The sequence below is a fragment of the Drosophila obscura genome, unplaced genomic scaffold (genome assembly GCF_018151105.1).
Source record: "Drosophila obscura isolate BZ-5 IFL unplaced genomic scaffold, ASM1815110v1 contig_165, whole genome shotgun sequence".
In the NCBI taxonomy this organism is placed as follows: Eukaryota; Metazoa; Arthropoda; class Insecta; order Diptera; family Drosophilidae; genus Drosophila; species Drosophila obscura.
Window position 1 is genome coordinate 1,240,324 of NW_024542752.1, and position 141,442 is coordinate 1,381,765.

Sequence of the window (141,442 nt, forward strand, 5' to 3'; positions counted from 1 at the left end):
GATTCAACAGAGATTGAAATCGCATCCCATATAACATATAACATGCGATCATGCGATAGCGATAGCGATATATCCCCCGCATGTATTGTATATATACATAGATGCCGAGTATATGGAAACGATTCGATACGATACGCGATATATAACAATATTTAAATTGAATTTCAATCAATTTCCATGGCACTGCTTGATTATGGCTGCGAACCAGACTCAATAACTAATTGAAATTGCGTCAATAATAAGCAGCGAATAAAACATAAAGCAAAAACCACAAACACACACAAAACAAAAAAGAAAGAAAATAAATGTAACACAAAAAAATTAAATGAATCGCAGATGAAGAGTTGCCAGGAAGCAAAGAAGCCAACTGAGACACGACGACGAGGGGGAAAGCATTAAAGAATACAGCAAAAGAAGAATAAAAAATTTAAAAAAAAACAAAAAAAAAACACAAGAAAAAACATCAAATAATAATAATATAATAAAAACACAAAAAAAAAAACAAACAATGAAAAAACCGAACGCAAAACTGCAAAGTAATTTTGCATAGTAAGCAGTAATAATTATAAACATAACTTATATTTAATTTTTTGAATTACATCAATAAATATGTTGAAATTATGTATGTACATCGCTCTGTCGATCGGATCGATCCGGACGTTGCAACGTAACGTAACGTAACCTTCGAATGACACCACCTCGCCACTGAACAGACAGAGAGGGGTATACATAGATGGCGTGTGAGAGGAGAGGAGTGGAGAAGCAGCAAGAAGTCATCGATGCGGTTCGATGCAGGAAAAGCCAGGCACAGCCTTTAATCAATCGATCGTAGATCTATAGAACTATAGAGAATATAAAAAAATATATAAAGCAATTTAAATTTGAAATTTCTTACAATTTTGAGGAAGAAAACTATCGACACATAAATGTCCTTGAAATGTCTGAAAATATACATAATAGTAAATCCCAAAACAAACAAAAAATGTATAACGATTTTACATTAATCAGGCATCAACAAAATATTCGAAATTTGCGCTAAGAAGATCTTGATCTTCTTATCAGTACAAAACTAGATTCATATGTACAAGGATATGGGAAAAATACTTTGAGACAGTTGCTATTGTTTTAAGATTGAATTATTGAAGGAACCTCCAATGCCGAGGGAAAACGAAACCCATCGAGTATTAGGATACCGTGTGCAGGGAGCAGGGAGGGTGACCAGGGAAGGCATTTTCATCTTGAATTGAATGGTGACCAGGACATTTGAAGGATTCTGAAGCCACAGAGTGTGAGACTTCACCTCCCCGTTGCCTGCGTTTCATTCTGAATGGTGGATAGTGGCAATGGACTTGTAGGATCCAGCCACAATACAGATAGCAGTACCTGGCTTGTCACACAGGGGAAAATGCAATAATATTCCTTGTTCTACTATCAATTACTGATACAGACAGACATTTACAGACAGACTCGTGTTAACTCAAGCAAGATGCAATGGAAATTGCAGGATTATGGAGTCGTGCTTTAACCATTTTTAAAGTTGGCTAGAGCCCTGTGGAATGAAGTTAGAGTAGAGGAGATGAGTTATTTCCGTTGGCAGTTCTCTCTCAAAGAGTGGCTGAGAGATGACGGTGCGCCCCATGAATCTGATTCTACTACTCGCAGATTAAAAACATACATTTCGGCCCTCCATCGAAAGACAGTCTGTTGTTTGTTTGCCTACTACTCAGTGCACATTAAAGTTGTTCGATTTTGTAACTGTTATTTTCACCCACTCTTTGTTTATTTGTTCTGCTATCAGTCGTGTGGAGATATTGCCTACGACGATGACTTATAAATTATTTATGTATGTTTTATTTCATAATTTCGAATTGGGTTTTATCTGCTTATCTCGGTGGAATATTAACGAAGCAAAAAATAAATGGAATTTCATTAAAACTCTTTGGTTATCATTTTCTATTGGTTTAAATTTTGGTTTTCCTTTAAGACAAAAGCAATAAAATAATAAAATGAGTTTCCAAACTTGGGCTCGAAAACAGCCGCATTGAAAATTAACGCCCCATTCGATAGTGTCGATAGTGTTCGATAGTGTATCGGTCGATTTTGATTGCCCCGAAAAGAGTATTTTTGGTTTATTTTTTATTGTGTATTTCTCTCAATTCTCGAAAATGGAAGTTCGCCGCTTACCAGCACTTCCTCTTTTCGAGCTGCAAAATTTCAAAATGGGACAAACGCCGGCGGTTTCCATGGACATTATTGTATGGCAGGCAATGCGGTTTGTAAGTTTCGGTCCTTATTGCTGGGCAGAAGTGGACTTACCTGCAGTCTCCATTTGTAAAGAGCTATTAGGGCGAAATTTGGCAGCTTAGCGGGTTACCAATAATAGGTATCCAGAAACGGGATTAAATGTAGTTTATTAAGGAACAGAAAGACTTTATATAGCCACGGTTATAGGTATGAAAAACATCTCAATTCCAAAATAATATAATTTGCAAATATTAATGTTTCAAAGCTTAAGCTAATGGAACAAAACATTTATCATCAATTAAAAGGAAATATGGTATAGTAAATATGGTTGACCAGCAACAATGCCGTCACATTTCGCCTACTAACGCTTAACGTTTAATGCTATTGGCCGTTAATTTGTTTGAACCTTATTATGTAAACAATCAAATGAAAAAGAGTTCTGAAAATCGCTTCGCTTCAATCCTAAACAAAATGGATTGGAAAATGGTACCCAGACATTATTGAATAGAGTAATGTTTGTAATTTAGGCTCTTATTAATAAAAAAACTAGTCAAAAGATATTAACAATTTGGCAGCTACGTACCAATAAAAAAAAATGGGATAAATATTTATAAACAAAATAATGCAGTAATAACCAATTTAAGATAATGCAATATTAATATTGGAACAAAACATTTATCCCATTAAAGGAAAGATAAAAAGCGTCCATAGGGGAATGGTTAAGAACAATGCACATTTTTCTACGAAATTTAAGTTTGGCCGTTAACTTTGAACCGTAGTATTAAACAATCAACTTGAAACAGGTGAAAGATATTGAAGGTGGTCATTTTTGTTTTGTCAGTAAAGAGAGGGGGATGGATCTTCAAGGAGCCTTTACAAACAGTACCATTTTCCGCGGTTTAACAAAGGGTGGTCAACTTTTTAAATAGAGGGGTTTTAAGTGGGTTAAGTCTCGTCTTATCGTTATCGTCACGGTCATGGCAGCTGTTGCGCGCAGTGTAAAGACCATATTTTCTAAAAATATCGATTCTTGATATAGTCGACGACAAAATCATCGTACCGATACTATCGTATAAAAAAATAAAAAATATCACCTATATCGATATACCGATCTAGTATCAACAATCCTACTTGTGCGTTCAAATTTTAAAAAACTGTCGTTGACAACGGACGTGCTTGTGCTTGTCTCTGCTGTTGTTTTGCCGGAAAACGGAAAACCAAGTGCAAAGTAGTGTGCCACCGCCAGGATCTTCATTCGGCGCCCGCAATCAAAGTAATTTTTTGGCAAATCCAACCAACGTGCCCGTGCCTGTGTGTGTGTGTGTGTGTGTCACTTGGTGCATTTTCCACGTTTTTTTTTTTATGTTACTCTCGTCCAAGTGAGCGCGGGCCATTTGGTTGTTAAAAAAAGCGGTGCAAATACTATTGGTTGTTCTTTTTTTTTTTGCATTGTGTGACTGCAACGGTAGGTGTTGAACTAGTGTGTGGGAGTGCAAAATGACAGGATGCATGCAAAAGGCTGAAATGAAAAGAGCAGACCAAGAATGCCGATGACGGGAAGAATTGGAAGCACAGAATAAGGATGCCAAGCAGAGTAGTGTAGTAGTAGTAGTATTGGAAGATGCCTAATCGGACACTGTCAAGGGTCGAAGAGGACCAAACAGAGAGGAAGAGACCAAAAACCAAAACCCAAAATCGTAACTCATCCAAAAACAAAGTCTCCCATAGGCAGTCGCTATCGCAGTCACAGTCGACGCCGCAGTTGCTGTTGCCTGCTTGCGCAGCAATAAAATAAAAATTTACCAACATACACAGACTGAGGACACGGACACGGACACAGACATGTGATACGAGCTAAAACAACCACCACTGGAGATCTCTCACCAACACACTCACACACACCGAGCCCCGAGTCACACTTGCGCTCTGACAGTACGGTACGCTACGGTGTCGTGTAGACGATGAGTGCATAGGAGGGAAGGGGCTCTTGGACGAGGAGGGAGCTTATCTCTTGCTTGCTTTGAGAACGAAGACGATAAAAGCAAAGCAAACAACACACTCACACACACACTCACGTGGACACAGGAACAGTCAGACGGACGGACGTATGGACAGGAGGGACCCAATCGGCCTGTTTCTGTTTTTGGGAAAAGAATAAAAGGAACAAAGCAAAGGCAAAGAAACGTCAGTTTGCACTGGCTCTGCTTTGTCCCTCTCCTTCTTTTGGCTCCTCATCCTGATTCTGCCTATCCTTCTCATACTTCTTCGTTTAAGTGCCTTGCACATGTGCGTAAGGACACACACATACACACACAGAGTCACACACACGCAGAGAGTCCCAATTTGTAAGCTGAGAGAGCAAGCGAGACACTACTACACAGCCACGAGCATTTGTGAACCAAGCTGTTCCGTTTGCACGTGTAACGGCGTTCCATTGCCGAATTCCTTTCCATTACTCTCCTAACCATCGTATCTTCACCTTCTCCCTCTTTTCAGCTGTCTTTTTTTTTGTGTGTAAAATGCAATACGCGAAAAATAGATAACGCAACAATAAAATTATAGTTCAAGTGCAAAAAATAAAAAAAAAAAAACATCTAATTTCAAACGCAATTCAATCCCCCACCACCCGTAAAACCGTAACAATCAAAAGAAAGAAAAAGAGAATTTTGTCGTCTTGTCCAGTGGAAACGAATCATCAAGTCCGAAAACAACAAATATAGTTCAATCAGAAGGCTGGGAGAAAAAAAAAAAACAACAAAACTATAGAAATAGCAACAAGGACAAATAAACAGCAGGAGACGCAGCAGCGCAGGCCCCCAACAACAAAATGTCTGCCACAATAGTGCAGAAATCGACAGCAACAGTCGGCAATTCGCATTACTTTGAATGCGGCGACTTATTCCAGACGGTAAGTCCTACCCAAATCTAATCCCCATACCACCACCCCCCTGAAATATCAATGGAAATGGTACCTTTTTCTCTTTTCATACGATTTCCCCTTCTCTAGTTGGAAATCTCCTCACCCTTTTTGAAGATCTTTAAAAGTGATGCTAAGTAAAACTCGTGAATTTCACTTCTGTTTCCAAGTCCATTTCCATTGAAAAACAATTACAGTTTAAATTGATGAATGTTTTTGGTTTTACATTTTCTGTGAGTCAAGTGCAAGTGTTTTTCGAGTGATTCAAATTGGAGTACAAAGTTCTCCTACTGCTATAAATCATTGCAACGATTTACACACACTTTAGACTCTAAAGCTTAAAGCAATAAATAGAGAAATGTCCACTAATCCTAATGCAAATTCCCTAGTAAAAAAAAACCATTCAAGTTTTTACCACAAATATATGTATGTATGTATGTACATACTATGTACTTTTACTGTACGAATATTTGATTACGATACAAAATTGCAACCAAACTGATTTCGGTAGATTTGTAGGGAGCGGCGGGGGCAGTGCATATAGCATTTGCGAACACCGGCGATTATTCTTTTTGCGCATTTCGTACGTTTCCGTTTCGTTACACGTTCCACTAGTCTGTGTGTCGCGGTGTGTGAGAGTTATTATTCGAAATATTCAGCTGATTCATAATTATTTTTGTTGGCAAACACTCACAATTTTGATGGCGACATCAAAATGCACAACGCCACACCGACGACAACATTAACTGGAAAACGAACTAAATAAATTGTCTGATAAGGAGAAGCTTGGTGGGTTGATTGGTGGGTGGGGACGGGACGGGACCTGCGAATATGATAAGTTCTTTGGGACACTCGAAGCAGAGAGCCAGTGGCAGAGAAAGGTGAGGTTTGGCAGACGGTGCCAGAGACAAACAGGCTTTGATTCGATACGATTCGATTCCGTTTCGTTTCACGCTCTCTTTACTCACTTGTTGACCGATTGTTTTAATTGTAAAATGGAAGGATTGTTGGGGAGAGGGAGAATGCCATAACTTCATATAAATGTACCTTGCCTTGAGCCCTTCTCTCTCGCTCTCTCTTGCAATCGCCTGATCCGGTGATCTGCTGTAACTGTAACTTAAAGGAGATGGCAACGCAACGTAGCAATTGTCGTCATTAGGCAGCAGCATCGTTAACAAATTATAATGATAATTTAAAATGCCAGTGTGTGCGTGCGGAAAGTTAGTGGCTGCTGCTTGCTGCGACTGAGACGTCAGCAGCAGTCGGAGGAGCAGCAGCAGCAGCTGGTGATCGACAACAAATTCGATTAAGTCAGTTCCGGGTTTGGATTTTCGTGTTTTAGTGATTTTTGGATTTTTTTTTGTTGCTTTTGGCTTTTGCTTTCAAGCGGAGGAGAGACTGCTGCTGTGGTATCCCTCTCCCTCTCTGTACCACTCTCCGCCTCTCTCTCCCCTCCCACTCTTGAACGGTACGGTTACGTGCAAAGTTTGTCATTGACACGAGATTCGCGGCAGCGTAACGAGAGGGGTAAGGAAGAAGTCGCGCAGTGGATGGTACGAGGGAAGTGGATTGAAATTGAAAAGTGGAGTGAATGGAAGAGACAGCCAAACTATTAGACAGGGGAGTGAATGGTGTTGGGCTGTCGGGTTGAGGTTGGGGAGCGAGGAGTGCAGCAGCAGCGCCTCCAAGCTAAAGCTGAAATCGCTTTTGCCAAACTGCTATTTAGCACAACGGTTCAGCGCCATCGACATATCGTTCATACATACATACATATATGAACAGTAGTTCGTATCGGTCATCGGAAAAGTCTACAAAGTATAATTTAATAGCTTTCCGATCTGCTTGAATTCTGTGTGGCGGCCAAGCCTGCGACTTCGAAACCCTTTTTTCCCCTGCCCCGTTTTGTTTTCCAGTTTGTTTTGGTTTCTGTTGGGGAAATTTGCGTAAACTAAATGCAGGGCCATCGGGGGGGTCAAGTAGAGCCCATCTACGAGTACACAAGCAAAAACAACAACAACAAACACAGCGAAAGGCAAGACCAGCAGGCGGGAATAGGGCCAAGGCGGAGGGTTGATGTCCGATAAAGTTGCGAAGACTTTTTGTATTTTCTGTGATTTTTTAACGAACTTTGCCTGCTGCTGCCTGCCTGCCTCCTATTGTGTTATCGATTACACTAGCAACCCCACAAACCAATTGGGGCAAAATTTGATAATATTTTTTTTTTCTATGGCAGACTTTTTTGTAAAGTTTTTTTTTTTGATTTACGCTGGTTGAAAACGATTGATTGGCAGTTGGCAACAAACCTAAGTTTAGTAACGATTTTAGCTCCTCCATAATTTTATGAGCTCCTAATGCCCTAACCAAAAGCGTACATACCCCTCCAGTATCCTTGCCAATCATACACCCTCTAGGCGAAAATCAAAAACAAAATACTAAAAAACCAAAAAAACCAATAAAAAGTAAATCCCCATCTCAGAAAAGTCGGTTTGGATCCTTGAGGAAAAAAAAGTTCGATTTTGTCGGGTAGTGTTATCGGACGGAGCCGACAAAAGTAACAGCGATTGCAATCGCGACTGCGTTTGCTTTTGCTATGGTAAATTAATTTGTTGCTTTTGTTTTTGTGTAATCGGCCCGTCATTACGCAGCATTTTTTCTCTCCCTTGTTGGCTTCTGTTTTTTTATTTATTTAATTTTTTTTTTGGCAGACCGCAATAGCAGCTAAAAGCAACAACAGTAATTTTGCTGCCGAAAGCGAAAGGGGCGCGCACACACACACACACGTACACAATAGAAACTGCTGGTGCAGCGATCGTTGCTTTTTTGTTTCGTCTTCTGCAGCGCGCGCACAGGCGACTAAATCGTCAAAGACGAATTAATGCTGGCTGGTGATGGTACCACTTACATCCACTCCTATCCAATATCCTTATCAAAATCGAAAAAATCTTTAGGTAAATCTCTAGTCCGTATTTTCCCTAAGACTCCTAAACATTGGGTAGGAATATCTATAGAATTAAACGATTTTCCCTCTTATTGATTCGTTTTTCAAGCGATCGATAAACAAATACAATGCCCATACATATCATGTGGGTGCATTGACCGATAAAGGGGAAATTCGAGAGATGAGTGGAAAACAAAAACAATTTACAAACATGGTAATATTTTGCTGTAAAAACATAGACGATTGAATGCGCCCCACTCAATTTTCAGAGACTCGCCGACTTGCTGATAAATTCTATTGGTGGGGTGGGACGTGTGACTATTTTAATTCCCATAAATATTGTGGGCATCAAAAAAACTTTTCCGAGCAATTCCGAGGTAAACAAATTGGACATCACTATTTGTCTATTGTCTCAATTTTTATGATTCCCGGAGCTGCAGATTGTTCTATTAGTACTACTTGGGGGATGTGTTTGGTCATGGCTTTCCCACGCATTGCGGCGTGCTGAATCCATATATTTTTGTCGGGTGGATCTTTATGAAGATGAGGTTGGAATGGGAGAGGAGAGGATAGTTGGAATTATATTTTCTCGCATAACTTTTATTTACATCATTTTTAAATACATAAATAGAGACATGCATGTGTGTGTGAGTGTCGAATGGAGTTGGGGCATCTTGGGACCTGTTTTTTGTGGCCTCTCTTGCCTTTCCCGAAAACTAAAAATGCTTAGTTTTGGTTTTAACCAGCAAAATCCTGATGTTGTGCCGCGTAATCGTCGTATTATGTTTCATGCCTCACATGCAGCGTATGCACATCTACTCTACCCTCCACTTGGCCTCTCCTCCTCCTGTTCCCTAACACACGCTGAGCCGCTGGAGAGCGGAGAGTGGAGAAAGGAGAGGTTCACTTACAAACGACAACGAGCGAGCGAGCGACTACATTTTTTCCGAATATAATTCCATTTCCTGCCAAGGCGATAACGCTGCCGCCGCCGCCACGGGTTTGTATGCATGTGTGTGTGTGTGTACATGTCCCGACGATGCCGCCATTGCTTGAGCTGCTGCTGCCTCTGCATCGGTGATCGGTGGAGTGGAGGTGGACTAGAAGGAGGATAGCGGAGTAGCGGGGGAGAGAGAGCGAGGCCGCTACCTACCTACAATTGCCCTTCCGCTGCCTGGGTCTTGCTGCTGCGACCCGTACCCGTGCAGGCAAAAAACAAAGACAAAAACAACTCTTCAATCTCCGCTCCCAATGCCTGTTGCAGCGATATCCTCCCTCCCTCTCTGCATCGCTCCCTCAAGAGGCAAACGTCATTTCATTTCATTTCGATTCGATTCGACTCGATTAATATGCAGCGCAGGCCCGCGCACTCACACACACACTGCCACAGGAACAGTCACCACACGCAGGCGCTGGCAGAGGCACTGCCAATCATGAGGACAAAAAGAGGATGGGGAGCTTCTAGAGTCGAGGCATTGATACCCTTTCTAACCCCTTGTTCTTAAGGTCGCTCATTTCAAATAAGTTAAAGATTTCGAATCTACATACATACATTTAATGGAAACTATTTTAGTAATCAAGAATTCATAGTACATACTTATGCATGCGTGTATGCACTTTACCCAAGTCTGGGCAAACTCATAATGTCCTGACTACAAAGGGTATCAAGAACGATTGACTGGCAGCAGGCCCCTAGCAAGAGGATTGAGAAGAGATGGAATAGATAGAGCGGCTGGCTTATGATCAAATTCTGGAAACGTTTGATTGAAATTTTTGTTGAAAATGATCAGCAAACATCATTGATATGTACATACATACATATGTACATATATATTTCCCATAATAAATTGCATTGGAGACCCAGGCTGGACGGACAGCTCGAACTTAATTGTTCCTCAATTATTTGTAGCTTTTCGCGTATTTCTCTACAACTCGTGTGTTTTTTATTTATTTTTTTTTTTTTTTTTGTGCAAAGTTAACAAAAAGATAAATTAAGAAAAAATTATTTTCGTGCAATGCAGTCGTTGCGCTTATTATTATTAATATTATTATTATTAATGTCTGTTATCGTTCGTTTGTACTGGCATATGTACAAACCTACATGCTTACATTCATACATGCATATGCATGAGATTGTTGTACCGTGTCCCTCTCGCTCTCTTTTCCTCTGTCGGCTGGTGTGTGCAGTCGCACTCGCACTCGCCTTTGTGTGCGATGTACATGCATACATACATACATATGTACATACATAGTTGTTGTCGTCGTCGTCGTCGTTGGGCTTGCTATCTCCCACACCAGAGCCGAATGGCTCCCTCCCCCTCCACCGTTCTGCTCCACACCAGCCAGTCAAATGGGTACCGTACCTCCCTCGCTCGCTCCCTGCCTCACACCACATCACAAACCAAACGACTGGCCTGGCTCTTCCCGCTCGCTACCCCCCTGAGCACCATCATCGTACTCTTGTTTAGCCTGAGACTGTGTGTGAGTGAGAGAGAGAGAGTGAGTGAGTGGAGGAGCGAGCGGGTGATCAACGTGAAAGATGTGATCGTGGAGGACGGGCGACGGCGACGGAGGCGAAGACGATTGCCTGCCTGCCTGCCTGCCTGCTCTGGCACTTCATATTCTATTGTCACTGCTTGCTTTTTGTTGTTTCTGTTGTAATCTTGAAATTGTCTTCCATGTGAGTTTTTGTTGCTGCCTTTGCCTTTTGCTAATGGCCGCTCAATTGAGTGCCAAAGTACAAGCCGTCCCCGTCCCTCCCCCTTCTCAACTGACATTCCCCTAAGTACTAAGTGTAAATGCTCCAGTGTGTGTGTGTGAGAGAACTGTTTGCATATTGTTGCAGTGGGGTCTCGTTTTGTTTTGTTTAGGCAGGGGTGTTTGTGTTGTGTTGTGGCTGGGAGAGGGGATCGAATTAGAATCGATATTTACCTCAAGTCGTACTAAAAATATATTTCCCGGGAACGCTAAAACCTGAATTATCATTAGGTTCGCAGAAATCTAAAACTTGTCATTCTCCAGCCATAAGTGTTGTACATCACATCACCCTCTTAATATTGCTATCCGCCACTGGCACTGGCTCGTTTCCTTCTTTTGCTCTCGCCCTTTTCGTTGCACTGCTTTCAAATTGAAACTTTAACTGTAACTGTTCTCCTCTGGTGGTGTATCGTCGTCGTCGTCGCTTATTAATTTTTGTTAATAATGTTATGCTGGTGAACGAACGCAAACATTTTTTTTTTGTCATGCGGGCCCGCCCTATTCCTTGCATCAATGTCTGGAGGGCTGGCTGGTGCTGCTGCCAATCCCAATACCAATCCCAGTCCCAATTCCCCCAATCCCACAAAAATTCAATCGAATCTATTATATAATCGGCCAGTCGGCTATCGGTTTGACGCAGACGCTGGCAGAGCAGCCGCAGCGAGCCAGCAGTAGTAGATTTCCATTCACATTCACTGTCGCTTTTTGATTGTTGCTTTTGCTTTTGGTTTTACTTTTGCTGTGCTGGTTTTGCCCCGTTCGTCCGACCGACCGACCGCCCGGCCGTTGTTATTGGTCGTCTCTCGTCTCTGTAGCCAACTGGTTTTACAGGACAACAAAGATAACAGCAGCGTAGCCAGCAACACATGTGAGACAGGGAAAAAAGTGATTCTAAGCAAAGCAACCCCCGATCCGATTCGATCCGATATCTTATAATCGCTTCTCCCTCCCTCCCCCAACTCGCCACCACCATCTCCTTCCCGCACCACATTTGATGTTGATTTGGTTTGCTGCTCACGATTTCGACAACGAGCCGAACCCGAACCCGATCCCATCCAAGCCTAGCCGACTCGAGCCAGACCACGTGTTCAACACATTCCCAACATGTTGCTCTCTTCTGGATCTCCTCTCTCCTCCTTGGGCATTCATTCTCCCTTCCTCCTTCTGCTCGAGCCAGGCTGGGCTCTTGGGCTTGGGACTGCCTTATGCCTGTCCCTCTCTTGCATGCTGGCTGTTTACCACACCACTTTGTAATCTTGTTCTTTGATACCCTAGCAGAGGATATGATCGGTTCTTAGCAAATTCAGTGAGGGAAGAATAATTTCCGATAATATACAATGTGTATTGATCAGGATCAGGATCAGGATAGCAATAAACTGTAGCTGTGTGTGTTTGTGTTGGCCTTCATTACACGGTGAAAGATTTCAAAACTGTTTTCGAACCTGCATCACTTTATCACATATGTACATATATATATGTACATATAGGTATGTAGGTACATACATATGTGTGTATGAACGAAGGATATAAAAAGACTTGGACACTGATTTAACCCACCCTGCGTATTGTTGTTTCTCGGTCTTTGCTTTATTTTGTTTCAGCTGGTAATCAAATGGTCGTCGATGTATTTATTGGCGTTGGAAAACAGGTAGATAGAAGGAGAGGGACGGAGAGGGGGAGATAGGGTAGCTAGCGCTACAACCTGTGAAGCCATCTCCGTCAGTCCTTCCATTTAGAGAGGGGATAATGGGTACGGGCACGGTGGGGGAGGGGACGTTCTGTCTTTATCTACGGTCTTTCCCCACTCTCCTTTTGTCAATGATTCTTCCCCCATTGTCAGCTCTCTTGCACTGTTTGCCTGGACGCCTATCTCTACCCTTCCCCGCCCCCTGCGTGCCGTCTGCGTTGGTATTCGTGTGTGCATTCTCCTTCCCTTCGCTTGCTAATTTCTCTATCAGCTCTGCCCACTGCCCCAGCTTACCGCTGCTGCAGCAGCAGCAGCATACAAAAAGAGCTGGAACAGCAGCAAAAGATTATTATTTTTATATGAACTAACTAACCCAATAATAAGTATTCTTATCACATTAAATCACTCACAAACACAAGAACAAGCACACACACACACACAGTCACGTCTGTATTATGAGAGCGCGCGCGTGTGTGTCAACAAGGGGTCGAGCAAGCGATAGAGAGAGAGAGTGTGATGGGATGGGAGAGAAAGAGCATGCACTGCCCGATTGCTCTGTTTTTCTGTTTTTATTTCATTTCATATTTTGTTCGACGTGCTCTGCTTGCACGGCGAGAGAGAAGGAGAAAAGGCACATACATGTGTGCGATTTATTGTTGGGAGAGTTGCTGATAGAGAGGGGTGGGGAGGGATCGTATCGTATCGTATTGGATCGGATCGCACTGCCATGTGCTCGCTCGCAGGCACAACACAACACATGTACAAACATACATACATCCATACAAATGTGTGCCCGGTCGGGCAGCGCGGGCGGTCAGAGGCGGCGACGTCGCGCATTGATAAGCGCAAAGAACAGTTCTGACTGATAAAGAAAGTGATTGAGAGATCGAGAGCAAGTGGCTGAAGGAAGTCTCTCTCAGAGACTCAAACTCTCTCGCTGTCTGCAAGCTGAGCTCTAGCAAGGGATCACTGCAATCGAAATGTGAATGGAAGGGGAGAACTGTTGTCAGGGGTGGGGTGGGGGCTGTCTGCTAAGCAGACGTAGACGTATGCACCAGGGATCGATCCGATTCACCAGAACACATTCCCCCGATAAGGATTGATGTGTTTTGACACCCCGACGCCACTGATTGACCGCACTGATAGCCGGAGTGGCTGACAGCATTTGTTTTTGTGCTGGTGGGGGGTAGATTTAGAGTGGGGGAGAGTGTAAGCGAGTGGGCTGGAACAGAGGTTGGGACAAGGGCAAAGGGTTCAAGCAGATGGGTAGTGGGGTCTGCCCGTCTTTCCTTCCAGCTATTGCACCACTGCAGTCCACTGTCAACTGTCTGTCTCTCGATAGCGTTTGTCATTGTTTTTTTTTCCTTCTCTTTAACCTCTGCTCGCCTTTCCACGCTCTTTGCTTTGCTTGTTCCACGCTTGTCCCCTTATTCCCCTAGGAAATACAAGGTACTGAATGCTTCGATATGTATTTATGTATACCTTTCTTATGTACCCGTACGCGTACCCGTACCCCTTTCTAAATTTGTATAATTGCCTTTTTCCTTGACCCTCTCCACTGATTGTTTCGCTTCGAACGTGGCCCGTCCCGTCCCCCTTTCCGTTTTATTTTTCTTTGTCTGTTTGTCTGTTTTCCTGCTTCACTGCTGCTCCTCTTTTGCTCCCATTCGCTCAATTTCGATTACATAACTCGTGTAATTTTTGTGGCCATCATATCTCTCCTATGCCCTTTGCCGCCCCTGCCCCCCTCTCTGCCACTCGGTTTATCCCCTTTGTTTGGCTGTGGTTTACTTTTAAGCAAAACAAAAACGGCAATTGCAACATTTTATTTGGTTTGCCTTTTTGCCTTTGCCTTTTGTTTTATTTTATTGTTGTTGTTGTTGCTGTTGCTTTTGTTGGATTTCGAGGGCAAAATGCGAAAACTGCGCAAACGCAACGTTAAAGCAAAAGCAACAATAACAGTGGCAGAATAGCGGCAGAGGCGCAGCGACTGCGACTGCGCGTCACTTTGCGGGGCATTGCGACAGAGATAGCGTGTTTGCGAGTGCGAGTGGGAGATGAGAAGCATCCACAAGAAGAAGAAACGAAACGAATAACGAATTATTGTTATTATATTTTATTTATGTGTTCACACACACACACACACATATCGATGAAACCCTTCGAATATTCGACTTGGAACTCGACTTGGGGGCTCTTTGTCTCTGGGGGATTTTGTGTGCTCCGATTAATACCCTTTTTCTTTTGCAGAGGGTGGAAGTTTGTAATTATTTGGTAAAGATTTGTGTGGAATATTTTAATAAAACATCGAAACATAAATTAACATTAAAATTGAATGCCCATGAAAAAAAATATATTTCGAAAAAAAATTGTAACACATGTGCAGCGCAACTATTGAATCGGCGCAACTGAGGGTATCAACATTTCGGACACTCGCACCTTTTTATTTCTTGGTTGTTTTTTTTTTTTTTTGTGTATGTTTCTTATGGCTCTTGTGCTCCGAATTTAGCAAGGCCAAGAGTTGTTGTTGCTGCTTGGTTAATGCTTAATGTTGTGAAGTTTTCTTTTATTGTGTTTTATTATTATGTGATTTGGTCTGTGAGTTGGTTATGTGAGTGCGCGAAGCAGCCCCCCCCCGAGCCGTGCCGAGCCAAGCCGAGCCGGTTTCGTAGGCAGCTAAATCGAAAGAGGAAGCCACAAGACAAGGCAAGACGGGAGACAAGAAACAAAAAGACAGACAGACAGAGAGAGAGAGACAACGGACGATTGGCAATGAAACGAAACGAAACTGGCACGCCAGCAGCGTTAGCGTGTTGCGCATGCGTCCGTCGGTCGTTTCCCCCCAACCCCACCCGTAACCGTGCTTCCCCGCCTTCACTATAGCATTGACGCGGGCAACACTCTCGCTGTCTATGGGTTCAGTGTTGTTTCTTCGTCGCTTACCAAATATTATTACCAAAAACAAAAAAAAGAGCAGCCAACCGCGGGTAGCGGACACCAGCAACAGAGACAGCAACAGCAACAACAACAACAACGGATGAACAATGAAAACGACACGAAAATGTGAAATGCTCCATTCGACCTAGACCCCAATCGATGGATGGGATGGCCCAAGCCCATACCCAATGCCCATGCCCATGCCCATGCCCAGGTATTGCCAAGTCGCGTTCGTCGGTCGTAATGATGATCACGGCGATCGTCGACGACGACGACGATAATGATTGGCTTTGTATTTGTGTATTTGGGTTTTGAGTTTTGAGTTTTTGGGTTTGGGCCAGAGACCAGTCCAGCCCCCCCCCCTCCCTCCGCATGTCCCAAATTCAGCCTTTGGCAACATTATGTAAATGCTGCTTTTGGGTTTTCCTTTGCTTCCATTTGAAAGCAGAGAAATAAAAAAAACTAAAAACAAAACCAGAAAAATCTAAAAATGATTCGCGAGGGCCGTTTATTTGGGTGTTTATTTGGGAGTTGCATATTGATATCATAATTTAATTTAAATACGATTAAGTAATGTGCATTGGCTACCAAATATTATTATGTGCAAAGTTTTGCTTGAAGTTTTGGTTTTCTCACAATGGTTCCGATCTTAAAGGTTTCATTTTCATTGCTGATAAGAAATACTTGCTAAGCGCAGTGAAACGAAATGCAGTATCTAGCCTTACCCCATTCCACTATGTGCCCCCCCCCCCCACGCATTGCCTGCCTGAGATCGCTTTGAAATATTCATGGGTCTGCTGCAGCTCTCCTCACTCCTCTCGGTGCAGGGTGGGGGGTGTGCGATGTAGTCGCCCAGCCCAGCAGTCGATCAATCAGAAGAGTGAGAGTGGGCGAGCGCGGTGGAGTGGTGGAGCTGCTGCTGCAGCTGGACTGAAATTGAATGGAAATATGGGAACGGAATAATGGGAAGGGGGAATGGGAATCCAGTACTCTACTCTCCCTCTCCTCTCCCGTACACAGAGCAATGTAATGAAATGCAGTGGTGGCGGGGTAAGCGGGGTGGGGCCCCCTGCTAATTTCCAAGTCAAATATTCCTCGGCTTTTTGCCTTGCGACAATTAAAATCGATTCCGAGGCCTTGTTTTTTTATTTGCTCTCTTTTCTTCATGCACTCTCCTTTACCCTCCTTTTCTTTGTGCTGTCTATCCGGCTGTCTGTCTGTCCGTCCGGCTGCTCAAAAGGACTGTTGTGCGATGGGTTGGGTTGGGTTGGGGTGGTGTATGGTGGGGAGGGAGCTTTGATACGATCTCGATCTCGAATATCTGCTTGCTAATCAAATTGTTACCCAACAAAACAAAACCAAACAAAACAACAAAAAAACATCGAAACGAAACGTAAACGAATCAAAACAACAAACCACTGAAATCTCACACTTTGCATAGAAAATTTGAGGCTTACCTTGAACTTTAGATTGAACTGAAATCTGGCGGCCATGTTACACACGAAGCCCACCCTCCCGCCACCCAGGCTGGGAGATAGGCGTTCCGAACATTACAATTATCCAACGATCGATCTTCTTTGACAAACTGGAAGCCGAAGCCTGGAATTAGCTGGGGGATTAGCATCCCATCTTGTATAATAATCGTTAGGATTCTTCCCCCTACGCCCCCTCATACATACTTTATACATGCATATACATACAGCTGTGGCATAAATAATAGCACCATGACACTCAATTTTCTGTATTAAAGGATTTTGTTTAAACAGTGGTATAAATGAACGGTTTAAGAACTATTATATATACTTTAGGATGTAATCTAATGTTTCCGAAAGCAATAGTTTGTATTGCAGACTTCAAACGAAAATTATCAAAAAGAAAAGGAATTATTCAGGAATTGAGGCGGCAACAAAAATAGCACTGATTTCCAAAAATTAAAAAAAAATACAACTTTTAAAGAAGCTTTCCAAATTTTTCATTAAAGTAGGTTACTTTAGTTGTATTCAAAGGTTAATAGTTTGTTGTAAAGCCTTTGGAAGCAACCACAGTGTCTCAGCGTCTAGTTATGAAAGTTCACCTCATTTTCGCATCTTTCCTGGGAGATATGGCTCCACCAATAATGCCTGATACCCCAAAGATCAATATTGTTCCTTGGTTTCGTATTAGAAACATATTTTTTAGCCTTAGCACAAAGATGTTTCATGGTGTTCTTATCTGGCGACTAAGCAGGCCAATGCATTACATTAAATGCACTGATCTCGAACAACCTTCGAGCTTCCTTGCTGGTCTGTTTTGGATCATTTTCCTGATGGCAACCACAAAACAACGGCATTTCCTATTCCATATAAGGCAGCATCATTGTTTTCTAATATTTTAATATAGACATGTTGATCCATCATCTATTTGTGCCATGTATTGGACCACCTCAATAATACGAAAAGCATGCCTTATCCCTGAGTGTTTAATGATTTTATATATTAGCCAGGGGTTTTTATTCTGCATTAGGTGTCGTCATACATAAGATTGATAGCCTTTTCCACAAAAAAAAAACAATTTGACTTTCTTCGGACGACATGATGTTTCTTTGGGATAACTCCAGTGCTATTTGCATACTGCACTCACTTTGACCCATGGCTTTCTTTCTAAAATGGATTTTTCCTCGGACTTTTGGCACTTAATTTATGTTCTTGTATGCAAGAACTAACTTTGCTCATCCGAGGCGATTTTTTAAGATCCTTTTTTAGCTCAGTGGACGATTTATAAGGGTCCTTCATGCTCTCATCAAGCAGTAGTTTGACCGGAAATGGCGGTATCGCGGCTTTTATTCCATGTGTTTTTTGTTGGTTGCATGTTTTAAAGCATTGCGAATCAATGCTCAATGATCAACCAACAATTGGATTCACCTAAACATAGGTGTCTCCTTCTGGAATAAAAGTTTTGATCCTGTTGCTTTTTTCTAACCTAAAGTGCTTTCTAAGGCCCAAAACTACTTTTATTTTGTTAAGTTCTTGCCACAATCTGCTTAAGACACCGAATTGTAATTTAATTAAAATCATAAACTATCGAAAATCTCGGAAAAGTAAAAGTTTTTATAAAAAACCAATTTTAGTGCTATTTTTGTTGCCGTCCTATTTCGCTTCTTTTTTGGAAAATTGCCTTTAGTAATAAGAACCGTTAGGAATTTGAGAGTAAGCACACTTCTATCAGAGAGGAGACATGTAAACCTAATTGATATTATAGTCAAGGGCAAAATATGTTGGTTAGAGATCAGGCTTTGAAACAATAAAGACTGTGGTACCAAACAGTGCTATTATTTCTGCCGCAACTGTACATATGTATATGTATGTATGTATGTAATAGATTCATGCCTATATCCGGATTCTCCACACGTGCTTGGAGAATACTAGCTCGCTTCTCTGCCTCTCTCTCTCTCTCTCTCTCACTCCGCATACGATCTGCGAAGGCAAATGTATGTCCTTTAGAGATTTATTTATTGCTAAATAAAAGGTAATCCTTTTAATTTTCAGCCTTAGTAATATTATTCTGGCAAATTCCAAACAAAAAATAAATATTGTGCGCATTTTTTGAGCCCTAGAAATGTTTGTATGTAAATGTGTGCTGTGTAATTTTAACAGCTTTACACTTACCTAAATACCTTGAAAATGATACGCTGAATGGGTTTTTGTTTGCTACAATCGGCAAATGGTTAACCCATAATTCCCCCTTTTGATGTTGATGTGTAAAATTGGATGGTAAATTGGGGGCTATATATATGCATATATTTCTGTTTATTAATCTGTCATATATGTATGTATATTTATATTTATTTGCTTTTGGTGTTTTGTGTGTTTTGTGTTTGCTGCTTCTGCTGCTGCTGTGCTCCTTCGTTCACAGAAAGATCTAAACGGCACACGCCCCATCCCCCCATTGGATGTTGCCTTTTACTCCCTCATCTCCTTCTACACTCACTGTATTCCTCCACTCCTCGCTCTACCAATTCTACTCTCTGTCGCCCCCCACACCCTTCTGCTTGCTGCTGCTGTTCCTCTCTTACCTGTTTATTTTTTGCAGGTTGTTGCTGTTGTTGTTGTCGCAAGGCATTAAAAATAACACTCAATAATAATTTTGTATTCATTTTCAATTCGCATATTGACGTCGACAGCGGCGAACAGCGGCAGAGGCAGCGCCAGAGATCTGCCCTGTCTTTTTCTTTGTGTGTGTGTGTTAGTGTGTGTGTGTGGTTATGGTGTTGTCTTTGTATTGGTGTTAGCTCATCGAGGTTATGGATATTGCGTCGTCGTCTCGTCGTCGTTTGTTATCGTCATCGTGTAGTAGTTGTTGGTGTAGTTTCTGCTGCTGTTGTTGTTTTTGTTGTTGCTGCTGCTGGTGTAGCTTTTAAAAAATAAAAACCAGTTAGCAGCAGCAGCAGGTCTTCAGCATCTCACGCATACACACATCAACAGAGAGCAAGCAGCCTGTGTGCGAGTGTGTGTGTGTGTTAACGTGTTTATGAGACACAAAAAAGTAAGCGGAAAAAAACACACCACCAACAACAATCACCACAAAATCTTACCTAACAGCCGGAGCCCCAGTCTCCGTCTCCCTCCCTGTCTCAGCCTCAGCCAAAAGCCAGGCCCCAGGTCCCCCAATCAAAAAAGTTGTACATAAAAAACAACAGACAATGTATATTGTTTATGTACACAAGATACATACATATATACATATAAATATGATGGTATATGTGTGTGTGTGTATGTATATAAGATCCAATTTGTATGTTAAATACCCCCACCCCCAATATATGGCATATCCAAATATACACCAGCAGCCAACTGTCTTATGGATATAGATTCAATGGTCTTCGAACCGGAACTTCAACGTTAATAAAAAAATAAATAAAAAACAAACAACAAAAAAACACAAAAGCTTGCAAAAGCCCCCAAGGTGGCTTTGGCTCACTCTCTCCCGCTCTCTTAGAGTGTGGGGGATCAGTGGAACAGGGAAGATCATTCCCGTCACTTCCGAAAAAAAGGAAGACGAAGATCGCTAGGTCATACTTTCATCTAGATCTCTCTCTGGAAGGGAAGAGCTAGTAGAACAGCTCTGGAATCTCTGCTTGAACTAGGAAGAATACGTAGACAAAAGAAAAGTAGAGTAGCCCCAAGTAGAAAAAAAAGGAAATAGAAAGGCAAATTAGTCGAAGAATTGTTGTAAGGAAACCCATATGTAAAGCAGAGCAAAACGAAGCCAAAACTAAAGAGGAGCAGGGAAGAAATAGCAACAGAAAACAGATCAAGAAGAACTGAAAGCAAAAAGCATGTGAAAAATCATAAGAGATAATGAGGAAGAGGAGGAGGAAACAACAAAAACAAAACAAGCCAAGCCAAGAAAAGTGACCGCAACCAGAGCCAAAGAAAACGGCAAAGCGCAAGAGCAAGAGCATGACTGGAAGGAAAAGTAAACTTATTTTCATTTTCAAATGAAAGGGAAATTCTCACCTAGATGAGAGAGGGAGAGAGCGATGAGAAGAAGCGAAGAACTGAGCTTAAAACGGTGACACAGATGGGTAGCGGAGAAGGAGAGCGAAAGAGATGATCACACACACACACAGCGCAAAAAAAAAAGCAAAAGCAAAACGAGAAGAACACAAAAACAAAGAACAAAATCAAGAATGTTGACATCGAAACTTTTTATGCCCTTCTCTGTGCCAATTTCTTGTGCCGATGGCTTCTCGCATCCGAATCCCATGTTCAATTATCAAAACTCGAATGTGTTTTAGTTTAATATTCCACACAAATACAGATTTGTAATCTTGGAAATCCGCATAGCCCATTCCAGCCTGGATGAAGGGTATCCCAAAACCCGACTCTAATCCGCTCTTATCTAGCTCTAGCTGTTACCGCTTCGCCTCTCCCTCTTCCACTCGCTCGGTTGCTTGCTTTTACCTGCTCCTCTCTCTTCTCTCGACTAGAGTAGTACCCGCTCCATGCTCCATGGTACACTCCTGTCTTAATCTTGTTTTCACACACACACACACACACACACGTACGGAAACCAAAATCCAGTCACAGTAGGGAGCGGAGAGAGGGAATGAGCAAGCGAGCGAGATTGTGGCGTTCGCCAACTTAAAGTTGTTTTCGAACACGTTTAAGCGTTTCGAGAGACACATCGTACCACAACGAACAGCCCAGCCAGCCCCCCTCCACCCTCCACACTTCACCTCCTCTGCCCACTATTTGTGGTACTTTATGCATGCTAAAGCTTAAGCAGCAGCAGTAGTGGCAGTGGCAGCGGCAGCAGCAGCAGCAGCAGCAGCAGCAGGAGTCAGCGTATCCGCAGTCTCAGTCGCAGTCGCTGCGATGCCGTAAGCATCAAAGTTGGTCAAAGCAGTCGTAAAAGGTTTGCTAAAACTTGTTGCCATTGCCTCTGCCCTCTGCCCTGTCCTCTGCCTGTGCTAGCGATCTGCGCAGAGTTACACAGCCGCACAGCTGTACAGGGTTGCCAGGTGGTTGAGAGACATAACAGCTGTGATTATCGCATAATTTATGGCAGAGATGTAGCTACATACATATGTGTCACTGTAGTTAAGTGTGGTTTTAATTTAGTAGAAATTCTTTATCCTTTTACTACTTTTCAAGGTCACAAAATGTAATGCAGGAAATTGAAATTAAATGAAATTGGAATCGAAATTGAAATACGAAAAATGGAAATTGAAATACAAATTTAGACACGAATTTGTGAAAAGATAGAGCCAAAAGCAGTCAGCGCAGACAACAACAAAAAAAGAGCTAAATTTCTGTTCAGTTCGTTTATTCTGTTACGACTGCTGGCTGAATCCAAATAATTAACCGCGCAGGCAAATGAATTAATTTCAAATCGAATTTTTTTGTTTTTCCATTGATACTGAAAATCAGACTAAAGATAACCTAAGCTCAATTTATTTTTTATGTACATATGTATGTATTATGCAAATTAATAAATATACATACATACAGTTGTGTTCAATGAAATAGTAGTGCCGCACCTCATCACTTTCAAAACTCTTTTTGAGACACTTCCAGTTATCCAAATTGAACAAATGATACCTTTTTAAATAGACTTGACTGTTACCATTAAAAAACCGACGAAATATCAATACATTTGAATTCCATTTTCTTGTTTACATGACATAAGCCGAATACCCATGAAATTTGCTGTTCAATGAAATAGTAGTGTTTTAGAACATTGAAAAAAACAACGAATCTCAAATAAAAACATATATTTCATGTTTTTCATGGAGCTTTAATATTTAGTTTTTAATCAATTTGGTTGTCGTTTCGAACTTAGCCGAACATGGGTCATTAATCTCTTGCCAACGCTTCAAAAGGGTTTGAGCCAATAATCCATGAACCACTTGCTAAAACTGGGCTGGTTCACGGATTTTAGTTGCAATAATGTATTTGGTATTCCCCATAAGATTTCGATGAGATTTATATCCAGTTGGACAGTTGGCCATGGCAAAACGTCGATCTTTCCGATAACAATTAATTCCTAGCGAGCTTTTATGGGTGTTCAAGTCATTATCCGGTTAAAATATAATTTTAGCAGTAATTTTTTAACTGTATTATGAATTTAATGTATTCTAAGATGCCTACATCCCCAATTTCGCTCAAAACCATACTACCCAAACGCCAGGCCAGAAAGTACTTGCTCATATGAGCTGGTCCCCTAGGGCTCAGCCTAGCATGCCCAATGCTAATTTTCATGATTTTAGGTGGTAATCGGATTTCTGTGAATGCCAAACATATTCTTTTGAATCTATCTTACCAAATAATACAACTTTACTATCATCAGTAAAAAATATTTTTGTCCCTGTGACACAGGCCAATTCACATCCGTTTTTCCAAACTGAAGTCGTGCACCCTTGTACTCTCAGACCCAAACGCGGAGCTTTCTGGGACTTCTTGAATTCAAATAATGTGAAATCAACCGTCTACAAACTGTCACATAACTGATAGAGCGATTAAAAAATTTTTTTCATAATTTTTGAGGATATTGAAGGCCTGGTCTTGCCTCGACCATGCCGACCATCCTCTATAAATATGTTTTCGAATACAAAATCGATTTTCAGTCTACTCTTATAGTTAATTAATTAAACACAATAGTGAGAGTGCATACAACTTAGTTTTCAATCCCATTATACCTCCTTCCTTAAGTTTTTAGTCTAAATCTTAGGTCTCCTCTTCTGGACCGAGCAATGATTTCTTCAACGCTTCAAAATCAAAAGTACCGCTATGTACAAAACTTTCTTTCATCAAATTATTTGATAACCAAATTGAGCTTAAGGGTGGTGACTTATTTAAATTAATTTGTTTGTTTTTTCATTTTTAAAATTAAATTAACCCAGCACTACTATTTCATTGAACAGCAGATATCATGGGTAGTTGTCTAAAGTCATGAAAAACAAGAAGATGGAATGCAAATGTAACGTGGTTTCTTCAAGCTTCTAATGCTTACATTCCAGGCTTTCCGTAAAGGTATCACTTGTTCAATTTGAAGGACTAGAAATATCTCAAAAAGAGTTTTGAAAGCAGTGAGGGTGCGGCACTACTATTTCATTGAACACAACTGTACATATATGTACACCGTTTTGTACTGATTATGGTTTTGAAAGCGTATAATTTATTACGCTAAATCATCAAAGATTCTTGTGGTAAAAACTATTTTAATGGGAATATAAATTTTTATTTTGTTTTATGTATACATACATATGTAATATGCAACATTTAACCATGTAATACTCATTTACATTCCCATGCCACCCCATCGTATTATTATTATTATTATTTTTTTTTTTTTTTGAAAATAATGACTAAAGCTCTTCCGTGAAGAGATAAGCTGCTCCGCAAGTGGGGTAAGGCAGCTGTAATCTGTTATCTATCTCTCTGGAGATTTCGAAACCCCCTTTTCTTTTCCTGCTTCCACGACATTTGTCCGCTGCTGTTGGCTCTGGGACACTCTGGGAACTCTGGCAACTCTATTGCTGCTGTCGCTGCTGGCTGTCGTTGCGCATGCGTTCGCCTTTCGCCTCTCTTCTCGCACTTGTTGAGCAACCACAGTCAACCGGTTTTTGCTGCTCAGACAGAGAGAGAGTGAGAGAGAGGATGAGGTGGGCGCTGCTGCTGCTGCTGTTGGGCCCCCCAAAATATTGTTGGTAGCTTCGGCTGCGCGTCTGCGTATGAGGCTGCTGATGCTGCTGCGGCTTTTAGCTCCGGCTTCAACTGTTGGCTGTTGATGGGTGGGAAAGGGAGAGTGAGAGGGACGGAACGGAACGGTGACGGGGACGGGGGGGGAGTTGGCTTTTCGTGTTGTTGGCTTGAACTTGAGCTCCATACATATGTAATTGGCTCTTGGCTGGCTGGCAGCTGTTGCTGTTGCTGCTGCTGCTGCTGCGAGAGTAGTTTTGGCCACGCTTGGAGTGGCATGGCATGGCATGGAGTGGGTTGCCGTGCCGTGCCGTGCTGCCTTTCAGCCAGAGAGTGTACTTTGCTGCGCTGTGTGTGTGTGTGTGTGTTAACTGGTTGCATAACATGTTACAGCATCGCACGAAACGAAAACGAACCAAGCGACGGACGGGCGGGCAGACAGACGGGAAATACGGCGTTCCCCAAAAAGAAATAAAACCGAAACTGATGACGACACGATCACAAAAGAGGGTGTATGGCAGGGGGGGTGGGTAGAGTGCTGTGTGGATGGGATTTGGAGAGTGGAAACAAAGGGAGCGCGCGGCGGTTAGGAGTGTTTGCCGATTAGGTGTGGGATTGGGGGGGAAAGGAATATGGAGTGTTGCAAAGAGAAGAAGAAACAGCGCCAAATGATTAATTGTATCCATTTATGTAATGTAATGTACCTATGTATAAGATACCCTTGCGAACAGGGTATTCCTGACCTGAGATAGATCAGATCTTTGGGTAATTGAAGCAAAGAACTGATATGATGCCTATGATTGATGCCGGAATCAGCCTAGGGTTACATATCAGTACTATCAGTAACATACATATATCAATCGAAATAATCGGTGACTTTAGTTTAACTTAGTTTGATATTCACATTAAATCTAATTAAAAATCAAGTCAAGTCCAAACCGAAAACAGTTCAGGATAAAGAGAATTAAATTTTCAAGTAAGTGCCAAAAGGCCAACGATAAAGATCCTTCTCCATTTTGCGAATCGGAAGCCGGTCGCTGTAATAGGGAGAGCTTCGCCCCCCGCATCCGACTTCCCTTTGGCAGAGTATTGGTGTGTCTGTGTGTGTGTGTGTGTGTGTGTGTGTGTGTGTGTGCGGTTGGTTAATGTCTGGAAAATTATAAGCATTTGTGACTTTTGCAATATCCACCACACGCTGCAAGTGTGGCTCAGTCGCTGCCTCAGCCTCAGTCGCTGCTTACCAAAAATAGCGCTGCTGCTGCTGCTGCAGTCGCTGCCGCTGCCGCTAGACCAATGCCTGTGTGTGTGTGTCTGTGTGTGTGGTTGGGCTTTTGCTTATAGGTCAAGTTAAAAGTAAAAGTATCCAACACCATTTAAGCCGTGTCTTTGCTGCTCGCCCTCTTTCGCGCTGTCTTTACCATCCCATCCCTTTTGAGTTTTTTTTTCTTTTTGGTTTATTTTTTTTTTTTTTTGCGAAACATTCGCGTTACGTATCCCCCCAAAAAGCAGCAATGGCAATTGATTTCAACGTATCTCTCCCATTCGCAGGTGGCCAGCGATCATCACCAGCCGCAGCAGCACCAGCAACAGCAGCAGCAGCAGCTTCAGCTTCAGCAGCAGACCGCGGATCAGCTCGTCCTGGATATCAACATGGAGCAGTCACAGTCACAGCAGCACCGCCTCCATGGTGCCCTCACACGCACCATCTCACAGCCGGCTCAACAGCGCCACCCTTTGCACCAGCAGCAGCAGCAGATGCAACAGCAACAGATCCAACAACAACAACAGCAGCATCAACAGCAGCAGCAGCAGCCGCAGGGTGTTGCCTCCCTGGTGACGATCATTGAGAATCTGGGGAACATGAATCTGCACCGCAAGCTCGAGCGCACACAGTCCGAGCCGCTGCCCCAGCAGCCCATGAACATATCTCGGTGAGTGCCCCAAAAACCCAGATTCAAAATCCTTAATGCAGATGCAGAGCTTTCATTCGACGCCAGACTTATGACTTATTTATTCCGTTTGCTACAGCTACAAGACGGAGCTCTGCCGCCCGTTCGAGGAGGCCGGCGAGTGCAAGTACGGAGAGAAGTGCCAGTTCGCGCACGGCTTCCACGAGCTGCGCAACCTGCAGCGCCATCCCAAGTACAAGACGGAGTACTGTCGCACATTCCATAGCGTCGGATTCTGCCCCTACTGGGCCGCGCTGCCACTTTGTGCACAACGCAGACGAGGCCCGCGCCCAGCAGCAGGCCGCAGCCCAGGCGGCTAAGTCGGGACAGCAGCAGCAACAGCAACAGCAGCAGCAAGGACAGGGACAGGGACAACAACAGCAGCAGCCGCAGCAGCAGCAGCAGCAGCAGCAGCAGGGCTTCCAGAAGCCATCACAGCTCGGAAGCCAGACGAGCATCAGTCAGAGCATCAGCATCAGCCAGAGCCCATTCTTCATGCCGCTGAGCCCGCCGCTGAGCATGAGCACCGGCTCGGACCGGGAGTCGCCCACCGGGTCGCTGTCGCTCAGCCCGACCAACTCGCTGACGAGCTTCCCCTTTCACGATGCCATGCCGCTGCAGCACGGCGGCTACCTCTGCATGGCCGTTGGCTCCTCTGGCGGCAAGCACGGCACCGGCGGCGGCAGCTCCGCCTCATCCACATCCTCTTCCTCGGGCCTGGGACTGGGTCTGGGCATGGCCATGGCCATGGGACCGGCCACGCCGCCAGAAAGCCCCAATGTGCCCATCTCGCCGGTGCAAACACCACCACCGTACGAGCCCAGCACCCCGAGCAGCAGCAGCAGCAGCAGCATGAGCGGCGGCAGCGGAAGTGGCAGCGGAAGCGGAATGGGAGGACAGGCCAAGCAGGTGCTGCAAAAGAGCATGAGCACGCCGATGCAGCAGGAGGAGATGCCGCGTCTGCCCGTCTTCAACCGACTGAGCTCCGCCGTGGAGGAATACCAGCAGAAGCTGCAGTCCATCCTGCTGCCCTAAGCAGCACCAGCACCAAGTGCCTACACTCACCCTCGCCCCAAAAAACAATCATCCAACAACACTGTCCCGCATCCATCTAATCATTCAATCAGTCACCAACAGCAACCTTGACAAAATCTCAACAACGACTACTCCGAACCATTGTAGACTTGATCCCCTGGCTGCTCCCTGATTGCCCGGGATAAACTTCGCAGCCACCTATCCACCAGGACTTAAAAATTCCCCCTAACCTAATTCCTAATCCAAACAATCAAGCAACAACGATGATCTTGACCAACGAACAGCACAGCAATGTACTCTTCTTGCAACTGCAGCACAAAGAGCTGCAGAGTGTTGCTCAAAAACACACCACAAAACAAAAGAAAACAAAGACAATTGAAACGAAATCTGATCTTAGAGCACACAAACATTTGTATACATGCACGCGACTGTATACAGATCCTTGGGTCTTGCATTTATAGGACCTATTCGCGGGGACCTTACCGCACACACCCATTAGAACCCAGGCAATTTCCAAATTGCTCTTGTTTAATATTTATGCAAACAATTTGACTAGTTTTTATATGCGATCGATCGTATTTGAGAATCGATTATCAATCGATCCGATTAATGTAACGAAAATCCAAAACATATATATTCAAATATATATGTACACGCATGTGCATATACATGTATATATATATATATATATATATTTATATATTCGATATTTAACGTTGGACCGTAACGTTGTCTTCCAATCCAATCCAAAACGGATCGTCGAGAGCCGATAAGGTTCTTTAATTTATTATCCTGCTAAATTATGTAGTAGCAACGTTGTGTACATATGCGATATGAGTTGATATTTCTTGATAAACTTTATATAAATTATACAATACTTACATTTACGAGACTACGATAATGATTACGATAATGATATAACGATAACGCCAATGCCAATCCACTGGCTATCGCTATTATCGATGATATACCTCTTGCAGTCCACTGCAATGCAACAAAACAAAACAAAAAAACAAAGCAAAACAAAAACAAAAACGAAAAGACCCAACCCCAATCACAATCACAATTAAAAGAAAAGACAAACAAGAACAGAACCGAACAGAAACCTGTCGATTGTTCATCAAAAGACTATCGATATCGAACGAACACTACTCTCGATTCGATTCGATTCATGTTAATGATATCTTATTGATAAATTTTTGTGACGCGAACGGAAATGCTGATTTTTTAGACACACATAATTTATTTTCACATAAATATACATACCAGATATTTTATATGCGATTAATGTTAATAATTTATGAAACCAACCCGCTCACACATACAACAGATTTATACACACAAACACACATACACTTACACACAGAACACGGACACACACACACACTCACACAACACAACACACACATATATATTTTGACCATTGATAATTTTATGTTTTTTTATATGGTATATTCAGAAAGAATCATTTTGTTTATTATATATTTTTATTTAACTTAATTTATTTTATATATTTTTTTCTTGATTTCTTATTTTGGGTGCAGTTATATAATTATAATTGTTAGTGTTACGCGATAAGAGAAGGGCAGCCCCTATTTATACGAGACCTCTATATAATCAGGGCCCCAAGCCCAAAGGCCACGACAAAAACCGACAAAGCCTTTAGCCCCTGCAAGGGAAACCCCCCATAGAAAACAAGCAGCTGGCAGGGGGGCATATTTGGTTAATCTTTGGTGTTTGTGGGAGGTGGTCGGTCAGATCGACACACACACACACACACACAAAACTGAGTACAGTGTTAGCGATGTATAATTAAGCGAAACGGAGCAACAAATACAAAATAGCGAGCCACAACTTAATGGAAATATTTAAATTATTTATGTACAAACAGACACACCCCGACATACAACATACATACGTATATTTATTTATGCCTGAATCGATAGATATTTTTGGAATCCTTATATTTTTTGTATGTCATTGTCCCATTTAAATTCAATCGCAATTAAATAGTTAACTATTTATATTTATTAGATCCATTTGACAGTGACAGCGGTATTATATTTACGTAAAATCTGCAACAATAGCACAGCAACAGCATCATTCGAAGAAATGCAATATAAGAGAGAGAAAGAGAGAGCGCGCTCGTTAATAAATCAAATGGGGGGGGGGAGGGGTTTATAATTCTCAAAGTGCCTTATCATTAATATAATATATATATGAATATGAAACAAATACAGAAAACACACAAATTATTATAGTCTTGAGAAAGAATGAAAACAAAACAAATTAACAAAAAAAAAAAACAAGCGAGTTAAATCGTTCGTAAATGCACGTAGAGAGTAGTGCAAAAGGCATATTAATTATTTATTTGTATTTAATTTCTATGTATGTATCTTATTCCACGAGTACTACCCAACCAATCCCCACTTGTTACGGCAGAGTGCAAAGGTCTACCACATAATGATACTATGTAAACAAACCAATTTAAATTACTGTTTTTTTTTTTTGCTGTATTTATACTTAAACCTAGACATAACTGAAACCCCCAGCTTTTTTGGTAATTATTATACAATAATTCTTTTTTTATAAAAACATGCTCTTCCCTTTGTACAACAAACAAGCACAGAACACACACAAAACAAAATCGTACCAACGTCAATGTGTGGCCTTATCAAATGGATCGTCTTCCCTTTTAAGAAAAAATAAAATAATAATATACTAATCGGAAGCTAGAGAGAGAAAGAAAGAGAACTCTGGAATGACCCACATAATCAATATCGGGAGAGAGAGGAGGAAAGAAAGAGTTTTTGAATGCCAGTTGAATTATTCATTATTTATACAATATACTTATTATGTACTACAATCAGCAATTACCTTGTTTGTTATTTATATAACCATACTGTACCATGATAATTCATAGATTTCTTTCGCACAAAAGACAGCAACGAAAAAAGACAACAGCCGATCGGGATCGAACACAACTGTACATGAATTTTGTTACATGCTGAAACATGCCTATTTATGCTTCCATTGCAACACAACTGTGTGTGTATTTTTATATAGTAAATTACATTTTTTCTGAAGTAAAAACCATTTAGTTTATGGCGAATTTTAGGTTATCTAGCAATTAAATGAAAGCGTTACAAAATAAATGAAAAAAAAAAAAAAACAAAGTCGAGTTGTTTTCCATTTACCGAACAGCAATGGGGCCGGGCCGCTCGCTCTAGCGGGGGGTTATCGCTAATCTCTCTTCCAGGGCGTCTGTCCATGGGGTGACGGTGACGTGACAGCGGATAGACCGTCCGGCACTCCGATTGCCAGCTCTGTAAAGCTTTTTAATTTTTTCCGTTGTTTCCAAAGCGTTTCCCAATCGGTGTTTTACCGATACTGTAGAAAAAAATTAAACATGTCGACTTATTTTCACCTGAACGATCAAGATTCAAGCAGCTAGTCTCAATTGTTTCATATCAAAAAAACTCAGAGTTTCATAGCTGCAAGCTTCCAATGTTTCAAAGCACCCAGCTCTAGGAGTGGATTTATTTAGAAATTGTGGCTGGCTCCTCCTAGTTAAAAAAAACAACGGACAATTCTTTGAATCTGAAGTGAAATCGATTTGATGTGACCGCCAAATTTTGTTTATACTTATCGCAAAAAAATACCGATTTTTTTGAGTGAGTCGATAATTTTATCACCGTTTTTTAAGAGTTGGTATTTTTCTCCTTTCTTCTCGTATACAGCGCTGTTCCCAGCTCAACTGGAAAGTCAACTGGACGCATACATTTCGCCCGATCTGACTGCAGGCATTTCCCATAAGGCTATCCATCTATCTACTTTTCCCTTCAAAATGGATACCATTGTATTTAATTGTGGCCACTAATATCGCTTTCAGGAATACCATTAATAAAAGTATCACTTTCAGTGATGCATTCGATTCACTTTGCTAGTGTGGCCGCACTTTTGTTTTGCCGCACTTTTACTCTTTTGGGTTGGCGTGGGTTATGTTTACATTGAAATCAAAAGTAAATGGCAGCGTTAAGCAATCTGAAACAATGCCCGCCGTTCAGCGCCCTGGCGGATCCGTCGTTTCGTCCCAATTATATTCCTGAGCTGGACAACTACCCCAGGATACAGCTGAAGAGCGAGCTACACAATTCATCGGCGCATCGTTTTTATGGCGGTCAGGGTTTTGTGCCGGTAAATGAAGGTGTGCTGAAACGCATCATTCGCACCTTCTTTGAGGGTGGCTTCTGGGAGTCGCTGTCCGAAACTCGCAGCGAAAAGACTCGCGAACAGGCTCCGTGGTTGGGCAGAACCGGTGACTACATATCCCAGCTGCTGGACATCGCCAATACGCTTAAGTTGAAAGTATTCCCGCACACACAGGATGTGAGTGCCGAGCGGATCGCCCAGTATGTGGAGACCAGGGATTGGACAGATAGCGATGTGCGGTTCATGGCATGGAACTGTCATGTCTTCAAGCTAGCCGTAGCTGGCATTGACGATGTGGTGCGCATCTACGCCAAGAACACCACCAATGCAGCGACACCCGTCTTGAAGGTGAGTGCCAGTCGTTCCAGTCACAAATATTCATATTCCCTCCGCCAAACCTAACCCGATAATCTGATCCACTGAAGAGTGCAACTCAGACACAAATAACGTGCATGGCCTGGCGTCCACTGAGTGCCACGGAGATTGTGATTGGCTGCCGTCAGGGTCTCTGCTTCTGGGTAGTGGACAACACCATGATTCTGGGACGTACCAATTCGCCCAGTCAGATCTTTAAGCAGTGAGTATTTATTGCCAAGATTGATTCACCACTCAGCCGGTATTTGTATTAATTATTTTTACTTTTTTTGCAGTCCCGCTAACCTACCCATCACCTCTATGCAGTGGAACAAGGTTGGTAACCTATTGGCGACCGCTTCCATTGGCGATCGCTCGATCATCATCTGGCAGCCGGACAGTGCACTAATGGAGCCGCTCAAGAGACTGGGCCCGCCCGGATCCCTGCTCAAGTGGTCACCGGGCAACGATTGGCTCTTCGCTGGCACCGTCGATCGAGTATTTCGTGTGTGGAACTGCCACAACCATTGGACCACTGAGCGTTGGACGTGCGGCAACGGTGGCCATGTCCAGACTGCCTGCTGGTCACCCTGTGGCCGCTTCCTGCTCTTTGTCAGTACGACCGAGCCGATTCTCTATCGACTGCAGTTCGTCCAGCAAACTATGTTGAAATGTAAGTTAATTCGAATGCGAATGCTAAAGGGGGAAAATCAAGGGCAGTCTGGTTAAAATGTTTGGCCCAGAGTTATGGCCAGACTATGACCACCAGCGGCTGCCCAAGAGTAAATTAGTTAGCAACAGGTTGGCGGCTGCTTGAGTTTCCAGACCGCCTGTATAATGCTGCCAACACTTGAAATCAGTTCAAAATATCATAATTCATATCCTTACGTTGCCAATCACCTTCCAATGAACCTCGTCTTTCCTCTTCCCCCCCCCCTAGCGACTAAGGACGAGAAGGAGGTACTGCCCATAGCGGATCTAAATGCTTGCAGTGCCGATGAGAATAGATCGCTGATCGGTGGCCCTGTCCAGCAGCTGGCCTGGTGTCCGCATGGCAACTATTTGGTGATCACCTACAAGTCCACCAATCACATTTCCGTTTTCCGCACATTCATCACAAAGTACGACCTGCAAATTTCGCCCGCCTTTTATCTCAGTGGCGAGAACGCAGCCGAGTATCCCAGTTTCGTTTGCTTCCAGCCGCTGTACAAGGATGACGATCGATCTATTGTGACCATTGCGTGGTCCTCGGGACGTATTCAGTACTATGCCTTCGATTGATGGCCGATGGCCGGGAGAATTCTCAGGATGGTCGTTTTGTATTTTTGTATTCTATAAAGTGTTTGTTAGTGAATAAAATTGAAAGAGAACAACAAGAGTCCCAGAGTCAAGAGTCGACTAGCAAGCCCCCCTGCGATCTATTTGGCTAAATAAAAGTAACTTATCCTGTATCCAGGGGCGATCGGCTCGTCGTTCCATCTACATTCCATATGTGCTCTTCCTTTCTTATCACTCGCTCATCTCGCACTGGAGACGACTATCAAGGAATATAAAATTACCAAGATGTTGCATGGATGCGCCTTCACCTTTGCTTCGTCTCTGACGGCGTCCCGCTGCCTACTTTGTCTGTTTGTCAATGCCTTAATGCCCTGGGCAGCTGAGTCGGTCGAGAGATTGTGGAGAATGCCAGGCTTCAGCTGGAGCTTCAGAGGCTTGCAGCAAATACAAATTAGAATCACTTTACCACTGAACTAGCAGTTCTAAGACAATTTGTGTACCCGGCAAAGAGAATATCATAGCACACACCTCACCCAAATCTCTTCCCCAGCCAAACAAATTGTACACAAAGACTGTACAAAAACTTCTGTTCCCAGACACTTGCCCCTCAGAAAGTGTTCCCTTAGGGGCTTTGAGAGTTTACTTTATTTGTTGCGTTGCATTTCAGGTATCTGTTACATAAGCAACACAATCTGTTCTGTTCTTAGCTCTTTGCTGTTCCCATACATAAATCTCCCCCTCCCACCATAAATGCACCATCAACTGTACCCAGCTAAATAGGTTTTTTCTCTTAGCCAATATTCTCTTGTGTGGGCCCCGCTTAAGAGAGCGATTAAGAGAGAGAACAGTAAATACTGGGTACAGTTGCTGGTGCATCTGTATCTGGTGCATCGGAAGCCCTGACGATGCAATGAAGATGCAACAAAGACCCCTCCAGAGAATGGTCAAAATTAGCATTTCTGCTATGAAAAATGTGGCCAGGATCCGATCCCTTACTCTTTACTGATCCTCCTATACCTGGATCCGATTTGTAATTTAAATTTGTATTTATTTATTAAATGTACAATGTACATATGTAATACATATATGCATATGTACAGCTGACAAAGGAACGACCGAAACTACACCTCTTCCTTTTTAGCTTTATTTGGCATGTATGTAAATTCATAAAGAGAAGAGAAAATCCTCATTGATGATCAAGAGAACACTATGCGTTTTCCTCCTTGTCCCCCCCTTTTTTTTTCCCTTTTTTTTTTTTTTGGTTCGTAAAGTGTAAAGGTATGTCCTCTCCGCCCATGCACAGGTTGTTCCATTTCTTGCCTGGCTATTGAGGGTATGGCAGCCACTGTGGTTGCAATTGGCCTTTGGCAGCAGTTAATTGGATTACCTATCGCCAGAGCACCGCCAAAAATATGCGTAATTGAGTGAAAATAGATAGAGTGCTTCCCTCTCTCTCTCTCGTATCTCTATGTCTCTAATATGTTCAATCAACTTATCGAGCCGTGTTATCGCTGGCATGGCGCCGTCATTTCTATGGGGGAAAACCGCCCACTCGAACCACACGCCTTATCTGGCCTCGTCATGCCCCGACAATGCGCTCCATAAGCCCCCCATGGCCTGGACCCACTTAAAGTTTCAACCAAAAAACTGTCTCATAAATATTCCACATAAAATGAATTGTTTTTGTTATTTGTTTTTCCCGATGGCATTTTAATTCCCGCTAATGGGATTAAATTTGCTTTTTATATTAATTATATTTATTTTGTTGCTGTTGTGGCTGTCGGGTGATGTTTTTATCTGAGTGGATGCATTAACGGTGGTTTCGTCCACTGAATTAATGCAATTAAATGAAATAATTTGCCATTGTTCAAGCAGCCAAAGCTGGCTGGTGGGTGTATGGGAACCTGCGCTTGTAATTAAATAATAGAATGTTTAAATGCTACAAAAAATACGAGTACGAGTATTTACGTTTGGCTAAACATTTTGAGAAGCGCATAGAAAGGCGAAAGCGCCAACGCAATAAAAACAAACATCATTAATTTGGGTTTTCTAGTTTTATAATTTTTATTTATATTTTTCTTGCTCTTTCATACATACATATATAATATAACGTTTATAAGGATTATAATATATATATTTTTTTTTGGTATACGCGTTTAATAATAATAGTTTGTGGGGCACAACATCAATGAATATGTTTGAGGTTGGTTAAATTGAAGATAAATTGATATTTTTTTGTTGTGGGAGGGCCGCTGTCACCGCTGTCGCTTAGGCACCCCAGCCCCAAGGGCTCTCAGGACCGTGAAGGGGAACGGAGCCGCGATGAAGGGCGCTTCTATGATGCTCGAAATGAGGCACAGATCCACGATGATGATTGCCGTGTCCACGATTTGGAATGGATCCACGATGGAGGCCGTGTACAGGATTTGAAATGTGTCCCTTGCCATGTCCCTGATGTTTCTTTTCCATGTCCTTGCCGTGCTTTATCCCGCCTGAGCGCGATCGTGAGCGAGAGCGAGAGTGGGAGCGAGAACCCTTTCGTTCTTCCTTCTTTTTGTGACAGCGAGAACGCGAACGCGAACGGAATTGACTGCATCTGCGGCCATGCCAGTCAGGCGGTGGCCCATAGCTGGGAGCCGTTGGAGGGCCATAGGTGGGTGCTCCTTCCAGGCCGACAGCCGGATGGCCTCCATAGCGTCCATGAAAATGCCAGGCGAAATCGGGGCCAAGATGGAGTCCAAAATTAGGTCCGTGAGGGAAACTATGACGACCGTGATGTGGTCCATGATGCGGACCGTGATGCGGACCGTGATGCGGACCGTGATGCGGACCGTGATGAGGACCGTGATGGGGTCCGTGATGGGGTCCATGATGAGGACCGTGATGCGGTCCATGATGCCCTTCTGCACGACTCTGCTTGCGGCCGCCACCCTGCTTCTCCTTGTGCTTCCTTTCGTTGTCCGTACGCCTGGTGGAGCTAGAACTGGAGGAGCGTTTGCCATGATGGCTGCTGCGACGTCGACCCTTGCGTCCGCGTCCTCCCTTGCTCAGTTCCGGCTCGCTCTCCGAACTGGAACTCGAGCGAGAGCTGGAGCTGGAGCTCGAACGAGCTACTCGACGGTCATGTGAACCACCCTTGTGGCCATGTCTGTGTCCGTGTCCGTGTCCACGTCGCTGATGCTCACCGTGCTGATGTCTCCAATCTCCACGGCCTGGTGGCCTAGAGATCGATCGCCTCCTTCTTGCCGCACTGTGTTCCAGGGCCCACGGCAGGCCCGCCGACCGAAAAAACCGGCTCTGCTCGGTCCAAGGTGCCAGCCAGGCGGCACGGCGATCGAATCCGGCCGGACAGGCGGCCGCCCAGTCGCGTGGCCCAAAGCCATAAGGACCAAGGTGCTGGGGTCCAAAATGTTGGTGTGCGAAGTGATGGGGCCCAAAATGATGGACGCCATGGCTATGACGACGATGTCCGTGGCCGTGTCCGTGGCCATGTCCATGTCCGTGGCCGTGTCCATGTCCGTTGTCGTGACGACGATGCCCTCCATGACCGTGGCCATGACGTCCACGAGAACGACTGCGAGATCGGGAACGATCGCGTCCATGGTGGCCATAGGGCCATCCGCCACCCCAGTGCTTGCGTCCCCAGCCATACGCATAGTAGTGCGACTCGTCCTCCGAGCTTGAGCTGGAGCTGGAGCTGCTCGAGGAGCTGGAGCTTGAGCTGGAACTGGAGCTGGAGCTCGTCGAGCTGATGCTATCGGAGCGCCGACGGCTGGTGGAGGGCAGCTCCTCATCGTCGAGCTCCACGTCCGGCTGCTCACCGACGGCCGCCGCAGCGGACTGCCTGCGCTTCTTCTCCTGCTTCTTGGCCTTCTTCTTGTCCTTCTTCTTGTCCTTCTTCTTGTCCTTCTTGTGCTGCTTCTTGGACTTCTTCGAGTGGGACTTGGCGCCCTCGGAGGCCTCCTCCGCGGCCAGCAGGACCATGGCCTGCTCCAGCATGTAATGCACCTTCGATACCTTCTTGATGGCCTCGATGAAGAGCGCGTCCGACCGTTGATTGTTGGCCCTGGTGGGCTGCTCGATGCCCCCTGCCTGCTGCGAGGACTGCGGCTGCTCCTCGTCGAACTCGATGTCACATTCGAGCAGCTCCACCGACTGTTGCTGCTGCTGTCCCTGCTGCTGTTGGCCCAGGCCCAGTTGCTCCTGCAATTTCGCTAATTCACTCATCTTTCTGTCTCCCTTGCTCCAATCAGATGTACGTTAAGCTTTGGCTTTCTGCTTCTGTGTACGAGTGTGTGTGTGTGTGTGTGTGTGAACTGTTGTTTTGGCTTTGCTTTCGCTGTCGCTGCAAGCTTCGAACTGGTAACGAACGCTTGCCGGCCGGCATCTTTTATACTCTCCCAGAAAGCTGCGGCTGACAGCAGCAGAGAGCCGTCAAAGCACTGGAGCATGCATACACATGGAGCCAATGCTAACTGCGTAGCAGGCCGGAGAGCGATAAAAATAGCCAACGGCGTCGGTGAATACCCCCCAATAGACATACCCCCTTTGTCACCCTTTATCCCTAGATTGCGCGTTTCGCTATCAGCTACGTGGATTTGGCGTCGTCGTTCTCGTTCCCGTTCCCGATACACGGGATACACACACACACACACACCCACACATGACGACGAGACAACCACAAGGCCAAAGGCGTGCTGCCTAAGCCACACTCTGGGGCTCAGGGCGGGGAAATTTTTTACTTCTTTTCGCAACGTGATGAAATACCCCTGCATGCGGATGAGTGGAATTGGCAGCGAAAGAATTACGCAAAACCATGAAAATATATTTTTGTATGTTAATGACATCAATATGGTGGGGGGAGTGGAGGTGGATGGGATGAGTCAGACCTTTAAGGATCGTTTCACTGAAATTAATCAGGTGCAAGAAGCTTCAAGTTTCAGCTGCCAGAGAGGCAAATCGGCATTTATTGGCATCGTAGATAATATCTAAATAATTCTAAAAGGCTTAAGTATAAAGATATATAGACTATCAGATAGCAGAAATAAGTAGACATTTAGAGGATGGGACCAAGGATCATTGGGCATCATGAGGGTCCATATAGTGTTCGGGGCATGGCATATAAATCAACGTAAAGCTCCATGATCCCTATATCCAAGGGATCACTCATGCATTTACGTGACTTTGGGGCAGTATCAAGATAAATGCTCCATGATCATATACATATTGGTTATATGGATCACTCATGCATTTACTTAATCATCTCCATAAGACAGGATCAAGAGAAATGCTCCATGATCAAGGGATCACTCATGCATACTTGATCGTAGAGTCTTCGTAAAGTCCATTTAAATTTTAAAAGAATATTCATATTCATTCATATTTTATTTGATCTCTCATAGAGATCTTTTCTTTAGTTCATATTTAGCTTTGCTTTCGTTGCACCCAGCACAATATTCAAATTAATTGAAATTAAAGTACTGCCGATCAGTAGATATCCATCACAATATCTTTTAGATTTATTCTGATTTAGCTTAATTTCACACATCAATTGCAGTACATTGATTGAACCCCAAATCTTTTCACAAATAAAGAAAATTCCTTCTCTTTAGATATGTATTATATGGATCATACAAGCATAGCCCAGAATTGAGATCTTGCAGATGTATATTGTACATTGTATTGCTAGCACAAATATAAACACAATGGAGGGGCGTTATTCTCTCCAACAGATTCCAAACATAATATTTAATACATATGCATATTTATGGGCAATTTATTTCATGAACTGCAGAGATCACTTGGTTCACACTGAAACATTTAATTCTACTCGGTTGAGTTCTTTATACAAAAAACATTTTTCCACTTAACTATGCGAATTTCATCATATCAGAAAATAGAGTTTGGTCGTTTTTATTTGTTGTTGTTGTGAAATCAGAAATTGTGAATCACATGAAGAACATATCTATGCATTATCATACAATAATTTGGGGTCTGAGTCTAGGGCCAACTTCAACACAGAAAACATAAAAAAAACGTCAACCACTGGGACTGGGGATTTGCTTTGTCAGGCGGCTTTAACTTGGGCCCGCGACAGAAGCAGCTTCACGACTGATCATCAGTCCCGTCCGAGAGAGGGAATTGAGTGTATAATTTTCTTGATTTCATTTTGAATGAAACAAGCATGACCGGGATTTGGTTTCATCATCAACAGATGAGTCACAGGTTTGGGGGCAGGGACAAGGCAGGGGCGAGCCAGCAGGGGTCAGGGGTTGAGATCAAACACACAAAATCATTTATTTATTTGCAAAAGTTCGCATGAAATTTGCTTTGTATATTTTTATATGTAGAGCGTTTTATATGTATCTCTGGCACTGGGGGGCACTGGTCTTTCTTTCTTTCTTTGCTTCAATAGACGTTTTGTTCTATTTCATCAGAACTTTTCAGTTTTTTTTTATTGGTTTCTTTTCTTTGCTGATTTTTCTTTGTAGTTTTGTACACGTCGCCAAATTGAAATTGAAACAATAACTGGACTCGGGTGGGGGAGCAGCTGCTCTGGAGCGGGTGGTATCGCCAAATGAAAAATCAGATGCCCCCGACAGGGACAGGGTCCAAAAAGCCCCAAGTTGAGCGTAAGCTTGCTTGCTCGCTCGTCAATTGTGTTAATGAGCTGCAATGAAAGCTGAGACAGAAATAGATAGCCAGAGAGAGAGAGAGAGTTTTACTCTCCGTGTACGCACGAACTTTCGAGTGATAAAGCCACGCGAGAGCAAAAGCTCACTTGCCCACTGATATAGAGAGAACGAGCGAGAGACTGTTGATTGGAACACTGCGGTTCACATTTATAGGACCATTCTTCAGACAATTGAGATCTTTCAAGCCGATTTTTACGCTTTCAAAACAAAAGCCATAGCTTTAAAACAGGCATTACAACGACAATTAAAATAATATATAATATAATAACAACAGTGCCCCAGTAGGCCCCAGTAGCTAGTGCTCGCATATTTGTAAGTTAATATTTTATGTTTGCCCTAAATTAATAAAAATAGATAAATAAATAATATTGTAAATAGAACAGGCACATCTTAAATTGGTCGAAGGAAATATCAAATGGTTGTGAGAGTAAATTTCGTTCACAAAGAAATCGGAATCCATTCTAAGTTGAATATAAATATCATTGAAGTAATTACCATAGAACGGTGAGAAATTTCAGTGGCAAAATATACGAGCTGAGCATTTGTTTGTATAGAAATCTACTTAGATTCAAGATCTTGAAATTTAATTCATTTGATTTTAGCAACTGCAAAAGAAAGGTTCGATTGAAAATGAAAGTCAAGTGGGTTATGTTATATGTACTACATTCCAACCACAGAGTTATATTTCTATGATTTAATACAATATCTAAACTACGACGATTACGAGTATATATGATATTATTCCCCCACAAAATGTTCCCCACTCGTACTCTAATCTCGGATTACTCTGATTAGCGACGCGCACTATATTACCTCCCACCAACCCCCTTTTTTATGGCCATTTCCTAGATGCCACAGATGACCTTCAGATTGGGAAGGTTCTGGGTGTTGCGGCAGTATCGCTGCCAGCCATTCCAATGACGAAACCCGTCCGTGGTTTGAATCCGCCTGGCACAGACGGCCGCCTCGCGCAGATTCTCATCGAGCAGATCTGCAAAAGTTCGCAAAAAAAGAAGAGAACAGGAGGAGCAGAGGAGCGTTAGGTGACCCAACAATTTCGATTCGATATCCCCAGACCTTCGCATTTGACGTTGCAGATGCCTCCTCGTCTGCCCTCCTGGCAGTATCGACTGTTGATCTGGAACAGGCCCAGGCTGCGCGATCCATTGGGGTTCGTAGTGGTGCGGGTCGTCTCCAGTTCGCTCTCGTGCTCCAGAAGACAGATCCCTGTGTGGAGTGGGATCGGGATTACAGGCCAGAGCAAGGCTCTCTGGAGCCAATCAATACCGAATTCTACTCACAGTTGGACAGAAGGCTACGCTCGAAGCCGTGCTGGTCGAGCAGCTTGCGGGCCAGCTCACAGCGCAGATACCGCTTGGCCAGTGCCCCGGGACCCCACAGCAGACCCAGAACCAGACCCAAATAGAACAATTGCTAGCGCCGCTGCTCTCATCGTGCGACTGGCTCAGAGCTCCAGCTCTGACTTTAGCTCTGACTGAGGCTCTGGCTTTGGCTTTGGGCTGTGGGTCTGTGTCTGGCAAGTGTGGCATCTGATTGCGAGTGTGAACCCGGCCACCTTCGGGTCGGTGTGGGGCAGATGCTGGGTGCCCGATAAGCGGCGCCGCTTTGTTGTCGTTTTTCATCTTGCTTAACGAAAGGAGGGGTAGGGGGCAGGCGCTCCAACGCACACCAGTCTACAATCTGCGATTAAAATTGGGATTTCCTAGAATTTATTTAACACTCAGAGTCATTTTGCATACGATGCGAATCTCTCCCACGAGTACATGGAGTGGAGGTAGATAGGTGTTAATCCGGTTATACCTGGCTATGCATTTATCATTCATTCGTACATAAATATGTATGTAGGTATGTATGTGCATATCTTCCATTTATCATTATTCTGATTTTCACTTCTTCAACATTTTGTTCGTAACTGAAGTGGGGGGAAATGTGGTGTCCGGGGGGGGGGGGCAATGTATGATAATGTTTTTTATACCAATACTTATCGAAACCTAAGAGTCTCCTTCCTTTCCTTACGTCATGCGGCAGCGCTTCACGGGCATTGCCTGGGCATTCGCTCAGCTAAAACCGCCCAGGTTGGCAGTAGCCACCACAAATGTATCTCAAATTGTTTCTCTCTTTATTATACATACGAGTCCATGGAAGGTTAGTTGTTATTTTAGTTTTAATTAAACCGATAGTTAAACCTATGTGTATTATAAATGGTGTGTTGTATAATTAATTATGTATGTTTCCCTATGGTAAAAATCTCTGTCGTTGCCGTCTCTCGAATTTCTCAACCCATTGCTACTAGTTTTAGCTGCGCGACACATTTTAATTTTAAGTAATATTACTCCGGAATTGTAAATATCTACGATTGTATATATGTGTGTATAAGTATATGTTGTGTATTGTATATTGTATGTATATATATATAGCCCATTACATATAGAGTATATAAAGTATTGTATTGTATTATATTAAATATACCGCGATACAAGTTACATTTATTGGCAGAAGCGAGCAATTGGTTGTTGTTTCATATTCATATTCATGTATGTATGTATATATGTATTCCCCTTCCTATACGATACCCCATACCCCCCCCCCAGCCCCAGCCACTAGTTATATGTAGGTTCCCTTCTGGGTTTTTTTTCGATTGTTTTTTTCTCTCTTCTATCCGTTCTTTTCGATTTATCGTAACTCTAAACACATTGTGGTTAATTGCTTCTGTTTCGTTTTCTTCTCGTGGCTTTTTGCTGTCTTGATTGCACTTAACACCACTCCACGGGGTCTACGGTCCTCTGTCTTCACTCAGGGCAATGCTTTTGGATGATTATTGGACCACAGACAAAATAAAGTTAACCATTCAAAAACTTAGAACTAATAAACATTGCATTTCTCATTAAGTCAACCTCCTCCGTTTCTATCATATCTTTTTCTTCCACTTATCTTTTTGTTCGTTTTTTCTTTTTTATCGTTTTTGAGTATAAAATATATTTCATCATACCCTTCATCATACCGTCTAGTCATATAAGCAAGGAAAGAGCAATTCGTTTTCAATGCATTTCTACTAAAGCTGGTTCCCCCCTCCTCCCCCCTCCCATCAACTGAAACAAAAAAAAACCTGATTTCGAAATGGTTAAACCTTCTTGGAGTTGGGGTTCTAAAACAAATGCATTTGGCGTGTTGGGTCATCTTTGCCATTCCCCCGTGGCTGCCGTTCGGTATTTTTACGTTTTTCCCAAAACATCGTTGTCCCCGCCCAAAAAAAAAACATGTTTCATGAATAAAAACAAATGAACTTAAAGCATAGAGAGAGAGAGAGAGAGAGTTGGAGAGCGGCTATAAAAAATAACAAGAATTAAATTTGGGGAGGTCGAAAAACAAATTGATAAATAAAAAATATTTTATAGGTCTATCGTAAGCTATATAATGGAACGATGGCTGCTGCTCCTCTTTCTCTCTCTTTTCTTTTCTTCTCTTTTCTCTTCTCTTGTTGCTTTCCCCCGTCCATAGTGCCTAGTAGTAGTTCTCGTTGTCCCTTGGGCTAGTTCTAGTCCCATTTCCAGTCTCCTCCCCCTTAGTAGATGCGCTCGTAGAAGAGCAGATAGGCCTGGGCCTTGAGCGCCGCGTCCTCGCTAACCTCCTGGACCCGCGAATCGGATACGTAGTACCATTTCCCTGGCGGCGCCTGCACATTGGCAGCCTCCTCCTCCTGCTGCTCGTGATGGCCATCCTGGCCGGTACCGCCATTGGGATTGGTATTGAACTCGTCCGAGGTAGATGAATTGCTGCTGGAGTTGGTGAAGTCGTCGCTGTCGTTCATCGAGTTCAAGTGCAGAAGGCGCGAGGCCTTCTCCTTGGCCAGCAGCTCCTCCAGCTTCTTCAGCTGCTCGTCATCCTGATCGAGCTCGGCCTTGCTGCCGTGCGGCAGGAACTTCCAGCGATTGTCCTCCGGCGTCACCTTGGGCCGCACCTTAACGTAGGCGGTATAGTGGCCGCCATACATGCCGCCCGAGTGCTCCACCACCCCGTAGAGGGCGTACAGAAGCTTCTTCTGCTTGCGATCGATATTGGGCAGATTCTTCACCTTGGATCCGCAGAAGGCGGCAATGTCCAGCATGTTTGGATAGCTGACCGGCCGCGTTAGCTTCCTGAATATGCAGCGCGGCCCAAGCTGGAAGCGTTTCAGGTGGAGAATGAGCACCGCCGGAGGGCTGGACACGAGCAGCTGCTTGGTGGCATTCGTATTGACCGACTTGGCCTTCGTATCGTTACCATTCAGCCGCAGGGTGCAGCTCTCGCACCCCACCTTGTTCTGGCCGGTCATCAGTTCGACGGCGGTGAAGTTGTTGAGGCAGGACTGCACGGAGCACTCTCCGTCCTCGCACTGGTACCGCGGCGCTATCGTGGTGCTCCAGTCCGAATAGCTGTACGTTCGCACACGCTTGGCGCGTGCTGCTGCCGCGACTCCTGCCGCCGCGGCTGCTGCTGCCACCCCCTCGGCTGTGGCCGAAGCTGCAGTTGCCGCTGTGGCCTCCAAGGTGAATTCACTTATAGCCAGCTGGTGGGCTATCTCCTGCAGCTGGAGCGTAGCATTCGCATCCGCATCCCCATTCGCCTCACCCGCCTCCTCTCGGACGTCTCCATTCGTTGGCAGATCCAATTCAACCGAGATTTGGCGTATGGTGGAGGCACCCACCTCGCTCACGCCCGCTGTGACTATGTCCGCAGAGGCTTGGCCCTCCTCCTTCTTATCCTTCTGTGGCTGTTGCTGCTCTGCACCTCTGGAAGCCTCGTTGTTGTTGGCGGTGGTGGTCGTCGTTGTTTTACTGATGCCGCTGGGCAACGGACTGGTGGCTATGCCAGAGTCTGTGGAATGTGGAAGGGGAATAAGTGGATAGAGGATAGGGGTTTCCCCCACTCAGAGCTCCGCTTACCGTTCTCATCCTCTTCGAGGGAGTCCTTGTCCATGTTCTCGGGCGTGTCGTCCCGCTTCTCCCCCAGCGGCTGGGCATTGCCATTGGTGTCGGTGAAGAATCTTCTGCTGCTGCTGCTGTTGCTGCCTCCCTGAGCGGGTGAGGATGAGGAGCCGCCGGTGGCCCCTCGGGGCTTAGTCCTGTCCCTGGCACTTGCCGTTTCATCCATCAAATTGTCCTCAACATCGGCGTCCGAGTTCTCCGATGTGGTGGAGCTCGATGACATTAAATCCTCCTTGGGCGGATCCTGGCCATCGCTGGTCGTCTGGCCATCGCCGTCGCCGCCCCCGGACGATGTCACTCTCCCTGTGCCGGCATCCGACTCATCGGCCTGGCTTCCCGTTCCGTTTCCGTTCAGGTTGAGGGTGAGCTTCTGTGCCTGCTTGTAGCGATGGTGCTTGGCCGCCCGCTTCGCTTTGCGCTCGCGCTCCTTCTCCTTCTTCACCTGCGACTTGGACGGACCGACGGGCTCCTGCTCGTTTGCGTGCAGGTAGAACGAGGAGGAGGAGGAACAAGCCGTCGAGAACGGGTTGCTATCCTCGGGCGTCGTGAACTTGGTGTTTATCTTGGTGGGGGATTGCGACTGCGACTGGTTCTGTGTTTGTGTCTGTGTCTGGCCGGCGATGGGAAAGGGCGAGCTCTCGGGGCTGGGCCTGCGCCGCTGTGGTGGCTGGGGCTTCTCGACGGCCACCGGCAGGGACATGTCCAGGAAGTATTCGTGCCGCGACGAGACACTGTGGCAGTCCTGGCAGGTCAGCGTCGAGACGAGAAATCCGCGGAAGACCTGCTCTGGTCGCAGGATGCGGTCGCCGGCCTGGTTGCCATAGATCTTGCACTTCTGCCGCATCTCCTCCGACACGCTTTGTATGTCCTCGTCCTTGTAGCCGAGGTTCTGCAGGATGACGCGCTGATAGCGCTTGAGATCCTCGTTTCGCACGCTCTCCAACAGCTGCCGCAGCAGCTCGTGGGCGTCGTGCTGGTCCCCGCCCGTGAACTGCGGACACTTCGCGCACAGCCTGTCAAAGAGCTTGCTGGGTGTGAAGACGCCACCACCCACCTGCAGCTCCTCGAGCGCGTTGGCCAGCGCCGAGGTGAGGCCGCCCCAGGAGGAGAGGGTGCCCCGGATGATCGGCAAGTCGGTGGGGCCCTTGTCTTTGAAATCGAACGTCCCTCCGGGCAGCTCAAATCTGTGGAATTGATGGAAAGAGATATCTCAATTAGCCATCGATTATCGATCCCCAGTCACAGCCACACTCGGCCTCCCCGTCTGGCGCACTTACTCTTCTCCTGGTTCCGCCAGCTCCCGGAGAACACGGAGCAGGAACGGGGTCTGGGCGAGGCACTGCATAACAGCATTGAAGAAGCAAGTGTTGCCCAAATTGGTCAGTCCACGGACACGCGGTAGTCGCTCCAGTTCGCTCCTGGGTGAGCACGGGCGATTCGGATTGCTGCCGACGGCGGCGGAGTCGATCCTCTTGGCCATGCCCGGAACAGGGCTGCTGGCGGTGGCTCCTGGGGGTGACGGCAGGGGTATGGCTGTTAGGTTACTTGTCAGGGCCTTCCCACCGCTTCTGCCGGTGCTGTTGTTGTCCTCGAACGAGCCACCCGTCATGGGCACAATGGGTTTGAGCCGATTTAGGGCCGATTTCAATTTCAGTTCGATGTCGGTGATGATGGGTGGACTGGGAGCGGCCACGACAGTGGCCTCCACAGGTGGATCGGCGGGCGGCTTCTGGGCCAGACGCTTCACCAGCTCGACGCACTCGAGCAAGTTCTTGCGGGAGTTGGGGATGACCTTGTTGTCGCAGCCATAGCACCATATCTCAAATGATCGTGTGTTCATGGCCAGTGCATGCGAGTCCGAGTGTGGTGTCTGCAAGAGAACAAGAGCCAAGAGAGTCCAGGAACTGCTGAAACTGAGGGCGGGCGGCCATGCTCTCCTCTTACCTTGTAGTGCTGGAGGGCGTGCTGCTTGCGTGACCGCCCGCAGAGCTGGGTGCCGCACTTGAGGCACAGCCAGAGCGTGCTGTCGATCTCGAAGTCGCAGGCCAGATCTACGCCGGAGCCTGAACCGGATGCAGCGGACTGGCTGATCTTCTGGCACTGCGAGCACTCGTATACCAGGCCGGTGGTTTTCAGTTGACGCCGCAACCGGGCCGCATCAACCGATTTCTTGATGTGCTGGCAGCAGTTGGTCATGGGGCTATCCGCACCCAAGCTGCCAGCTCCTGCAGCGCTTGCTGAGCCGCTGGCACCGGCCGTCTGGCCGTGGCTATCCTCCTGGCCCGAGTCCGTTGAACTGGCATTGTCGTGGTTGTCCATCTGACGCTTCTTCCCCATGGCGAGCAACTGCTTCGCTCTAGCCCCCTTTTTGGCGCGCTCTGAAAGGAAGAATGGAGACGCGAGATTAGATTATGCGGTTGCCTCGATGGTGTCTTTGTTGTGGTGGGAGCTTGCTTTTTCTAATGTTTCCATTGGCTGTCGCTTCCATTCCCTTTGTCGTTGACTTTCTGATGTGATCTGACACTTTGATGTCACATATGAATTCCTTTTATCTTACTTTTGCTGTCTGTGTGTGTGTGTGTGTGTGTGTTCTGTTTAGGGTATCATGTCCGTCGTGGCGGAATCTTTCGTCACACGTTGTCTTTGAGGTTAAGTTCATTTGCCCGCTGCTGCTACTCTGTTGCTGCCATATTGGGCACACGCCCCCCTTTCCACCCTCGATGGACGGACGCTTTGTTGTCTGGCCGGACAGTTAGGTTCCGTTCCACCGGAGGGACACTCAATTCAACCCAATTCCTGCACTGCACGCACACTCCACCACACGGCCCGCCGACGCGCGTCGCTGCCAGCCGCGTCAGAGCAGAGGCCAAGCAGCAGCATTGTGCCAAGAAAAATCTTATTTGTGTTTCGCTCGCTGTTTTGGATTTTGGCCCCACTTTGTCCACTGGTTTGCTTTGTTATGGTTTACCTTGAGTTTAGTCGATGCAAAATGCGTTGCACATTAAGCCTTCCAGTGTAGGTAGTTGTTGGTTGTTGGTAGGTGTCGCTGTGTGTTGTGTGTATTCTGCACTTGGAAGATACAGTAAATAGCACAACGTGAGTTTTTTCGGCTGTTGGCCTTTTTTAAGATATTTGCGTGAATCTGGTATAATTGGCATGCGCAACTGATATCGATAGCGATACTTGAGTATTTTTCGCCAAGATATGCGGGTATTTGGGTATATGTTTTCGATTTGATTTGTATTGTGCTAATCAGCTGCTTCAACAAAAATAAGAGAGACCAGCGCACGGAAATGAACAGCTGCTGAAAATTTTTTTATGTTGTGCTGGATCCTTTCGAACCTTTTCTGTTATCAAAACGTCGAGTTATTCTCCAAAATTAAAATCAAACATGCAATTGAATTAAGAAAAACAAATTATGATTAAGGAAATAATTGATGAAGTTACAAATTTGCAAAACTCTGGAAAACAAAAATTATACAAAAACCACCTGCTTCGGTGTGCAGCTCTTTGCGTCACCATTTACGCGAATACCCCCAATGTGTTTTGCAAGGTGTCCTGTATTTATATTTTAGAACCCAGTAGGCAAACAATTTGAACAAATTACTTTCCAGCAATGCGACAGTTCAAGGAATGTTTTGACAGGCTTTCAGTCTGTGCTGCGATCTGCTACGTTGCAAGTAAGGCAAGCAGTGGTTTACATAAGCCCCAAGGATATTATTCTAAGAAAGTAAAGCCCCTCGTGCTTCAAGGAGGCCAAGGACTTGCATTTGCGGATAGTACCAAAAACGATAGTGGTCCATTGCGTGCCATCTCGATCAAGGGCATTATCGAACTATCGCATCGATCGCGATAACGTGCCACCCACCTATAAAGCAGAGCAGAGCAGAGCATTCCATTCAAGAAACACAGAACGAAACTCGAACAGACCCACGAAAATCCAAAGAAAAAAAGTAAGTGTGTGTTGAGGAAAGTGCGTGAATGAAGACCGTGAGGGATACTTGATGTCTGCGGTGGTGCCGTCAGTTTATTCAATGCGAAGAGCACTATCCGTGGACAGCGACTATGAAGCCGAAGAAGAGGCGTCCGTGTCCGCATCGACATCCGCATCCGCATCAGCATCAGCGTCCGTCCCCTTGCGTGTGCAGCTAGACCGCGTTTTGCGGAACAGCAATGGCAATGCCAGCAGCAACCAAATTCGATATGGCGGCAGCGATAGCTACAGCTGTTCCAGCGAATCGATGTGGAATCACGAGGCGGCTGTGGCGCAGGCCTTTGCCTCCGCCGCATCTGCGGCAACAGCTGCTGGCTCTAGCAATGCCAGTGCCACTGGAATGTCGCCCATGATGTCGCGGAATGCCAATATGCCGCTTGACATGACCCTGGCTGCCACAAAGTGTATGCAACAGAACAGCCATCGACGGGCGTATCCCTGCAAAGGTAAGTCCCGCCCCCACAAGCATTGTATGTCGAGTGTGTCCATTAAACTGTTCTGCTCTCGCAGGCGAGCGCGATCAAATTGCCAACAAGCAGGCGGGCAACAGCAACAACAATAACCATCATGGTGGCGGAAATAGCGATGACCTGCGTCTCACTAAGATCATACGTCGCCTGAACACGGAGACGAATAGCGCGGTAGCGCTCGAGCTGTGCAGGAAGCTGGCTGTGGCCGTACGCACGCCCCTGAACATGGCCTACATGGCGCGCTCCTTCGATCTTGTGCTCGAGGGCATGCTGATGCTGTACAAGCACTGCGCCCCGCCCGTCCTCGAGGAGTGCAGCAAGACCCTCGGCCTGATGGGCTACCTCAATCGCCTGGCCTATCCCATCTACGAGGAGTTCATTGTGAAGCACTATCGCTCCTGCAAGCGCATGCAGCACTACCTGATAGTCGCCCTAAGAACCACACTAAGGTACGAGCACATCCATCCATCCTTTGCTGCAATCGCTTCCATGCCATTCCATTCTATGCCCCACACAGCCTTGACACGAGCTGCGAGCTGCATTTGTACTCGGAGAAGATGATGCTGATGCTGAAGGACTTTTTGGAGAGCGCGGAGAGTGCCGACAGCTTCATGGATGTCAGCAGCGCCATTGTGCAGTTCTCGCACAGCTACCGCCATCCCTTCGAGTGCCACTTCACCGACGTGGTGGACATCATCATCGGCTGGCAGCTGGAGCAGGGACAGCCGAAGCGTCTCAAGTCCCACTGCGCCCAGGTGCTCGAACAGCTGACGCCCTACTTCAGCAAAAAGATCGAGTTCAGCTACGGCCTGCTGGCCCAGTTTGTCGAGGACATTACGGTGCTCGAGGACGAGCACGACCACGAGCACGAACAGGATGGGCAGCGAAAGGGCATCTGCTGGTCGGAGCGGCTGGGCTCCTTTCTGGGCGCCTTCAATACGCTGCTTAAATGTTCCGTCCGCATGCAGATATTCAAGGGCCATCCCGCCTGCGAGTCGATTGTGAAGGTGGCCGTCGATCACATCACCAGAATCCTGCCAAGTGTCCTCCTCCTACATCCGGATGCGAATGCGGATGCGGACGCCCTGATCAACATCAACGAGCTGCTGTGCATCTGTCTGCTGCACAACTGCGGCGGCAGCCTGCAGCCCGAGGAACTGGAGAAGGTGCTGCTCGGCCAGTTCGAGACGATGCACCGCCTCAGCGAGCCCCAGCGCCAGAGTGCGCTCTATCTGCTGCTTTGTGCGGTGCGTCGGCTGCGCGTCCGCCTGCCCGCCAGCCTGGTGCAGCTGGTCTTCCAGTCGGGCACCGACGGTCATCCCTATGTGGCAGAGGTGCGCCGCCAGACGGGCGGGGCAGCATACAAGATGCTGCTGCGCACCTGCCAGGAGATGCTGATCCTCAAGAATGTGCCGCTGCTGCAGCAGGCGTACGGGCATCTGGTGAGGGACATCAATGCCTGCATCCAGGTGCTGCGAGAGCCGCCCCCCACCCACGCACAGTGGGACTCCAACGAGGCCGAAATAGTGCTGATCTTCCATTTGGCCGCACTGGCGGCCCTAGCCAAGCAGACGTCCGCCATCATTGGGATGTACGCCTGCCAGCCGTCGATACTGAAGCTGCTGATCAGCAATTGCTGCGCCCAGGATCTGTGCCTCTGGGCCAGGCACCCGACCACGCATCAAGCGCTCCTTGGCCTGCTCGTCGTCCACTGCCAGGCGAACCACAACTTCCGCACCAACTCCATTCTCTTCCGCGACCACGCCCTCTCCAAGGAGAACACCTCGCCGACGGCGCACAGCTTCGAGTGCATCCTCCGCTTCCTGGACAACATCCTCACGCAAGCCGGCCGTCTGGCGGCCGAAAATCTCAAGCTGCTGCTGCAATGGACGCAGCTGCTGCTGGCCGAGTGCCGGGAGCGGGCGCCGCTGCTGCTGGAGCAGGATAACTTCCTGGGGATCTGCCACAGCGTTGGAGGCACCGCCGCCAAGTGGCGGCCCCTCGAGAGTGCCGCCTGCATGCAGGCAGTGCTCGACTTTGGCCCCGAGGCCCTACACTCCCGACAGGACCTGCTCGTCCTGTACCGCGAGACGGCGCTGCAGCAGCTGCAAGTACTCACGACCAGCGGCCATGCCCCCTACGCCCAGATCTACGCCCAGCTGCCGCTGCACATGACGCTGTTCGAGTCGGGGCTGCAGGGCCGTCGGGTGTGCGTGTGGCAGCAGAAGATGAGCCAGTGCAGCGCGGTGCGGGACAACGTGTTCCAGCAGTTCGTCGATCATCTGCAGCGGCCGGAACAGGAGCAGCTGACGCAGTGCCTGCGCGAGCTGTTCGTCCGCAGCTACCAGGTGGCGCCGCCCGATGAGCGGCAGGAGAAGCTGTCACAGTGCACGCGTCGCTGCCAGCGTCTGGCCGCCGCCTGGCTGCAGTTCGAGGCGGCCCGCTACTGTGTCGATCAGCGGCTGCGGACGACGCTCGGCAAGCCGCAGGAGACGTTCCTGGGCTTCGAGGCGGTGATCATGCGGCACGCCCGCCTTCTCAGCGGCTGTGCCAAGGAGGCGGAGCGCTCCTCCCTCAGCGGCCTGTCGCTGGAGCAGCTCTCGGCCATCCAGGTGAACCTGTCGATGCTGCTGGGCTTCCTCGATGCCCTCGAGAAGCTCATCTACAATGCGGCCGAGGGCAGCGCCTTCGCCCTACGACCGCCCGAGAAGCCGGTGGCCGCCTTCTTTCGCCTGAACAACCCCACCTGCCAGTCGTGGTTCAATCGCATCCGCATCGGCGTCGTCATCATAGCCATGCACATCCAGCAGCCAGAGCTGGTCATCCGCTACGCCCAAGTGAGTGTCGCTGTCTGTCTGCCTAAAAAGGCCATTCTCCAGCCCCCCGCCATTTATTCCATTCCTTCTGCAGCAAATTCTCATCACACAGAAGACGCAGGATGCCACATACAGCCAGGCGTTGGTGTACCTGGCCTGGGCCTGGATCAGCTGCCAGGAGGCGGACTCGCTGCGGGGCCTATACGTGTGGGCGCGAGCCAAGTGCAGCAGCGGTACCAAGTCCTACCAGTGGCTGCAGCATGCGGCAGAGCAGGCGGCCGGGCGCAAAGAGGCTGCACTGAGCGGCTACCAGAACGTGTTGGCCGGCGAGGAGGGGCAGGAGCTGGAGCCGCACACGCATCAGTTTGTGCTCGCCCAGATGATGCAGTGTCTGCAGGACACGGGCCAGTGGTCGCAGCTGGTGGACATCAAGCAGCACAAGCTGCTGCGCCCCGAGGACAAGGAACTGAATCCCTTCCTGCAGTGCCGCAACGTGGATGTGACAGCGCTGGAGCGGCTGCTCGCCAGCAAGCGAAAACTGCTCCAACTCGAACCACAGCGAGGAGCTCGACCTGGCCTTGCAGCAGCTCAGCCTGTGGCCGAGCAATTGGGAGAGCGGTGCCAGCCACAGCCACGCCAGCTTCTCCAATTTCCATGTGCGCCGCTGCCTGGAGGACATCATGCTGCAGAAGACGCTGATGGAGCCGCAGTCGCAGCCGCATAGCCAGGCCTGCCACCTGATGGACCTACACTGGCGCGACAGCCTCCTGAATCCCAGCAGCGACCAGCGGCCATGCCGCGAGCTCATCCTCCTCAAGCACATCGTTCAGGGGCTGGCCAGTGGCCAGGAGCTCACCCTCCTGCCGCTGGTCGCGGAGCGGCGGCGTCCCTCGAACGTCTCCAGCGACATACTGATCCGCTGCCTGGCCTGGACACAGCTTCTGCGGCAGCACTGCGCCCCAGGCAGCTGGGAGACGCTCTGCCTCGATGCAGCGGCCGCCGCCCGCGACGAGGGCAACCTACAGACATGCCAGTCGCTGCTCACCCAGTACTTTGGCCAGCCGCTGCCGGAGATCAGCCTCAGTGCGGACAGCCTGGACACGGAGAACGCGGAGGTGCTGCGCAGCTACAGCGAACTGGCCAAGTGCCTGTACCTCCAGCAGACGCAGGTGCCGAACAGCAGTAGCAGCTTGGATCTGGGGCCAGCGATCAATGTGTGCGCCTCCCTGTGCCTGAGCCTGCACCGGAGGAGCGCTCACAGCCACACCCAGCAAACGGACATAGGCGCGGGGCATGCTGCTGACTCTCTCCGAGTGGATAAGCGCGCGAAGCAGCTGCAATGGGCTGCCCATGGCCCTGGCACCCAATCTCCAGTCGCCCGCCGTCGACCAGCTGCTGGAGGAGCTGCCAGAATGCCCGCTGACGCATGGTTCCAACTCCAGCCAACTGGTGGCCATTCCCCAGGGTGAGCGGCTGGTGGCTCGCCTCATCCATGCCAGCGTCGACCAGCGGCCCAACTGCGAGGAGGCGCTAATCGCGTACGGCAACTGGTCCTATCGCTGGGGCAAGAAGATCGTCGACAGCGGCAGCGTGCTCTCCCAGTCGGACGTGGCCGCCCTCAGTCGTGCCCTGGACCGCCAGACGCCGCTGGAGAGCGAACACCTCAACGAGCTGCTGCAGGCGCTCAGCATGGAACAGCCGCCCGCCGGATGCGTGGAGGTATGCCCCGAGGCGGCGAAGATGCGCGACGACGAGGCCTCCAAGAGCTGCTTGCGACGGCTGAACCTGCTGGAGGACCAGCCGGACAGTGTGCTGGAGGAGATACTCCGGATCTGGCGACAGGCCATTGCCAATACGTACGATTTCTACAAGGATGCGGCTCGCTCCTACTTCCAGTATCTCAGCATCAAGGCGGGCAAGGGAACAGGATCCGGATCCGGATACGGCTTGGCTGCCTGCCAGAAGGGGGACAGATACCAGGTGGATGACAGCAATCTGGTGACCACAACGCTGCGTCTACTGCGGCTGATCGTGAAGCATGCCAGCGGGCTGCAGGACGTCCTCGAGCAGGGACTGCGCACCACGCCCATTGCCCCCTGGAAGGTGATCATTCCGCAACTGTTCAGCCGCCTCTACCACCACGAGCCCTACGTCCGGAAGAGCGTGTGCGCTCTGCTGTGTCGCCTCGCGGAGAGTCGCCCCCAGCTGGTGATCTTTCCCGCTGTCGTGGGTGCCAATCGGGAGAAGCAGCTGGAAAAAGACAAGGACAAGGAGAAGGATGAGCCAAAGGACAAGAAGAACTGCTGCTATGGCTACCTGTTGGGCGCCCTGTCCCAGCAGGCGCCCGAGGCCGTGAAGCATGTGCAGCTGATGGTCGAGGAGCTGCGCCGGGTGTGCCTGCTGTGGGACGAGTACTGGATCCACTCGCTGGCGCACATCTACAACACATATGTGGGCCGTGTGAACGCCTTTGCGACGGAATTCAAGCCGGACGATCACGAGGGCAAGAACAATCGCTTCAACAGCTGGCGGCCGCAGCTGCTGCTCGACTTGGAGGCCCTTGTGGCGTTCACCGCCCGTCCGCCGGAGACCAGCTACGAGCGGAGCTTCCGCAAGCGATTCGATCAGCATATCAAGTCGACGCTGGAGGTGCTGCGCACGCGCCGCTATCCGGAGGCCTGGGAGAAGCTCAAGCAGCTCTATCACACGCTGCAGGCGAACATGATCCGGGGCACGGCCATGACCCTCAAGATGCAGACGGTCAGTCCCGTGCTGTGCGGCATCGGCCGCATGCGCATCTCCATGCCCGGCCTGGACGAGCAGGAGGGGTACGACCAGAACGACCAGGAATCCGATCAGGTGCACATCGAGAGTGTCGAGGGCACTGTGTGCATCCTGCCCACAAAGACAAAGCCCAAGAAGGTGGCCTTCTATGGCAGCAACGGGCAGCGGTACACGTTCCTCTTCAAGGGGCTGGAGGATCTGCATCTGGACGAGCGCATCATGCAGTTTCTGTCCATCTCGAACGCCATTATGGCCTGCCGCAGCGACCAGCCCCGACCGGGCGGTGCGACCACCAACTATCGCGCCCACCACTACTCGGTGATACCGCTGGGACCCCAGTCGGGCCTCATCAGCTGGGTGGATGGCGTCACGCCGCTCTTCGCCCTCTACAAGAAGTGGCAGCAGCGCCAGCCGGTTCTTTCGCCGGGTGGCAATGCCGGCGCCCCCTCGCATCGCTTCACGGACCTCTTCTACAACAAGCTGACGCCGCTGCTGGCCAAGAGCGGGCTGAGCGTAAACGATCCGCGCCGCCAGTGGCCCGTCGCCGCCCTGCGGCAAGTGCTCGGTGAGCTGTCAGAGGAGACGCCCAGCGATCTGCTCGCCCGCGAACTGTGGTGCCAGGCGGGCAATGCCGCCGAGTGGCGCCAGTCCGTGCGCTGCTACTCCGCCTGCATGTCCGTCATGTCGATGATCGGCTATGTGATCGGCTTGGGCGATCGGCATCTGGACAATGTGCTCATCAACCTCGGTAGCGGCGAAATCGTGCACATCGACTACAACGTCTGCTTCGAGAAGGGACGCACGCTGCGCATACCCGAGAAGGTGCCCTTCCGCCTCACCCAGAACCTGATCAATGCCCTCGGCATCACTGGCATCGAGGTGAGTTCTAGTCTAATCATTCCATTTGAATTTTCCATCATTTTGGGGCACATATTCCCCATCCTCCAGCACTAAATCACTTGAGATATCCATCCTGAAATGTGACACAAATGGTAGGCATGGCATATAACGCGGAATCGAATCATAGGGTTTTCCATTGTAAAGATGACTAATTTATGGGGTTTCTATTTTATATTTTATTTCCATTTCCATAAGTAGGCGGGTGCGGGCAAAGAAAACACGTTTTATTTTTTCATATTTCTGTTTTGTTTTTCAACATAATCTTTTCTTAGCTCTATACACTTTTTTACAGCATTTCTCCAATTTTGTGTATCCCTTCTAAAAAATAATACTTGTCGAGGTCCTCAAAATAGGAATTTTGTTTAGATGAATTAAACATTTGGTTTGGAAGCAAGAAAATTCTGGGTTTAAATTGGGGGGGTAGTACTGGGACAAAACCCCCAAAACTTTCTCAGCAATCAGCCGATTGAAAACACTTAATCGAATAAAATATTTATGGTTGGTTTGAAATGAGTTCCTTTGGTAGATCCAATTACTTATCAGCCCGCTCTCGTATATTCTCTTAACCTACCAAAAAAGAGTTAAGGGTATATAGATTTGGGTAAAGTGGATGTGTGCAACGCAGAGGGAAACGTTCCGACCCACAAAGTATATATATCTTTCAGCATCAATAGCCAGCCGCCCCCCGCCGCCGTTGATGAGCGCCTGGATCTAACTATAAGTAAAACCAAATTTGGTTTCCAGCTATGTGTCACCTCTCGGCCCCCCCCCCCCCCCCGCGCGTTTAATAAACGCGATGTGAGATGCCCCAGTTGTCATGATTAGATCGGATCATAATTATAGCCAGAATGAAGAAATTAATTTTCAGCTGCTTTCCCTCTTGTTAGACAACGCAACTCATTTTCCTTCTCGCTGGCACCTTGCGTTCAGTGAATCAACCCAGCTAGCAGAGCTAGATCTAATGGTACATGTACAATCTACATGTAAGATGTAGATTCATTGTAGATGAGATGTAGATAACAAATGTAGAAAAAAAGAAAAGCCCCCCCCGTTGCGTTGGTGCCAATGAATCGGAGCTCATTAGAGTTAGGGGGTATTCCAAAGATAGGATAAATGGGTTTAATGGGATTTAATGGATTTAATGGGGATATTTCTGTACAGATAGTACATTTCGCTATTTTGTGGTGACAGTCACAGTAGAAAATGCTCCCCAAAGTATGCACTTCAATACCTGGAAGCCCTTCTGTGGGGGTTGCGATAACAAGGTTAACAGGGATAAACAATTGATACCTCGAAAATTCATTTTAAAGTTTTATTTCATCATTTTTATATTATACACGACAAAGCTAATATATGCGCAAACTCTTCGAGTACCGGCCATAATTATAGTCCCAACAATCCTTGAGAAATCACATCAAAAGCAGGAGGCAAAATCAAAACATATGCAGATCCTCTTTGGTTCTCTGGAATTAATTGCTCTTCAAGCCTAGCTGCCATAATGAATGAATACACGAGGGATGGGCGATTTATTTGGTTCGGTGGCTTTATTGTGGAAGTTCACTGAGTGGGCAGGATGGAGGGAGGAGACTGACACTGAGACTGAGTGGACATGGACTTACAGTCGGATTTGATGGCCGTGTGGTAGGCAGCCGATGATGAGGCAGAGGAGCAGGCCGCCTCCATTTCCCTATCGATGCGATGCTTGCAGTCTGGCGGCAGATGATCGGCCTCCTCGTCGCCGCCGCCGCCATCGACGTGGCAAAAATGCGTCGACTTGCAGCAGAGGGTCTGGGCGAAGGCGCGCCGGAAGCCGGAGTTCTTCCACGAGTAGATGATCGGATTGAGGGCCGAGTTGGCGATGGCCAGCGAGAAGGTGGTCTTGTAGATCAGCGAGCTGCTGCGGCAGATGCGGAAGAGTTGGGCAATCGCCACACAGAAGTACGGCAGCCAGCAGAGCGTAAAGCAGCCCATGATGAAGACCACAATCTGTACGCTCTTCCAGTCCGGATGCAGCAAGCCCCTGCTGCTGCTGCCGCCGCTGTCCGTGTTGTACACGACGCATGTGGCATGCCGCAGCCGCTTCGCCTGCTTGGATGCCTCGCGCATTATCCGCCAGTAGACCATCAGCATGCAGATCCAGATGATCACAAATCCGGGCGTAATAACCCCAGCCACATATCCCGGGGACAGCACCTCATCGAATTCGCAGGCCTGCGCCAGAGTCCAGCGATTCCAGAAGACCGGCATCAGAGCCACCAGAGCGCCCGCACACCAATTGGACGTGATGATGGCATAGGCCACACGGCGCGTCATGTATCTGTATCGTAAGGAAAGGAATCAGGCAAGAGGTTGCAACAGTGGCCAGCGTGGGATGCCCGTACCTCCTGTAGTGCAGGGCATAGACCACTGCTATGTACCGATCGACGGCTATCGAGATGAGCGTCAGCATGGAGACGCAGCAGGCGCAGATGAACAGGAAGAAGCGCAGCAGGCAGGGTCCCCGCATGGCGCCCAGATCGGAGCCCATGTAGAAGACCAGATGGTAGGGCAGGGCCAGGCCCACAAAGAAATCGGATATCGCCAGCGAGAGGATGAACAGATTGGATATGACGGAGCGCAGGTGGCGGCAGGTGCGAACGGCGACAATGGTCAGCACATTCCCGCCCAGAATGAGCACAAAGAGCAGCGCATTGATGGCCAGCCAGAGCAGCTGGCCCGCACTCGAACTGGCCGAGAGTCCTGCTGCGCCTGGCACTACGCCCGCTCCTGCTGCATGCTGCGGCTCCTCCTCGTCCGTGAGGGAGTCGTTCCATTTGGTGGCATTCTGTACGGCATTCCACATGATCGGATATGACTGTTCCCCTCCAAGGGCCATGAGGCGGCGGCCACAAAACACACAAAACGAAACACACACACACACGGGAAATTCCAAGTATTACGTTTACGAGAGCAGATCGAAACGCACGCGACGCCAGTAGGCAACCATCTGGCAGTGGGCCAGTTGATAGAACAGAACCCCCGTACGTCCATGGGGGCAAGGACTTCGGTTCTTTGGGGCGCTTCGTGTCGATGGGTGCAGAAACAGAGATTCGTGGGCGTCTGTTCTATTTGTTGTTGACGCTGTTACGCTGGCTCTGACTGTGCCTGTGCCTGTGATGGCGGTGTCACCATCGTCATCGATGCTGATGATGAACATCATCAATAAAATCATCATCATTATCATCATTCTCGGGCACTGATAACAAAACAGAACGACAGAGATCCGCAGCGTGAGAACCGCAATCCGTTGATAAGCCCCCATGGGCCAGAGCATAGAAAGAACATCAGGAGGCAACAGCAGTCGAAAAGCCACCGAAAGCCATGGAGCTGCAATGGCAATGGGAAAATGGGCAGAAAACAGCAACAGATCCGCCGCTGGGGGGTTTCACAGATTAGCCTTTGGGTCTCTGGGTATCCGGTAGCAAAAAAAAAAAAAAAAAAACAAAAAACAAAACAAAAATAGAACGATAAAGTTTTTCGGTACAAAAACACCAGAGGCACCAGGTTGGTGGTTAGATCTGTAACTTTGCTTTGGGACAATCTCAACGACTGGAATTCTCTCGCCCACAGATGACACATTTGTATCCATGTCGATATCTATTGATATCTATCTCCAGTCTGGGCCCTGTTTGTATGCGGCCCACACCGAGTTGTCGTGTGGCTTAGTTGTAGATGGATATTCCCCTGCCGTACCTCTATCTTTTAATCATCGAACCGAGTGTACCCTTTCTTGGATTCAAGTATTTAAACCAACAAAGTTTCTATTCTGCTAGTCACAAAACTTATACGTGCAGCAGCTCCCCTCGGTTGGTTTACTTAAAAATGTAAACTTTTGCAGCATTCTCCTTTTCTGTGTAGTTAATTCGGCATAGGATCATGTCTCATCCAAATCAGTAGGTCCTAGGAAAGCACGTGCCCCTGCCCGCCAACCCCCAAAAGGGGTGGAACCCCCCCCCCCCCCCCCCCCCTCCCCTCCCCCGTGCCCGGCACCGGTCCACACTCTCAAAGCATTTCAAAATTTCCCCCGCCCCCTTCCCCCGAATTTGGTTTTTGTGTAGTAATTCGCATAGGATCAGGTCACTGTAGAGGTCATATGTAGCAAAATGAGTTATTTTCAGTTGGTTCCCCTACCCCCTGAAAAGCATTCCCCGCTACACTGCCATCAGTGCGCGAGCGGCAGCGCCCCTCGGTCGCAAAACAATGTTGGTTTAATATAATAATGCATATGTAGATGTCACAGTGTAACAAAATGTGTAATTATCAAACGAGTACGGGTATAGTAGAGTCGCGTCCCCAGAAGCGACTCGCACGTTCCTTCTCGTTTTTGTATTGGATATGCGAGTAAGTAGCTTTCCCATAGGTCTACTTTCATAATACCAGAAGGATCTGAGCAGATATACTAGAATATTAGAGGGTCGTGCAGCAGCGCTCCTCGGTCAGTTTACTGAAAAATGGAAGCGAGTCACATCGAAAGTTCAGTCGATTCTGCCTTCGTTTGTCTTCGTTTTCTCGTTTCTTCTTCGACTCCGAATGATCCATGATCCCAGAATGATTTGATTATTTCTGCGAGGTTGGGTATTAGAAACCTCGAATCTGTAGTGATGCCTTTCCATTATTTCAAGTACAATATGCAGATGCAAACACACAAATAATGTTTCAAGTACGACAGATACTCGTTGATACCTAGATAGATACAGGGATAGACAGATACATAGATAGGGGGCCATGTGGGGCAATCAAGAAAGAATCAACTGAGAATGAGGCATGGAATGCCATGGAGGTATGGAGGGATGGATGGGATGGATGGGATAGATGGGGTGGGCACATGTGGCCACAAAATCTGAACAATAGATATATATATATACATAGATTCGTGAACGCGGCGAACGCTATTCGTGCCGGAGCTTATCGCATGAATTACGGGGCAATCTGCAATTGTAAACAGCGATTAGAATCCCAGTCGTAGTGCCCCCCCCACTCCACCCAGCCCAGGTGCAGGAGGAGGAAGGAGCCCAGCTCCATGTAGAACATGGTTATGGTATGGTTCGATGGTTCTGGTTTATAGGAAACAATCCATAAAATCAGCATTGCTCATATATCTGAGCCGCTTGCCACAGTTTTTGTGTTGTATCTGTTTTGGATACAGTTTTATGATACGCACTCGTGCGCGCATTTATGTGCCCCTCCATTAGCTTAGCTGCATGGGACTGACTGTATTTATGGGAGAGCTATAAAAATAAATATTATGGTGTGGATTCATCCTTGCAGGGCGCCTTTCGTCTGGGCTGCGAGTACGTGCTGAAGGTGATGCGCAAGGAGCGCGAGACCCTGCTGACCCTACTCGAGGCCTTCGTCTACGATCCGCTGGTCGACTGGACGCTCAATGACGATGCCCAGACACAGCGTCGCTCCATCAATCCCAAGCAGCAGCAGACGGAGAGCGGTGGCGCCAAGTGCCACAAGAACAAGGACAAGGCCCAGAGGCATCGCGCCCCCGACTGGGAGGCCAAGCGTCCGATTTTCACCGAGAAGCTGGCTCAATTGCACAAGTTCTGGTCCACCAATGAGTGAGTGAATCCCTTTATTTTTTTTTTTTTTTTTTTGGTGTTTCATTGCCTCTGACTTCGCCGCGCTTTTTTTTTGTAGAGACGAAATCCTACTGCAGCTGCAGGAAGTGGGCCAGGAGTTAGGCCACTTGGAGGCGGCGCAAGTGCAGCGCCTGGCTGCTGAAAGGGAACTGGAGGAGCTGAACGAGCGCAGCGCCTTGGTGGCGGAGATCAAGTCGTTGGGGCCGGCCATGAAGAGCCACAGCTTCAGTACGGCACCGCTGCGTCTGCTGCAGACGCGCAAACACTTGGCCGCCCTCATGGAGCTGACGGTGGACCGGCGGGCAGACTTTGCGTTCGTGCAGTGCCTCCTCGCCAGCTACAGCCAGTGCCTGCTGCCGTACCACCTCTCGCAGCTGTACGCCCAGCTGCAGTCGCTGCACCTCGAGGCGGGGGGCGTCGTCGGCAGGTGGCGCGAGGAGCACCTGGCCCTGGCGGATGTGCTGCAGATCTATGTGCCCGCAGTTCTACTCGCCGGCATCGAGAGCACACGCACGCAGGTGGACTCGCTGCTGGGGGGCATCAACGAGGGGGCGCGCCACTGCGCGGATCTGATGCAACAGTATGCGGCCGTGATGGCCTTCTATCCGAACCAGTGCCACCGGCAGAACCTCTTGGTGCGCTTCCACGACAGCTATGCGGCTTACCTACAGCTGGAGGGGGCCGTCGATCCGGCGGCCACCAGCGCCTCCATCTGCACGCAGAGCGTGAAGAATCTGGCCGAGACGCTGGAGGTGGTGTGGCTGCATCTCGGCTGCCAGCTGCACGACGCCGCCCAGCGGCTGTCCGTCAAGCAGGTGCAGATACTCAGCCTCGTGTCGCCCACGCCAACGGCTACCATACTCCAGACGCTGCAGCAAACCGACTGCAGCCTGCTGCTGCTCAACTCCCGCCTGATGCGCACCCTGGACATGGGCAGCTCCTCGTTCCGGGCGTACGAGGCGCAGGCCCTCGCCGAGCAGGACAAAGAGCTGCTGCAGCATCAGCTGCACTACATCCACGTGGTGCGGTCCATGTGCCATGGTGTAATGGGTGCCAGAAGCACCGGCAGCGGCAGTGGCAGCGGTGACTACGACCAGCACGAGCAGGACCTGCATCTCGGCCAGCTGGAGACCCTGCTGACGGCCCTCATGCAGCTTAAGCGACTGTTCGAGTACGACCTGCCATTGAGCATCTTCCGGCAGCTGCTGCTCCAGCCCAATCTCGACCAGCTGCAGGAGCTGTCCAAGCTGGGGCCCAAGCGGCTGCAGCAGCTCTACAGCGACACTCTGGCGCTGGCCGAGCAGCGGCCCAAGGTGGCCACCGAGCAGCAGCGATTCATGCTCTCCCTGCAGCCGATCCACCAGCAGTTCCAGCTGGTCGTCACGTCGCTCGAGGACATGCGGCGGTGCCTCAAGCAGTGGGTCGAAGACATCAATGCCTCCCATGCCCAGCAGTATCTGGTACGAAACGCATGCCCGCGCCCGCTCCCGCTCCTTCCCCTGCGATCCTTCGATCTAGCCCTTTGATTTTTATTGCAGGAGCTGATCCTCTTTAAGGAACACCACGTGGAGCTGAACGACAATTGCTTCTACCGGGTGATCCATCAGACATTGGCAGCCAGCAGCAGCTGCGATGTGCGCGAGATGTCGCGACCCATGGGCACTCTGGTGCACTGCATCGAGAAGAAATGCCTGGCCGGACTGCTGGCCCAGGTGGCCTATGACTACTACAGAGGCTACGGCTCCACCTGCCAGCCGCCCGAGAACACCTTCACGCCGTCGGATGTGGAGAAGGCCGAGCATTTGTGCGGCGGCCTCTTTATGGCGCTGCAAACGGACGTGGAGCTGCTGCAGCAGGAGCAGGAGGTGGCCCTGATTAGACAGCAAATCGAACTCCACTCGCTGGTGGCCTCCGCCCAGTTCTGGGGCTACTCGGAGGCCCTCGGATCGCAGCTGCGCGGCGGCCCGCATATCGTGTGCCGCCACAAGCTGGCGTCGGACATTGGCCAGAGCTGGGGCGACCTGGTGCGGAGTGTGGACGGGCTGGAGCAGCTGCTGCTCGGTCTGGACGCACAGCTGGGGCAGCTGGAGGCGCTGCGCAGCAACTGGAACCGCAACCACATCGACAGCCTGCTGCGCAACGAGCGGGAGCAGCGCCGCCAGGTGTCCGACCAAGTGGCGCTCGTCCGTCAGCTAATGGAGGGTGCCAGTGCCGTCTGCCACCTGGAGCAGATCATAGTCGATTCGGTGGGTTCCGGAATGGAGATCCAAACGCTGCACAACCATCTGGAGCAGTGGCTGGCGGCGTTCGGCAACTGGAAGGCGAGCTGTGCCAGCGTCAGTGCGGTGGAGCAGGCCGTCGTCGAGCTGCTGGATCCCGAGGATGGCATCGACGACTACTGGATGGAGAATGTCCAGGGCCTGATCGAGGAGCAGACGTGCAAGGTGCAGCGCGAGTTTGCCATACTCTCGGGGGAGCAGCAGGCCAAGCTGCGGTTCATCTGCACCCTGCTCAAGGAGACGCAGGTAAGTTCTGTCCCCTGCTCTGCGCTCTGCGCTCTGATCTCTGTTCTGATTATCCCATTCCCTGAATTTCACCAAAAAAAAGCGTCTGCTGGAGCATGTGCCGCGGTTCTTTGTGGGCAACTTCTGTTCCAATGCCAAGGCCATGGGGCACGGTGGGGGCAAGGGTGTGCCCGCGGATGTGCAGCAGCTGTGCGACCATCTGCGCGACAGCCAGCTGCTGTTGCAGAGCTTCCTCGAGCACCTGACCGCCCTGCGCAAGGACATTTGCGCGGAACGGCACGTCCTGCAGCCGGAGCTCGTCGAGGGCTGGCAGCATCAGCTGCAGCAGATCCAGGCCATGGCCGGCCAGGAGGCCAGCGAATACTTTAAGCGGATCAAGGAGCTGCTGCTGCAGGTCGCCGACTCGGACTCCCTCACCTACGACACCTTCACGCACACCAAGGGTACGTGCCGCATCCCTCTCCCAACTAGAGTTAACGCTTATTCCCTTTCTCCTACCCCCAATCGCGTAAAGGTGCCGGTAATCTGCACGAACAGAAGCGCAATGCGTATGGCGTGTCCGTCTGGAAGAAGATACGCATGAAGCTGGAGGGCCGCGATCCGGACGGCAGCCAGCGCAGCAGCATTGCCGAGCAGGTGGACCATGTGATAAGCGACGCCACCAATCCGGACAATCTAGCCGTCCTCTACGAGGGTTGGACGCCATGGGTCTAGGGACCACCAGGATAAACGGCCGCATTTTGGCCTTACTGACATATAACAAAACGCACTCCCCAAAACGGGGAGCGGACGACTACATTCAACATTTTGGGCGGTAACTCTTTTGGCCTTCTGGCCTGGCCTGGTCTGGCCGCGACGGGCTGGGCATGCTCCAGCCTGTAGCCAGCAACCAGTAGCCAGCAACCAGTAGCCAATAGCCAGTAGCCAGTAGCCAATAGCCAGGGAAGACTCCCGCAGAGCCATGGCGGACCGGACGACACCTGACACCTGCAAATGCTGATGAAACGATAGAGACGCGAATGCGGTGGAGAATACGAGAAACCAGACACAGGACTCTCCCCACTGGACAATATCTCTGTCCCCACAACCAATGGGCAGAAAGACTCACGCACCACCCGATCTGATCTGATTCAATTCGATTCGATCTGTGCTGGGATGTACACAAATCCTTACACGTTTAATATTCTTTTTTCTAGATACCGATCCCAAATACCGGTTACATTTTCAAATTATTTTGTTTTTAAGCAAACCAAACCCCCGCCCCACCCCATTGCGTCTACCGCTGTCCGCTCTGAATTTTTATTTTTTAATGAACAAAAATTGTGTTATCAATTTATGTGTAGCCCCTACACCATATATACCACATATATATCCACTCCCCCCAGCCACACCCACAACCACAGCGATCCTATATTGATCCGCCTTGCTCCTACCCGACATTACGCGTCTGTCTGTATGTCTGTCCCACTCCTACCCAAAGGCTACAAAGCAAGCCATAGTTTTAAGCAGGGACAGTAGGAGCATCTAGGGGATGTAGGATGATGGATTGTCTGTGGCCTTACAACCCACTCCCCACAGTGGGTCCGATCTGAAGTGCCCCTCACAATGAAAAGGAAAGGGATGGCAGTAACTTTTTCGTTTGTTAAAAGATAACCAAATAATATTTCCATATGTATTCAGATCTTCAGAAGAACTAGCAATAGTCCCCGCCGGCTGGTCCTGTTATTCATACAGAATGAATACAGTCCCCGCTTGCCTTTTTCCACTAATTTTGAGATGGGTTCTCATCTGCTCAGTGCAATAGAATGTGCATATACAACTAAATGATTCCGAAAAGCGTGTGTCATGTCGGATGGACGAAGAAATGTCTCGTGATAATTGACGATTATATTGCATTGTTATTTCTATACCCTTGCAGTTCCGCAACCGTGTAAACATGTGTCTAAAATATGTGTTGCCAATACTTCTTACGTGTTTTATAATCGCATAATGTAGATATATGTATGTCTGTAGTTTAGTTTTTGATCACATTTGACTGAATTATGTTCAAGTTATTAACGCTTGAACACTTTTGCATTGCATTAACTTTAGGCAGAAAAAAAAAGGTTTTAAGGTTTAGCTTATGTAGTTCATAAGCCGAAAAGATGTATGATAATATCTTCTCCTCCTGTAAGGGTATACAAACACAATACCATACTGTCGTTAAATCGAGGGCCCAGCCTCTTGGTGTTTGTTTTGATAAGTTTGCCATATTTTTTAAATCGAAAAAGTGCGTATATACCCACTATCCGTGCACAACTAAGTATATTGTTATTTGATCTGATTAATTACGGTCCCTGGTTTAAGGCGGATGGATATATGGTGTTATCAGTTTGGTTCCAATTGTGTGCCCTTCCTGATTTTATTCTAGTTAAAATATTGAATAAAGATTAAATTTGATGTATGATTATATGATTTGTATGTGTAATAAACTGTGTTTGGGGAATGTCAGATACAACAACAACAACAAAAAATGACGGAAAGACGCATAGACTGCTTCTGTATATGGTATATATAATCACTCGTTTATTATCTAGAATTCATCTCGGTTTTGTTTTTGTTTTGTCATTTTACGTGGTAATCGCGAGCGTAATAGATTGTTTAATCGATAAATCGAGCATGGATTCAAGTTAACCACCTGAAGCGCTTTGATTGGGGTGTAAAAAGTTGAAAGATTCCCTTCTCTTGTGGTTTTTGGGTTCTCTAGGATCAAGACAGAATGTGATTGGCATTCAATTACTACTCGTATTCGGTTTTTTACAAACAATTATCAAATATATGTAAATCAATAATTTGCCAATCATCGATCGATAGTACCTCATATTTATAGTTTTCTTTTGGTTTTAATTTTTTATTTTTTTTTTGTATTTTTTAATATGCTTTTTAGATTTTTGGGAGAGAATCATCGGTGTTCCTCAATCCTCAATCGTTCAATGCAACGCTATGGTTATACAGTTACAATTTATATTTATACATATACCTATATTGTGTATATATAGATATACATCTGCATCTGTATCTGTACAATACATTAAAGTATATCATTTACAAAATAGTTCTTACGAGCGAGAGCGGCCGCCGCTTGCTGCTAAGGAAACTTTGGCGGATCAATCATCATCATCATGATCATCGTGATCCGTATCGATGAGCAATAATAAAAGTATATATATTTATTTGTATATATAATATGTAGTTGGTAATACATCCATTCCAATAAAAAAAAAAAAAACAGTATTGTAAATTGTAATCGTAATAAACGCACAGCTAGAACGCCTACGACTACTACCGGACTTCGGCGGATATCGGATACATCGGTTATGGCTGGAGGCGGAGGCCTCCTCTCAGCCCTACAACGACCTCGTGCTTGACCAGAATGCTCACATTTTACAAACGGGGCACAGAGTGGGTGAAAAATATTTAAAATATTCTCGCGCCTATCTTTCATTCTTATCAAAATTTTCGTATTTTTTTGTTTAAAACAAAAACGCAAACAATATGCAGATAAAAAACAGGGAATATACAGGAATAAAAAATTATAAAAATATCGTATAAACTAGCGATAATCTAATCTTTAAAACGCGCTGGCAAACGGACAAATTTAAATTTTGGGCATTGTTTTGAACAAATCATGAAACATCTTTAAAATCGACTCTGAAAGTGGATTTCTGGAAGTTTTAATTTTACATTTTTAGCTTTTAATTGTTTTGTTTAGTTTGAAAGTTCTGTGTGAAAATTTTACATTTACATTTTTACTTATTTTCTTTCGCGTTTTTAGTGTGTTCTTTTTTTTTTTGTTTTTTTGGTTGCTTTGCTTTTTTATCTACCGTTTCCTTCCTAACTCTCCCCTTCTTATTTTCTCTAATTTCGCATAATATTATATGTTTTTAGTTTGTTTTATATGTATGTGTGTGGGTTGTTTTTGGGTGTTGGGAGTTTTTGTTGCTCCTTGCGGTTTTTTGTGGTGTTCTTGGTTTCATTCTTGTTGGTTTGTTAGTTGTTTAAATCTAGTGTTTTAGTTCTGTTTTAAAATAATAAATACATACATACACATATACATAAACATATAGTACTCGTACAATTACATTTACAATTACAGCATTATCGTTATAGTTACAAAATATAAAATTTAACATCACATTGGTTGACATTCTTTTGTTGGTTGGTTGGTTGCTTCGCTTAACATTCCCATCATTATCTTTCGATCTTTCCATCTTTCGATCTTTCGATCCCTCGCATCTATCCATCGACGTTGTGGCCTTCTGTCCTTGTTGTTGTGGTTGGTGTTTTATTTGTGGGTTGGTTGGTATCGTTTCTATCATCATAATATATGTATTACTAATGCCAGTTTAGCATTTTGTAAATTAATTTCTTTCAATTGATTTGTGTGTGTGTTTGTGGGTGCGTGGGGGCTGTGTGTGTGTGTATATGTGTGTTGCAGCAGTCGATCGGGTCGTTACGTTTACGCGCGGAGGGGCGGTAAGTCAAATTATCCGATATACGGTAGCATCTCCTCCCCTCTTCACACCCTGCTGTCTGCTCGAAAAATAAATCAATATATTATCTAGTTATCATGCAGATTTAAAAAATCTAAAAACATACGTTACGCAAAACTGTAGCCTGGGGAGCCCCTGGCCCACGCACCTCTTGGCACCTAGCATCTGGCATCTGGCGAATGGTGATGGCGACTGGCACCTGGCACCAATGTGGTGCTGCTGCCAGTACTTCTCGTTCTTGTTCTCGTCTCTTCCTTCCGTCTCCGTACTTTCCCGATCTCTTGCATAACGAACAACTCAACGAGCAAACATCAACAGCAAACACTGCAATAGAAACAAGATATTCGCATTAGAAATCATGGCCACATGTCTGAGAGATCTGATACTATTAAGCAGCAGCTGCTGTTGCTGCTGCTAGCTCTGATTAATGTCCAAGTAATTGCACATTCTCCGTTTAAATGCTGTTGCCCCCTGCCCTAGCATTTGTCAATGCGGATAATTGCATGTTCTTATATTGTACGTACTCGTATTGTGCATTTATATTGCCACAAATACAACCCTAAAATACTTTCCAAGGCTCCCCCTTGTGTGGGTCTTGCATTTCTCTCCCCGCTGGGGACATTTGTCTCTGATAATTCCCAATTCTAGTGGTCACTCACTTGTTTCTATGGTGGCTCTGCTTACCTTATGATGATTACTAATCTCCTGGATGTTCGGGACAGGAGCGATTCACCTCAAACCAACGATCGATGCATCTGAAAGCACACAGAGAGAGCAGAGAGCATTGCATATACTACTGCTGTCAATGCGATGGCCCCACCTTAGGCATGTACTCCTCCTACTCACCCTTTGTGATAGATGCAGAGACATGGCAGCCGTGCAATTGTGTCGCCTGGACTCAAGTCCTCCAGACAGATGACGCACTCGCCCTTGGCGTCCGACAATAGATCCTCTGTCAGGGCGTAGGACAATCAAGAGATTAGAAAACGAAAGGAGTGGTGTGGCGGGTGGTGGGAGGTGGGCATACCGTTATATGAGAGACGTGGTTTCGTGAGGCACATCACCAGGTGGCATTCAATGTCGTCGGGGAGCACAAATTTGTTGCACACTGGGCACTTGATACCTGCGGAAGGTAAGGGGAGTCACAGATGAGTCACAGCTGAGTCACAGCAGAGGAGATGCAGCAGATGGAGGGCATACCATTGAAGGACCAGATGTGCGATGGAAGTGATGTGGCTGTGTAAACGCGTCCGATCCCATTGGCGGAAGTGGCAGACGCGGCCAGGGCGATGCTCTCGGCGATGGTTCCGCCAGTGAGTCCCATATCCTGCAGAGCGGATAGCAGATATCCACGATTGATGAGTGGATCGGAGTGAGTGCGACGCTGTACTTACCCGTATGGAGTCGCCTAGGGTGCGTCGTTGGGGCATGTAGGATTGCGTCGAGGTGCCATTGTTGTTGGCAGCAGCGGAGAAGCTGTTGTTGCTATTCGCCGGGTTCGCCGACACGGACACGGCAACGCCAGTGTGTGGTGAGTGTGTGTTGTGTGTGTGTGCGTGTGGGCTGCTGCCGGACGAGGTGATCGAGCCCTGTTGCTGCTGCTGCTGTTGCTGCTGCTGGATGTCCGGCACCGAGCTGAGGCTGCGCGCCCTCTGCCTGTCTATGGAACTGGAGTTTTGATTGTGGTACACCTGCAGTCCCGGCAGCGTGCGCAGCAAATTGAACCCCTGGCCGCCATCACCGCCGACGACATGGCGACTGCCGACGACACCCGAGTCCCCACCTTGTGGCGATGTGTCAGCGGCTCCCGTGGAGCTGCTCGAGAATGTCCTTGAGCGCGGGCTCTGCTGGCCACTGGTCGCCGGTGTGCTCGCCTTTTGACCCATAGAGAACCCCTCCTGCTACTGCTGCTGCTGCTCCTCCACCGCCTCCTCCTCACCTCGCCTCTCCTCTCCACTAGCCTCTACAGCTACAGTTCACGGCTCCTCCTCGGATTTCGATTTCTGGGCTCCTTTGATGCCTCGTTCCTGCTGCCTTTGGGACACACTAGCGCCGGACAGTTCCGGCCTCCCCTCCCCCCTACCGACGGCAGGCGCTGCTCTGCTCCTTTGTCTGCTTCTAACTGCTTTGACGGGGCGCCGCGCTTGAGCAGGAGTTGGGAGCTGGATGGATGGATGGATGGGTGGGTGGTGGGGAGCAGTCGAGAGCAGTAGACAACAATAGCAACACCGCGTATGTGTGTGTATGTTTGTGCTGCGGTGATAATGAATGCCCGTCGGTTGGTCTGTCCACTCCGTCCGTAAAGATGATATCTGTGTGTGAGTGTGTATGCGCGGGGGGGAACGGCGAGCTAGCGAGGGGTGCTGGCTGGCGAGTGTTCGTGCCCTGGTGTGTGTGTGTGTGTGTGTGTATGAGTGTGCAAAAGTGCGGGCAGGCGTCGGGATCGGGGAGGGCGTTAATCGGTCGGTGCCTGGGGTTCGGTTCGGTGCGTAGTTTGATTGTTATTGTTGCTGTTGCTGTATATGGTGTCCTGTGGATCGAATGCCAAAAACTTGATGTGCCTGCGCTCAATCCGCGTTGACTTCACTCTTAATTTAAATGACCGTTTAGCCTGCACTGTGTTTTTCGTTTCGCTTTATGTGTACTGTATTAATTTTATAAAATAGAGGTGCCCGACAATCGATGTTTTTATGTGTGAGATGCTGCCTGAACTAGCGGTATCGATACTTTCATGCATTGAAACGATAGGTCGATGGGTCAGATTTAAATATACTGTCCACCTGAAAAAGTTGTCCCAGCTGCTCAGCTGAGAGATTTTGTAATATTCACACATTTATCACCTTAAACCTGCTCTTAAATGCTTTCCAAAGGTCTGGCCTGTCGAACCACGGTACAAAATGGAAAGCAGTGCAAAAAAATACCAAACAATCTCTCACCTATCGATAGGGGGCAGGCCAGCTGGCAGCCGCCGCCATCGATAGTTGAGGGTCCGTATGAGCTGGAAATACAATTTTTTTGTATTATGTGTTATTGAAATCAACTAATTGTGCGAGAAAACAATTGGGATTTGCATGTGCTTGGTTAGTGGACCCGTCAGACCGATCCCTGCGAGTCCCCCCGATCCCTAGCCCCACCCCACCACCAAGAGCAGACAAAACAAAATTGTATGCGCCTCCTGCAACGTCGTCAAAAAAGGGGCAAAACAATATTGATATTTGGGGTATTTGATTTGATTTCGATTGCAGTTGCAGTTCAGAATCAGGCACGCAGCGAGATGAGTTGGTTCGAGAAGGCCAAGACGGTGCTCATCGAGGCCCTCGACATCCAGGATGACGACAGGGACAAGGCCGCCGAGAAGGATGGCGTTACTGCGGGGTCGGGCGGTGGCGGTGGAAGCGGAGGATCATCGGACACGGGCGCCACGAGCTCTGGCGCCGCACTCGTCTCGCAGACGACATCCTCGGACACGCCTACATTCTTCGACAATCCACACGCCAACGAGATGGTAACCATTCCACCCAGAGCCAGCGATCCGGCCGTAACCACGCCCACACCCACATCCACATCCGCAGCAATGGGCATGGGTAATCCGTATGCCAAGCGACATTCAGCCACATCGGACTCCGTCGATCTGCTCTCCTCGCCATCGCCCACATCGCCCGAGGGCGACGCCGCCTCCGCGATGGAGAACTCTGAATCTTCGCTGGAGCTAATCACGGCCACGACGGCCAGCGAGATGGAGATGTCGCCGGACACGGAGCCCTCGCTGCCCGGCAGCATCGTGATCATAGCCAGCAACGAGACCTCCGACAATGCCGAAGGCGATGGCGAAGACGACGACGACGATGACGATGGCACCCAGCTGGAGCGGCACCTGGAGGACCATCTAAATGGTGAGTATTGCAGGAACAGAGTGGATACTGTGTGGGATACATTGGCAATGGATTCACCTCTTAGATTCCACAAAGACCATGAAAGCCCTGGTGTTTAGCGACACCCAGGCGGCCGCCAATGTGACGGGCGCCGATTCAGACTCCACGCAGAGCTTCGAGGACATCCAAATGCAGATGAGCCACAAGGACAAGGCCGGTGGAAAGGGACAAGGACAAGATGGCGAGGGCGAGGCCAAAGCAGAGGTGGTCGACCAGAGCTACTCGTCCACCTCCTCGGACATTGAGATCATTTCCAATCCGAACGGGGACTCCAGCACCAACAGCACAACGACGCGCACGAGTCCGCAAAAGTTCAAGGAGCTGGGCAGCAGCAGCAGCCGGTCTGGGGCTGGGACAGGCACAGGGCTGACTGGACAGGTGCTCAAGCCCAAGGGACACCATCGCGAGCCCTCAGAGATATCGCTGCTGTCGGAGGACTCGCAATCGGAGCTGGATAAGCTGGTGAATCGCATTAGCGAGCTGAACCAGGTGATTGAGGCGCGCGAGCAGCGCTTGCTGCAGTCGGAGCGACAGAACGCCGAGCTGCTGGAGCGCAACCAGGAGCTTCGCGCCTCCGTGGAGGCAGCGGCGAACAGCGCCAACAGTCCGGATGCCGCGGAGGCCGTACAGCGGTTGTCGGCGCTGGAGAAGAAGTTCCAGACGAGCATACGGGAGCGGGACGCGCTGCGCATCCAGATCAAGAGCCTCAAGGACGAGCTGCTCAACAAGATACCCAAGGACGAGCTGGCCGAGTGCAACGAGATGATCGCAGCGCTGCAGTCGGAGGGCGAGAAGCTCTCCAAGGAGATTCTCCAGCAGTCGATCATCATCAAGAAGCTGCGCGCCAAGGAGAAGACCTCGGACACGCTCCTCAAGAAAAACGGCGAGCAGATCTCGCTGCTGTCCAGCGAATCGGAGCGGCTCAAGAAGTCCCTGGCCGCCAAGGAGGAAATGGAGCGCACGCAGATCGAGGCGGTGGGCCGAATGACCCACGAGAAGCGACGCGTCGATGAGGAGAACGCCGACTGCCGCAGTCGTGTCGAGGATCTGCAGTCGAAACTGTCGGCCCTTCAGTCCAGCTTTGACGGCGTCCGGGGCGATCTGGTTAAGCGGACGCGCGTGGAGCAGGACAGCCTCAGGGCCGAGAATCAGGAGTACGTCCAGCAGCTGGGCGACATGCGGGAGAAGCTGCGCCACGCCGAGCACAGTCTGGCCAAGCGGGAGCAGCAGCTGCGGGAGGAGAACCGCCAGCTGCTGCGACGCTTGGAGGCTGCCGAACTGCGAGCGGAGAGCTCCACGCAGGAGCTGAGCGTCACCACCACCCCGCTGATCCGCCAGATCGAGTCGCTGCAGAAGACCCTCAACCAGCGCACCGCCTCCTGGAACAAGGAGGAGCAGCTGCTGATCCAGAGGGCCGACGATGCCCAGCTGCAGCTGCGCTCGGTGCAGCAGCTCGAGTCGGTGCAGAACGAGAAGCAGGAGCTGCTGCGCACGCGGTGCAGCCTTCTCGAGGCGAAGCTCTCCAGCGCTCTGGCGGAGGTGGAGAGTGCCAGGATGGCCCTCAGCCAGCTGGAGCACGATGCCAGCCTCAAGGAGAGCTCACACAGCAGGTTTGTCGGTAGTTTGCCGATCTCTCAGCAATGTTTTTTAATCCATTCCGATCCACAGAAAGTTGGCCACGCTGCAGGAGCAGCTGCAGGCGCATCAGGAGAGGATTGTGGGCCTAGAGGAGCAGCAGCAGTGCCAGCAGCGCCAGCAACAGCAGAAGGCCGATGCCGAGGCTGAGCGGGAAACCTTGCAGCGACAGCCCATGCCCAGCCTGCTTACCGTAGAGGCCGTCAAGGCCAGCAGTGAAATGCAGCCGCATAAATCTCCGGTTCATTCCCCACACTCTGCGCTGCGCCAGCACTCGCCTCCGCTCAGTCTGGCCGATGAGAGCGGCTCCACGGAGGATGCGATGATGGGCGGCATCATTGACTGGCAGACGGTAAGCCTAAGCCACCCACTGGGACAGCTATGCGATGACTCATTGGCTTCGTATCCACAGGACGACCTGGACTGTGCCTCCAACTCGGGCCGCAACCAGTCGGGCATCATCCAGGGCGTCCACCTGAGCTTCATGGCGGGCAACACCACAACGCTGGAGCATCTGCAGTCGCTGCTGAAGCAGCGTGACGGCGAGCTCACACACCTCCAATGGGAGCTGTCGCGCCTGCAGGCCGAGCGCGGTGTGCTCGACGGAGAGATATCCCATTTGACGATTGAACTGGAGACGGTGAGTAGAGGAGTCGCTGGAGTCTGCCACAGATCTGGGGCTGGTCTAAAGAACGTATCCATTCGCAGATGAAGGAGAAAATGCAGTCATACGAGGCCATGGAGAAGTGCTACGAGGACCTGCAGCATCGCTACGATGCCCTGCTCCAGATGTACGGCGAGAAGGTGGAGCGCACCGAGGAGCTGGAACTGGATCTGGTCGAACTGAAGTCCGCCTACAAGCTGCAGATCGACGAGCTGCTGGCCAATCCACCCCCGAACCTGCAGAGGCCAGCGAAGCACACATGATTGCCGGAACGCAGAAGCATCTACTGTGTCTCGCTGCCCAATCTGACATGCCTGCGGCGATCCTAGTCCCGTTTCCCACTACCAATTACCATTCCCGATGGGCCATTATCCTTATCCTACCATACTCTGGCTAACGTCGGGGGAATGAGAGCAGCGCAGGGCAGGGCAGGGCAGGGCGGGCAGCCAGTTCTGCCCATGTACTATATCATGATATTCCACCCCCCCGCTCCACTCTTTAACCGATATATATGTACATGAATATTATTTGCGTATGGTTGAAACCACCCAACCTCCCCCATCTCCTCTAGTTATATTATGAATTGATCGATTGTGATAATTTAATTTATACTTAAACATAAAAGTTATCGTGTCTATGACTATGTACAAAAAGTAATTTCCCCTTCCGTTTTTGCGCACTGCTCTCCACCGTGCAGTTCAAGGGGGAGACTGGGAGGGGCTGGCACATCCCTTTTTGAAACATCCTTTAAATACACATCAGAATTGATACTAGCAGTCTATCTACAGTCCCTCTCCTTCGAGGATACCCTTCACCGCTTGTGTCAGTGGAAATACTGGCTTGTTGTCCGCCGCCTCCGATGTGGCCAGGAAACGGCAAGAGTTCTTTAGATCATCAGTGTTCAGCGAGAAGACCATGACGCCGCCCAAATTCAGTGACTTGATGTAGTTCGTCTTGCAGGCGATGCTCGTTTGGTTCTCGTACGATATCCACTCCTGCAGGCCGCTCAAATACGGCGAGCAGGTCTCCGTGTCGTAGGCGTAGAGCGGCCTCAGGTATCTGGCGGCACATTCGCAGGTCTGCGAGAGCGTCGTGAAGCCATACTGGCCGCACTTTCCATAGCCCGAGGCGGGCGCCCCAATCCGATGATTCAAGGGACTGACCAAACTATTAACAAAACAAAAGAGAATGAGTTTTAGCAGAGCAGAGCAGAACAGATCCAGATGGGACCACCTACGTGAAGGAGTGGCCATAGGTCGCCAGCCCGACGACCAGACGCTGCGGCTCCAGACCGTTCTGCAGCCACCAGTGGACCGTGTAGTTTATGTTGAAGGTGGCCATGATGGACGTATCGGTGGCGTGGGCATACAGGGGGGCGTTGAGGCCGGTGAAGGGCGTGTCCTCGCGATAGAAGTGAAAATCGTAGGCCATCAGGTTGACATAGTCCGCGTAGAGATTGATTTGCCGCGTATCGTAGGCGTAGAAGGCGATGCCCTCGGGGGCGGCCACGGCCAGCGAGAGGAGAGCATTGGGGCGGCGCTCGCGACGCCACTCTTGTCGGATCTCGTAGAGCAGCTGGGAGAGATGCTGTCGCTCCTTGTCGTAGGCACTGGGGAACTCCCAATCGAGATCGATGCCGTCCAGGGCGGGGTACAGCCGCAACACGGCTTTGAGGGAGCGCAGGAACTGCTTGCGCATAGCATGATTCGCCACCATGCGGGCAAACTGACTGCCACTGTCGGCGCCGCCAATCCAGAGGAGCAGCTTCACCTGGGGATGGGCCGCCCGGAATGGCAGCGTCTCGTTCTGCAGCACCTGCCGCAATTGGGGGCCCAGCCACAGCGTGGCATTGTCCAGGCTGGCCAATCCAATGTTGATGTGCGTGCACAGGTCCCCGGGCACGTCCAGCAGTCTGAGTGCATCCGCATCCGAGGTTGAGTAATAGCAAACCAATCGATGGGGCGCCACCCTTGGCTCCTCTTCTGCTGCCCAGCTCACCACGCCGCCCTTCTGCAGTCCACCCGTGCACACCACCACCACGGCGATGGCAGTTATCATAATTAGAAACAAAAGGCCGCTGCAACAGATCAAAGTTCGCGAAAATCTCTTCTGCGACGCGTCGCTCTGCTGGTCGCCTATCCACTTGGCAGTCATGGCCATCGGAACGGTGTCCTCGATCCTGCTGTAGTGCACCATAGTATCCGATAGATACATAAATTTTGTACAAGATTAACAAGTTTTCAGAAGTCCTTTTTATTTACATATTAAGGTTCAAACAAAAACAACATAAAACGAATGTGACGTCGCTTGTGCGGCATTACCAGACTCGTGCAGTTCGTAGTTGCTGCGGGCTGCCATACATTGATATTTTGTGATATGAAATTCGTCAATTTTGATATTCAGTTTAATATTACTAGATAGTTGGCCCTCTCAGCCGTAAACAAATAATTTTATCCGATAGATACATAAATTTTGTTCAGGATCGGCTAGTTTTCAGAACTCTTTTTCATTGGATTGTTTACATATTAAAGTTCAAACAAAAACGGCCAAAGCATAAAACGTAAATGTTGACTGAATGTGACGTCATTGTTGCTGGGCAACCAAGTTACGTCAGTGCGTATGGACTTTTGTATACCTTATTTCTTTTAATTGATGTTAAATGTTTTGTTCCAAGCTCCATTGAAACATTATTTATGATTTTATCCTAGATTGACATGTTTTTTACCTATAAATGCACATGTTTGGTTTTATATATACCTGTCAGATACGACAACAGGTGCGCGTAACAGCACGATGAGTGCTACTGTTAGCAGAGACTGCGCGTAACAGCATTCTTAACCGTTTAACCGTTTATGTTGCGCCTTACAGCACGTACAGCACTTGCACCGGGCTTAACGGAACTTCGAACTGAAATTTGAACATTGAATTTGAACAGATTTTGCAGCAATCTTTATAATTGTAGAAAGTAGATCGCAGGTCGGACAGCAGACATCTGAAATTGCTAATTTTCCAGTCGCCCCCCTCCCAGCTCTTTGCACTGCAAATTAATTGATCATCTATGCAATTGGAAGTGAAATTAAAACAGAGATGTACGAATAGGCATTGTGTATAGGCATCGTATAATCGATTTTGACATCGCTTTATTTTATTTGAATTCAATTTGTAATAGAACCATTCTCGTTGTGTGTGTGTGTGTGTGTGTGTGTGTGTGTGTGTGCAAGTGTGTGTGCAACATGTCTCTAACAGTTTACATTTAAGTACACTTTCGTTAAAATTAAATACATACTCGTACGTACGTACGGTCATAAAAGGCTAAGTAGTAGCTATAATTTAATTCTTCCATAATGCTGTTGCATAGCTGCTGTTGCTCCGCATTATAAATCATTGATATGCTGTAACGCACATTTGCTTTTCATTTCTTTTCGTTGTTGTATATTTGTATATATTTGATGCATGCAACATGTATTTAAAATTTAAATAAACCTTAAAATTGGTTGTTGTCGTGTGTGTGTGTTGGTTTTAGCTTAAACAAAAAAAAAAACAAAGGCTACATACTCGTACATACATATGTAAGTGAAATGCTTTGGTTATTGCTGTAAGAAGTCGACTAATTTAATTTAATTTAATTAATTATATATGGTATGTATGTATGTATGAATTATCCATCTATATATGTGCATATGTATGTATTTAGTTGTATGTGTGTGTGTGAGCTCAATGAATGAGTTGCATTAAATAAAGCTACAGCTACAGCTACATCTATTACCGACGACGAAAAAAAAAACACCATGCATTGGTTTATCTTAAATTAATTGACTACAATTTAGTTGCTTGTAACGATCCTTGTTGGTCGTCCTTAGTCTAAAGTTTAAGCCACGCTGCGGTTCTCAAGGCCCCCAAAATACAATTTACAAATTTCCTTTCTTTTGCGTTTTTGTTTTAATATTATTTATATGATATATGTACGTGTGTGTGTGTGTGTGTGTGTGTGGGTGTATGTTATGCATGCATGTATCTCTATATGGTTGTATTTGTTTAGTATCGCCTCTGGTTTTCGTTTGCCTTTCAAGTCTTTTCGTTTGTTTCCTCATGTCATGTAAAAATGTTTCCTTCGTTGTTTCATTGCAGCTACTTAAATGCTAAGCTCTTATATTGTTTACATATTATATTGTTTGCTTATATCAAGAGAATACAAAAAAAAAAAAAAAAACAAAACCATTTTGGTCTTTTACGAGCTTTTGCTTTAGTTTTAGTTTTGTTTTTGTTTTGTTGCTTGCTAATTTTGATTAAAATTTTGTTTGTTTGTTTGTTTGTTTGTAACTTGTCTGCCACATCCGGTTGGACCGCTTAAACAATGGAATGCCACAAATATTGGATACAAAAAAAAAATTATTAATTATTAAAAATTAATAACAAAAAAAAGGGACTTTCTTTAAGAGTATATTAGATTACAGATACTATTATATTATAATTATAATAATTATTTTTATTTATAATTATTATTTGAAACTATTTAAGCTTTGGTATACGTAAGGCGGTAAATGGTTTTTGCTTGTTGCTTGTTGCTGTTTCTTCTTCTGGTGCTTCACTGTACGCTCAGTACTCTGCTATAGTTTGCCTGCTGCCTGCTGCTTGCTGCTCCAACCTTCTACTTGTTGTCCACGCCCAGCAGCTTGGCCGCCTCGTCGGCGGAGGAGAGCAGCTTGTTGAGTATGCCCTGGTCGCTGATGCCCAGCAGATTGCCGATCAGATCGGAGCTGGCCACCGACGCGGCCACCGACGGCGTTGCCGCCTCCCCAATGTTCTCCTTGTGCTCGCCCAGGCGGCTGGCCCGCCACTCGCTCGACTTGTCCAGCAGCTCGTGCAGCTTCGGCAGACGCAGACCCAACTTCGAGTGCGAATTGGCATTGGCATTGGCATTGGTGTTATTGTTGTTGTTGTTGTTCTGGCAGCTGTTGTTGTTGTTGGTGGTGGTGTTGGTGTTGGGTGTGGCCGGTGCCGAAGGCATCTGGGGACCTGGGGTGGATGGCGGTGTGGCGACCTGCTCATCGTCGGAGCAGTCGGAGCCGGGATTGTCGCCGTTGTGGGCGCGTCCGCTGTGCTTCTTCATGTGGCGCAGCATGCTGTGCTTGAGGGTGAACTTGCGCAGGCAGATCTCGCACTGGAACGGCCGCTCCCCGGAGTGGGTGCGCATGTGTCGGCGCAGATCCTCGGTCGACCAGAAGCGGCGCAGGCAGAAGGCGCAGATCACCTTGCGGTTGCTGTAGTCCGGATACTTGCCGGAGCCACCGCGGCCACCTCCGCCACTCGCCTCATCATCGGACCCGGCGCCCGGGGTGCTCTGCTGCTGCTGGTGCTGGTGGTTGGACTCACCGGCACCACGGGCCGAGGCCGGTGCCGGTGCCGACTCCGGCTCGATGGCTCCCTTGGCCAGCAGCAGGGCAAAGTCGTGGGCATGCGACTGCTTGATGTGCTCGAGGCAGTGCAGCCGCTCGGCGAACGAGCCCTCGCACAGGTGGCACTTGTACGGCAGATCTCCGCCAGCGCCAGGATCGGACGAGGCCGAGGCCGAGGCAGAGGCAGCAGCGGCGGCGGCAGCATTCATCTGAGCCGCCAGCTTCTGGATGAGCAGCAGGCGCTCCTTTTCGCGCTCCCGCTCCAGCTCCCGCTCGCGCTCCAGCTCCCGCTCGCGCTCCCGCTCCAGCTGCAGCTCCCGCTCGCGTTCGCGCTCCCGCTCCGCCTCCTGGCGGCGACGCTGCTCCTCCAGCTCGATCTCCTCGACGGACTTGGGCACGGGTATCGGCTCGCTGACGTCCTCGGTGGGCACGTAGACGGACATGGCGGACTCGACGTTGCCGTGCTTGCGCAGCAGGTGGCGGTCGCAGTTGCTCTTCGTGGTGAAGAGCAGGGGGCAGTGGGAGCACTTGAAGGGCTTCTGGCCGGTGTGGGTGAGGATGTGGCGCCGCAGGGAGCTGCTCCAGGGGAACATGCGCTGGCAGTAGGGGCACGAGACGCGATTGGGGGCCAGGCTGTAGGCGGACTTCTTCTTCGGCTCGCTGCCGGAGCTGCTGCTGGTCACGTCCTCCGTGCCGGAGTTGTTGCTCTCGCTGGCGCTGCCGGAGGCGACGAGGCCCTCCTCGTCGCTCTGCTCCATGTGGTTGGCCACGTCGCTCGGCCGGAAGTAGCTGTTGAAGCTCATCTGGCTGCTGGTGGCGTTGTCCACCAGCTTGGCCACCGGCACCAAATCCTGCGACTCGTCCTTGAACGGGGAGCTGGCCACCTCCTTCAGCGACTTGGCCACCGACTCGGCCTGGGCGATCATCGACTTCATGGTGGGATTCGGGGGACTCGGCTCCGGCATCGCGTTGCTCGGCATCCTCTCCTCCGATGCACTCGGCGAGGGTGACGGCGTGCGCGTGCTCATCGGCGTAACGGTGCCTGTGGGCGTGTGGGCCCTGCCCTTGCCCTTGCCCGCCTTGATCACCTGCTCGAGGATGGTATCGGCCATCTTCTTGGCCGCCTCATTGGCCGATGCAGCAGCAGCAGCGGCAGCAGCGGCACTCGGCTGCTCCAGTGGCTTGGGCAGCTCCTGCTCGTCCTCCGGCTGCTCCGACTCCTCCATTGGCTCTGGCTCCGGGTCCTCGTCCTCGGGCTCATCCTCCTCCTCCTCCTCCTCCTCATCGTCATCAAACTCCTCCACATCGCCCTCGCCATCCTCGTCCTCGTCAATGATCAGCTTGGGCTCGTCGTCATCGATGGCACTTGCCTGCCCACCGATCCCACCGATGATCCCACTGTTGCCACTGTTTCCGTTCCCATTGTGCAGCCCGTTCACCAGATGCGGCAGATGGGCGCCAGAACTGGACGACTGGGCGTGCGCCTGCGAGTGGGAGTGGGCGTGGCCGTGCGAGTGGGCGTGGGCGTGGGCCTGCGCCTGCGCCTGGGGCGGGGGGCCGTAGCCAAAGTGCAGCAGGGGATTGCCGCCGGCCACGCTGCTGGAGCCGTGGGCCAGCGCCTGCTGCAGCAGATCCGTGTTCTTGTGCGCCTTCAGCTGCTGCGCCAGGATGGCGTACTTCACCTGCTCCGAAATGGGGGCATGGCCGTGCACATGGCCCCCCGCTCCGGATCCGCCCTGGCTCATGGCTGCCGCTGCGGCGGCGGCTGCGGCCACAGCTGCCGCGGCATTGGAGGCTCCACGGCCGCGCATCACATGGTGGCCGCTGCGCTGGCGCTGGGCGTAGAACTGGGGATGCTGCTGCTTCACGTGCCGCTCCATGTTCGAGCGCAGGGTGAAACGGGCGGAGCAGTGCTCGCAGGCGAAAGGCCGCTCGGTGCGGTAGCGGCGCTGCTTCTGCTTGGGCATCAGCACTCCGTTCTTGATGACCATCTTGACGGGGCCGCCGGGCGGCACGGGCACGCCCACGCCCACCGGCATCGGCAGCGGCAGGCCGCCCATGCGCGTGGGCGGACTCAGCTGCGGCTGCTTCTCGGCATTGCCCTGCGGCGGCGGCGGCGCCATGAATCCGAAGAAGGGAAGCGTCTGCGACTGGAACATGAGGTTGCGGAACAGCTGCTGCATGTACTGGGAGGCGGCATCGCCTGCTCCGGCTGCTGCTGCTGCTCCGCCAAAGAGATGCTGCTGGGCCAGTAGCAGGTTCTGCTGCTGCTGTTGCTGCTGCTGCTGCTGCTGCTCCAGGACGGCTGACAGTTCTGGCACCGTGGCGGCTGCCGATGCCGATGCGGAGGCAGATGCAGATCCTCCCGCTGTTGGCTTCTTGCTGAGATCCAGCACATCCATGCTAAAGTCGAGCGCAGGGCTGCCACCTGCGGCGGGCTTCTTCTTGTCCACCAGCTGGTCGAGGCTCTTCACCTGGATCTTGGACGGTGGCCCGGCAACAGCAGCGCCAGCGGCAGCTGCAGCGGCGACTGCTGTGGGAGTGTGCGAGGTCGATGGCGATGTCGATGTCGATGGCTCGCCCAGGAGCATGTGCTTCAGCTGTGAGCCGCCGTCGGCGAGCGGGGCACTGGGTGGCGGCGGCGGCGGTGGTGGCGGCGAGATGGAGCGGAAGCTCAGATCGGCCAGATCGTCGCCGAGCCCCAGCCGGGACTTGCTGTCCTCGCAGCTGGCATCCTCCGCCGGATGGTAGACGATGGCCCGCTTCACGTCCTCGCGACTGGTCTTGCCGTGCCGGTTGCGCAGGTGCCGCTCGCAGTTGGCCTTCGTGGTGAAGGCGTAGTTGCAGACGGCGCACTCGTACGGCCGGTCCCCGTTGTGGGTGCGCATGTGCCGCACGAGGGCCGCCTTGTCGCAGACGGCGTAGGGGCACATGTTGCAGCGGAAGGGGCCCGAGGGGCCGACGGAGCCCAGATGCACCCGGTTGTGGCCCTTGAGGGCGCGCAGATTGGGGAACACGGCCGCGCACAGCTTGCAGGGGAACTCGCCGCGCAGCTTCATGCGCCGGAACTCGGAGGTGAAGACGTCCTGGGCCTCCTCCTCCTGGTCGCGGCCATCGAGGCTGTACTGGCTGGAGCAGGGCGTGTTCACCGACTGCTCGAAGTTGCGCAGGAAGCTGGAGGTGCAGCTGGAGCTGGTCATGTTCAGGATGCTCTGGATGTCGGCCAGATCCTTGCTGTCCGCCGGCTCGTGCTTGATGGGGGACGGCGGCGACGAGGCCCCAATGGACGCCCCGGCGGCTGCTGCTGCTGCGGCAGCGGCTGCCTTGCCCTTGAGGTACAGCTGCTGGAAAAACTCATCGCGCTGCTCCGCCTCCCGCTCGGTGCGGGCCTCGTCCCCGTCCCCGTCCTCGGCATCCTCCTCATCCTCATCCGCCTCGCCCTGGTGCAGCGGCGAGCTGCTGGCACCCAGCATCGGCGGCAGATCGACCCCCACCAGGCCGCGGCAGCAGTGCGCCTGCAGCTGGCGGTGGCTGGCGAAGATCACCTCGCAGTCGCGGCACTTGGCGGGTATGTCCGAGTGGCGTGCGTCCAGGTGGGCGCACAGGCCGGGCAGCGTCTCAAAGTCGGCCGCGCCACACGCGGGGCAGCTCAGCAGGGGCATGCCCGGCGAGGGGGAGCGGGAGCGCGACTCAGCGCGCGAGGATGCACTCACGCCGGCCAGCAGGGTGGCCACATCCGGGGTGCTGGTGATGGACAGCGGCATGGCCACATCCTCGTCGCTGTCCGGATCGGGCTGCTCCTCCTTCATGTCCTGCTCCTCATGCTCCTCCAGTTCCTGCTCCACCGCTGCCCTCGGGGAGCCCTCGTCGAGGATGATGTTGTTGTTGTTGTTGATGATGGTCTTGGGGCGACGCTGCTTGATCCGCTCCTGGATCTGCAGCTGCTGCTGCTGCATCTCCTTGTGGCTGCTGCTGCTGCTGTTGTTGTTGTTCGCTTTGTGTGGATTGTTGTTGTTGTTGTTGTTGTTGCTGTTGCTCCCATGGCTGTTGGCATGACTGTGTGCACTGGAGACATCCGTGGAGCAGCTGGCATCGCTCTCATAGCTCTCCGCACGTCCCGGATGCCCAGCACCACCACCACCACCACCAACCTGCTGCGACTGCGCCAGTGACTGCTGCTGTTGCTGCTGCTGCAGCTGCTGCTGTGACAGGCGTCGCTGCTGCTGCGACAGAGAGCCGCTGCCGCCGCTCTGCGCGACCGACTGCTGCGCCGCCGCAGACGACTGCGTCGTCGTCGACTGGTGCTGCTTGTGGGTGCGCATGTGCCGGTGCATGTTGCCGTTGGTGGTGAAGGTCAGGTGGCAGTAGCGGCAGTTGAACGGACGCTCGCCCGTGTGCACCAGCACGTGTCTGTCCAGCGACGAGGCCGAGGAGAGCACCTGCAACGGGAGAGCGGCGTGTGGAAGAGGGGAAGAGAGAAAGAGAGAGTGGGTGAGAATTGGCCCAGGAAATGATGCACAAGAGCTGGATAGAGGTGAGAAATGGAAGGGGCAGCATGCAGCATGCAGCTACAGTGAACCCTCGATAATGGGGGGGCAGGGTGCAAGCAGGGGGATCCGTTTGGACTTACCTTGGAGCAGATGCGGCAGGTGTAGTTCTCGGTGTCGCCGTTGGCGTAGTTGTGGCACCTGATGTGGTTGGTGAACTCGTGGGGCGTGGCCGAGACCACCTCGCAGATGGGGCAGAGGTACTTCATGTGCTCGTCGCCGGCCCCGATGCCCGACTCGCCGCTCGACAGGCACAGGCCCTCCGGCGAGGAGGCTCCCGAGCTGCCACTGCCGCTGCCGCTGCCACTGCCGCTGCTGTTGCTGCTGCTGCTGCTGGAGGCATTCGACGCTTGCTGCGCTGCTGCAGAGACGGCGGCCGCTGCGGCATGGCTGTTGTTGTAGCTGCTGGCGTCCACGAAACCGGACTCCGAGAGGTCGCCGTTGGCGGTGGCGCCGCTGCGGTTCAGCCGGAACTTCTTGCGCAGCGAACTGGCGTCGCCGGCACTGTAGTCCATCACGATGCTGGCGCTGGCCGCCGCCGAGGCGTTCGCATTGCGTCGCTGCTTGTGTCGCGGCCGCTGCTGCACAGCAGCCATCGTCTCCTCCAGCGGACGTGGCTCCTCCTCCTCCTCCTCCTCGTCGTCGCTGTGCAGATTCTGCTGCTGCTGGTGCTGTTGGTGCTGTCGCAGCTTGCGCTTGCGCGACGCTGACATCACCGCCGTCGCTGGGGCCGTGTCGTGTGGCGTCGATGTGGGCTGTGGGCCGCTGCTGCTGCTCAGCTTCTTTGGTGTGCGGCCGAGGTCGAGATGCTCCAGCGAGGACTCCGATGTGGTGGACTCGCGCCGCTGACGCTCCACCGCTGCCTGCGTGACTACGTTGGCGGCGGCGGCGTGTGGTGGCTGGGGCTGGGGCTGCTGCTGCTGCTGTTGCTGTGTTGCCAACATTTTGCTGCTTTATACTCGGCTGATTACTGAGATCGAATTGGGTGTGCTAAAGCGAAAGAAAAATGCGACGAAAGGTTACACACAAGTGTCAGAAATGACAGAAGGACAGTAAGATAGTCAGTCATGTAGTTGTGGCATTGCCAGCTATCAAAAACCAAAGATGCATTGCCACTGCCAGTCGTTGGATGGGCATTGCCAGCTTGCAAGTTGAATATCCATCCGCAAGTCAACGAATGATTTGGGCATTGCCAGTCCAAAGGTGTCACAGGCAAAAACTAAACTAAAACAAAGGCATTGCCAGCCCAAACAAAGCTAAAGGAATCGAATGAGTGGGCGCAAAATGTACATTTACATTCCGAGAATATTCTTACGAAACGGACTCTCCTCTTCACTGCACTCCACTCCACTGCAGAGTCCCGGACCATTTCTCTGCGAAATGCAACAGCAGCACATCGATTCGATCGATAAATCAGCACTGCACTTGTGTAAAAGATACCGCGAAGTCCAATTCTGGGTAGACTTCAATCAGCTGCCAGTTCACTTGTGCAAAAAGGAATGGTGCAACGGTAAACCTACACGTCACACTCTCTCACAGCCAGCACAAAGAGGCAACAGAGAGGCAACAGCGAGACAACAGAGTGGGAGAGAGAGGGAGTGAGAGAGCCATCTGGCAAAGCTGTCAAGGTGAATCGATTGCTTATCTGGCTTTTGGCGCTGCTGTACTTCATTTTTGCATAGACAAATGGAAAATGTGGGGGCAGGCTCATTAACATTTCTCCCTTCCCCCTGTTATCAATGCTAATGCTGCCACAAACGCTGCATGGTAGGTTTTTCCTTGTGGAAATCCTTACTTGACCGAAATAAATAATATCAACATTTTCCAGCCAGTGAGCCAAATTCGTTCGTGCGGGAGTGTGTCGTGAGTCATCCATTCAGATAAAGATAATAAAGCCCCGCCGTTCTGCCCTCTGTCCTTGACGGGGGGCAGCTTTTACTGGCTCCCGTAGTAATACCATTTTTAGATTTATCAATCAAATGCTTTCCCCCTTAACATGCTAATCATGTTAACAGCCAACTGAACTGCCTCTGGGGTGGTGCAGCGTATTACACCTCAAAGATTACACAGATCGTCAATCTGCATTAACCCTGGGGTTGCCCTGGGGCGGTGATCCGACTCCTGGCTCATCCCTCACTCACTGTCAGAGAGGAGTCAAAGTCAAAGTTCAAAGGGTTTTGCAAGAGACGATGATGAGCGTCCGTAATTGAAGGCACAACTTGACCCAAATAAATTGACCCGAAACGGGTATTAAAATGCCAAAAATTAGGCCAGATCTGACCTTTGTTTTTAGGGGAACATTTCGATCGGTATCTGCAGGGATTCTAGGCCAACAGGAACGGAAGTATTTGGGATTTTCTTGCACTTTAAAATATAAATCTGATTTGCCTATTTGATGGGAATTTTCTTTTTGGCAGAAAAGGGAAGTTAAAATAAAATATCCTCTCAATCTGCGAGTTATTTTTTGGCTAATTTCAATCGTATCGAAGTTTAAGCTTGAAATTGAACGCAGCGTTTGCCACAGCATGGAAACTTGAGGAAAATTGTAAACCAAATGAAATAAATGTCCGAAGCTCTTTTGAATTGGAGGCTTTCTGCTCATTTCGGGGAAACTTTCAATCCAATGGAATGTAAACAGAATCTCAATGGAATTTTGCAATTTGAGAAGTTGTAACCTGAAGCCACAGGGGGGAACAACAATCGGATTCGATTGAAGTTCTCTACTCTCCGGACTGCAGACTCCCCTGCATCATGCTCCCACGTCCCCCCTCCAAAGATTGCTATCGCTGCACATAGCTTATCCCCCCCACCCAATCCTGTCGATAATCCACATTGGCCAGGGCTTTCCACATGCACACATCCACATATCCAAACATTAATTTCCACTCTCACACAACACAAAAAAAAAAAAAAAATAAAATAAAGTTTGGATATTTCACATTAACAAAAAAAATAAAGGTTTACCTTTGCTGATTATTTTCGTAGTTGCGGCGGCATTTCCCGCTTTGGGGCCTGGACTGGAACGGAAACGGGTACGGGGCGCGCACACGGCCACTCTTGCAGATCTTTTCACACTAATCTTTAGATTTCGATTTCGATTTTGGTTTCGATTTAGTTTTGGTTTTGGTTTTGGTTTTGTATGCACTCTTTTGTTGTTGTTGTTTTGTGTGTGTCACTGTGTGCTTTCGATCCGTTGATGGATCTAATCACAGTTCTTTGGTAGATGGGGCAAACAAAACAAAAATCACTGTTTTTTTTCTATGGATATATTTCCAATGGATATTATTCGTTGAACGCAAAAAAAATATGTTGCACCAAAAGTGTTTGTTTTCGTATTATTTTTGTTGCAGTTTCCTCTGGCACTTGCGTTATTTTGTTTTGTATGTTTTAGCTGCTTCCGCTACTGCTTCTCGATCTTGTTTTTTTTTTTTGGTATTATTTTTTTAGAGGCGCTGCAGATGCTTTCGCGTTGACGCGCACACGAGTTCTGAGCGCAGCCGCAGCGCAACCGTTCGGCAGAGGCAGATGAAGCTCGACTGTATAGATACACCATCTACGGAGTTGTATTTATAAAAGCGTACGAGCAGCGTGAGAGCAGAGCAGAGCAGCGTCAAAGCAGAGCAGCCGAGCAGCAGAGCAGCAGAGCAGCCAAGCAGCAGCAGCAGCAGCAGTAGAAAAGAGAGCCAAGTTATCTGAGCGAGAGCGGGCACAATGGCTGCCTTTGCTTCGTTTTTTTTTTCCTCTCTTTCTGCTGTTCGTGCGTGTGCGTGCGGCTGCTGGTTGCTGCTGCTGCTGGTGGTGGTGGTGGGCTGCTCTTTTGCGCCTTGGTATTGGTTAGATAAAAGTGCAGAGACTGCGCTGCCGCTGCTGCTCTGCCACTGCTGCTGCTGCTGCTGCTGCTTCCTTCGACGTCCAAGATTTAGAGAGCAGCAGAACAGCAGCAGCAGAATCAATTCTTTGTCGGATTTTCTTTCGTTTTTGTTCTTTTTTTTTTTTATTTGGCTGCAAATAGGATTACGCACACACACACACACACACAGATATTTCGTGCGTGCGTGTGTGTGTGTGTGTGTGTTAGAGCAGGAGAGCAGCTTCCCGCTGCTCCTCCTGAGGCATCTGGTAGGTGATGGAGGGGGAGTGCAGCACATAAATTTGTATATATGTACATATACATATGTATGTATGTATCTTTTTGGGCTGCATCCAGTAGGAGTAAACGAACACACACACACAGATACATTTTTACGATTATCTTTTGCAGTTGTTTGGATGCATTTTAGATTTTTGGGTAAAATCCCGTTGCCATTGGCTACATTTACCATGTTTGTCGCTCTCTCTCACTCGCTGTCTCTGTCTCTTTTCACCCCCTGCCATTCTCTCTCGTTCTATCACTCCTAATGGAACAGCAACCTACATACAATACATACGTACATACGTATGTAGTATGTAGATACAATTCCAATAGATTGATCTTTTGGTCACTTATGCACTTCCCGGTGCCAGTTCCTCAACCTTAACCTCAAGCTTCTACAGAACGGAAGTCCCTTTTCTGGGTGCGTCATCATCAACATCATCATCATCATCATCATCATCTTGAACATCATCGTTGTCGTCGTGGACGTCGTCATCGTTACAGTTGACCGCCTCAAAGGTGCGCGCGGAGAGGTCAGTGTCAGCTGCTCCGAAAATTGTAAAATGTAAATTGGATTACGGGTATAAAAGAAGCAACAACGACAACAGCAACAACCCTTTGTGCCCCCCATCCCTTGGCCGCTCACATCACGTCACGTCTCTTCCTTTCCTTTCCTTTCCTTTCCTTTCCTTTCCCTCTGCATCTTCACTCTCCTTTTGCTTCTGGCAAGCCGATTGGATGGCCACAGCATCGATGGGCGCAAACAATCGATCACATCGATAGCGCTCGATAACGATCAATGTGTCAGCGGCGATCAGAAGCAAAACAATTGTCACACAGCCAGCCCCCCAACACAGAAACGAAAACGAAAATGTAAAGAAAATAAGAAAACAACAAAAATACAACAACGGCAATATCGAAAATAATTGTGCAAAAAATGCAGCAAGAGTTCAATACACTTCACCACACACACACACACACAAGCGTGGACACACGCGCCCCCACGCACACACCCACACCTACAAGGGGAGGTGCATGTGTGTGTGCACACACGGACGAGCACACTCTCCCACACAGACACGTGCAACGTGCCCGTTTGTATACAATTTAATAATATTTACGTTTTATTTATAATGAACTTGAAATACTCATGGCACCGTGGTGCCAGCGCCATTTGCCCAGCAAATTTAATCTCTCGTCTGATCAATGAACAAAATAAAGCATTATCTGAGCATAGAGCGAGTAAAGCGAGTGGAGTAAAACTCAAATAAATACCCAATTTGGAACCCAAAAGAGTATAATAATAATATTAAAAATAATAATAATATATAATAATAATAATAATAAAATATGCCATGATTGGAATTTTCTGAATTGGACTTAAATTCCTTGGTCTGCTGAACGGAAGAGCTTTCACCATGCACCATCTGTAAACCCTTGTTCTATAATTTTTAGCATAATAATATAATATACATATAGCATAATATAATTTAAAAAAAATATATATATTGGTTTTCAGCGCTTTTAGCTGTAGATTCTGTATTCTGTAGAATAGTCCTCAAATATTATGCGAGTTGGGTTACATCAACCGAGTGATGTTTGTAGCCATAGGCCCTGCTCTGCTCCTTGGACCTGCTAGAGGCATTAGCTAAATAATTAGTTCAAGTGCATATTTCAGATTTAATTATATTATATTATATTTTAATCAATATTTTTCTACTTTTGAGGGCACTCGGTGGAGTGCCCTTGCAAGCCTCCGCTGATCCACTGTGGGCTTTGGGGATAATTTCACAGGCAGCAATACAAAAAAATATCCAAATGCAATCCGCCAATTCGCTTGCCAAAAATGCGCCTCCGCTCAGCGATCGCTTGCTTAAGTTTCGCCATGAGGCAGTTGCCACTGTGCCCGGGCTTTGTCTGAGCATTTGCGTGGGTGGCATCGGCGGAGGTGGTGCTCGTAGGCGACAGCGCAGCAACAGCGACAGCGACAGAAACAGCGGTAGTGGCAGTGGAATCGGCGCTAAATGGTAACTGTAAACGTGTTGGCAATGCGTGTTAAATAAACATTAAAGCCAACAGCAGCAACAGCAACAACAACAACAGCAACAAAAGCTCAGGCAAGAGCAACAATTGCATTTTTGCCATATGCAAGCAGCTGGGAAACCATTTCAATTTCTGTCGCCGTCTTCCTCGCTCGCCGCCAATTTTCCTCGCCCTCAGCCATTTTTTTTCTCTCTCCCTTGCTAATTTTCCTGCCCCTCCGTTTGCCCACTAAGTCACTGTTGCTGTTGCTGTTTCTGTTTCAATTTCAATTTCCCTTTTCAATGGCGGCCGTTCAATGGAGACCGAAAGTGTTAAAGAGCTGAGCTCCAAAGAGAGACAGAGAGACATAGAGACAGACAGACAGTGAGGGAGCTGGAGTGGGGGAGGCGTTGGGTGGTGGTTAAAATTTAATTGCCCGACATTTAGTTAACATTTCATTTAGCATAAACATAAAGCAAATGGCAAAGACAAAAGCTCCCACGCTTTGCTTTTGCTTTGCTGCTTTTTGCTCTTCAACTTTGACTGCTCTTCTCTCTCTTTCTCTCTCTCTCTCTCTCTCTCTCTCTCTCTCTATCTCTCTGTGACTTTGTCTATGGCTGCTGCTGCTGTAGTTGCAAGCAATGCCTGAAATTCACTTTCGTTTTTATACCCTCCCTGAGCGAAGGGCAGCACGGCTTCCACTAGAAGTTTGCACAGCTCCAGACGTGCTAAAAACATTTCCAAAAGCATGAGAATCATGAGAATCATTCTCAATCTACGGGTGCTCCACTGGTCCAGAGATTCGAGTGCCACATGCTGCTAATTTTTAGCTGTGCCATGAAAGCGTTTCCCGCAGGCTAACCTAACCCACCGCAGCTTAGCAATTGTTCTCCCCTATTGTTATGGCTGTTGTTTTGTTGCAGGACTTGGCTGCACTTAAATGCATTTTTTAACTGTTAGTGCAGCTACCATGGGGACCCTGAATCGGTTGCTGAAAATTAACAACAACAAAAATTGAGTTCGATGACTCTGAAGCTCTGATGGCAGGGTATCAAATGCTTCGGACCCATCCGTGAGTTCCTTCGGCTGCTGATGCTTTCAATTAAAGTGAAACAAAAAAACCAAAAACGAGTCCAAGCAATAATTGTTTTGATTCGCACTCCTTTCGCACTTTTCGCACTTTTTTCCCTGTCTATGCGTTGGTTTAATGTATTTAATAGTTATTGTTATTGTTGGTGTTGGTGTGATTTTAGGTGTGTTTGTGTGTGTGCGGCGACATGTCAAGGTGACTGGACACGCACCACCACTCTGCCCCTTCGACCCCCACCCACCCACTCAAACAGACACACAGCGATAATTATTATTGAAAAGGCGCGCGCGTCGCACTTTTTTTTATTTTAACGATTTTTGTTGTTGTTTTTATTCCCCTGCCCCCACCCCGCCAATTGCTGCTTTGGTAGCAGGCGCACGGCCAGGGGAGCCATAACTATGACAGGGCAAACGGCGCCGTTTAATAATAACAATAAAAAAGAAAGAAAGAAAAACGCAAAGCAAAAATAAAAAAAAGGGAAGGCAAAAAGAATACCGTGGGGGTAGGGGTGCCTGCAAACCCACATGGAAAAAGGAACTCCTCTGCAGATATAAATATTTCAATAATTAAATCTTTGCTCGGAGAACTCAATGCAATATCAAGGATCCTGCTGATCAAATATCAGCATGAAGGAGCTCTTAAAATCATGAATTATATCACGATAAATATATTTATATATTATTATTATATTATATACATATATTATAGCATCATATTATAGATCAGGGTATAGATCGGTGCACATATTCCTGCTGTAGATCACTGCCTGGGAAAGCAGCTTGGCCTGCAATTTCCCCCTAATGCTGATTGTGGACTATTTTGTGTCAGCAATCAGAACGATTATAAATGTACAAATATCAGAGGGGCACTCCCCACCCCACCCCAAGGGGTATCTAAACACTTGTGGCCAAACAAATGCCGTTAGCTGGCGGAATGCGTCACTTTACAGTTTGTTATTTTGGTGAAATTCCCCCGCTCGGAATCGAAATTGGAATCAGCGTCGATGGGTGGCATAAAATGTGTATAAATCCGATTGCCCGCCCACCCTCCGCCCGCAACAAATTGGAGACCCCCACCTGTGGGGGGAATACTTGGCTGCAGATGAGAAATTTCTGGGCTCGGATATCGACACCATTTTCCGCTTAAAGTATGGCAAAAATCGTAGCCTGAAGCTCGCTGCTCGTTGCACTTCCCGGTAATCCATGGAGGGGATGGTGTGTGGGTGGGTGGCGTAGGCGGTATGCAAATTCCATGAAAGATGAAAAACATTTCTCCCTACTTGCTACTTGATATTGCCTCTTGCCTCTTGCCGCCTGCCTATGCCACTTCCATTCATTCATAAGGACAGACTCCTGGCCTGGCAGCAGAGAGCAGCAAGTCTCGGCACACAGGAGCTAAGCTCATTAGAAACCAATTGACTTTGCAGGATCATCGACACCCAGACCCAGACCCAGAGTCTGGCCATCATTTGGCCATTGTCCACTGTCCATTGCGTGCCCCGTGCGTCGATAGCAACCTGACTGCACTTCGATCTTTCATCAGCGATTAGCGCACGCGCCGTTGCCCGAGAGCCCGGAACCCAAGCAGCAGCAGGTACTGGAACTAACATCATCATCATCATCACAGTAAACCTCGTCCAGGGGTTTTATTGAACGACGCGTCGCTCGTCGGGACTTATGTACTTATGTACGTAGATATGTATGTACATATGTATGTTTGTATGTGTGAAGGCGACAATCGATGGAATGGAAGGAATGGGATACAACGACGAGGATTGATGCAACGATGGAACGGCACAGAACGAGGCACAATAATTGATTACTCCGTGATGAATAGCTCCAGCCAAAATGATTTCCAATTAAACTGCGTTGGTGCTGGTGGGGTGCTGGTGTGGTGGTGTGGGGGGGGGGCGGTGTACGAGTACGATAAGGTGTAAGTTAAGCAAAGGTAAGGTGACGCCCGACCATCACATCGATAGCGGCTTTTATTCTGGGGGTTTTCCAGCCTGCAAAAGACCTCGTGCAGCCACCACACCACACTGACGACTCTGCAGCCCCATCCAAAGTCAAGCCAAAGCCAATCCCGCCCAATCTCGCTCGAAATCTACGGAAATCTATCGATTGGGGGGTTGTGCGACATCATCATGGTCAGTGGGTTTTCGTTTCGGCGTTTGCGCTAGATTTTGGTGTCGTATCTGGGCGTGAATCAGACGACAGTGCAACAACAAGTAGAGCTACGCTACAAGCCAGCACGACCACCGTTGGAGCCACCTAACAGTGTGCCGCCTCATCGTCATCATCAGTAACGTTCATTGAATATCGACCGTACCATACAGTACCGAAGCACAGCGCAGCACAGCGCAGCACAGCCATCCATCCACCCAGCGCTCGTAAACGATAAGCAGCTGGAACTGGAACTGGGACTGGGACTGGGGAATGGGACTACAACCCCAGCACAAACACACACAGAAGAGTAGAAGAGTAGAAGAGTGCGAGTACGAGTATAAACCCCCAGATAGACGTAGTCGGGGGGAGGGGGGGCCGCAAGATAGGAGGTGCTGTGGAGGTGCTTGGAGTGGCTGCTTCGCTCGAAATCGAAATCATTGTCGAACACACTCACTACCAAGTTCTGCTAACTCGATTGTGGTTTCACATTATCTCGGATCTTTGGAATTTCGTGAAAAGTATCGCTTCTGATGTGTTGTGTTCCGTTGTGTTCCGTTGTGTGACAGGCTGTGTATCTGTGGGTGGGGTGTGCGCTGGTAGCTGGTAGCTGGGGGACTGTGGGCTGTGGGCTGGGGGGGGATGTCCGCTTTGCAAGATCTGTCAGCACTTAGTCAGCGGACGGGCAAGCAAAGGTGTGCGCCACAAGAAAGATAACCGAGCGAGGGTGTTTTTTTTTAGCTGTTTTGTTGTTTGGGTTGTTAGGGGGCAGGGCATTTCGGCAGGGGTTGCACTCCATTCAGGTCATGCCACAGCAGCAGCCAAACAACAGAGCAATGCAATGCCCAGCCTCTTGGCCACAAAGCTTTAGCCATGATCGAAGATCAGTTAACAGAGCAGAGCAGAGGCAAAGCAGTTGGCTTATCCATAATAATTACTAATCAAAAGCTAGGTATTCGAAAAAGATATCCTCTGGGAAAAGTTATTTCTTCACAAAAGTTCTGGGCTAGGATCTTCCCCTCCCTCCCTGGGCAATGAATCACAGCACTGGGCAACCACAACCAACCAACCAACCAACCAACCAACCATTCCCAGTGCCATCCCTTGGGGCCTTGGCCTTGGCTGTTAGATGTTTCCCACAGTTTCGGCTGAGTGAAATAAAATGACACGGCGATGGAGACGGAGACGCAGCTTATCAGGTTCATATGGCAGCGGCAGCGGCGGCGGCGGCGTCAATTGCAAGATTTATCACAAGCGTAAGAAAAGCCAACGATCGTATGGCATCTGGGGAGTCTGTTCCTACCCAACCCATACCCAGACCCATACCCATACCCAGACCCATATCCAGACTCGTATTGCTTGCTGGGCCAAAAGAGACATTGCTCATTCGGTTTTTGGTTGGTGGGGTGGTTTGGGGGGGGGGGGATCTGGAGAGGGGAGACTGGTTCGGTGTGGTTCGCTTCGGTGTTGATATTTACTCAAGTGTAATTGCGAATTGTAAATGCGACAACACAGATGCTGTCGTCTCGTAATTGTGATTGTGTGATGATGAACGTTGATGATGATGAACGTTGATGGTGATGGGGATGGGGATGGTGATCATGGTTATGGCAAGGGAGTTGGGTTCGATGGGCAGCCTTCTGTGGCCAGAGCTTTGGGCTGGAGCTTTGGCTTTGATCGTCAGCCAAAAGGAAGCTGCGACACGGAGTGCAGCGTAGCCTGATGACCGACCGATGTCTGCCTCTGCATCTCCATTTCCATTTCCGTCTTCGTCTTCGTCTCTGTGTCTCTCTGTGTGTATCTGGCCGTGTATCTGGCCGCTTGCCTTGCGCTATTTGTATCTTTTTATCTGTGAAAATAAACGTTCGAAGTGTTGTTGCTTTTGCTGTTGTTGTTGTTGTTTCGACTTTATTGTTTGAACGTTGATTGTCAACTGATCGGTGTTTACCGCCATCCGAGCGCCTCGTCTCTGGTCTGCCCGTCTTCCCATCACTGTATCTGTATCTGTATCTCTGGCTGTTGCTGTCGCCTGTATCTGTATCTGTTGTTGCCTGTCGACTGTTGCCTGTATCTGGATGAGTGGCTGAGTTTGTGGAGTTTTCGATTTCAGCCGCATCGAGATACACTTAAGCAAATAATCGTGTTTAGCTTCACATGTCTGTATCTGCATCTGTAGCTGTATCTGTATCTGCATCTGCATCTGTGCCTGTGTCACTGCCTGTGTATCTGTATCTGTATTTGTATCTGTATCTCTCGGTTAATTGTTTTCTTTGGACGCCTTGGATTTCTTTGCTCTTTGCTTTGTTCCCTTTTCTATTATCGATTATTGCATCTCCTTCTCTCTATCTCTCTCTCTCTCTGTGTGTGTGTGTTTTGTGTGTTTTGCGCCAACACAGACATCAGACATCAGACTCCATCTCCCACCCATCTCCCACTCCCACTCCTACTCCCTGCTCATCCTCAGCGCGATGATCGTCATCGATGTGCAACGCAACGCAACGCAATCCACTGACTGACTGACTGACTGACTGACTGATAAGATTGTTTGCTAATAACCAAAGCAAACAATAATTCCCTTACCCCCTACACCCTACCCCTACCCCTACCCCCTACCCCTACCCCCTACCCTTACCCACTACCTTCTACTCCTATCCAATCCCATCCTCTATGGAACTGCAACTGAAGATCTGTTGCTCTGTTGCTCTCTCTCTGCACCAAAAAGGTGTTTCTTGTGCAACATCTGACGCTCTTCTGGCTGGGGTTCTCTGCTTTGAGCTGGGTACGGCTCACCATTCACCACCCACCCACCCACTCACCACCCACTCACCACCCACTCATCACCCACTGGCATCAAAGGGGCCGCTGATAGCGCGGATGTTGATGCGGATGAGGGTTGAGCAGCCCCAGTTATTTGCACACCTTCAACACACACGACACACACACACACACACAGACAGACAGAGACACTGTGGTGTGGTGGCCTATCGTGAGTTTATTTTCACAACTTTTTGGGTGGGTTGGGCTGGCCACAGATGATGATTTGTGCTTTCCGCTTCCCGTTCACTCTCGCTCTCTCTCTCTCTGTCTCTCTCTCTGTCTCTCTTTCTCTGTGTCTCTGTCTCTGTGTCATTAGCTCCACAACTCATTAGCAGATACGAGATAAAGCCACCGCCGAATGACAGGAAAAGCAGAAGGAGGGACGCTGCTCTCCCTCTGCTCTCTCTCCCTCTGCTCTTCCTCTGCTCTCCCTCTGCTCTCCCTCTCTGCTCCCTCTCTTTCCCACTCAGTTTTTTTTATCGTCAAATGGTGTTTTTTTTTTGGCACTCGCCTGATTCCGTTTGAGAAATGCCAAATGGAAGTTAATCGCCAGAAATTTTCTATATCAATCATCTGACCCAATCGGGGCAAGGCCCTCCCCCTGCCTGAAACGGGGATGTACGTGGGTGCGGGGTGCGGGGTGGTGCACTGCTCCGAGATAGAGTCGGCGGTAAAGGTGACACACCAAAAATAGAACAGCAACAAAATATACCAAATACGTCTCACTGTCCGCTGTCCTGTCCGCTGTCCGCTGGTGTGTCCGTCAGTTGATAGAGTTGCTCCATCCTATCCCCCCCCCCATCCCCCCACGACCCTGCTCTGCCCTGCCACTCTGTCGTTCCTCTGATAAGCCACGTCCATCATGGCAGGTGCTCTAATTGAATTTCTCGTCTGTTCTGTTCTGTTCTGGGTATTAATGAGAGAAATCATTACCGATAGCAGAGACGCGATACTCGCGGAAGGTCCCAGGCCCCAAAAAGAGGCAAACACTTGCACTTCCACCTGCGCGCAGTGGCACTCAGTGGCTGCCCCCCTCCATTTCCCTTTTTAATTTCCAATTAATTTAATTTAATTTATATCTTTCGATTTATTTATTCAACGAGCTTGGAACCATGCAAATTAATTATCATTGCTGCTGCATGGCTGCTCCAGCCACAGGCGGATGCTGCCACTGCCCCACGGACGAATTGCCGGCTGGGAGCAGCCTCTGGGTCGAGTGCTGCACACAGTTCCACGACGGGCATGAGGCGGAGCTGGCAATCGTATGGCAGGGACCAAACCAAGCAATCCAACGATTGCTGCAGCTCCAATTGCAAGGAGACAATGTCCAATAAAACTGCCCGAAGCCTCTGCAGCAGTTCTGGCAGGAGTTCATGTGTAGTTGGCAGCCTCCAATGCTGCCTGCCATGGGCAGCTCATGGGCTAGGCCGGGCACTGGCCACTGGGCTAAAGTTGCTCAAATGCTCAGCCAGCGCTGAGTTCCCCACGTTTTGCTCCGCACATCCTTGGCATCCTGCTCCATGGACAGGCTGCGGATCTGCTGCTTCGCTGGCTTCACCTCGTTCTCGTTCGTTTTTCCACCTAACCCAAGAGCCAAGAGCCACGAAGCACGAGCCACGAAGCACGAGCTCCGAGCTCCGAGCCCCGAACCACGATCGGTTTACATTCATGACTGGGCATCGCTGTCATCGTTTGCTCGCTCGCTCTGGGCAAACAGCAAACAGCAGACAGCAGACAGCAAAAACTGTGAAACTTCTAAGCCCCAAAAGCCGCCAAGCCAACCCGTTTGGCTTTATGGCAGTGGCAGAGAGACAACCTCGGGACAGGGGGCACGAGCAGGGGCAGATACCAGCAATATATAGAGCAAAACGCATTACAAGTTATCGGTGCAAGGCTAGAGACCGAGACCCAACCCCACCCCACCCGCTCGAGATCCGCCCCCGTCTGGCCGCTCGACCGGCCGGTCGACTGGCCTCGTGAGCCATTGGCAAATAGCGGGGCTTGCCGAAACGATTCCCCTTCAAAACCACAAACACACACAGAGATATAGCGAGGCTACAGATACAGCTACAGATACTCGCAGTCGTAGTCGTAGTCGTAGCACCTTCCTCCTCCTCCTCCTGCTACTCCACCTCCTGCCACATGTCTGTCTCTCTTCCCAGAGACCTTCGATTCCAATTCAGATCCAAAATCGATTCGGATTCTTTTCTGCCCTGTCTGCCTGCCCGCCCGCTTGCCCTCCACCCTCCGCTCTCCGCTCTCCGCCTTTGCCTGATAAGATACCTCGTATTTTGAATGATGATGTGCTGTTGTCAATTGTACGTCCTCCACTTGGCTCCACTCCACTCCCCGTGGAAGCTTTGGTGTGGGGGATTTGTCGAGGCATTAGATAATATCTGCAGTGCGCGAGGGCGGGCCCCCTGCTTACCTCTCTCTCTCTCTCTCTCTCTCGCTCTCTCTTTCTTTAACTTTAATTAAAATAACTAATATCATGGGATCGGTACTTACCCACCCCTCAAGGTATCCATCATCCCAGCCATGATGCTTGGCATAGTTCCAGGAGGCATTGGAATCAGCTGGAAGAGCTGCAGCAGCAGCTACGAAGTTCATTTTCACCCATTTCACCCCATGGAAAGATACATTTTCTGTGTGGTGTGTGTGTGTGTGTGTGTCGGGGGCTCATGTCATGTCTTCTCTCCTCAGCCAAATCCGTAATGTGCGCGTCCCCCCATTTATCAAATGTTGAAAATCTGGCGTCGGCTTCGATAAGAGTAAATAAGAAAGGAAAAAAAAAAATGGCCAAGCGATGTGGGTCGCCTCATGTATGAGGCATACATATATACATACATATATATATATCTAAATATGTATCTTTGTCTCTGTCTTGGGCCTGGGGGAACAAACGCTGCCATTGAGCTGCCTTTCCACTGTCCCTCTGTTCCTCTGTCGTCAGTCTCTTCTTGTGGTTCTGTGGAAGCTCAAGTGGCTCATTAGGCGGGATCGAAGGAGGGAATCGAAGCCGTAGGGGTCTGGGTCTGTGTCTGTGTCTCTGTCTGTGTCTGGGCGCTGGGCGCTCGCGTTTGCTCAAGGTGTTTGTCCAAAGCTGTTTAGGCGCCATGAATAATGCCACCCAACACCAAGCACCCGCTTCAGACACACACACACACACACATACCAAAAAAAAAAAAAAAAAAACGATACAGATCCCAAGAAATGTACAGAAAAATATACGAAATAAATAGAGTGGCAGAGTGACAGAGAGTGGCAGAGAGAGTGGCAGAGAGGGGGAGAGAGAGTAAAAGTATTGAGCAGCTTTTTTTTTATCATTTGCCTCACGGCTTTTATGGCCGTCTCATGTGATAAATATATGGGCAAAGGCGTTCGAAGTTCACCCAATACCCCGCGATATATGTATATGACTAACCCACAGATAGGGATGGTGGCAGGGGGACCAGAGCCATAACTAAAACTAAAACTCATGCTGCCTGTGGGCTAAAACTACGCCACGGAGCACTTGCAATAGTGATAGTTCGATATGCGGAATGCGGAATTATTGCCAGAAAAAGTAGCACAGAAATCATTTGAAATCTTCCACAAAGACTGCGGAGCCCTTAGCAAATATATAGAGACTATATACATATGTACATACATATGTATATACATGTAAATTTACATGAACACGAGTATTTAAGAAGGTACATATGTATATAACATGCAGAGAAAAATGCAATGAGCTCTTAGGATAAATAAAAAATAAAATAGATAAATGAAATAAAAATAATAAATAAATAAATAATCAATAAATATTATAAATAAATAAATAACACTAATTATTAATATTAATTTTATTATTATTATATTTGAACTGTTACTTTAAATACACATGATGTACATACATATGTAGTTACCAAAAAATAAAATAAAATTAACATAATAAATAAATAAAATAATATATAAATAAATAACAAAAAAAATTATTAATATTATAATTATTAATATTATGATTGACCCCTATCAATATATTGATCATTAAAAAAAAAACGAGAATATTAGTCGCTTCTGGGACGTAATTAATAAATACTATACCAGTCAGTAATACATTGTTAGGTTAGAATAAAAATAAAAAAAAATTTTACATTTTACATTTTTTTGCTAACTGTTATCTAAATGTTATTCATCTAACATTTAGATTTTACATGTACCATTAATATTCAATTCATCTCGTCCCTAGGGGTTGCTCGCGCACTGAACGCGGCAGAGTGAGCGAGCGAGAAAGAGAATCAGTAGCGTCAGCAGCGCTGGAGAAGGAGGGGGGAACCAACAGAAAATTAATTTCTTCATTCTGGCTATAATTATGATCCGATCTAGTTCGGCAATCTGGTAGATATGGACATTATCTACGATAATGCGTCTTTAATTTTATCGTATCTTTAAAAATGTGCCTGCCACAGATTTTCGTCCTTTGTGGGGGCGGAAGGGGGCTGGGCGAAATTTTGAAATACACTTGTAGCAGTGTGATATCACATGGGTCTGGAAACCAAATTTGGTTTCTCTAGCTCTTATAGTCTCTCAGATCAGGCGCTCATCAAGACGGACAGACGGACAGACGGACATGGCTATATCGACTCGGCTATTGATGCTGATCAAGAATATATATACTTTATGGGGTCGGAAACATTTCCTTCTCTGCGTTGCACACATCCTTTTTTACCACAAATCTAATATACCCCTTAACTCTTTTTTGAGTACGGGTATAAAAAAAGCACTGCATTGCCAATATTAAATTCAGGCCAAAAACAACAATTAAATATATTTACTCGTACAATATAACATATATGTACAGTTGTGTTCAATGAAATAGTAGTCAACTTCATCACTTTCAAAACCCTTTTTGGAGATATTTCTAGTCTTTCAAATTGAACAAGTGATACCTTTACGGAAAGCCTGGAATGTAAGCATTAGAAACTTGAAGAAACCCCATTACATTTGCATTCTATCTTCTTGTTTTTTGTGACTTTAAGGACTACCCATGATATCTGCTGTTCAATGAAATATGTAGTGCTGTGTTAAATTAATTTTTTAAAATGAAAAAACAAAGCAAATTAATTTAAATAAGTCACCATCCGTAAGCTCAATTTGGTTATTGAATAATTTGATGAAAGAAAGTTTTGGACATAGCGGTACTTTTGATTTTGAGGCGTTGAAGAAATCATTGCTCGGTCCAGAAGAGGAGACCTAAGAGTTAGACTAAAAACTTAAGGCAGGAGGTATAATGGGATTGAAAACTAAGTTGTAGGCACTCTCACTATTGTATTTAACCCAATTAACTAAAAGAAGTAGACTGGAAATCGATTTTGTATGCGAAAAAATTATTTTTTAGAGGATGGTCGGGGAGGGGGGGGCAAGACCAGGCCTTTAATATCCCCAAAAATTATGAAAAAAATTTTAAATCGCTCTGTCAGTGATGTGACGGTTCTTAGACGGTTGATTACACATTATTTGAATGCAAGAAGTCCCAGAAAGCACCGCGTTTGGGTCTAAGAGTACATGGGTGCACGAATCCAGTTTGGAAAAACGCATGTGGAATGGCCTGTGTTACAGTGACAAAAATACTTTTGACTGATGATAGTAAAGTTGTATTATATGGTAAGATAGACTCAAAAAAATATGTTTGGCATTCACAGAAATCCGATTACCACCTAAAATCATGAAAAAATTAGCATTGGGCATGCTAGGCTGAGTCTTATGGGGCCCAGCTCATATAAGCTTGTACTTCTAGCCTGGCGTTTGAGTATATTATGGTTTTGAGCGAAACTGTGTATGTAGGTATACTTTAGAATACATTACATTCATACTACAGTTGAAAAATTCTGCTAAAAGGATATTTTAACCGGATAATGACTTGAAACACCCATAAAAGCTCGCTAGGAATTGATTTTTATCGGAAAAGATCGACGTTTTCCATGGCCAACTGTCCAACTGGATATTAATCTCATCGAAATCTTTGGGGGAATACCAAACATATTACTGCAAATCCGTGAACCAGAGCCAAGTTTTAGCAAGTGGTTCATGGATTATTGGCTCAAATCCTATTGAAGCGTTGGCAAGATATTAATGACCCATATCCGGCAGTGCAAGTTCGAAAGAAAACCAAATTGATTAAAAACTAAATATTAAAGCTCAGGAAATATGAAAAACATGAAATATATGTTTTTATTTGAGAGTTTTTTTTTTCAATGTTCTAAAAAAACACTACTATTTCATTGAACAGCAAATTTCATGGGTATTCGGCTTATGTCATGTAAAACAAGAAAATGGAATTCAAATGAATTGACAGGTTTTCTAATGGTAACAGTCCAGTCTATTTAAAAAGGTATCATTTGTTCAATTTGGATAGCTGGAAGTGTCTCAAAAAGAGTTTTGAAAGTGATGAGGTGCGGCACTACTATTTCATTGAACACAATTGTATGTATATGCATACGATATATGTATATATGTATGTATGTGTTTAGGAACATAAGGAGTGAGATGTTCTCCGGCCAGTTAGTCTCTCATGGGGAGAATCACTTGATTGCAGCATGCAAACAAAATGAAATCAGATCCAAGTCAGAGCCGGAGGGGGGGGGGTGGGGGGATTGATCAATGCAGTTGCAGGTGGGTGTTACACATCAGACATCGTTCGCACTCGTGGATGCGATATTTGCGATGATGATTAATGGCGCGCACTGTCTGGGGCAGGCAACGTGATACCGCGTTCCACCTACCAGACACGTGCTACAGAACACAACTAGAGAGAGCGACTGGGAGAGCGACTGGGAGAGCACTCTCCCCTCATTGGAGTTGGTGTGGGGTTGGGGCTGAATCGGGTGAATGACATCCCCTCCCCACCCCCATCTACTCACTCGTATCGCACTGCGTCTCTTGGTTTACGGTTTCGAGTTTGGTTTGGTTTTCGCTGATCATTCGCATTTTCCATGCGATTCCAGTAGCCGCACATAACCGACGACAGATCAATGATCGCCAGGGCAGGCCAGGCCAGGCCAGGCCAGTCCCGGCCATCCAATCCCCTGCTGTTTGCGCTCGACTTTTGGATTCTTTTCTGCCCACTCATGGAATATGGAAAAATGTTTTTCAGCCAACAACAAATTCCTGGAAGTGCCTCGCTTTACCTTGGGCCATTCGCCGTCCGCTACTTCAAGAGCGTAATCGTCGAGTCGAGAGAATTTAGTTCTCAGTGCTCTGTTCTCGGCTCTCGGTTCCCAGGCAGCCACAGATGACCGCAAATTTTCAATCTTATCTGAAGAATTTTAGGCGGCTCTCGAGTGCCCCACCGTGCCGTGCCGTGCCCCCTCGTCCTAGTTCTCTCCCTCTCCTTCCTCTGTGCGTTATCATAATTATAATGATTTGTGCTGGCTCGTTAACATGTCCCCCATGCAAATGGTCAACCGCAATCGAATCGGCTCTGGCTCTGGCTCAGGCTCTGACTGTGGCTCTCACTCTGATTCGGGGCTCAGCTGGGCTGGTGGCACTTGACAGCAGCGGAGTGACACTTTTTCTTTTCTCAACGTTGAGGAAATCCCCCAAGGTATCTGTAGGATCCTTGGGCAACTCTTTCACTGATATTTGCTGCCCATTCCCCTTCCATTAAATTCCAATAAAAAAAACCGCAACCATTTCGCCCTTTGACTATTTCAATCCCATTCACATTTTATATCTCTTATGGGATTCAGCCCCGAAATAGGCCCTCTCCGATTTTCGAGTCTGGAGTGCACACGATTTGCTATCGCAATTAATTTTGTGGCATCCACAAATGCCCCGCCTTGAACGAGGCATGTACTACACATGCAGGCATACATATGTACACTGTACATACATACATACATACATACATAGTATGCGTATTTATTCCACTTTTGTTTATGTTGTCCCCAGATTTTGGTGGTTTTTTTTTGTTTTTTATTAAAGCGCCAGCCAGATGTGGCATAAGAAAGGCAACGGGAAAGGCAAAGGCAACGACAAACCGCAAATTTGTGGATCCATTTTAATTTGGGAGGCTCGCTCGCCTCTGACAATGATTACGATGCTGTCCTATTAGGAGGCTGGCCCCTCTCCTCTGTCCCTGCAAAAACAAAAACTAAAAAAAAAAGCCACTCAAGAGAGGCAGAAGGAGAAGAAGAAGAAACCTTCAATCTAACCATCCATCCATCAGATGTTGTGTGCCCAATGACCGCAAAGTCGGAGCAGGAGAATATCTGGGAACCGAGAGCCGAGTGCACAGATAGAGGGAGAGGGAGGGAGAGAGGTTGAGAGGGGGAGAGAGAGGGAGAGAGGGAGGGAAAAGCACAAGTGGCAGATAGTTCGATTGATTTGCAATCGACTTGCATAAGCCTCAGACAACTCAGACAACTCACCCGCCTCAAGGCTCTTCCTTATGGGGCCCCATAATCTGCCGACACACACACACACACACACACACACCAAGAGAGCCACCCCGAGAGCCACCCCAGAGCCCCACAGAGCCGTGCATATATTTCGCCCCCGGGTCTGTGGGTCTCTGTCGCCCAAATCTTTGCACAAATACTTTTTTTACAACTGACCCGTCGACGAAATGCAATTAACTGGAAATTGCAGCAAACGCTATCGACTCCCGAGTCGAATGGAATGGCATAGTGGTAAGGGTAGGGGGTAGGTGGGTAGGGGGGGCTGTGGCTTGCTAACGGACGCCAATCAGTCGGATGAGCTTAGCAGCCGCGTGTCTCGCAGAGTGGCGCAGTCATCGATGTTCAGAGGGGCTCTCCGAACCAAGGCAAGGCAGGGCAGGGCAAGGCCTCTCTAACTGGCTGCGATTATCAAAATCAGAATCAACATGGAATGGAATCGTGTCCCATAAAATACAACAGCAACAACAACTAAAGAAGAAGAGGGAAGAAGAAGCACCAAATGGCAGTCTACCTGAAATTCCACCTCAGATCTGTTCCCTTGTGCCTTGTGCGTCTTGGGGGCTCTACTCCAGATACAGTTACGAATTTCCAAGGGCTATATACGAGTCGTATTACTCGTTCTCTTACTCATACTCATACTCGTAGATAGATCAATCGACTCTGCTGCTGCTGCTGCTTCGGTGTGCGACTTGCTTAACAGATGTTCCTGCTTATCGCGCCTGCCTGCCTACCTGCCTGCCTGCATGCCTGCCCTGATACTGCTACTCACTTCGCTCGCTTCCTCCCACTCTCTGGCTCTCTTTATATATATATATAGGTATACTGTACTGCATATCTGTAAATGTATTATATTGCTGTCCACATTCCCCATGGAGAGGAGCAGCATCTACGAGTTATTCGGCATAGCAGAAGGATTCTCAACCCAGTTACAGGGAGAACCTTCCATGCCCCCTCCATGAAGATGAATTCCACAATCTCTGATCAGTTTTAGGTGTAATTTTGGATGCTAGCTTTGGGCTTAGTCTTATTTGTGTCCATTGCCATCTACTTTATGCACTCGTACCGCAGTTGTCCGTCCGCCCAAGAGAGCCGCCTCCACCTCTCTACGTACGTACGTACATGTATGTATGTATATATGTACGAGTATTCTTTGTCCATCCATATTGATTTTTTGCTGCTGCTGTTGCCGCATAATGCTGCAAAGGTGCCAGTGCCAGTGGCAGTGGCTGGCAAAGGCGAAGCTACATACGTCTCGTGGGCTAAGCTCCCGCCACCATCATTGGCTCCTCTCCTCTCACCGCTCAGATCCAGAGGATATACCCATACATGGACAGAGAATGAGAGAAACAGAGAGAGACAGAGAGAAAGACAGAGAGAGAGAGACAGAGAGAGAGAATGAATAAGCAGGAGAATGTGAGAATGGCGCAGTGAAGTATTTATCAGAGCAACATCAGAAATTCAGAGGAACTTTTGCCGTGAGGCTATATACCCAGACACACACACACATACATATATGTATATACTCTAGTACATAAGTGCTGGGTGGATGGATGGAGGGGGGGGGTATGGTTTATGTGCCAGAGAATCGGCCAAGGCAAGGTAAAGCTACAGTAAAACACGAGCAAAGCACCGACACCGACAAGAACGACGACGACGACGATAAACGAAGACCGACGACGTCATCATCCCTAAGGTGGGTGGGTGGCTGGAGGGGAGGCAGTATGCAGGGTGGCAGTGATGGTGCCAGGGATGAAAGCTGGTGGGGGTGGTGGGCAGCTTGCAGGTTGCTCGGGGTGGGCAGAGGTCACATAGAGGGTAGTGGCTGTGGCTGTGGCTGTGGCTGTGCCAAGCTGCTGCGTGGGGTGGCTTCCTGCGCTACCCCCAGTAGAGGGTGGCATTCTCTCTCTCACTCTCACTTGCTCACTTGCTCTCTCTCTTCTCTCTCTCTCTCTGTGCTCTGTGTGTTTTGCTCTGCTGAGGGGGTGGCTTTGCCCAGAGAAGGTCGACAGAAACGAACAAAAAATTCTTGTTCCATAGATTTTTTCTTAGAACTGAGGGAAAATCCAATTAGAAATGCCCGCAGAGGGAAATAATTCACCTGTCAGGGTGCCACACACACACACACACACACAGCAGACAGGGTGGGTAGGGTAGGGGGAGGGGGAGGGGGAGGTGTGCTGCCGGGGATGGGTGCTGGATGTGGATGGAACCTGAAACTGACGAGCTGACAAGGTTTTCTGACTAACTGAAGGCCCCGCTGCTGCGTGTCGCCCCCCCTGCCCAAGGCCAGTGATGGGGCATGCAGAGAGCGGTGAGCAGAGAGGAGAAGGAGACGAGGCACAGCACAGTGGGCGCAGTTGTATGGAAGAAGGCGACAAAAATAGTTATACTTTACATACGGGTCTATAATTTTCACCACACCTTTTTTAAATACCAGAGTGCTATTTTGAAAATTTTGGGAGTGGTTATAAGCCCAGTCCCAATTTATATATTTAATAAAAAAAACCAATTTATTATTCCTTAAAATACTACAGGAGAAAAATTAAAGGTAATTTATTGTTCAAATAAATCAAAAACAGACTCTGTTAGTAAAGTTTTCTTTTTACACGGCTCTCCACTGTCTCAAGCCAAACCGAATGCCTCTGCAGAACTACCTTCTTCGTACGGTTGCAGTTTTGCCACAGCTTGCATATTTTTTACAAACAGCATTGGCACAAGCTAATAATTTTTCTTTGTTGGGGAAATTAGTTTCCAATTCCAGCTGTATTAAATCTACAACTAGTCGAACTTTTGCCGCATTACTGCATTTTTGAGAGCACCACGCATCAAAAAAAAAACTGTGCAGGATGTTACATTGAAAAGAAAATCCTATACCAGTTAAAACGAAGAAAGAAATAATGTAAATTATAAATTAAACATATAAATTTGACATTTAAAACACAAATAAACAATAACAAACACATAAAATAGCAATTACTACAAAAAAACACAAATAACACACACATATACCAGTTGCACTCCAATCGACATATTGTACCGAAAAGGCGGCTAAAGGCAGATAGTTCTGGTTTTATTTTGATCTTAAGATATGCATCTATGATCAAAACAAATATGAATCTGGGAATCGGTGGGGAACACAACTAAAAGCTTAAGAGAAGTTACAACTGGATATCGAAAAACACTCAGAAAAGACAATTTGGTTATTTTTGATTTTTTGACGACACAAAACAATCTACAAATAGTTGGTTGGTTTTAATTAAGCTTTATACCGCTATGAACGATATCTATATTACTTCAAAGTTATTGGCGTTTATTTTAAATACGTTTTTCAAGTTAAAAGATGGGTTTTACTTTCTGAAAAATCAAAACGCAATGAACTGCCGATCGCTTTTCAGACCGAATGGCTTAACTTTAGGGGTTTTTTTAAATGGATTCAAAAAGCCAATTTATCTATAAGTTTGTCAAAGTGATTAAATTTGTAAAATTTCGATTTCGGTTTTTTTATTTTTGTCGTATGGGAGCGCCCACTGTGCACAGGTGAGTCGCTGGCATGGGCCAGGTAACATTAATGAGAGACTCTGCAGATGTGGGGGAGGGACGAGCAACGAACGTCGCAGTTTTTTTTTTTTTTTCTGTTCACAGCTCAACTTCCAGGGATGTCGAACGGTGTTTTCCCTCCCAACCACCAACCCCCAACCACCGACAACTACATATATAATATACATATGCACATGTAGATATATATATGTATATAGGATATATACGAGTGGAGAGCGGAAATGAGCCAACAGAAAAGACATAAGCAAAGCCCTGAATCTGAATCTGAAATGTCTTGGCTGAATGTTTTCTACTCCTCTGTAATTTGTGACTTCTTATGCCCCCTGCCTCTCCCCCCATCAATTAAAAATATATTTACATTTATTCATCGTATATATTTATGCATGGAAGATGGAAGATGGAAGCTGTAATTGCAGTCAAAACAAAAACAGAAAATGAATCTGTTTGGGGTATTGGAAACTTCGTCGCCCCATAGCCAGTTGGTCATATCTCTTTTTACTGCTTTAACTGCGGGGGGACGAGGGGCTTTTGTCGCCAGCGGTTGCCACGGATGCCAGTGGCCGTGGGACAAAGGGACAGTCTGCCTTTGGGTGTTGCCCCGGGCACCTGGCACCTTCCTGTGCGGGGCTGTGGCTCCTTTGTTTTTTTCCCATTGATTTTGGCAGTGGATCTGTGCGGATGTGCTCTCAGGGCTCTAAGCGAATAGGAAACCGAAGACACGGCACGGGAGGGTAAGGCTGCAGAGATTCTGGCAGAGAACTCCCCAAACACTGAAAGGATGGAGTGTGGAGGAGTGCGTTCTGTCCTGCCATGTGCTCCCATCCGCAGTAAATCCAAATATAAGTCCACAGAAATCGTCAAAATCTTATTGGGCGTTCAGGCACATCCGCAAATGTATCTCGAGGAGTGGCAAAATGGCGCTAATCAATTTCCACCCTCTGGCGCCATTTTGTGCGCGAATGAGAGGCATCTCCCCCCCATCCCCAGCCTCAGCCTCATCTCTCATAGCTTTGAAGCGGATGAGCTTTTGGTTAATCAACCCTCCTGCAGCGATGATGAATGAGGGGTTGCAGGAGCCAGGGACATGGGCTGGCAAATCACAGTCGAGCGGCGACAGTCGCAGATCCACAACCACCAGAGTTCGGATCGCCAGGATTGTGGGTGGGTGTGGGTGCCTGTCGGCTTGCCTGGGATGGGATGCAGGGTGGCTGAAGCAACCACCACGCGCTGTTCTCGCCCCTCCCCTCTCTCACCACTCCTCCTTGTCCTCCTCCGTTGTCGCTGTCGTTGTCGCTGCTGTTGTCGTATCTGCAAAAAATACATTTACAGCTGAAACGGAAAAATCTATTAAATCAACGTTGCTGCGGCAACCAATTGCGGGCAAACGAAACCACCAAAAAACACACACACACACACACACATGTAAATGGATTGTGTGTGCGGTGCGGTGGGGTGGTGCTGTGCCGTGGTTGAATATGCCACCCCCGTGCGCTTCGCATTGGTGTATCTAAGTAGCGCACAGATACAATTTACAGCTCGCATTTCGTATGCAAAAACCTGCCAACAAAAAGCAACAGCAACAAAAAGCAGCAACAGCAACAACGACAAACTTTTTTGCCGCACGCCAACCGCAGGGGGGAGGGGCCTGCCACTGCGCCCATTCCCCCCCTTAGGAGCCCCAGGGGTCGTTCCAGCAGGAAAACGATGAAAGGGAAAAGGAGAATGTGGGGGGTGGGGTGGGTAGGGGAAGGCAATCGTCAGATACATTTCGCTCGAATTTATCGCTGCTGTAACTTTGCTGCTGCTGCTGCTGCTGCTGCTCTTCCGTATCCTTCGACTGTTGTTGTTGCTGCTGTTTTTTTTGTTTTTTCCCCGTCGAGTGGAAACTTTGAAAAACAGGAAATTGTCGCATAGAGACCACCCCACACCCCACCACACACCACACACACACACACACACACACACACATTACACACATGTACAATGTACACACATGCATGTTACCTGCTGGGGGGGGTGGACTGGGCCCTGTCCTAGGGGTTGGCTTGGCTTGAGTTGGGGCTTGGGGCTAGGGCTAAGGCTGGCCCTCGAGACTTTTTGCCTCATCCCAGCGGCCACATTGATGTGTCCAATGGCTTTTGTCTGAGCTGGCCAACGAGAGGGGGAGGAGCAGCAGGAGGAGGAGCAGGAGCAGCAGCAAATGGGGTGACTACCCTGGAAATTGAAGCATGTTTTATATGGTTTTTCCCAAGGGGTTTTTCCAGCTCGGCCACTGCTAATCTTTCACCATAAAATACGCTGATGATATTTTTCTTACCTCTCTCGTGCCCTGGCAACCCTAAAGTGCCACCCACTGCAGTAGGTGTGGGTGGGGGTGTGGGTGGGGCTGGTGGCAGGTCAAGCACAAAATATTCTCGTGCCGCGTAATAAATTTCCAATGACGCTTACATTTTTGGGTCATGTTAGGCAGCAGCAGCACCCCCTAGCAGCACCGCCCAGCAGCACCCAACAGCACTTCCCCCAGCACCCCGCAGCCCATACTGCTGCCAGGGTTGACATCGCTTGTAAATCATGTCAGTCAAGGATTCGGATTCGGATTTGGATTCGGGATTAGATATTCTTGCCCTCTGCCCCCTGCCCACTGCCTTGGTGCTCGGCTTTTTCTTGCGGGTCTTGTGGGTTTTTCCTTATTGAGATTTGTTTTGGAGCTACGAACCTTGAGGGCTCCTGCTGCACCCCCCCAAGGGCTTGGGCAAACATTACTCATCCGCTGGCTGGCAATGACAGTGACAATATGCCAACCCCAGAGGCCCCCGGCCCCCGGCCCATCGATTGTGTACAGAGTCGTCTAGCGCTCTCCAAGGATTTGCTTAATGAGCATGCCATGTCCCATGTCCCATGCTCCATGTCCCATGTCCCATGCCAATCCCCCAGACCGCCAATACACCTGACCCGAAGCCCAAAGCCCAAGGCCCGAGCCGTTGCCTGGTGCCCCAACTTTGATGGTAATTACCCCACGGCCACTGATGATGTCGACTCGTCGCTGGCTTCGTCATTAGTGGACGTTGCCTGGACATGAAACCCGATGCAGCGCTGCCACCACATCAAATGGGGTGGCCTGAGCTGGAGTTGGACTGGGATCGCCACTGCAGCAGGAGCTGGAAATGCCGCAGCCACAGCCACAGCCGATGGCATCTCCCGTGAGAACTGACAACTCTTTGTGTGTGTGTGTGTGGCCCGCATCCAGGGACAAGAGGTGGCCCACGCATATTATTTATTTATTTATTTATTACTTATTTATTATTGCCTGAGATTCGCATGCGTATTTGGCATCTATTCCGATGCTGATTTATCCCTGGGACTCCACTTAAATAATGCTGCGAAAGTGGAGTTTGCTTCTGGGCAATTGTGGGTGTAAGAACACTTGGCAGACAGCTTCTGAGAGCTGCGTGGCACGGCTCCCATGGCAGGGTATACGAGAGTCGAATCATGGCCCCACACGGGCCGCAGCTTACCTTTAGAACTGAGAAACGGAGCAGCAAGAGAACTTTTTCGGGGATTATTCATGGTCGCTGGTTGCGCGTGGCAAGCGCGGAGTCAGTCAGTCAGTCAGTCGGAGACCCAAAGCAAAAGACGCTTCCTTGCCGCTTGTTTGCCAAAGGTGTGTCATTGACACTGCCCTCGCCCTCGCCATGCGCCCTCTTGGGTGTGTCCCGGTCCGGGCCCCGGTTCTAGGGCTCTGCGATGGGTTGCTGTTGGCCAGCATCTGCCGCCACCACCGCCGCCGCCGCCACATCTCCTTGTCTCCCTTTCTCTCCCTCGTACTTTTTTGGCTATTGATTTTTTGTTGTGTGTTGTTCCGTGGCACGCTGGATCCGGACACGCGATCTGCGAGCTGCTACGCATGTAGCGACGTCGTCGTCGTCGTCGTCGTCGTCGTCTTGGTTGTCTTCTGCCCACTGGAACGTGACGAATGTGTCTGCCACGGGGTAGGGGGCAAGGGCAAGGGCAGGCAGGGCAGGCAGGGCAGGGCTATGGTCAGATACAGCGAGCGGTTGGCGGAGGATGGGCAGCAAACAACGAGAACTTGGCTTACTTCAGGGAAAGATTTCGCATTCCGCTTCTCTGTCTGCCCCTTTTATCGATAGCTGAGGATTATTTGAGGACGGAATTGGCTTGGGACTGGATTGGATTCTACTATCCATTATCCATTATTCAATATCCCCTGCTGCATTTCCCTTCATCGATTATCGATCGCCAGAGTCCACCAATCGCAGTGCAACAAATCAAAGACAACAAAGATGAAGTCTGTGCCCAGACGGTGCCCCACACCCCACACACAGAGAGGAAGAGAGAGACAGAGACAGAGGCTAAATCAATGCTGAACTGGGCAGCCATCAGTGCCAGCCACAGATACACAGAGATACAGAGATACAGGCAGGCCCCTCTGCACAGATACAGATACAGCCACAGCCACAGCCATAGCCACAGAAAGCGAGAAAAGAAGCGAAAAGAAACGAAAATCATTCAGACGAGCGGCGGCTGGGGGACTGGCAACTGGGGGACTGGCAACTGGGGTCTAGGGGGAGCAACCTCGCTGACAGAGATTAATGAAGCACTTATGGGTGAACGAGACGCGCGCACACACACACACACACACAGATACAGCTACACAGCTTTGGGTGCCTGTCTGTATCTGTGGCTGTGCCTGTATCTGTATCTGTGGCCTGTGTCTGGCGGTGGCTGCGCGCGCTGATCACGCTGATGATGATGTTGATGATGATGATCTCTTCTGGTTTGTTATTCGCTGCTGCTGTTGCTGAGATTTCAACGCCCACATCTATAGATACTTTTGTATCTGTATCTTGCACTGTGTCTGTGTCCATGGCTATGGCCGACGCTGCTTGCAGACAGAGTAAAGATCAAGACAAGTCAGGCAAGGCAAGGCCAGGCCAGGCCAGACCAGGCAGCTATTTATATCTTCGCTCTCTCTCTCTTTCTATATTTATCTCTTTTTTTGTTGTTGTTGTATCTTTTGCCTTTGGCATCCAAGCAAAAGAAAATCAATTTCGCAGCAGCAGCAGCAGCAGCAGTAAAATCACTTGGCATTTTTCACACGCCACTCGGACGCTCCACCTCCTCTTGCCCCTGGACCCTGGGGGGGGGCACACAGCGTCCGATTCCAAGTCCAAGTCCAATCCATGCCCGATCCCGTCCAGCCAACGATGCATGGGCCCAAAGTTTTATGGTCATCTCTCATTGAAGGTGAAGGCAAAATTACCATCAAACCGCGAAACGAAAGCAAACGGCAAGAGCCGAAGCTTTAGATGCCCTCTAGATGCATTTTCAATTTTATTGAACATTTATTATTAATCTCTTTGAAATTTATGTTAGTGGGAAAACTTAAATCTAACCAAAAAAAAAAAAAAATGTTAAATAAATAAAGAGGGAAATTTACTGGCTCGTCTAGGTATGTAGCTGTAGCTATGCCACACAGAATCCATCTACATATGTACAATAATCCAGTATCCCTACATCTGAGTAGTCGCAACTTAATTTGGCATCAATTTGGCATTTTCAATGGGGCAGGGTACCCTTTGGCAGGGTACAAAAAGCAGACCGGGCAGGCGCATTAGCATTTTTGTATCCGCATCTGTGTCCGTGAGTACGTGTATCTATGTATCTATGTATCTCTGTATATGTGTATGTGTATGTGTATCCACATGTGAGTGAATGTATCTTCGCTTTTCGCTTTGCTTTTGTGTTTGCTGAAAATTTTCTGCGAATTTGTCTGCTGTCTGCTGTCTGCTGCTGTCTGGTGTCTGACTCGCTTCCTCCGATCTTTGAGCCACTTGCTATTCCTTTCGGTTTCTTCTTACTGCCCCGCCCCCCTACCCCCTACCCCCTTCACTCTGTGGTGATGGTGTGGTGCTGGGGGGTGGGTGCTGGGCCCTGCCTTTTCTCCATCTCCAGCCATGGCCATGGGCCGATCCAGCCAAGGTTACATTTTGTGTGCTGCAAAAGATCTTCTTCCCATTTAATCCAAGCAGCATTCGAATCCAAGCTGAAAGGGGCTTTACCCCGCGGAAGGGTTCCCAGAACTCCAAATGTTCCCATTTAATGACTGGAAAAGTAGCAATCGATTGCTCCCCATGCCAGATAATTCTTTGGCTTTGATTCATGGAGAACTTTGATTGATCTGAGTGCCAAAAATGCAGTGCCATTGCTACGTAAATAAAGATCCTTGGATCAGCAAGCTAGCTGCAGAGATCCTCACAGATCTTCACAGATCTACAGATCTTCACAGATCTTCACAGATCTCCACAGATCTTCAGTATCATCGAGCGACACTCTTGGCCAAGGCTCGCGGCCATTAAGGCAGGGAAATCAAGGTCTGGAGCAGTCACTGCCCGAGCTGACTGATCTTTAATGGTGCATTCAGAGTGGTGCAACAACACACACACGTACACTCGCACACACTTGCATCTGTTTCGGTATCTGTATCTGCATCTGCATCTCTCTCTCCCTCCCTCTCTCTGTAGCTCTTTGTTTCTGCAGCCATTTAAATACGAGAAGCCACGAGCGCCGCCACGACCAGCCACGACCAGCCACGCGGGCGGTAGCAAGGGGAGGCGGCTGGAGCTGCGCCACTCAATCCAACCTGAATGTCTGTCTCTCCCCCTCTCTCCGTCCATCCGTCTGTCTGTCTGTCTGTCGCGACGGGAGAAGAGAAGCGAAGAGCAGCAAAGAAATGGCTGCAAGAAGATGATAATGATGATGGCAGGGCGTGGGGCGGGGGCGTGGGGCGGGCTGGCGAGGGGGGATGATGATGATGGTGACGGCGCAGATGTAGACGCACTGAAAGCGAACGTTACGCTTGGTTAAAGATCATTACCGGCAGCAACGAAGACGACAATCTGACGAGGGGGAGGCGCAACGTCAGCACTCTGGAGGGAGATACACACACTCACACACACAGCCACACACAACACACACACACACAGCCACACACACAGCCATGGAGATACTTGAAAGGGAGAAAGAGACCCCAGAGCCCAGAGACCCAGAGACCCGACCCACAGCTAGACGGCAACGTCTTACCAAAAGCCCTTTAAATGGCGGTTTTGATCTGGCAGGGGATGAACGGGCCACGGGACTGCATCTCCCAGGCAAAGGCAAAGTTCAGCGTGGGGGGGGCATGGCCAACCACAAGAGGAGCAGCAGCAGCAGCAGCCATTGGCCATGGTCGAGGGTCGACTACCAAGTGACCCTTAGCTGAGAACTGATCGAAGAGAACTTTTGGCAGAGAGGAGAGCATCCCCTTGTGGGGGCCTCTACCCAACAGAGGCCAATGGAAAGTGTTTTCCTCTGCTTAGCCATTGGGGGCGCTGAGCAGCAATGTGCTCCATCTGCGTCTGATGGATGTGTACCCTCCCCCCCCCAAACGCCGCTCAACTGCTTAACGATTTTTCGTTTTTGACCCAGCCAAGAGCAATGCCAAGCGATGCCAAGCGATGCCATGCGAAGCAGTCAGGCAGATCAGAGCGCACGCCAGTTCCAGCTACAGCCACAGAAACAGCAACAGCTACAGCTACAGATTCAGTCCCAGACTGAGACTTGGAGAACGCAAGAGACGAGAGACGGGAGACGACAGACGGGAGACGGAGACCCTCATGAGCAGCGAGCTCATCCTCTCCGCAGACTTCCACTGAGACTTGCCCAGATGACGGATGTTGTGCGGCCGCGTTCTTCTCTGGCAGTCATTATTGTATCTTCTACCTTCTACCTTCACTCCCCCTACTCCCCCTACTCCACTCCTCCTACTCCACTCCTCCTACTCCACTCCAACATTAGCTTCAGCTTCAGCTTCAACTTTGACTTTGTTTCGTTTTCGTTGCTGGTTGCTGCTGCCGTTTGTGCCTCTGCTTCTGCCCCTGCTTCTGCCTCTGCTCCCTGTTTGTGTTTGTGTTTCTGTTTCACTTCTCTCTTGGCCACAGCTTGCTCCGTTTTCAGCTTTTACATCAATGATCACTGAACCGTTTACGTTTTTGAACTGTTTCAAGGTCTGCCGTCGTCAGCCGTCTGCCTGCCTGTTGCCTCTTGCCATTGTCTTATGGTGCTCTCTTCCCCCTCTCTCTCTCTCTGCTGGATCTGTTTCTATATCTATATCTGGATGTGGATCCTTTCACCCCGCCTACCCCTACACCCCCCTGGGTGGCCACTGAATTCCTGGAATGCGCGCACAACTTTCCTTCTTTGTGTTAGTTTTGGCTTTGATTTTGGTTTGGCTTTGGCTTTGGGCTTTGGGCTGGGGAAAGTTGCATGCATTCTGAACGCTGAACCGTGCTAAACGTTCGACGCTTGGCCCTGCCGCGCCCACCCGCCCCAAGCCGAAAGGGGGCGTTGCCCAGACCGCCCACCAATTGGTTATGGCCACTGATTGGACTCTGATGGACTCTGATTGAGGGATTGTGTGCTGGGTGGGTGGTGGGTGGCCAGAGGTGGCTTGAACTACATTGTCGCTCAACTGGAGAATTGGAGCTGAAACTGTCACAGCCACAGGCACAGGCACAGGCAACTGCTGCAACTGCTGCAACTGCTGCAACTGCAACTGCATGCCACGAGCGAAGGCCAGCTGCGCTGCTCTGCTCTCTCGCTCTATTGATCTATCTACCCCTCTGCAGATAGAAGCAGGTCCAAGCCGGGCCAGAGCAGCGCAGGGGCAGGTGTTGTCCGGTGAATGCGACGTGCGGTTGCCAAGGTGTGCGGTGCACGATGCCTCAGACCCAGAGCCGCCAGACCCAGTCCCAGTCGCAGACTTAGACTCACCCTCTGGCCATTACCTAGCCCTGCTGCAGCTCCTGCATGTCGTCTTCTCTCTGGCTCTGTGGCTCTTCCTCTGTAGCCTCTTCCTCTGTAGCCTCTTCCTCCTTCCTCCTCACGTCCAATTTCACATGGCATGCGATCACGAAATTAATGAGCAGCAACGTAATTACTTCTTGATGGAAATTAGGCAACGAGCAGCAGGAAAATGAAAATGAAACAACAGAAACAGAAATGACAGCGACAATGGGAGAACGGGAACGGGAATGAGAAGGAGAAGGAGAACGGGAATGAGCCTGAAGATGAGAGCAAAAGGCAAAGAAAAACAATGCCGCAATGACAAAGCCAGAACAAATGCAAAAATTGCAAAAGAACTGAAAGTAAGTCCCCACACCCCTCCACCCCTCCACCCCTCCCACCAAAAGGGGGGGGGGCAGAAGGATATTTATGTATCTCTCTTGGACTCCCCCCGAAAATGGAATTGGATTGGCGATGTCTGAACTCTGGTGATGGTCTCCTCTCTCTGCCCACTCCCCTCTCCCAATGAGACATTCAAGTACTCCCCCCCCCCTCCCCTCTTGGAACAGCTAGGAAATCACCCCAGAAGAGATATTCCTCAGAAGGGATAGCCTCTGCTCTGCCTCTGCCTTTGCTCTGCCTCTGCCTCTGCTCTGAGTAACTGCACAGGCACAGGCACAGATACAGATACATTTGTATCTCTAGTTTCTCTTTGTTTCAGCTGAGTCACAGGTCGGTCCCAGACACATTTTGCTTGCATTATGCAAGCCCCCCCCCCATTTGCCATCAAGCAAAAAAATTCTTGCCAGAAATTCTCTTATGTGAGCACGGAGTGGGGGGGGGGTAGGAGAGCACTCGTAGAGCTAGCTGCCTGTTCGTAGGTGGGGGCAGAGGGGTGCTACGGGGCCGGGCGCTATTATGCGCGCAAATATATTCGATATATCGTTGGGGCACGTATGCGATGATAGAGTGGAATAGAAGTGGCAAAAATTGGGTAATTACTGAATGGTGAATGGTGAATGGGTCAACGTTGCAACGCTCCCAGAGAGACAGAGATAGCGAGATGGTCAGGGGTGGGGGTGGGGATGGGTCAGGTAATGGGTGGTCTAATTACCGCTGGCGCCATGAGGCTGGGCAACATGCAAGCGTCGTAACCAGAGACCAGAAGACGAAGGTGCTCAAAATTGTGGCACCAAGAAACAAACATTTATAAGTATTTTGCACACGCCATAAGCTACAGATACAGCTACAGATACAGTTATACAGCTATAGATACAGATACAGATACAGCTACAGATACAGCTACAGAATTTAATGGGTCTGATTGCAATTCGATCGCTTATCGGGGCAACGCGTGCAATGCCCAGGGATTAGCATTGCCTGAGGAATGAAACTTTGGCTTGCATTCAATCAACGATAAAGAACTCATGCAGCATGCCACTCATCGCACCCAAGCGTGCAAGGGGGGGCTGCAACGGAGGGGGGCTGTTGGGTGGATTGGAGGTTACGCGAAGGTCGATTGGTGGTGGGAGGGGGATGTGCCTCACCTCGCAGGTGGCTCGGAAGTGCTCGGTTTCGTCATCGCAATTTGAATTTAAACACGTCCTCCCCGTACTCCCCACTTACATAACGTTGCAGCGGCACGCGGGTGGGGGTGGGGAGGAAGAGCGAGTGCACGGACGTGCCAAGTCCGCGCTGGAACCTCTGGAATGGTGGCAATGGGGCCAGGGGCAGCGGCGGCGACACAATCATCTGGACATCGGCAAATTCCAGGCGAAGGCGGCCCTGGGCTGTCCAAGACTGGATGTTATATGGCCTATTAGCCAGAGCCAGCCTAGCAGCAGCAGCAGCAGCAGGCCCCTCCTCTGCCCAGAGCTTTCATCTGATATTTCGGTATATGCAGCCAGGCTTCACCGTACCTCAGGCAGTTCTCCGCCTGCCAGGTACAGTTGCGTCTGCTTTTCCAATGAATCTCCCGGGCACGATGGCTGCATGCCTGCCAGTGAAACTGCAATCGGATAGACATGTGTAATACCCTACAAACATACATACAGCTATGTACATACGTATATGTACATGGCTGGCATGGCAGCTGACATTCTGGGAATTACTGCCGAGACGCAGAAAGCGTTCACTCCGCCTGTCCGCCCGTGCACCTGTCCGCCTGCTCCAGCCTCGCTAATCTTGCGACTGTCCGCAGAGGTGGAGCGGACACTGGTCAGCGGACACTGGACAGCAGCAACACAGAGGCAGAGACGAAGACGAAGACGCAGACGCAGACGGGAGGAAGGTGGGAAACTCCGACTGGGGCTGCGATTAGATAGGCGGCCGTCAAAGGCGCAAAATCAACAGCAGCCGCCGTCGCATTTCGTCGCAGCCGTTCAATCATGCCCACCCGATAAGAGAGAGGGGGAGGGGTGGAGCAGGAGGGACAGGAGGGGAGCACTGGCCATCACGTTTGTACTTTCCAGATAGATTCCGTTCCGTTCACCGTTCCAAAATATATACGAAAATATCTTTAGCTATTTACGATTATGGTTGCCCCACTGCCCCCGGAGCAGCCACAAAAAAAGAAACACCTCCAAAGTGAGATACCCCGCACCCCCGGGGGATGCTCCAACGGATCTACACGTATTTGATAATTTACTGGCAACATTTTTTCCCTTTACAGATTTTCTCTGCAGCAAGCAGTAATTTCCCAGCAACAACAACGACTTTCCCTTAACAGCTTTATTATGGCCAGAACCCAAGCAAACAAAAAGCCAAAAACCAAAGACCAAAAGCAAAAGCAACAAAAGCAAAACCCCAACAAAACAATTACGAGCAAATAGACGCAAAGACCGACGCTTGACATACCCTACACCAACAGGGAAACAGGCTAAGAGATCCATGCGAAAATATCCCATTTCCCATTTCCCATTTATGTTTAAACTTATTATTATTATTATTTAAAAGCTTACTACATAAACTAAGTTTTCCAAAATAAACCCTAATAAACTTTAAAGGTTTAATCCTTTAAGGTTTATTCTTAAAGGTTTAAACCTTATAGCAAGTGTTGATAATCTAGCAATGGCTGCTAGGCCATTATGGCCTTCATCTATTATGTTTCAATTAATTTATGTAAATATTCAGATATGTATGTGCGATAATTTCCGTATAAAAAAAAAATCAAAATAAAAGAGCTTAAGTGCAGTACTCCGTTTTGGAGTTCATCGGAAGGACCAGATATACCAGACATATCTCATATTTGTTGCTCCTTTTTTCAATTTCTATTTTTAAGAGCCAAAGAGCTGTCGTGCATCGTGAGAGACTCTCCGCGAGAGGGTATGCTCGTACAGAGAGCGCCCAAAACAATGAAAAGAAAATGTCACTGACAGTTAATTAAAAAACAATTTAAACAAATTAGAGTGGAAGATGGAGATGGAAATAAAAAAAAAGCAAAACGTAAAACGCATTAACAGCAAGCAGAAACAGTGGAGGATGGGGAGAATGAGGAGAGACGACAAAATGTGAAAAACCGTCAAGATGGCGACGAAAATTTGTCGAATTTCCCCCCAAAAACAAATACAACTTAAGCGAAAAATTGAGAAGGGAATGAAGTGGGGGAGGGAGTGGGAGTAGGAGCAAAGGTAGAGGAAAGTAAAAGAAGTATGAGCAGAGAGGAAAAACCAAAAAAAGCAGCAGACAAAAGTTGAGTCAGTGAAACGGGTGGAGGGGGGGAAACGAAGAGTAAAGTAGGAGAGAAGTTGGACATAATAATTGGTGGAATAGTTGGGGATGGATATACGAGAAGGAGAAGCAGTTGGAACCAGATGGAAATGGGAGACGACGAAGTTGGAGCAGAGAAATGAAGGGGAAAGGAAAGGAAGGGGAAAAGTGTGCGTGGGGAGAGGACAGTGCAAGGAGGCAGTCAGCAGAACAGAAGTAAATGGATCAGGAGAGAATTAAGTAGGAAAAAATTAATTAAGAGGAAAAGTAGGAGAAAATTAGGTTGGGACATAAAATGGTGGTGGGGTGGGGGGAAAGTAAAGATAAGCAGCAGAGAAATGGCAGCCAAAGTAAAAGTTGGAGAGGGAAAAGTGGCAGGGAAATTGAAGAACAAGAATTTTGTGGTGAGAGAGAAAAAAACTAAGAGGGAGGGAGGGAGGTAGAGACGCAGGAGCAGAATTTTTTGACGCCACCCACCGCTGTGGCAGTCTGCTGTCCCTGTCCCTGCCGCTCTCCCTGTCCCTGCCGCTCATTACAATTCAATTGAAGTAGCGGTAGCGGGCTGCGACGCCGATGTCGATGTCGATGGCGATGCCGACATCAGCGTTCAACGACATCCACCGCTGAAGAAGAAACACCAAACAGCAGCAGCTCAGGTGTAATGAAAGCCACAGCACCACGCACGCACACAGGCGCACAGCACACAGATACTCGCCTCACATAGATACGCCGGCCGGGTGAGAGCGAAAGAGAGAGAGAGAGACTGAGAGTGAGAGAGAGCGTCTGCTGCTGCTGGCAGCGTCTCAGCAGCAGCAGCAGCAAAACATCTCCTACCTGATAAATAGCCGCCTGGCAATTGGACAAAGTCGCCGTCAGCGTCCGCTTCTACGTCACCGTCAACGTCGGCGCCAGCGCCAGCAGCGTTGGCTTTTAATGTTGCGCTCTCTCTGTGGCTCTCTTACGCCTGCTCTCTCTCTCGCTCGCTCCCTCGCTCACGTTGCTGTTGCGTGTGTTGCTTTCGTTTTCACAGCTTTTTTCGGCTGCTCTTCTGCTGCTGCTGCTGCCTGCTGCCTGCTGCTGCTGCTTTTCGGCTAAGCTGCTGCATGGATGTTTGTTTTTATTTTTGTGTTGCTGGTGGGGGGAGGTTGGGTCGTGTGGGGCGGGCAGGCTCTTCCTTTAGGCCGTTGAGATTTGTTCTCGTAGGAGTGGCAGAGAAGTGGCGTGAGAGAGCGCTGTGTGTGTGTGTGTGTGTGTGTGTGTGTGTGTGTGTGAATGCGGGAGTATCTGTGTTTAAGCCAACCACAGCAGCCTGCTCTCGTCTGATGCTTGCTATCTCTGTCTCTGTCTCTTGCGCTGTCTGTGTATCTGCTGCTGCTGCGCAGGACTGTCCATTTACACACACACACACACACACACAGAGTAATGTACATGAAGCAGTGTGTGTGAGTGTGTGCTTATATGTAGTACATACATCTTCCCTTATGTACTGCCCGTTGACTTGCGTTCTTCTGATTCGTTTGCTCTGCTCTGCTCTGCTCTCCTTTGCTCTCCTCTGCTCTGCTCTGCTCTCCTCTGCTCTGCTCTGCTCTCCTCTGCTCATTGATTTTTCTCTGCGGATACACAGCATAATGTAATGGTCTTGCTTACAGTGGAGCCTGCAGCTGCATGGAATTTGATTTCGATTTTCCATCTCCAAAAATTACACGCAATAAATTCGGATGAATGCTCGGACTGGGAACAGAGATAAACAGTGCAGTGCTGATAACTCGATAGGGAGAACAATTAAATTATATCTATTACGTACACATACATATGTATGTATGTATGTACATATGTATGCATGTAAATATGGGCAGTTCCTATCTGGCGTCACGTTAGATTCGTACGACAAAATGTTGAAAAAAATATTTAAAAAACTGAAATTTGGAAAAAAAATTAGCCTCGTTGAATTTAATTTGGTTAGACCTATATTCACCAGAAAAATGGCAATAATCGAGCGAACGGTTTTAAAGATATAAGCCAAAGTATGACCTAAAAGTGCGTTAATAAAACAGAAGTGGTTTTCGAGGTTGGGGTACAAAATGGCAAAACTGCGAATTGGATAGGCTGTCTGTATAACATTTTTGTGTAATAAATGAAGTATTGAGAGTTAATTTTCAAATTTATTAAATGTGAAAACTTTTCCCCTTTTGTTAAAAATCCGCGGAGTCATCTGGCGAACGTTACTGGCGTGACGTTACCAAATTCCGCGATTATAAAAGCCTAAAAATATACTGTTAGCCAAGGTTCGACCAACGTTCTGATAATGGGTTAGGTAGTTTAATAGAAAGACTTTAACGATAAACTTTTATCAAGAATCATTCCCTAGGAGATAATAGTAAAAAAAAAACATGTTTATAAAAATACCAGAAAATACCAAAAACGTGAACTTTGGCTTGTTTTCATTTTAGGATTAAAGGTAATGAAATTATATGTGAATAAAGTAAATTAGTTACCTTTCAATAAATTTAGGAAAAAATATCCGGAAAAAATTATATGGAAATCGGTTTTTATTGGCTTTTTATGATTTTTGGCCTGGTGGACCTTTTGGCGGAACTGCCCATATGTACAAGGCAAAGAGATGATGCCCAGAAGAGCTTTTAATGTACGTTTTTACATATTTATGCTCGAAATATCCTAAAATATATACATACACACACAACTTCACCGCTTGCCAGTTTCTACGGTGTTAAAAAATGAAAATTTTTTGGTTGCGCCATCAATGGGCCCCATTAGATGGGGCTCGAGTTTTGGTCCCTCGCAGGCTGCTCGCACTGTATCTATGTATTTTCGCACATTCATCCAGATTCTAGATGTATCTGCATACCACGTACATATGTACATACATATGTATGTAGTATGTAGTATGTCTGCGAGTACATATGTGCACAACATGTACCTGTGTACCTGTGTGTGTGCCTTTGCTCTCTCGCCATCAACGCACGCGCCCGCATTTAGTCAACGAACCACAAAAACAAAAAAACAAAAACAGAAAAAAAAGCCATTCGCAGCCACAGCTGCAGATACATTTGCTGCCCCAGCAGCAGCAGCAGCAGAAGCTACAGCCACTGCCAGAGCACCAGATACAGATACAGACACATTTTATTGATTTGGCCGGGGGTTGGGTTGGAGGGGGGGGGGGGGGTCTATGCATCCAATTCCAGCAGGTCATGATTACATAAGGTGATGAAATCATGCGGGTGCCTCAACGAGGCCTCTCTGTCCTCCGGTCTCTGGGCTATGGGCTCTGACTCTGGCTGGGTCTGGGCTCTGGCTGGGTCTGGGGCTTGGCCAATGACAGACAACATGGTCGCAACATCCGCACCCGCAGGGTGACCCATCCCCATACCCATGCCATCCCATTCCCACTCCACTCCACTCCACTCCATCCCATCCCATACCATCCCATTAGATCCCACTCGTTGCCATTCCCAATGCCATCCCAGAGACCAGGCCAACCCCTATGCACACAGAGCTCAGAGCTCAGAGCACAGCGAACTGTTTTGGTTTGTTATGTACAAATTCTCTTGGCGGTTCTTTTATTTTGGTAACCAAGCAACAATTGTGTATCTGTGACTGTGTGCTTGTGGCGGTGTATCTGTAGCTGTGGCTGTATCTGTAGCTGTAGCTGTGGCCGTTGTATCTGTGTATCTGGCCGCAAGGCAACAACCACCCTAACCCAGCTCGACACCCGCCCACCCAATCCAACTCATCCACATCCACATCCGCCACCCTATCCACCCCATTCACCCTTAGCGATGTTATCCCATCCACTCCCCAACCCCACCCCCACCCCACCACATTGCTCTTCTTCAGGTTGGTCAGTGGATGGGGTTGGATCAGAGCAGAGGTTGGGTTGGGTTGGAGGTTGGGAGTGAGGTGGCCAAGGCAGGCAATCAATACTCTCTGACAATAGATACAGTCTCAACCATTCAGTCGCTTCCTCTTCCCCCACCATCTATGCTCCTCGACTGCGAGTATGTGCCACCTCCCATTGCTCAGTCCCTCGCTTCCTCGCTGCCTCGCTTTCTCGCTTCCTCGATTCCCGACAGTTCAATTTCGAAAGCCATTTTAGCCTTATGAATTATGCGTGAGACCTTTATTGATTCACCCCGTTGAACATCCGATTCCAACGCGCTGTCCATGTCCATGTCCGGGATGACCTGACCCCATGTGCCCCCCCCCAGGGTTTCAGGCTATGTGGCATATGTGGCATGTGTGGCGCATAGCGCTCTAAGATGGCTGCAATTTTCGATTTGCGGCTAATGGACAATGATTGCATGCATCTAATTGGTTAACGGGAAACGATTTTCGCTTCGCAAGTCATTCACTCGGCAAAAAGCAAATAGGAAAATCTCCTCCCCCCAATAGAATATCCTTGAGATGGAAGTTGGCACAGGAATAGCGAAGGATATGTCTGATCGACTGCTGAGAAGTTGGAATAATTCCTATAGCAATCGGAGGAATATGATTCACCCGATCCATTACCTCGTAAGATTTCTTATCTTTGCTTCCCAGAACTGTCCCCACGGTGCTGCTGATCTCCCGTTTCGTATCTTGGCAAAATCCCCAAATGCCAAAGCGCCAAAGCGCCAACACACAATGACGCCATCCCCCGGGGCAGGATGGAGAACCTCAGCTACATGCTACATGCGTGTGTGTGTGTGTGTGTATGTGTGTGTTGGGCGTTGGGGAGGTGTGAATTGCTTTTCGGCATGGAGATATGGCCAAAACTAGGGGACCTTGCACGGCAAGGGAAGTGATGGAAGGGAAGGGAAGGCGAAATGATGACTCAACCGATGGAATAGCTGTGCTGGGCTGTGCTGTGCTGCCTGTCGAATCAGCTGAGTCAGCTGGAGAAGAAAGAGTTCGCTTTGTGATAGCGATCACTGATGCAATATCAGTGCCCAAATCGAATCGAATCGAATAGAGTCGCATGGAATCGAATCGAATGGAATGAAATGAAATGAGTCTTAGACATTATCACGCGCCTCTGTGGCGGGGCTTAAAAATCGCTTACAGCGTCTTTGAGGCCCAAAGCCCAGAGACAACAGCCCCTCGGAGAAGCAGCCCCCAGAGACAACAGCCCCAGAGCAGAGGGACGGACGGACGGACGGCACACCTAGCCACAGAATACTTCCACTTACTCCACGTACTCATACATATTTCTGATAATTTGTTTTGTGTGTACCGCCAAGTGGGGGGTTTTTTTTTCCTTTCTTGGTGGCTGGGGGGGGGTGGGATCGGAAAGAGTGCAACTGAAATGGGAGAAATGGGAAAACCATGACTGAAAATTTGTTTTGGCCTATCTGTGGGTGAGTCGCGGTGAGCCTTATCTTTAGGGCTATAGATCGATAGGTTTATGAGTCTCTTTACTATCAGTGCGAGGCCTCTTACAAAACACAGCTGCCCCCTCCTCCGCCGTTCCTTCCAGCCCAACAGTCAGACGCAGACAGACGAAGACTAGAAGATAATCGTCTCTCACACACAGACACCACACAGACACCACACAAGGCTCCATAAAGGTGCGAACGACGCGCCAATGCAATCGATCCCCAGATCATATATATAGTGGGTAGGGGGTGACTGGGGGTGACTGCTGGTGGTATGGCAGTTAGAAATCGTTTATGCAGCGTCCCAATACATGGGGACAGAGACTCGGCATGTATAATCGGGGCACGTGACATGGTTTTCCAACTAATGAAAGCAGCAGCAGCAGCAGCAGCTCTTCGACTTCTTTTGCGTCTTCAGTTCGGTGAGTGCCTTGCGGCACCTTTTCGGCTCATAAAGATAAAACGAAATCCAAGCCAATATCCAGCCACAGCCGCTGACCAGCAGCAGTGGCCAGCAAATGCAACTGGCTGCAGCAGGGGACAGAGTCCACAGAGTCTACAGAGTCTGCCAGCAAGCCAGCAGTTGGCTCCGAGAGTAATCTCTGGCTGCCAAAAGCTGACCTCGGTGGGGGCGGCGAATGGGCACAACTTCAAGAGTATTTTCGTATAAAAACGAATGCCACCCCCCAACCCCCCCTTAAAGTCTTATCGTAAAGCAAAGAAACGAAAGTAAAGCAAAGCGAACTGAAAATGCGTTGCCTAATGATGATGGATCGTGAATTTGAGATGATCGATGATTTGGCCAGGCGATAAGCGGAGCCGCCCGGAAATGCCCCCCCCCCTAAAAACTGGAGAAGGAAGGTGTTTGGTAGGGGGCTGGAGGGGTGGAGTGGCTGTTTTCTTCTGCTGCTCTCCGGAGAATCGTTTACCTGGAATCCAATCCGACTTTGTGTTTTGTGTGTTTTGTGGGTGCTTTTTTATGGTATGGCCTCTGATGTGTGGTTTTCTTTGAGAGTCTGAATCGGTTGCTCAACCCGTTCCGTTCCGTTCCGTTCCGTTCCCACCCGTTCTTGCTATCCCGTTATCTCTTTTCCTGATAATGCCTGCCCCACACTCCACCCATAGCCCCAATGGCACACATACTTATATGTACATATGTATGTACATATGTTTCATTCAGACCTTGTACCATTGCCGATGTTCGATTTGTCGATGGCATTAGCCAAAGCCAGAAGACAGGCACGGATCAGTGTGGATGGACTGAAGCAAGCGGAGATTGCAGCAGAGAGAGAATATATCAGGAGAAACAATCAGAGTGCAAGCCAAAGGAAAGGCATAGCAGCAAGTGGGCAGAAGAAACTGAAAGCGGGAAAAAGGGGTTAAGTTAACCCCTGTAATCCAACTGCCCCAGCTCCCGCTCCTGCTCGTATTTGTTCCTCCTTTTTTCCCCTTTTTTTTTCCTTTTTTTTCGCCCTGTTTTCCCCTTTTTTCTGCCCTTTTTCCACTGTTTTTTTTTGGTATCCCAATCAAGCCATAATATTATGCTTGCTTCGTATCCTTTGGTGGCTGCTGCTGCTGCTGCTGCCACCTCTGCCACTTTCAGCTGCTCATTTAAATGTTGCTGCTACACCAAAGTTTGCTCAGTCGCGCCCCATTTTGTGGCTCTGCTCTCTGCTCCTGTCTGCTGGCTCCTGTCTCCTGTCTGCTGGTGCCAAACGCATAGATTCTCCCGCAGCAGAAAGAACTACCCTTCCATTCCATCCATCCATCCATTGCACATTAAACAGACACACAAACATACTACACATATGTGTGGGAGTGTATCCCCACCCACCCAATAGCCATGGCAACTATCTCTCTATCTGTAGCTGTAGCTGTAGCTCTGTAGCTCTGTAGCTGTAGCTGTAGCTCTGTAGCTCTGTAGCTGTATCTGTACCCCTTCCTTGCTGGGCAAACACGGGAGCGTGCGCGCGCAAAATGCATCTGCAGTCGGGCTTAAGTGTGGCTATAGCCGATTGCTGCTGCTGCTGCTGCTGCTGCTGGTACCCAGAGTCAGAGACAGGGACAGAACCCGGCTCTGCTCTGCTCTCATTTCGATTTCGATTTCGTTTTTATGGTTTTATCAGTTCTGCCACCAAAAAGCCAACGAAAATATTTACTCAGCGAGAGACGAGACACAACCCCATAGCCATAGCCACAGCCAACAGCCAACAGCCAACAACGAACAACCAACACGACACTCGTAGTCCAGGAAGTTGCAGCACGAGATGGAAGTGGAAGTGGTTGGAGTTGGGAGTTGGAGTGGGATCGGTAGAGGTGGAGGAGGTGAAGGTGGAGGTGCCGTGGTATAAGCTGACGGCTGCATATTCAAATGTAACCGTAAACGAAGCGAAGTTCGCCATGTATCTGTATCTGTATCTGTGTCAGTATCTTATGTTTGAACTGATTAATTTGTTGACACAGACAAACAGCGATGGGTGACAACGATGACGATGCGGAGGATGATGACAGCAGACCACGACAGAGCAGAGCAGACACACCTTTTGGATGTGAACTCTGATGGAGGAAGGGTGCCATGGGTTTTGCCTAGCAGTGCGCGGGGTGCAGGGAGCAGCAGCAGCCCAGCCACAATCGAATTCTGAATATATCCAACTGAATCATTGAATAATTGTGGCATCATTCCGAGTTGTTTGTCCCACATCCAGAGAGTATTTCCGCCTGCGGTGCCGGAACTGGCGCTCACCTTCCTGTTGGTGTGGGTCTTTCCCTTCCCTTGTGCCATTCCTGCTCGCTCTCCCCTTTCCCCCCTTTCTTTCATTGCTGGTAATCGATATTTAGCTGTAACGCTCCTCTGTTTGCCAAACCAGATGGATGGATGGATGGATGGATGGTTAGTTGGATGGATGGATGAATCAATGGATTGGTTGATTGGCCAAAGGGGAGTGGGGTAGAGTGGGGTGTGGCGGGTTGGTGGTTGCTCCCTGCAGAATCCAGGATGCTTCCACTGCTCTACTGCGACGTGCTGCCAGCGCAGCCGGCTAAGGGATAGTTCAATAAACTGGCCAACAAGAGCATTGATCCTGGCCTATTGGCAAGGCGGCAGCTTGTCAGGTGTCCCGTGTCCTGCGTCCTGTATCCTGTATCCTGAAAGCAGTTGAATGAACGCAGCCAGCACTCAGCTTCCTCTGCCCTGACCTGTACTACCATAACCTGTCCTCTCGGCCCGTTACCGTACCCCCCGTGCCCTCTCCCTCTCCCGTTCCTGCCACAGTTTCTGTTTTCTGTTTTCCGCTTTCCGTTTTCTGTTTTTCTGTTTTGCTGTTGCGGTGTTTGGTTCGCTTAAACGGTCAGAGACACACGTCTTGCATTACACCCGAGCCGAGCACACTGTTCAGCAGCAGCAGCAGCAGCCGGAGCAGCAGAAGAAGGAGCAGCAGAAGGAGCAGAAGGAGCAGAAGGAGCACCAGCAGCAACCCCTGCAGTTGCACAAAGGTGCATCCTTGCATCATCATCATCATCATCCTCAATGGTCGTAGTGGTGGTGGTGCTGCTGCTGCTGCTGGTACTGCCGGTGCACCTGTCACTGCGGTAACCCTCTGCCTCTGCCTCTCTCCCCTGTGGCCTTTTTCCTAAACAGTTTGTTGCCTTTCGCGCTCGCTGCTTGGCCAGAGCGAAGATCAAGAGCGTCAACGGATCGGATCGTTGACTGGCATCAAATTACTGGGCAGGGGAGCAAGTTCCCAACCCTTGCCACACATTTCACAGAATCGCCAGAGACTTGGACTCGAACTTGGACTCTGGCAGTGGCTCAGGCTCTGACTCAGGCTCTGGCTCTGGCTCTGGCTCTGAGGAGGGTCATCGTCATCGTCATCGCCGTCTCCGTCGTCATATTGGCTGCTTTGGCTGCTTTGGCTGCTAAAAGTGTTTAATCAAGTGAAAGGCAGCAGTTAAACCGACTGACTGGCATGTCCACATTCCCTTTCCCATCCCCATTGCCATCCTCATCCAACTCGATCCATCCCCCATTGCCGAATCGACCATCCTTGCAGTAATCCCTTCCCCCCTACACATTGATCACATTTCAGGCGTAATTCGAGAGCCGAATCGGAAGTCGGAAACGTTGTAATGCTCGACTGGACTTGGTCCTTGGTTTCCTTTGCTGCTCTCTGCCCGAATGAAAAGGAAGCTTTACAAGCAGCATATCGCATAACGCATGTCCCTAAGGGACACAAAGGAGCAGCCACAGACCAGCCCAGACAGGAGCGGAGCAGCGTGCACAGGTGGATCCCGTGGGCAGAATCTTCCCATATTTCAGGCATGAAAAATACCCAGACGGAGCACCGATAGAAGTCGATACAAAGTTCGGCAATTACTCGCATAATTACGAGTACAATCCCCCACCCACCCCTCACACTTTATTTATTTATATTTTTGCTGCTGTAGTTATTTGTTTTTGGGTCAGAATCGTGTATGGAAACTTTCACGGTCCACGTTCGGAGTGGATCGGTTCGTTATTGGCCACTGGCTGGGCTCTCTTCGATTGAATGTATCTCCTCTATGTGTGCTTAATTTCACCGGAGGGCACGGGCACGGGCACGGGTATGGGCACCGCTGCGCCCAGCCCTCTCCATTTGTCACTCGCATAATGAATTTTGATTATTAAACAAATCTCAAACGAGCCACGCACCGCATGTACACATCATTTTTTAATAATGCATAGTTTGTCCATAAATTTCATTCGTTCCCATACCCTACAGGCAGAAGATTTACACTGACTTTGCTTACCACTGGATGATGCCCGCTCAGGGGATCAGTTTTGGGACTGCCTCATGATGATCCTTCTTTTAATGTGTTAAGTGCGCGCATAAAGATCGCTAGCAGTTGTATTTGTACTTATTTATATTTATTTAAATTTATTTATTTATTATTATTATTTATTTATATTTATTTATTAATTACCATTATTTATTTATATTTATTTATTAATTATTATTATTATTTATTTATATTTATTTATTAATATTATTCATGTCAATTATCTCTCCAGCCATTTATCTATGTATCTGCTGAATACTCTTTGCATATCGAATATCGAACCCAAAGAGCATTTCCCATTCGTTTGGATTGGGCAATAGCTTTCCATTCTTCTTTTCTCAAATCCCACAGAGACCGCAGAGATAGCCGCTGAGAGGGACGGAGAGACGGTGAAAAAGATACGGGACAGGAGGAGCATAGCCGGGCACGATTTCCAAATACATTAACATTGCGATGGGTGCACGATGGCGGTGGTGGTGGTGGTGGGGCTTTGGGCACGACTCTGTCTCGGTGTCATCGATGGCCCGATGATGGCTGCTGTTCCTCCCCTTCAAACGCTTCAAATGCCACGCCAAATACGAAATCACATCCAAAAACAAAATGGTAAGAAATCTACAGATAATCTTTCAACTCTAGCATTCCCTTTAATAACTCACAAAATATCGAAATGACTCTGGGGCTATGCGTGTGATAAGTCCTTCAATTCGTTATTTGTATACAGGTCTTCCTTTCTCCTGCTTCACCCAGCCACCCACCACACGACATACTCCCCCTTGCATACTCGACATATTGTACGAGGCACATCCACATCCATATCCATATGCCTTGGCCCTAGGCATACCCCTGGGGAAACTACCAGTGCTGGGCACATAAACAAATACTACAAACGACGACCAGCAACAATTACAATTCGAATCTTACGGCTCAATAAAAGAAAATGTACGACGACAAAGCCAACGACAAAGACGACGACAAAGACGACGATGGCGATGGCGATGGCGACGCTGGCGATTGGCGGTTGGCGCGTTTATGGCCCCCAACTTGGTGATTCTTCATTAAAGATTCATGGTGTGTTTTTCTTTGTCGATGTGGCTCTGGCCTGTGGCTGTGCCTCTGTCGATGGCCAACTGCATCGGCGGCTCGGCTCGGCTCAGCTCTCTGTGGCAGCAACGCAACATGAGAGCTGGCTCTGCTGCCTCAATGCTCTGCGCCAATCTTCAATGGAAACCAAAAGCTGAGGCTATGGCCAAAGACAGGCAGACGACTTTCTTTTTGACCAGCCACCAAAAAAAAAAAAAACAAAAAATAAAAACCGCTGTCAGCCAATCCATTCGGAAAGGGGGATGGGATTACGAGTAGTGGCTCAAGCTTCAAGCTTCAAGCATGAGCATGAGCCCTTCTATGGACAATGAATCGTGGGCCCATCGATGGCTGTTCAATGGCTGGAGCTCTGCAGACTTTTGGCTTTGGGTCTTCTTCAGTCTTCTGCTGCTGCTGTTGCTGTTGCTGCTGCTGCTGCTGCTCTTTGCTGTTGTCTTGAGCCAGAGACAGAGACAGAGAAGAAGACAGAGCCAAAGCCAGAGGCAGAGACAGAGGCAGAGGCCGTTGTAGGCCGTTGGCCTAAAATCATAAGAAAATTTCTATATTAAAATGCTTTGCCATGCCTCGCCATTGTCAGCTTTGGCTGGCACTTGGATTTCTTCTTGAAATCTTTCAGGTACACCCATAAAGAGGCACAGTGGGACAGAGATAGAGATTGATCTTCTCGTTGGGTTTTAATTGCTCATTGAATACTTAATTTGGTTTGGTTTCGGTTTTGCTGTTTTTCGTGTGGCAGATAAGCAGCGATTCACCTTAATGGAAATGTATCTGAGAGCTATACAAGTAGCTAATACTCAGTCACATACTGATACGCATAGCAGTAGTAGTTATCAGCCGGCAAAACGGAAATGGAAGTGGATTGCCTAATGAGGATTGCCAGGTAGTCATAGTCATAGTCCAGGATCTGTTGCTGCTTGCTGCTTCTGTTGTGACAGTTTTACTCGTATTTTCTCCCTACTTCAGTCTTTATCTGTGGCAAAGGTCAACACAGACACAGTTGCCGTGCCATTCAAATGTTGCGCCACAGGAAGCAGTGAGTAAGCAGTCAGTCGCCTGTCTATCGGCCCAGCCACATTCCATGGCCACATCCCATTGCCATTTGCAGCGGAAGTATTTGTAGCATTCCCGAGGATACTTCAGCCATCAGCCCATAGACTTGAGTACTGTCCAAAGGTTAATTTGAAGCCTGTATATTACCCCAGCCCCCAAGGGGGGAACTTTAAGCGAAGATCGTTCCGCTTTCGAAGGGGGGGTAAATTTATACGCTCAAGTCAGTTCGTATTACTCGTGTGTTTAACAATTTAAATGGGGTTCTTTTGTTTGGGTTTTCAGCTTCGTTTTAGGTTCTTCCACGTGTCTGTGTCGAATCCCCTCGAATCTCAAACTCAACCCCAAGAGCAAACCGCCTCGCTAGCCCGCTAGCCCGCTCTCTCATCAATATTCAACGCATTACAATTGCAATAAGTTCCCGGCACTTACTTGATCCGAGCGCGCGATCCAATCGGATCGTATTGGATCCCATCGGACCCATCCAATCCAATTCAATCCACTCCACTCCGATATAGGTATGGGTATGGGTATGGGTACAATACGATCAAATCCGCTACATCAGTTGCGGATTTTTATGCTGATTTTGACCCAGTTGACTCCAGTCTGGGCTCTGCGCTCTGGGCTCTGTCTCTGGGCTGTGGCTGTAGTCCATGAATTGTGTGCTGCGACAATTGCTTACCCGATGATGGGTTGGAAAAGAGCAGGGTTAGTGGGTGCTGGGCATACGGATACTCTTCTGCCATGTGCCTGCATATACATATATCGAAATATTGGGAATTAAGTGAGCAGAGTAATTCCTTGAATGGGAGGGATTTCTTTAGCCTTCCCCAAGTGAAGCTTTTGCTGCACTTCTTGTGGACCCATCCATATACCATATACCATTTAAGTGTTTCCCAGTTCCTTCTCTCTTTGTTGTTGTTTGCTTGGGTCAGTTGTGGCTTGGCTTGGCATGCGACCAGTTCCGGCCCGGATAGCGATGATTACGATCGGGTTGGGTTGGGAGATCTTAGTGATGCGAGGCAGGGGGCGGGGTGCGGCTCTGGCCATGTGTGATGTGATGTATGTGGAGCATCACCGCGCAACAAATAAAAACATCAAAATGCCGACAAAGACGAAAGACAAACAAGGGACATGCTCGTACTCCGACTCGACTATAAACGGCGTTAAAGCTCTCCGTCCGTCCGCACAAGATGTTTTAATATTTGCTCACAAAAACAGAGTAAAAGAGAGAGACAGAGACAGAGAGAGAGACAGACATCAGACGGGAGATGTGATAACAGAGCAACAAAGACACTAAAGAGAGGGAAGCGGTGATCAGCTCTCCTCTCCGGATCTTAGTCATACTCTCATACTCATACGTACGACGCACACCAAAGAGCAGCCGACACTGGCCGCAGCCCACCCGGCTGGCTCTGCTGACCTTACCCCGTTGCTGCATGCCCCCTGCCCAACGATCCTTGGGTTTTATGACCAACGAGCAACATGATCAAGAGACAAATCCGCGCATCATTAAATGTTATGAACTACCCCAGTTCTGGGGTCAGCTCGACGGAACTAGCTCTGGGCCTGAGCAAGGGTCTCGGGAAGGGTCTTGGGAAGGGTCTCGGGATGGGTCTCGCGAGCGTCTCTTTGGTGTGGTCTGCGCGAGCTCTGACCTCCCTTTCCACTCTCGTTTTCGCCCTAAATCCAATTAAAATCCCCATCCACAGACTCTGCCTTCCTTCACTTGAGCCTCATCAAGTATCTGGCAAATCGGAGCAAATCGGAGCAATTGGTATGCAAAGTGCGCGGGGAACTCGACTGGCTTAATTTGCTGTTTGAGGCCGTTTCGTTTAATTGCTGCGCCACATTATGTGACAAGAAGCGGCGGAGCTTCTACGTCTACCCCTCTACCCCCAGCCCCCTCTAAGCAGTGGCTGCTTTTATTTGGTTTTTTTGGTTTGTTGATAAACAAAAAAAAAAACAAAAAAAAAAACCAAAACACAGAGAAGAGATAGAAAGAGAGAATGGACGAGCGAGGGGCAGAGGGAGAGGGGAGGTAGAGAAACGAAAAAAAATATGTCATGTAATAAAAACCACAGCCGCAAAACGTTGCGTCTGATAAAATAATTGAAAATTTATTTAATCTAAGCATTTCCCACGATCCCTCTGCGGGCTCCAGCCACAGCTGCCCAGCGTGGCCGTGGGCAGGGTGGCAGGGGGGTGCAGGGGGGGAGCTCGCAATTGGCACAAAGATTATTAAGTTAATTTTATGCAAATTAGGCAGAGAGAGACAACGGCCCCAACGAGCGGAGTTCATTAAGTGGAAATGCGTTCACATTTCAATTCAATTAGCATGCCGCGAGGCAGCCAGACACCACTGTGTCTTCCCTGTGCCACATGGGCCCACTGCCACTTGGGCACAATCACAACCACAACCACACACGTCTATTCCATGCAATCCCAATACCATACATCCCATACCACCTGGCACCTTATCACTGGGCTCGCTTAGAAGTCAGAGTCGAAGTCGCAGTCGTGCCGCCCTTCACTGCCGGTTGTGCTCCAATTGCCCAAAGATACATATCGTCATCAGCAGCTCCACTACTCCACAGTGTACTCCACGCCACGCCACGCCACTCCACTGGGTATGCACTCGATGGGACCAGCTTTTGAATATCAAATACTTTGTACAATACTCGGAAAAGCGACAGCTCACAGCTTTGAGAATTTTCAATACATCCATCCAATGGATGAAGTTCAACTTTTGCCCAGCACTCTGGGCTCCCAGATGCAGCTGACTGCATCCCAAGGAGTTTTCAATCACTCAGGATTATATATATATACATTTTTGATCAGTTTCTTAGCAGCTTTTACCCATTTAAAGTATATTCCAATGCCCATTCCAGCAGCAAGAAGTGTCTCTCTCTAAGTCTGAGTTTCCCAAGAAAACTTCCCCCCAATTTGCCAATCCCACACATTAGACCCCCAGCGACCAGAGACCAGTTAAAAAACAGGAGCAAAAGAAACCCTATGGACGCTGATTCTCAGGGAAACAATCTACAAAAAAAAAAAAAAAAAAAAAAAAACAAGGAGAAGAAGGAGAGGCAGATCATCGGCAGATCAGCTTATCGGTGGGATCAGGTGACAAAAATTAACCACACAATGGAGAAGAAATCAATAAAGGACAGACAGAGCGAGAGGTAGAGAGAAACGGAAACAATTAGGCACCTGACTTCCTCAGGATGCCAATGAACGGGATGCAAACTGTAACCGATCACGTACAGGTGGGTCCATCAGCAGCTCCAGCACTCAGGCTCACTCATTTTCAGGATGGGATGGGATGGGTTGGTATGGGATGGGGCATCCGTATGGGGTAGGGTAGGGTTTGATCGGAGTGTCTAGTCCACAGACTGTGCCTGTGTCTGAGCCTGAGTCTGGTGTGGACGATCATGCATACACAAACACACAATGTGCACTCGTCTCATATTTCAACGGGTACAGAGAGACTGAGAGTCAAAGAGTCAAAGAGTCGGAGCTCGCACCTGAGGAGAAAACACAATGAGATACACAGCAGCAGCAGTAGCAGCAGCAGCAGCATTGGGCAATCACTTGACCTCTTTCAGGATGTTGTTGTTGGCTGTTGTTGGCTGTCGAGGAATTGGATCGGATTGGATTGGGGAATGGACAATGCAGAGGTTCAAGTGCGTCTCCGGCTGCTGTCTGGTGTTGTGGATTATGTCACCAGCCAGCCAGCACGAGTGAATGCCAGATGCCAGCCAATTGCAAGTCCGCTTCGGAATCCAAATCCAAATCCAAGTCCCAGTCCAAGTCAGAGTCCAATTCCGAGTGCGCACATTTCTGAGGGCCATTGATGATGATCCGGCCGGCATATAAATAAGCCCAGCAGCAGCAGCAGCAGCAGCCCCTTGGGCCGGCAGCACTACCCTCTCCAGCCCAGGCATCCTCACGTTTTACCCATAAAATACATTTTCGACCGAAATTTGTAGTGGTTTTTTTTTGTTGTTGTTGTTGTTTTGTGTTTTTTTTTGGTAGCTGCTTGTTGTAGTTGCCTTTTAAACGATTCCCACGGAGCGTCAACCGACGGACGAGCGTAGCGTGGGCGGACGCACTGGCAACAACAACAACAACAACAGAAATGACATTTTGTTGCTATTGTTGTTGTGGTTGTTGTTGGGGCCTTACCTAACTAACCTAACGCATCATGATCATCGGATGCCCAGATGATCCATCTACAGCTCAATTAGTATGCATCGCATCGCTTTGGCTGCCTGGAAAGCCATTAAATAAGCGAGAGAGACACAGCAGCAGCAGCAACAGCAGCAGCGACCTCAAAAATGGCAAAATGCTGGAGCTGTAGCTGGAGATGGATGGATGTGGAAAGATGGAACTGGAGAGACCAGAGGGACATTCCAGCCAGAGACGAAAACGACAACGGCAGCGACATGAACAGCAACAGCAACATCTCTCATCCCCATCAAGTACCAATTTAATGGCAGCTCTCCAGAGAGCAGGGGAGCCGTGGAGCCGCCTCCCTCCTGTGAAATTAGTATTCGAAGAGCGGTGCCTGCCATTGACAACTCCAGCCAGCCAGCCCAAAAGGAAATGCTTCTACTTCTGACTCTGACTCCGTCTGCGTCTGCGTCTCCGGATGAATGATGCTACTCAGAGAACCAGCCTCAAGTTTTACGAGTCTGATATGTCTGACACGTTTGCCTCTCACTCTGCATTTTGCAGTGGACTGCATTTGGTTGCCAATTTACTGGCCGCTCCAAGTGGCTGGTCGTAAAGTCTATGCAAATAAACGTAGTCTAACCATTCAATTGGAATTTCCCTATGTATCCATATACATATAGAGTCAACGAGACTCTAAACATTTCGTCTTGGAACAGGCGAGGCTGCCCCGCATCAATCCCACAAAACCCATGGAAAAATAGTTGATTGGAGTGTTTAGTTTTTGCATTTATTTTTGCTTAAATGGTGGTGGGAGGTGGGTCGCATTTCATCGCAGTTATTTTGTGTCCTTCAATGGAAGGAAGAATCAGTAGTCAGTAGTTGGTAGTCCCTTCTTTGTGGCTGAAGTGCCAGCACTGTGAACAGAGCGGTTGGAACTTCCATTGGCGTCCATCCCGTTGTGGCCGTGGAGACTTCGGTCGGCTATTGGATACGAACACGATGTACTACACGATGTAATCCACGCGATGTTGGCAGGCAACGAAGCTGCTAATATATATATTATATTTAATTCCTTGGAATATCATCACTTGTTCACTTCACTTACCCATACTAAAGATTAAAGTGTAAAGTGTGTGCAATGCGATGCAAGTGTTCCATGTTGCATGTTCCATGTTGCATGGATAAAATGTAGTAAGTATTTTCCAAATTTGGAAACCGAGCTTTACAATATTTCTTGTCAGGCATTTAACTTTGGTATTCTCAGGTGAGCAAACTGAGAAACTTGAACAGGACAAAATTATTTGTATTATTATCATTAATATTTAATTGACATTGGAATTGTTATTGTCACTTACCCATGTCAAAATGTTTCAACAAAATTTGTGTTTGTGTAATATTTATTTGCTGTTATCGCCTAGCTGAGCTGTGAGTTTGAACTGAATATTTATCAAAGTATTTTCCCAGCATTCCCAGACAGAGCCATCCATAGCCTACTCTCTCTCAGTTTTTGTGCTTCAAATCGTACAGGAGGCCCCCACCCACCACCCAGACCAAATGAACAAATGATACCTTTTAAGACTGGCTTTAGAAAACCGAAAAACCATACATTTAAATCCACCTTGAATGAGTGCGAACCCTAGCGCAAAAAGTAGGCAGAAAAAAAAAACAAACAAAAAAAACAAAGCCAGCGCAAAAGACAATTTGGTCATTGCGACTGCCGGGGGAAAGCCAACCCACAGAGGCCAGACCACTGCTAAACGGGCTGCCCAGAACAAGAGGACGAGCATATCCAGTTGGACAGGGCCAGGCAACCCCCAAACAAGCAGCCAGCATACTGTAAACCAACAAACAACGAATTTGAAGTAAAGAACAACACGCGCCAAACCCAAACCCAGGCTAGAAGACGCATAGCTGGGCCCCATCCAGCCGCGCCCACATGATAAGGGAGGGCGAACCAAACACTGACACCAAAAACACACCCCAGCATAACATGCACTGAACAGCCAAACCACATCCGTCCTAAACGAAGTCATGCACCTTTACTCTCAGATCCAAACGCGGAGCTCTCACTAATTAAGAAATGGACCGTCAAGAACTGCACTGCGAGTGATTACAATCATAATTTGGGGTATTAAAGGCCTGTTCTGACCAGCCGCCATCCAAAAAGTCGCATAAAAAATCGTTTACAGTACCAATGGGCTAAATACAAAGTGGGGCATACAACAACAACCCATTATACCCAGCCAAGTTAGCCTACCAGGACCCTGGACCGAGCAACGTACCAACGCCAAAACAAAGGTGCCGCTATGTCCAAAACTTCCATCAAATTATTCAGAGCTTGCGGTGGTGGCTTATTAAATTATTTGCTTTGTATTTTAAAAATAATTGAACAGCCACTTTCATTTAAGGAGTTCGGGTAGGTCTAAAGTGAAAAACAGAGTGGAAGCAACGGGGTTCGACCCCAGGCCCGTAGGCTCAATTGAAAGCACAACCCAAAAAGTTTGAAGGTAGTGAGGTGCGACCACTATTCATTGAACACAACATACATACAAATCCTACTTCAGTAGGCATTGGTAATCAGAATTTTGTATTATTTCATGCACTAAAAATGTAATAATTATATGGCATTATAATGGAGCTGTCCCACTGATTTGAAAAAAATATAAAATAAATAAAATAAATAAATGCTCCCCAACTGTTCCAAATTGTGCGACTTTTTCTATTAATTCTCCATCTCTTCATCCATCTCTACTTGTAGTTCCCCGTTCTCCTGCTTGCTTTGGGATCATGTTCCCGCTGGTTCTGGAATCTCCAAAGTCGGGGAAGAACCATCGCAAGTAGTGCCAAAAGAGTCCTCAAGAGTCCCTAAAATCTATCACAAACGATAGTTTTTGTCAGCCCTGTACGTTATGGGTACTCCGAAGAATTGTGGGCACTCATTTTGGAATGAATCTCCGTAATTTTGTACATCATACTCGTGTATTGTCTAGGATCACTGACCAACTAGAAGCGTCTCGTCTCTTGTCATTCTCCGATTAGTTCTCTGAATCAGCATTGCAATCACGTGCCTTGAGGATATCACGGGGTCTGTGTGTGTGTGTTGTAGTGGTGGTGGGGGTAAATCCTGAGTGGATTCAATCTATGGATCGATCTGCTGTGATCTAT

At 48.3% G+C, this 141,442-nt stretch overlaps 10 protein-coding genes across 11 annotated transcripts; 4 read left to right on the forward strand and 6 right to left on the reverse strand.

Annotated features, from left to right (window-relative positions):
- The first annotated feature begins 3,379 nt into the window (after nt 1–3,379).
- Nucleotides 3,380–29,043, forward strand: LOC111074803 (protein TIS11). The gene is given in 5 exon segments (XM_041591994.1): nt 3,380–3,517; nt 4,741–5,152; nt 26,211–26,593; nt 26,691–26,856; nt 26,858–29,043. Coding segments are annotated over 4 exon segments (1,419 nt in total). The 5' UTR covers nt 3,380–3,517; nt 4,741–5,071; the 3' UTR covers nt 27,647–29,043.
- A 2,569-nt stretch (nt 29,044–31,612) lies between these two features.
- Nucleotides 31,613–33,588, forward strand: LOC111074806 (aladin). Its single transcript, XM_022367757.2, has 4 exons — nt 31,613–32,206; nt 32,284–32,435; nt 32,509–32,885; nt 33,153–33,588. The coding sequence occupies exons 1-4, from the start codon at nt 31,673–31,675 to the stop codon at nt 33,491–33,493; spliced, it is 1,404 nt and encodes a 467-aa protein (XP_022223449.2). The 5' UTR covers nt 31,613–31,672; the 3' UTR covers nt 33,494–33,588.
- A 2,018-nt stretch (nt 33,589–35,606) lies between these two features.
- On the reverse strand, nt 35,607–37,877 carry LOC111074833 (hornerin). The gene has a single exon (XM_022367794.2). The coding sequence runs from the start codon at nt 37,715–37,717 to the stop codon at nt 35,759–35,761; it is 1,959 nt and encodes a 652-aa protein (XP_022223486.2). The 5' UTR covers nt 37,718–37,877; the 3' UTR covers nt 35,607–35,758.
- Nucleotides 37,878–41,002: 3,125 nt separating this feature from the next.
- LOC111074837 (lysozyme) lies at nt 41,003–41,828 on the reverse strand. The gene is made up of 4 exons (XM_022367798.2): nt 41,682–41,828; nt 41,487–41,619; nt 41,263–41,412; nt 41,003–41,176 (listed from the first exon to the last, which is right to left on the reverse strand). The coding sequence occupies exons 1-4, from the start codon at nt 41,826–41,828 to the stop codon at nt 41,031–41,033; spliced, it is 576 nt and encodes a 191-aa protein (XP_022223490.2). The 3' UTR covers nt 41,003–41,030.
- A 1,778-nt stretch (nt 41,829–43,606) lies between these two features.
- Nucleotides 43,607–47,679, reverse strand: LOC111074830 (ubiquitin carboxyl-terminal hydrolase 16). Its single transcript, XM_022367788.2, has 5 exons — nt 47,625–47,679; nt 47,115–47,548; nt 46,448–47,040; nt 45,129–46,354; nt 43,607–45,060 (listed from the first exon to the last, which is right to left on the reverse strand). Exons 1-5 carry the CDS (start codon nt 47,656–47,658, stop codon nt 43,769–43,771), a joined length of 3,579 nt encoding a protein of 1,192 aa, XP_022223480.2. The 5' UTR covers nt 47,659–47,679; the 3' UTR covers nt 43,607–43,768.
- Nucleotides 47,680–48,745: 1,066 nt separating this feature from the next.
- LOC111074829 (serine/threonine-protein kinase Smg1) lies at nt 48,746–65,141 on the forward strand. The gene is given in 11 exon segments (XM_022367787.2): nt 48,746–49,610; nt 49,675–50,083; nt 50,152–52,471; nt 52,545–52,975; nt 52,977–53,739; nt 53,741–56,113; nt 61,442–61,740; nt 61,820–63,221; nt 63,300–64,286; nt 64,369–64,729; nt 64,801–65,141. Coding segments are annotated over 11 exon segments (9,981 nt in total). The 5' UTR covers nt 48,746–49,174; the 3' UTR covers nt 65,001–65,141.
- A 3,238-nt stretch (nt 65,142–68,379) lies between these two features.
- Nucleotides 68,380–71,515, reverse strand: LOC111074836 (E3 ubiquitin-protein ligase znrf2). Its single transcript, XM_022367797.2, has 7 exons — nt 70,213–71,515; nt 70,019–70,145; nt 69,846–69,941; nt 69,665–69,770; nt 69,503–69,573; nt 68,925–69,142; nt 68,380–68,858 (listed from the first exon to the last, which is right to left on the reverse strand). The coding sequence occupies exons 1-5, from the start codon at nt 70,702–70,704 to the stop codon at nt 69,516–69,518; spliced, it is 879 nt and encodes a 292-aa protein (XP_022223489.2). The 5' UTR covers nt 70,705–71,515; the 3' UTR covers nt 68,380–68,858; nt 68,925–69,142; nt 69,503–69,515.
- Nucleotides 71,516–71,787: 272 nt separating this feature from the next.
- On the forward strand, nt 71,788–75,480 carry LOC111074831 (TATA element modulatory factor). 2 transcript variants are annotated; one of them, XM_022367793.2, is made up of 6 exons: nt 71,788–71,898; nt 72,064–72,711; nt 72,776–74,360; nt 74,419–74,737; nt 74,798–75,025; nt 75,094–75,480. In XM_022367793.2, the coding sequence occupies exons 2-6, from the start codon at nt 72,093–72,095 to the stop codon at nt 75,310–75,312; spliced, it is 2,970 nt and encodes a 989-aa protein (XP_022223485.2). In that variant the 5' UTR covers nt 71,788–71,898; nt 72,064–72,092; the 3' UTR covers nt 75,313–75,480. The 2 variants fall into 2 exon arrangements, with proteins under 2 accessions (XP_022223485.2, XP_022223484.2); XM_022367792.2 differs by having other exon boundaries at nt 71,791–71,982.
- Nucleotides 75,481–75,638: 158 nt separating this feature from the next.
- Nucleotides 75,639–77,337, reverse strand: LOC111074834 (chitotriosidase-1). The gene is made up of 2 exons (XM_022367795.2): nt 76,287–77,337; nt 75,639–76,216 (listed from the first exon to the last, which is right to left on the reverse strand). Exons 1-2 carry the CDS (start codon nt 77,261–77,263, stop codon nt 75,832–75,834), a joined length of 1,362 nt encoding a protein of 453 aa, XP_022223487.2. The 5' UTR covers nt 77,264–77,337; the 3' UTR covers nt 75,639–75,831.
- Nucleotides 77,338–78,992: 1,655 nt separating this feature from the next.
- LOC111074816 lies at nt 78,993–88,518 on the reverse strand. Its single transcript, XM_022367773.2, has 3 exons — nt 87,957–88,518; nt 85,076–85,982; nt 78,993–84,884 (listed from the first exon to the last, which is right to left on the reverse strand). The coding sequence occupies exons 2-3, from the start codon at nt 85,934–85,936 to the stop codon at nt 79,698–79,700; spliced, it is 6,048 nt and encodes a 2,015-aa protein (XP_022223465.2). The 5' UTR covers nt 85,937–85,982; nt 87,957–88,518; the 3' UTR covers nt 78,993–79,697.
- Between the last annotated feature and the right edge of the window lie 52,924 nt (nt 88,519–141,442).

Excerpts from the sequence above, each read along its gene's own strand:
- LOC111074830 (XM_022367788.2), bottom strand. The coding sequence starts at position 47,658 with ATGGAAGCGACAGCCAATGGAAACATTAGAAAAA. Across the intron at positions 47,549-47,624 it reads CAATGGAAACATTAGAAAAA|AGCGCGCCAAAAAGGGGGCT; the intron begins GCAAGCTCCCAC and ends TCTTCCTTTCAG. Across the intron at positions 46,355-46,447 it reads CTGGCGGAACCAGGAGAAGA|ATTTGAGCTGCCCGGAGGGA; the intron begins GTAAGTGCGCCA and ends TCAATTCCACAG.
- LOC111074816 (XM_022367773.2), bottom strand. The coding sequence starts at position 85,936 with ATGTTGGCAACACAGCAACAGCAGCAGCAGCAGCCCCAGCCCCAGCCA. Across the intron at positions 84,885-85,075 it reads CCTGCCGCATCTGCTCCAAG|GTGCTCTCCTCGGCCTCGTC; the intron begins GTAAGTCCAAAC and ends CTCCCGTTGCAG.
- LOC111074831 (XM_022367793.2), top strand. The coding sequence starts at position 72,093 with ATGAGTTGGTTCGAGAAGGCCAAGACGGTGCTCATCGAGGCCCTCGAC. Across the intron at positions 72,712-72,775 it reads CCTGGAGGACCATCTAAATG|ATTCCACAAAGACCATGAAA; the intron begins GTGAGTATTGCA and ends TTCACCTCTTAG. Across the intron at positions 74,361-74,418 it reads AAGGAGAGCTCACACAGCAG|AAAGTTGGCCACGCTGCAGG; the intron begins GTTTGTCGGTAG and ends TCCGATCCACAG.
- LOC111074806 (XM_022367757.2), top strand. The coding sequence starts at position 31,673 with ATGGCAGCGTTAAGCAATCTGAAACAATGCCCGCCGTTCAGCGCCCTG. Across the intron at positions 32,207-32,283 it reads CAGCGACACCCGTCTTGAAG|AGTGCAACTCAGACACAAAT; the intron begins GTGAGTGCCAGT and ends GATCCACTGAAG. Across the intron at positions 32,436-32,508 it reads CCCAGTCAGATCTTTAAGCA|TCCCGCTAACCTACCCATCA; the intron begins GTGAGTATTTAT and ends CTTTTTTTGCAG.
- LOC111074834 (XM_022367795.2), bottom strand. The coding sequence starts at position 77,263 with ATGTATCTATCGGATACTATGGTGCACTACAGCAGGATCGAGGACACC. Across the intron at positions 76,217-76,286 it reads ACCTATGGCCACTCCTTCAC|TTTGGTCAGTCCCTTGAATC; the intron begins GTAGGTGGTCCC and ends TTTTGTTAATAG.
- LOC111074833 (XM_022367794.2), bottom strand. The coding sequence starts at position 37,717 with ATGAGTGAATTAGCGAAATTGCAGGAGCAACTGGGCCTGGGCCAACAG.
- LOC111074837 (XM_022367798.2), bottom strand. The coding sequence starts at position 41,828 with ATGAAAAACGACAACAAAGCGGCGCCGCTTATCGGGCACCCAGCATCT. Across the intron at positions 41,620-41,681 it reads AAGCCAAAGCCAGAGCCTCA|CAATTGTTCTATTTGGGTCT; the intron begins GTCAGAGCTAAA and ends CAGCGGCGCTAG. Across the intron at positions 41,413-41,486 it reads GCGTAGCCTTCTGTCCAACT|GGATCTGTCTTCTGGAGCAC; the intron begins GTGAGTAGAATT and ends CACTCCACACAG.
- LOC111074836 (XM_022367797.2), bottom strand. The coding sequence starts at position 70,704 with ATGGGTCAAAAGGCGAGCACACCGGCGACCAGTGGCCAGCAGAGCCCG. Across the intron at positions 70,146-70,212 it reads CCCTAGGCGACTCCATACGG|GATATGGGACTCACTGGCGG; the intron begins GTAAGTACAGCG and ends TCCGCTCTGCAG. Across the intron at positions 69,942-70,018 it reads GCACATCTGGTCCTTCAATG|GTATCAAGTGCCCAGTGTGC; the intron begins GTATGCCCTCCA and ends TACCTTCCGCAG.